The 144179-nt window shown below is 48.9% G+C and overlaps 3 protein-coding genes and 1 pseudogene across 3 annotated transcripts in view; 3 read left to right on the top strand and 1 right to left on the bottom strand.

Annotated features, from left to right (window-relative positions):
• Positions 1 to 16264: 16264 nt before the first annotated feature.
• On the top strand, positions 16265 to 21101 carry LOC147093356 (uncharacterized). Its single transcript, XM_085974291.1, has one exon. The coding sequence runs from the start codon at positions 16370 to 16372 to the stop codon at positions 17153 to 17155; it is 786 nt and encodes a 261-aa protein (XP_085830417.1). The 5' UTR covers positions 16265 to 16369; the 3' UTR covers positions 17156 to 21101.
• A 10343-nt stretch (positions 21102 to 31444) lies between these two features.
• LOC147093355 (uncharacterized) lies at positions 31445 to 35835 on the top strand. The gene is made up of 3 exons (XM_085974193.1): positions 31445 to 31917; positions 32002 to 32469; positions 35583 to 35835. Exons 1-3 carry the CDS (start codon positions 31445 to 31447, stop codon positions 35833 to 35835), a joined length of 1194 nt encoding a protein of 397 aa, XP_085830319.1.
• A 7246-nt stretch (positions 35836 to 43081) lies between these two features.
• LOC147093354 (uncharacterized) lies at positions 43082 to 136012 on the top strand (annotated as a pseudogene).
• A 3393-nt stretch (positions 136013 to 139405) lies between these two features.
• The window catches only part of LOC147093353 (uncharacterized), a 56627-nt gene continuing 51853 nt past the window's right edge, over positions 139406 to 144179 (bottom strand). Inside the window, exon 4 of the mRNA XM_085974286.1 lies at positions 139406 to 139956. The gene's annotated coding sequence lies outside the window, so the exon portion shown is untranslated. The remainder of the gene's footprint in view (positions 139957 to 144179) is intronic.

The raw sequence follows: 144179 nt of genomic DNA, 5'->3' as shown, positions 1-144179 counted from the left end.
TGGTCTCATCTTGCTGAGAATGCCGGTAACCGAGGATCTCCATGCGCTGGCCATCCCTTCACTGTCACCTTGTAGACTCGGGACAGTGTCGGGTCGTTCCTGGTTTCTCTTTCAATACTTGCATTGGTGACTGGTAAACACTCGATGATGGTCGAGTGAAATAGCTCAACAGGGTCAACCTTCGTTGTCTTCTCTTCTTCAGGTAGTGGCAGGCGCGACAGCCCATCAGCATTACCATGCTGCTTTGTACCTCTGAATTCTATCTGATATTGATGCGCCCCTAGGAAAAGGGACCATCTCTGGAGTCTCTGTGCTGTCATCACCAAAACACCCTTCTTAGGGTTGAAAATGGATACCAACGGCTGATGGTCTGTCAGAAGCGTAAACTTTTGGCCCTGTAGGTAGTGATTAAACTTCTTTACTCCCCACACAAGGCTGAGAGCCTCCCTATCTATCTGAGCATAGTTGCGCTCAGCGGAGGTCAATGATCTGGATGCGAACGCGACTGGCCTCTCCATGCCATTTGGCAACTTGTGTGAGAGTACTGCCCCGATACCATATGGAGAAGCATCACAAGCCAAACGAATAGGCAGTGTTGGGTTGAAGTGAGCCAACACTTCCTCTGAGGTGATCAATTCCTTGCTTTTGCGAAAGGCCTTCTTACAGTCCTCGCTCCACTTCCATGGTACTCCCTTCTGCAAAAGAACGTTCAGCGGGTGCAGCACCGTGGATAAATTTGGCAGAAACTTATGGTAATAGTTAATCAATCCTAGGAACGACCTCAGCTGAGATACATTATCCAGAGCGGGAGCCTTCACAACCGCTTCGATCTTGTCAGGAGACTTATGAAGCCCCTCCTGGTCAATGACATGGCCACAGTACGAGATCCGCTTCTGAAAGAACTCACACTTCTGCCGATTAACTCGAAGTCCATATTCTTTCAATCTGATGAGCACCAGTTCCAAATTTGCGAGGTGTTCCTCGTCACAATCACCTGTAATCAGGATATCGTCCAGGTAACATTGTGTGCCTGGAATTCCCTGTAATACCTGCTCCATGGCCCTCTGCCAAATTGCTGGAGCCGATGCCACTCCAAAAACCAGTCTATTATATCGGTACAAGCCTCTATGCGTGTTGATCGTGAGGTACTGGTGTGACTCTTCCTCAACCTCCATCTGTAAGTACGCATGCGCCAGGTCTATCTTGGTAAAGTGTTTCCCGCCAGATAATGAAGCGAAGATATCCTCAATCCGCGGAAGCGGATACTGCACCGTGTGAAGCACCGGATTAACAGTGATCTTGAAATCTCCACAGATGCAAACCTTCCCTTGTTCTCCCAGCTTGTTGCTCGAAGGACGTTTCATCACGGGAACAATGGGCGTAGCCCACTCACTCCAGTCTACCTTAGACAGTACTCCTGAATGTTCTAGCGCTTCCAGCTCTGCTTCCACAACAGGTCGTATCGCATAGGGTACCGGTCTGGCTTTGAAAAATTTTGGGTGTGCATGTTCTTCAATTTTTATGTTTGCTGTAATTCCTCTCAGTGTTCCCAGTCCCTGCTGGAACACCTCTTTAGCATCGTCCAATATTCTGGACAATCGTTTAGATTTGACATCTGTTTCCCTGGAATCTACCGTTAGCGCTTTTAAGGAATGCCAGTCCATATTCATTTTTCTAATCCACTCCCGTCCCAGTAGTGGTGGACCTCCTTCAGGTAGCACATATAAGTCCATTCCTCGGCTTTCTTTGCCCTTGTGGACCACCTTTACCTCTATCTTTCCGATGGGGTATACTCTTTGCCCCGTGTATGTTTTCAATACGATCTCTGTATCCCGTAGGGGAATATGTTGGAATAACCTTTTATAATCTTTTCGATTCATGACCGTCAATGCCGATCCAGTGTCCAATTCCATCTTCACTTGGACTCCTGCTATCTGAAGTGTGACCCAAATTGTCTGGAGGTCTGCTTCCTTGCCAACGTTGTGTACTCTTAAGCTACCCAGTTCATTACTGCTGGCGTCTGAATCTGACTTCTGTTCGTTCGAACTCTGCTCTGTCACCTTGTGTACCTTCCTGTACATTCCTTGTGGTGACTTTTTGTCGCTGGTCTTCTTCCCTGACCGGCATACTTTAGCTATGTGACCTAGCCTGCCACATTTTCTGCATTCCTGATTCTTGAACCAGCACTGGTTCTGATCGTGTGTTGTCTTTCCACAATGATAACATTTTACTGTACCCACGACCATTTGATTTGTGCTGAGTTCCGGTGACCGTAGTTGCATTACCGCCGTGCCTCTCGCTGCGGCTTCGTGCGATGCTGCCATAGTGACAGCTCTATCAAGCGTCAGCTCATTCTCCTCAAGCAGTCGCTTTTGTGTCTCTTCTTTAAACAATCCACACACAAATTTATCTCTTAGCACCTCCGTTAGTCTTGCTCCAAACTTGCAGTACTTTGCTAGCTTACGCAATTCCATTAAAAATTCAGCATTGCTTTCATCTTTCAGCTGCATTCTGCTGTAAAATTTAAATCGTTCCGCTAGCATCAGCGGCGTGGGGTTTAAATGATTTCTCAGGACAGTAACAATCGCCGCGAAAGTCTTATCCGCCGGATTCTCTGGTGATATAAGGTGTTTCAATTGCCCGTATGTCTTCGCACCCATTGAGTTTAATAAGGTTATTGCTTTATCCTCATCTGGTATCTTATTTGCTTTACAATAAACTTCTATGCGTTCTACATACGTAGACCAGCCTTCGATGTCACTATCAAAAGTATTAATGTTCCCATGTTTAGGCATCTTTGCAATTATATATTTAAATTTTTTTTTTTTTTAAATTCCAAAATGGCGGCTTCCAGCGCTTGTCTTCGTCCTCCGCCTACTAAATGGCGGCTTCCCATGCTTGTCTTTCCCGTGCTCGTCTTCTTCCGCTGTCTGCAATGGCGATTGACTTGCTGCTGCAGTACTCGCCTCCCCAGCGGTTAGTAACTCCCCCGACGCCGCTTCAACTCCACCGCGGTTCCCGTGGGCATTCGCGCTTCCCTGCCATCGCGCCTCGCAGCCCTTCTTGCAGCCCGGTTATGTGCACCGGCTGCGTTTGGATTCACCGCGGCTCTCGCGCCTTCTGCTGCCCCAGTCACTGTGCCTTTCGGCCCGAACGCGGCCCGGCCCTTTTCACCGGCCGCAGTCGATTTCACCGCCCCTTTCCTCCGTCTTCCCTCCCCTTCACTACAGTCAACGCGGCCGACTTTCTGCTGTCGTGTCGCTGATCGGCTTACCCACCACCGAGGTAGAAGGAAGATCGATGTCTGCCGCTGATGGATGGCTTCGAGTTCAGAATTTCTCTTCTTCACTCCGGGTTCTCGATGCCTCCCGCGCGACGTGCTGTTCAGCAGGATGATGAGGGTGGATGCCTCTTCTCGACGCCCATTCTGAGGACGAAGCTGCCGTGGATGTAACTGCCGCAGGGTAAGAATTGGACTCGTCGCCACTGTTAAGTCTGTGTGTTCCAGTATACTTAAGATCAATTACTGACACAGACTACAAGAATAACTTTCAAATAGGTCTTTACTATTCAGAGGTCGGGGCTGAACTGCACAACAGATCAGTACACAGCACTTATATACCGGTGTGGTCACCACCGGTGTTACAGTATACAGCAGCCAGAGAAAGTAGTACATCTCTTAAGGTGGAACAGGTTTAAGTGCTCTTAAGGTGGAACAGGTTACATACACCACAAAAATAGTTACTATAAGAACTAGAGGGGAAATGAGGAGAATTGTTTTCATACAGAGGGTTGTTCAGATCTGGAACGCACCATCTGAAAGGATGCTGGAATCAGGTTCCACAGGAACTTTCAAATAGTAATTGGACGAGTCCTTGAAGAGGACTAGTTTGGGGATAAAGCTGGGGTGTGGGACTAAATTGGACAGCTCTTTCAAAGACACGATGGGCCGAATCACCTCCTTCTGTGCTGTTAGATTCGATGATCAGTGTGAAGTCGCTGGTGTCTCTTCAACTCCCCGGAGCTTTTAAAGCTCTTCCCACAGTCAGAACATTTAAAGGGCCTCTCGTCAGTGTGAACTCGCTGATGTGTCAGCAGGTTGGATGACTGAGTGAATCCCTTCCCACACACGGAGCAGGTGAACGGCCTCTCCCCAGTGTGTAGGTGTTGGTGTCTCTTGAGCTCCCGGGAGCTTTTAAAACTCTTCCCACACTCAGAACATTTAAAGGGCCTCTCGTCAGTGTGAACTCGCTGATGTGTCAGCAGGTTGGATGACTGAGTGAATACCTTACCACACACGGAGCAGGTGAACGGCCTCTCCCCAGTGTGTAGGTGTTGGTGTCTCTTGAGCTCCCAGGAGCTTTTAAAACTCTTCCCACAGTCAGAACATTTAAAGGGCCTCTCGTCAGTGTGAACTCGCTGGTGTCCCTTCAGCTCCCCGGAACTTATAAAGCTCTTCCCACAGTCAGAACATTTAAAGGGCCTCTCGTCAGTGTGAACTCGCTGGTGTACCAGCAGGTAGGAGGGCCGAGCGAATCCCTTCCCACACACGGAGCAGGTGAACAGCCTCTCCCCAGTGTGTAGGTATTGGTGTCTCTTCAGATCCCCAGAGCTTTTAAAGCTCTTCCCACAGTCAGAACATTTAAAGGGCCTCTCGTCAGTGTGAACTCGCTGATGTGTCAGCAGGTGGGATAACTGAGTGAATCCCTTCCCACACACGGAGCAGGTGAACGGTCTCTCCCCAGTGTGAACTCGCTGGTGTCTCTTCAGCTCCCTGGAGCTTTTAAAGTTCTTCCCACAGTCAGAACATTTAAAGGGCCTCGCGTCAGTGTGAACTCGCTGATGTACCAGCAGGTGGGATGACCGAGTGAATCCCTTCCCACACACAGAGCAGGTGAACAGTCTCTCCCCAGTGTGAACTTGTTGATGTGCCAGCAGGTTGGATGACACAGTGAATCCCTTCCCACACACGGAGCAGGTGAACGGCCTCTCCCCAGTGTGTAGGTGTTGGTGTTTCTTGAGCGCCCAGGAGCTTTTAAAACTATTCCCACACTCAGAACATTGCATGAGTCTCTCCCCAGTGTGAACTCGCTGGTGTCCCTTCAGCTCCCAGGAGATTTTAAAGCTCTTCCCACAGTCAGAACATTTAAAAGGTCTCTCGTCAGTGTGAACAAGCTGGTGTCCCTTCAGATACTGAGCGCTTTTAAAGCTCTTCCCACAGTCAGAACATTGAAATGGTCTCTCATCAGTGTGGACAAGTTGGTGTTGCTTTAGTTCCTTGGGGCTTTTAAAGCTCTTCCCACAGTCAGAACATTGAAATGGTCTCTCATCAGTGTGAACAAGCTGGTGTCCCTTCAGATACTGAGCGCTTTTAAAGCTCTTCCCACAGTCAGAACATTGAAATGGTCTCTCCCCAGTGTGGACAAGTTGGTGTTGCTTTAGTTCCCCGGGGCTTTTAAAGCTCTTCCCACAGTCAGGACACTGAAATGGTCTCTCCCCGGTGTGAACTCCCTGGTGTGTTTGCAGGTGGGATGAACAAACAAATCCCTTTCCACACACGGAGCAGGTGAACAGACTGTCCCTGGTGTGACTGCGCCGTTGAACTTTCAATGCAGACGGGGAACTGAAGCCCTTCCCGCCGTCCCCGCCTTTACTCGGTTTCTCCCTGGTGTGACGGTGCACGTGTCTCACCAGGTCAGGCGATCGGCTGAATCCGCGTCCACACACCGAACACGTGTGTGGTTTGTCTGCGTTGCGATCCCTGCTCTCTCCTTCCATGTGCAAAGGCCGATGATATTCAGGTCCTGATGAATCCAGCGACTCTGTCAGATCTTGACGTGATGTTTGGTCTGAGCTTCCCGCCTGTAACTGCTCCACTTCTATAACCCTGTAAATTGAGATCAGAAAAGGATCAGAGGCAAACTGTTGTTTAATTTTCCCCTTTCCGAACCTAGGGGCAGTGAAGCTGATTTTCAGGCCCCAGCTGCTGCACAGGTTGGTTGAAAGGATCAGCAGTAATGGCGGCTGTAATACCCACAAGCCCCAGCGCTCCAGAAAGTGCTCTATTGACTCTGAGTACCGCGCATGTGCTCATGGCCCCCGCGCTCTCCCTCCTGCTCTACAATCGCCCGTCCCGATCAGTCCGCAACACGCATGCTCAGCACACAAAACCCCGCGGTTGGAACATCGGGCGTGCATGCGGAGCCACAACATCTGGTACGCGTGAGCGGCTCAGGTGGGGGCGAGACGGTGTTTCGCCTCAGCCGCCAGGGAGGTGCGCATGCGCAGGACGACCCAACATTCTTCCTGTCAGCAATCACTCCCTCGTTTCTTTAATAAAAACAGAAAACGCTGGAAATACTCAGCAGGTCAGGCAGCATCTGTGGAGAGAGAAACAGAGTTAACGTTTCAGGTCGATGACCATTCGTCAGAGCTGCTTGCTCTTTAGTGTCAGCCAGTGGCTCAGTGGGTAGCACTCTCGCCTCTGAGTCAGAAAGTTGTGGGTTAATAGTCCCAGTCCAGAGACTTGAGCACAAAAATCCAGGCTGACACTCCAGTGCAGTGCTGAGGGAGTGCGGCACTGTCGGAGGTGCCGTCTTTCGGATGAGATGTTAAATTGAGGCCCTGTTTGCTCTCTCAGGTGGATGTAAAAGATCCCATGGCATTATTTCAGGAAAGAAAGACTTGCATTTATACAGTGCCACCAGATATCCTAAAGTGCTTTACAGCCAATGAAGTACTACAATGAAGTAGTCACTGTTGTAATGTGGGAAAGAGCAGGGGAATTAACCCCAGTGTCCAAGCCAATGTTTATCCCTCAATCAATATAAAAAATGATAGATTATCTGGTCATTATCACAGTGCTGTTTGTGGGAGCTTGCTGTGCGCTATTTGACTGCTGCATTTCCTACATTACAACAGTGACTACACTGCAAAAGTACTTCATTGGCTGTAAAGTACTTTGGGACGTTCGGTGGTGGTGAATGGCGCTATATAAATGCAAGTCTTTCTTCCTTCACTGGTCTCACCAGCGACCTCTTCTGGCGGTTGGTTGATTGACAGCCGAGAGCCCGCGCATGCGCACAGGGAGCGGCGGTTTTGGCCGAGACCGGCACAGCGACCCCTCCCGGTCACCAAGGGTAATGACCGCGCATGCCCAGAGGAGACCAACCCCCCTCCCCACTCGGAGCTGCGCCTGCGCACTCGGATCCTGCCGGACGGAGTCGGCGCGGGGCCATTCCGGGGAAAGGCCTTGGTGTCGGTTCCAGAGTCGCGATCGGTGACGCGAAGTGAGTTTTCTCCGCTCCCATTGGGTGGAGAATGGCGCGGGGTGGATCGGGAGAGAATCGAGAGAAATAGAAAAACCTCAGAGTCCGCAAGGCCCCGGACCGAGCGGCGGAACTTGGACGGTGCACGTGATCTCCTCGGGGGCACGTCACCCGGGCCCGCCGCCTGATTGACGGCAGCTTCCCACCAATAGGGAGCGAGCGGGGCGGGGCTGTTGGAGCGAGCCGGCGGCGGGTCCTCCAACCAATCGGGGAGCCCGAGGGGCGGGACTAGCGGCAACCAGTGGGCGGGGCTGGAGGAGCGAGCCGGCGGCGGGTCCTCCAACCAATCGGGGAGCCCGAGGGGCGGGACTAGAGGCACCCAGTGGGCGGGGCTGGAGGAGCGAGCCGGCGGCGGGTCCTTCAACCAATCGGGGAGCCCGAAGGGCGGGGCTGGAGGAGCGTACCGGCGGCGGGTCCTCCAACCAATCGGGGAGCTCGAGGGGCGGGACTAGCGCCGGGTGATTGTCTGATCCGCAGGGCAGCGAGTTTTTCCAGCCCCTTGTTCAGGGCCCGGGGCCCGGGGAGGCTGTGGGCCTTTATTCCCCGCATTGGACACAAGGTTTTACTACAGACTTTTTAAATTCATCAATAAAAGCAGATAAACCTCGTGCTTCTGTAGAACAAACTTTCTAATATTTTATAGAATCAGAGAATGGTTACAGCACAGAAGGAGGCCATTCGGCCCGTCGAGCCCGTGCCGGCTCTCTGCAAGACCACTTCAGCGAGTCCCACTCCCCGCCCTTTCCCCGTAACCATGCAAATTTCTTTCCTTCAGGTACTCGAGGGGCCGAATGGCCAACTCCTGCTCCTATCTTCTATGTATCAATTATCCGAGGCGCAGGTAGGCCCCTCAGCGGCGGCGGACCTGTGAGGAGCGGCGGCGGTAATATAAAGCAAGGTGGTGGAGCAGGTAAGCCCCACAGCAGCGGACTTGTGAGGAGCGGCGGTGGTGATATAAAGATCGAGGCGGCGGAGTTTACAGGGTGTCTGTAATTCTTGTGACACTTCCTGTGTCCCTGATAACCATGTGTGCGGGAAGTGTATCTAGCTGCAGCTACTGACAGACCGCATTGCGGCGCTGGAGCTGCGAGTGGATACATACTGGAGCATTCGCGATGCTGAGGACATCGTGGATAGCACGTTTAGGGAGTTGGTCACACCGCAGGTAAAGGCTACACAGGCAGGAAGAGAATGGGTGACCACCAGGCAGAGCAGTAGGCGCAGGCAGGTAGTGCAAGGGTCCCCTGTGACCATCCCCCTCTCAAACAGATATACTGCTTTGGATATTGTTGGGGAGCATGGCTTATCAGGGGAAGGCAGCAGCAGCCAACTTCCTGGCAACGTGGGTGGTTCTGCTGCACAGGACGGGAGGAAAAAGAGTGGGAGAGCTATAGTAATAAGGGATTCTATTGTAAGGGGAATAAATAGGCATTTCTGCGGCCGCAAACGTGACTCCAGGATGGTATGTTTCCTTCCTGGTGCAAGGGTCAAGAATGCCTCAGAGCGGCTGCAGAACATTTTGGAAGGGGAGGGTGAACAACCAATTGTCGTGGTGCATATAGGTACCAACGATGTAGGTAAAAAAATGGGATGAGGTCCTAAAAGCTGAATATAGGGGGTTAGGAGGTAAATTAAAAAATAGGACCTCCAAGGTAGTAATCTCAGGAATGCTACCAGTGCCACGTGCTAGTCAGAGTAGAAATAGAAGGATATTTCAGATGACTACGTGGCTAGAGGAATGGTGCATGGGGGAGGGATTCAAATTCCTGGGACATTGGAACCGGTTCTGGGGGAGGTGGGGCTCGTACAAACTGGACGGTTTGCACCTGGGCAGGACCGGGACCGCTGTCCTAGGGGGAGTGTTTGCTCATGCTGTGGGGGAGGGTTTAAACTAAAATGGCAGGGGGTTGGGAACCTGAGCAGGGAGACAGAGGAAAGGGAAACCAGGATAGAAGCAAAAGACAGGAAGGAGAAAAGCAAAGGTTTCAACATCCAGGGGTATTCAATATTCAGGAAAGATAGGCAAAAAGGAAAAGGAGGTGGGGTAGCATTGCTTTTTAAAGAGGAGATTAACACAATTGAAAGGAAGGATATTAGCTCTGATGATGTGGAATCTGTATGGGTAGAGCTGAGAAATACCAAGGGGCAGAAAACATTAGTGGGAGTGTTATACAGACCTCCAAACAGTAATACGGAGGTTGGGGATGGCATTAAATGGGAAATTAGAGATGCGTGCAATAAGGGCACAGCAGTTATCATGGGTGACTTTAATCTACATATAAATTGGACTAACCAAATTAGTAACCATACTGTGGAGGAGGGATTCCTGGAGTGTATACGGGATGGTTTCCTGGACCAATATGTCGAGGAACCAACTAGAGATCAGGCCATCTTAATCTGGGTATTATGTAATGAGAAAGGATTAATTAGCAATCTTGTTGTGCGAGTCCCCTTGGGTCAGAGTGATCATAATATGATAGAATTCTTCATTAAGATGGAGAGTGAAGCAGTTGACTCAGAGACTAGGGTCCTGAATTTAAATAAAGGAAACTACGATGGTATGAGGCGCGAGTTGGGTAGGATTGATTGGGGAATGTTACTCAAAGGGTTGACAGTGGATAGGCAATGGCAAACATTCAAAGATCACATGGAGGAACTACAGAATTTGTTCATCCTTGTTTGGCATAAAAGTAAAACAAAAAGTGTGACTCAACTGTGGCTAACAAGGGAAATTAGGGATAGCGTAAGATCCAAGGAGAGGACATATAAATTGGCCAGAAAACGTAGTAAACCTGAGGATTGGAAGCAGTTTAGGATTCAGCAAAGGAGGACAAAGGGATTAATTAAATGGGGGAAAATAGAGTATGAGAGTAAGCTTTCAGGGAACATAAAAACTAACTGTAGATATGTGAAGAGAAAAAGATTGGTGAAGTCAAGTATAGGTCCCGTGCAGTCAGAATCAGGGGAATTTATAATGGGGAACAAAGAAATGGCTGGCCAATTAAATACATACTTTGGTTCTGTCTCCACAAAGGAGGACACAAATAGCCTCCCAGAGATGTTGAGGAACATAGGGTCTAATGAGAGGGAGGAACGGAAAGAAATCAGTATTTGTAGGGAAATGGTGTTAGGGAAATTGACGGGATTGAAGGCCGATAAATCCCCAGGGCCTGATAATCGACATCCTAGGGTAGTTAAGGAAGTAGCCCTAGAAATAGTAGATGCATTGCTGGTCATCTTCCAAAATTCGATAGACTCTGGAACAGTTCCCATGGGTTGGAGGGCAGCTAATATTACCCCACTATTCAAAAAAGGTGGTAGAGAGAAAACGGGGAATTATATCGATAGTGAGGAAAATGCTAGAGTCCATTATAAAAGATGTAATAGCAGAGCACTTGGAAAACAGTGACAGGATCGGACAAAGTCAACATGGATTTACAAAAGGTAAATCATGCTTGACTAATCTGGAATTTTTTGAGGATGTATCTGGTAGAATAGATAAGGGAGAACCAGTGAATGTGGTGTATTTGGACTTTCAGAAGGCTTTCGATAAGGTACCGTATAAGAGATTAGCGTGTAAAGTTAAGGCACATGGGATTGGGGGCAAGGTATTGCCTTGGATAGAGAACTGGTTGGCAGACAGGAAGCAAAGAGTTGGAATAAACGGGTCTTTTTCCGAGTGGCAGGCAGTGACTAGTGGGGTACCGATCGGTCCTAGGACCCCAGCTATTCACAATATATATAAATGATCTAGACGAGGGAACTAGATGTGACATCTCCAAGTTTGCAGACGACACAAAGCAGGGTGGGCGTGTGTGAGGAGGATGCCGAAAAACTCCAGTATGATTTGGACAGGTTGGGTGATTGTCAGGGTTGGGGAGCCACGGGGCCATGTAGATACGGGGCCGTGCTCTCCGGGTAATGTAGGTTCTGGACCCAAGTGCAGAAACGAGGCAAGAGGCAAATATACAGTACTTTGTTTGAACTTTACTAGATTCACACATAACTAGATTCACACAAGGAACACAGCAACAATACATAGGGACTCAAGACAAGCAACAAACATAAAGAACTCAAGACAAGCAACCAAACAGATAGTCAAGATAGGAACTCCGGACAGCTTCCATGAGGCAACCCACTTGTCCATACTGAGCTTGAGACAAGCTACCACAAGGGCAACTTGCTTGCCGAGACGAGACTCGAGACAAGCTACCACAGGGGTAATCGGCTTATCAATACAAAGCCCAAGACAAACTCCCAAACGGCTCCCACATAGCAACACGCTTGTCCAAACAGCACCTGACCAAGACAAGCAACTTGACAGAACAACAGGCTTAAATACATCTTAAAAACAAGCAAGAACCATGGCAACCAGCTTGTGAAGGCAAGCTGCCACAGAGCAAAGGCTAGCCACACAGAGCACCTAGTCAAGACAGAGAACCTTGTCCAGACTAACTCCCTAGTGAGGACTGAGCAAAGAGGGAATAAACCACAGAACTTATCACAGAAATCACACAGAAACCCCACAGTGCAGATAGAGGCCATTTCGGCCCATCGAGCCTGCACCGATATCCCACCCAATCCCCGTAACCCCTACACCAACACATATCCCACCCTATCCCCGTAACCCCACATATTTTGTCCCCCTAACACTAAGGGTCAATTTATCATAGCCAATCAACCTAACCCGCACATCTTGGACTGTGGGAGGAAACCGGAGCACCCGGAGGAAACCCACGCAAACACGGGGAGAATGTGCAAACTCCACACAGACAGTCACCCGAGGCCGGATTCGAACCCGGGTCCCTGGCGCTGTGAGGCAACAGTGCTAACCACTATGCCACCGTGCTGCCCTTATATACTACAAATCACAGGTGAAACTCATAAGCAGATAACAAGCAGTTAACTAATAAACCCAATAACAGTCAATTAAGAATTAACACAGACGACTAGAAACAATTAACAAAGGAAACAAAGTGAAGGTGCCATCGAGAGGTTACAGAAGGAACTAACTGGCACCCTCACAGGACCCCCTCCCCTAGGAACGGCTCCCAACGTTCCCTCTGGACGATCAGGATGGAGACAGCGAAAATCCCTAAGGCGTGCAGGATCCGCAATAAACAGGGCTCTAATACATAGGATTCTAATACACAGAATCTAAAACTCAGGATTCTAATACACAGGATTCTAATACACAGGAATCTAATACACAGGATTCTAATACACAGGATTCTAATACACAGGAATCTAATACACAGGATTCTAATACACAGGATTCTAATACACAGGAATCTAATACACAGGATTCTAATACACAGGATTCTAATACACAGGAATCTAATACACAGGATTCTAATACACAGGATCCTAATACACAGGAATCTAATACACAGGATTCTAATACACAGGATTCTAATACACAGGATTCTAATACACAGGATTCTAATACTCATTTAAATGAACATAGAACAAATGCTTAAATTCTCTACACTTCTGAATTATAGTGGTATGGATACCCAAGGGGGGGGGGGGAAAGACTTAAAAGGCTCAAGCTAGATAAATCCAAAGTCACATGAGTACAACAAAAGCCAGCCACGCACCCTCCTGGGCATTTAAAACTAAGTCAAAAAATGAAAAAGTCTGTATTAGCACACATGGCGAATCTTCTTAGCTTTTCAAGCAATGATATTTCCCATTCCAACTGTTCACAAACTGCAGATGTTCAGAAATCTCAAGACAGAATCATCCTCCTAATCCACTAACAGCAAGTACATGTCGTGGCGATCATATGACCAAAATCTTTGTAAGCAACGGAGCCATCGTTCTCCAGAGTTAGCACACTCAATGGATTATATTTGTCCAGGAGAACTCGAAAGCTTAATTTGCCCAGAAGGACTTGAAAGTTTCTCTTTTCTAGGAGAATTTGAAAGCTTAACACGATAAAGGTCCAGTAGACTTGAAAGTTCACTTGAATTTAAGATAGGAGACTTGAAAATTTACTCAAAAAATCTAACACTATGAAGGCCAAACAGGGGGCCTGAGAATTCACTTGGGGGTCTAACACAGTAGAGGCCCAGGAAGCTTGAGAGTTTACTTGGGGGTCTAACACAGTAGAGGCCCAGGAAGCTTGAGAGTTTACTTGGGGGTCTAACACAGTAGAGGCCCAGGAAGCTTGAGAGTTAACTAGAAAGTTAACACAATGAAAGCCCATTCAGAAGTTTAACACTGGAGACTTGAAAATTCACTAAAAAATTTAACACAGAAGATTTGAAAGTTCATTTGAAAATTTAACACAATGGGGGTCTTCTTCCTAGGAGACTCAAAAATTAAAAACCGACACAGTGGGGAGTCTTCGTCCTAGGAGGCCAAAAATTTGCCCAAAAGAGCTCAAAAAATTAACTCGAGTTTCAAACCTTAGCTGGTTGGTTTCTGCTGGGTCCATGTATGGCTCAGTCCTACTGTCAGGGTTGGGGAGCCGCGGGGCCGTGTAGATACGGGGCCGTGCTCTCCGGGTAATGTAGGTTCTGGACCCAAGTGCAGAAATGAGGCGAGAGGCAAATATACAGTACTTTGTTTGAACTTTACTAGATTCACACATAACTAGATTCACACAAGGAACACAGCAACAATACATAGGGACTCAAGACAAGCAACAAACATAAAGAACTCAAGACAAGCAACCAAACAGCTAGTCAAGATAGGAACTCCGGACAGCTTCCATGAGGCAACCCACTTGTCCATACTGAGCTTGAGACAAGCTACCACAAGGGCAACTGGCTTGCCGAGACGAGACTCGAGACAAGCTACCACAGGGGTAATCGGCTTATCAATAAAAAGCCCAAGACAAGCTCCCAAACGGCTCCCACATAGCAACACGCTTGTCCAAACAGCACCTGACCAAGACAAGCAACTTGACAGAACAACAGGCTTAAATACATCTTAAAAACAAGCAAGAACCATGGCAACCAGCTTGTGAAGGCAAGCTGCCACAGAGCACCTAGTCCAGACAGAGAACCTTGTCCAGACGAACTCCCTAGTGAGGACTGAGCAAAGAGGGAATAAACCACAGAACTTATGTACTACAAATCACAGGTGAAACTCATAAGCAGATAACAAGCAGTTAACTAATAAACCCAATAACAGTCAATTAAGAATTAACACAGAAGACTAGAAACAATTAACAAAGGAAACAAAGTGAAGGTGCCATCTAGAGGTTACAGAAGGAATTAACTGGCACCCTCACAGTGATTAGGCAGAAGCATGGCAGATGCAGTATAATGTGGATAAATGCGAGGTTATCCACTTTGGTGGCAAAAACAGGAAGGCAGATTATTATCTGAATGGCAATAGATTGGGAGAAGGGGAAGTGCAACGAGACCTGGGTGTCCTTGTGCACCAGTCACTGAAGGTAAGCATGCAGGTGCAACAGGCGGTTAAGGCAAATGGTATGTTGGCCTTCGTAGCGAGAGGGTTTGAGTACAGGAACAAGGATGTCTTGCTGCAGTTGTACAGGGCCTTGGTGAGACCACATTGTGAGTATTGTGTGCAGTTTTGGTCGCCTTATCTGAGGAAGGATGTTCTTGCCGTGGAAGGAGTTCAACGAAGATTTACCAGGCTGATACCTGGGATGGCAGGAATTACGTATGAGGAGAGATTGGGACGATTGGGCTTGTACTCACTGGAGTTCAGAAGAATGAGAGGGGATCTCATTGAAACGTATAAAATTCTGACAGGACTGGACAGACTAGATGCGGGAAGGATGTTCCCGCTGGTCAGGGAGTCCAGAACCAGTGGTCACAGTCTAAGGATACGGGGTAAGCCATTTAGGACAGTAATGAGGAGGAATTTCTTTGCCCAGAGAGTGGTGAACCTATGGAATTCTCTACCACAGAAGGCAGTAGAGGCCAATACATTAAATATATTCAAGAAGGAGTTGGATATATTTCTTAAAGCTAAAGGGATCAAGGGGTATGGGGAGAAAGCAGGGACCGGGTACTGAATTTGGATGATCAGCCATGATCGCATTGAATGGTGGAGCAGGCTCGAGGGGCCGAATGGCCTACTCCTGCTCCTATCTTCTATGTTTCTATGTTTCAGTTTGAGCTGGAGTGGAGATGGAGGAGAAGCTGCTGGGTTTAACCCCCAGTACTTCTGAGCCCAGGAGGACCCAACAATTCCTAATGTGAGACTGTCAAGGAAGGTGGATTCTAGGGGAGATTACGTTGTTACACAGACACTGTCCGTACAATGTAAAAGAGTATTGTTTTAGGAACAAGTATTTCTGTACAGGCTTTTAATCCAGTTTACATCTACAGATTTGTTTTAATTCATTTTTGGGATGTGGGCGTAGCTCGCAAGAGCAGCAAATATTGCCAATCCCCAGTTTCCCGTTGAGAAGGGGGTGGCGAGTCACCTTCTTGAGCTACTGCAGTCCGTGTGGTGAAGGTATTCCCACAATGTTGTTCGGTAAGGAGTTCCAGGATTATGACCCAGCAACGATGAATATATCTGAGTCAGGATGACGTGTGACTTGGAGGGGAACTTGGAGGTGATGGTGCTCCCATACAACAGCTGCCCTTGTCCTTCTAGGTGGTGGAGGTTGCGGGTTTTGGAGGTTCTATCAAAGTTCTGGTCGAGTTGCAGATGTATAAAGTTCCTTTCCTTCGCCCCCTCCCCCTCCCACACCCACCTCTCTCTCTCTCCTCCCATTGAGGTCAGAGTCTTGTGTAGGCCCAGACCAGGTGGCGGATTCCCTTCCCTGAAGGACATCAGTGAACCAGTTGGGTTTTTATGACAATCCGGCAGCTTTCATGGTCACTTTTCTCTAGTGCCGGCCCCACAATTGACCAGATTCGTTGAGCTCAATTTCATAACCTGCCTTTGTTTTCTTGTGGGTTGTCTCTCACGCTTCCTGTTTTAAATTAATTTTACAGGGCACTGGAAGGGGAGGATTTACAGACGGTAAGCTCAGACCAAACATCACTTCAAGATCTGACAGAGTCACTCGACTCATCGGATCTGAATATCATCGGCCTCTGAACATGGAAGCAAAAAGCACCGTTCACAGCGGGGAGAAACCGTACACGTGTTCTGTGTGTGGACGAGGCTTCAGCCAACCATCTGGCCTATCGAGACACAAGCGAGTTCACACCGGGGAGAGGCCGTTCACCTGCTCTGAGTGTGGGAAGGGATTCACTCAGTCATCTGACCTTCAGACACACCAGCGTGTTCACACTGGGGAGAGGCCGTTCACCTGCTCTGAGTGTGGGAAGGGATTCACTCAGTCATCCCACCTACTGAGACACCAGCGAGTTCACACTGGGGAGAGGCCGTTCACCTGCCCTGTGTGTGGGAAGGGATTCACTGAGTCATCCAACCTGCTGAATCACCAGCGAGTTCACACTGACGAGAGACCTTTTAACTGCTCGGACTGTGGGAAGTGCTTTAAAAGTTCCTGGGAACTGACATGCCATCAACGTGTTCACACTGACGAGAGACCATTCAGGTGCTCTCACTGCGGGACTGGGTTTAGGCAGTCATCTGACCGCACTGTACACCAGCGCACTCACACTGGGGAGAGTCCGTTCACCTGCTCCGTGTGTGGGAAGGGATTCACTCGCTCATCCCACCTGCTGAGACACCAGCGAGCTCACACTGACGAGAGACCTTTCAGGTGCTCTTACTGTGGGACTGGGTTCAGGCGATCATCTGACCTCACTGTACATCAGCGCACTCACACTGGGGAGAGGCCGTTCACCTGCTCCGTGTGTGGGGAGGGATTCACTCAGTCATCCAACCTGCTGAGACACCAGCGAGTTCACAAGTGACTGCAGGGGTTGGATTCTGCTGTTATTGCTGCTGTTAATCACATCCAGGACTGAACCATGTTCATTCTGACAGTTGGGGTTTGTTTCTGCTGATGTTAATAACTCCTGTAACTGGGCTGGAATTTAATATTCTGGATAGATGTCAAATAACCCAGCTTTATTTTAAGCACATTGTTGCAGATTTTCTTCCTTCCCACCTGAGTGTTTAGCATCACCTGGCTGGAGCTCAGAAAGGACAATCTGGGGAAGGATCGTACGGCGGGAACAGAACCGCAGCCTGGACACAGTCCTTCAGGGCCACACTGAGAGGGGCAAACGGCACTTTGGTCTTTTTCATCTCTCTTCGCTGACAGCAAAGTCGCCATGCGGGTAATCTCGAGGCGTGTGAGAAATGTGTCCCATCCGCGCTCTGCCATGGTTCAGAGCTCCTAGGCACGGAACAGAAGGCTCCTTTAGGAATGTACTCAGTGCTTTCTTTTTAATGGCCTTATTAACCTGTGTCGCTACTTTTAGTGATTTGTTTATCTGTATCCCTGGATCCCTCTGCTCCTCCAGCCCATTTAGACGCTTAGGGGGAAAAATTTGGTGGCGCCCCCTTTGGGTTGCTAACGTCGCCGGGGCGAAGTTAGCACCCCTGCGCATTAAATTCAGTGGTGGCACCCCAAGCAGGAGGAGGGGTGCTACTGGAAGCGCTCCCCTCTCTCTTGGGGCGTGACCAGTGAATTCCGCGGCAGTTCGTGCAACAGCGCCACGCCCGTCGGCACATAGCGACATAGCAGACCTCCCTCCCTGATTAAAGGGGAGGGGCCTAGCACTGCGCACACCGGGGCCCTGCTGGACCACTGGGGAGCGGGGTGTTGGATCAAGAGGAGCGCCGGGCTGAGCGATCGCGGCCAACACCCCGAAGAAGAAAGGGGAAGTCGGCAGGTGCTGGCAGTCGGCCAAAATAAAAAGTTGCCGCCCGACACCTGCCCTTTAAGTGGCGTCGCCGCGGCTGCAAGAACGACCCCTGACCCTTTCTGACATATCGTCCGGCGATAGGTCAGGTGTTTCATACCCAAGGTTGCAGCCGGGGTGCTGCGCATGGCGATGACGTCATTGCCGGCAGTGCAGTGCCGCGGGGAGCTACCATCTACTGCCACCGCTAACCTCCCACTGAATATCACAGGAGGCACAAAGCATCCCAATTTCACCCCCTTATCCAAGTAGTGAGTGGCCTCCTTATTCTTCCCACCAAAACACACCACCTCACACTGACCTATAGTGAAATTCATTAACACACCAGCTCACACTGATCTATAGTGAAATTCATTAACACACCATCTCACACTGACCAATAGTGAAATTCATTAACACACCACCTCACACTGATCTATCGTGAAATTCATTAACACACCACATCACACTGATCTATAGTGAAATTCATTAACACACCACCTCACACTGATCTATAGTGAAATTCATTAACACATCACCTCACACTGATCTATAGTGAAATTCTTTTTCCAATTACACACCCATTCTGAAATTTATTAATATCTTCTTGCATTTTGTCTTCCTCAGTATTAACTCTACCTTTTCTGGTGTTATTGACAAACTTTGAAATTGTTCTTCTGATTCCCGAGTCCAAATCGTTTATATAAATTGTGAACAATAGTGATCCCAGCACCGATCCCTGTGGAACACCACTTCCCACCTTTTGCCAGTCTGAGTAGCTACTCCCAACCCCTACTCTCTGTTTTCTGTTTTGTGACCAGCTTGCTATCCATAAACAGTATGTAAGATCGACAAGATGACCCAGGTCAGGCCGTGTGGAGAGAAGGGCCAGGCAGCAGAATGGATGGAAAGCTGGCTACAAAACAGAAATCAGAGGGTGGAAGTTAAGGGGAGTTTCTCGGACTGGCAAAAAGTGAGAACTGGTGTCCCACACAGATCCGTGCTGGGACCACTGGTGTTCACTATCATTTGGACTCAGAAACTAGAGGTATGTTGCTGGAATTAACAGATTACACCAAGTGTCTTCACACTGTGCAAACGATCCATTGTGCTAAGTGCGATAGAATTTGAACAGACCTAGCAGCTCAAAACTGGGTACCCATAAGGCGCTGTGGGCCATCAGCAGCATTCATCCATCCATAGGGGAGGGCCCCATAGGCACGAGCATTAATCTTCCTCTGGGGAGGGCCCATCGGCCCAAGCATTCTATTCAAGAAAGGAGGGAGAGCAAAAACAGGGAACTATAATCCAGTTAGCCTGACATCAGTCATGGGGAAAATGCTGGAATCCATTACTGAGGAAGTGTTAACAGGGCACTTAGGCAGAGTGAACATGGTTTTATGAAAGGTAAATCGTGTTTAACAAATGTATTAGGTTTTTTAAGGATGTAACTGGCAGGGTAGATGAAGGCGAACCAGTGGATGTAGTATATTTGGATTTGCAAAAGGCTTTCGATAAGGTGCCACATAAAAGGTTGCTAAGCAAGATAAGGGCTCGTGGGATTGAGGGTAATGTATTAGTTTGGAGAGAGGATTGGTTGACTGACAGAAAACAGAGAGTAGGAGTAAACAGGTCAATTTCTGATTGACAGGCTGTAACTCGTGGGGTGCCGCAAGAATACTTGGGCCTCAGCTATTTACAATCTATATCAATGATTAGATGAAGGGACCAAGTGCAATGTATTCAGGTTTGCTGACAATACAAAGCTAGGTGGGAAAGTAAGCTGAGAGGAGGACACAAGCAGCCTGCAAAGGGATGTAGACAGGTTAGGTGAGGGGGCAATAAGACGGCAGATGGAGTATAATGTGGAGAATTGTGAGGTTATTCACTTTGATAGGAAAAATAGGAAAGCAGAATATTTTTTAATATTGAGGAACTATTAAATGTTGGTGTTCAGAGAGATTTCGGTGTCCTCGTCCAGGAAACACCGAATGTTAGCATGCAGGTACAGCAGACAATTAGGAAGGCAAATGGCATGTTGGCTTTTACTGCAAGGGGGATGGAGTACAAGAGTAAGGACGTCTTACTACAATTGTACAGGGCCTTGGTGAGACCACACCTGGAGAACTGAGCACAGTTTTGGTCTCCTTATCTGAGGAAGGATATACTTGCCTTAGAGGCGGTGCAACGAAGGTTCACTAGATTGATTCCTGGGATGAGGGGGCTTCTCCTATGATGAGAGATTGTGTAGAATGGGCCGATACTCTCTGGAGTTTAGAAGAATGAGAGGTGATCTCATTGAAACATGTAAGATTCTGAGGGGGATTGACAGGGTAGATGCTGAGAGGTTGTTTCCCCAGACTGGAGAGTCTAGAACTAGGGGACATAGTCTCAGGATAAGGCGTCGGCCATTTAAGGATGAGGAGAAATTTCTTAACTGAGGGTTCTGAATCTTTGGAATTCTCTACCCCAAATGGCTGTGGATGCTGAGTCTTTGAGTATATTCAAGGCTAAAATAGATAGATTTTTGGACTCTAGGGGAATCACGGAATATAGGGATTGGGTGAGAAAGTGGAGTTGAGGTCGAAGATCATCCATGATCTTATTGAATGGCAGAGCAGGCTCGAAGAGCCGTATGGCCTACTCCTGCTCCTAATTCTTATGTATGTTCCTAAAGCACCCCATGGGCAAGGGCCACATAGCTCTGAGCATTAATCCACCCCAGGGCCCCGAGGGCCCGAATATTAATCCACCCCTGCTGTACGTACATAGAATTGACAGCCTAGAAACAGGCCATTTGGCCCAACTGGTCTGTGCCAGTGTTTATACCCTACACGAGTGTGGTAAACCACTGTTTGTATTCCACTGTGTACATGCCTCGGCTGACTCCTCCCACAAATCCTAGTATAAAGGTGACTGCTCCACAGCCCCTTTGTATTCTGGACCGGTCGACCACTCGAGGCACACCTTCATTCTCTTGTTAATAAAAGCCTGTTAATTACTCGCTTAATCTCAGTCTTTTGAGTTATTGATAGCGCATCAATTTTATTAACAAGATTTTTATAATGGAGAAGATCCTCACACCAGCATGCCTGGACTTAAATCATCGGGAGGCGGACTCATCCATCAAGTTTACTCACTGGCTTAAGTGTTTCGAAAAATTCCTGACCGCCTCCGCGGCAATCAAATCAGACGAGGACAAACTGGATGTCCTGACCTCCAAAGTGAACCACCGAGTGTACTCGGTCATCCAAGACGCGACCTCATACGCGGACACTATCAAGCTCCTCAAGGATCAGTACACGCGCCCAGTGAACGAAGTGTACGCCAGGCACCTTCTGGGGAGTCGTAAACAACAACCTGGGGAATCGACCGTGGAATACCTTCAGGCACTGTCTGTGCTTGGCCGGGCCTGTGGTTGTAAGGATGTAAAGGCCGCCGTGTACACAGAGGAACTTATCCGGGAAGCGTTTGTAGCGGGCCACAGGTCCAATTACACCCGACAGCGACTGTTGGAGCAGAGTGACCTTGACCTCAACAAGGCCTCTGAACTCGCATTATCATTGGATGCAGCCTACCGGGGCATGGATGCCTACTCCTCTGCACCGTGGACGCCGCGGGGAACGACAGCCTGGGACACGGTAGGACCGTCTCATAGCGCCGTGCCACCCCAGCCACATCCCAGCAACGGCCCAACTACCGCAGCAGTGTCCCAAGGCCAGACAGCAGTGCCCCAAGGCCAGACAGCAGTGCCCCAAGGCCAGAAATGCTACTTCTGTGGCCAGGCCAAACACCCCAGAGCGCGCTGCCCGGCAAAAAATGCGATCTGCTCGGGCTGCGGGAAGAAGGGACACTATGCCAGCGTCTGCAGGGCCAAAGCCACCCCGAACCCCAGCAGCGCCGCGTGTGGGCCATCATCTTGGGCCTCCCCAGCCATGTGCGAACCACCGGAACAGCAGCCATTTTGGACGCCTCCAGCCACATGGGGATCATGGACGCCGCCATCTTGGACGACAGCCGGGACGCAGCAGGCCCCCAACACCGCCACATCTGATACCCGCAGCGACACACCGACCCCTACGCTGGCCTCTGTTACACTGGACCAAGCGAGACCGCACCAGCTGGCCAGTTCCACAATGGACATTAAGGTAAATGGTCATGAAACAATCTGCCTTTTTGACTCTGGGAGCACGGAGAGCTTCATCCACCCCGACACAGTGCGGCGTTGCTCTCTCCCAGTCCTGCCTGCGCACCAGCGGATTTCTATGGCCTCCGAGTCCCAGTCAGTGGATATTGGCGGCTACTGCGTGGTGACACTCGTAGTAGACGGGACTGTGTACGATAATTTTAAACTTCTGGTCCTGCCCGACCTCTGCGCTGCCGTTCTGCTGGGGTTAGATTTTCAGTGCCACCTTAAAAGTGTTACGATGGCGTACGGTGGACCCCTCCCCCCACTCACAGTCTGCAGCCAGCAGCTTCCAAATTGCCCGCTGCGCACCAGGTGCAACCACTCCACACTCAGAGTCACCCCCCCCCCACTGTTTGCTAACCTCACCCCCGACTGTAAGCCCATCGCCACAAAGAGCAGGCGATACAGTGCTGGGGACAGGGTTTTCATTAAAACCGAAGTGGAGCGGCTCCTGAAGGAAGGGATTATTGAGGGCAGCACCAGCCCCTGGCGAGCCCAGGTTGTGGTCGTTAAGACCGGCGAGAAGCAGCGCCTGGTCATCGACTGCAGCCAGACAATAAATCGCTACACCCTGCTGGACGCCTACCCACTCCCCCGTATAGCTGATATGGTCAACCAGATCGCGCAGTACCGCGTCTTCTCGACCATTGACCTGAAATCAGCGTACCATCAGCTCCCTATCCACCCTGAGGACCGCCAGTATACTGCCTTTGAGGCAAACGGCCGCCTCTATCACTTCCTTAGGGTTCCCTTTGGCGTCACCAATGGGGTCTCCGTCTTCCAAAGGGAGATGGACCGGATGGTAGATCAAAATGCATTACAGGCCACTTTCCCATATCTGGACAATGTGACCATCTGCGGCCATGACTTGCAGGACCATGACGCAAACCTCAAAAAATTCCTCTGCACCGCCAAACTATTCAACCTGACGTATAACAAGGAGAAGTGCATATTCCGCACAAACCGCCTCACCATCCTTGGCTGTGTTGTGGAACACGGAGTCATCAGCCCCGACCCCGACCAGATGCGTCCCCTTATGGAACTCCCACTGCCCCACTGCCCCAAGGCCCTGAAGCGGTGACTAGGGTTTTTCTCTTATTATGCCCAGTGGGTCCCCTACTATGCGGACAAGGCCCGTCCGCTGATCAAGTCCACCTCTTTTCCCGTGACGGCAGAGGCCCGCTTAGCCTTCCACCGTATCAAGGAAGACATTGCCAAAGCCACCATGCATGCAGTGGACGAATCCATCCCCTTCCAGGTGGAAAGCGACACGTCCGACTTTGCCCTGGCCGCTACCCTCAATCAAGCGGGGAGACCCGTGGCCTTCTTTTCACGAACCCTCCAGGGCCCGGAGACCAGACACTCCGCTGTTGAGAAGGAGGCCCAGGCTATTGTGGAGGCTGTGCATCATTGGAGGCACTACCTGGCCGGAAAACGATTTACCCTGCTCACTGACCAGCGTTCAGTTGCTTTCATGTTTAACAACATGCAGAGGGGCAAAATCAAAAACGACAAGATCTTGAGGTGGAGAATCGAACTTTCCACCTACAATTACGAGATCTTGTACCGGCCCGGGAAGCTCAATGAACCCCCGGATGCTCTATCGCGTGGCACCTGCACCAGCGTGCAGATTGATAGACTGCGGGCCCTCCACAATGACCTCTGCCACCCGGGGGTCACCAGGTTCTTCCACTTCATCAAGGCCCGCAACCTGCCTTACTCCATTGAGGAGGTCAGGACCATGACCAGGAACTGCCAAATCTGCGCTGAGTGCAAACCGCACTTTTATAGACCAGACAGGGCTCACCTGATAAAAGCCACTCGCCCCTTCGAGCGCCTGAGCATTGATTTTAAAGGGCCTCTCCCCTCCTCCGACCGCAATGTGTACTTCCTCAATATTATTGATGAGTACTCCCGTTTCCCGTTCGCCATCCCCTGCCAGGACATGACCAGTGCCACGGTCATTAAATGTCTGAACGACCTCTTCACCCTGTTCGGTTTCCCCAGCTATATCCATAGCGACCGGGGCTCATCGTTTATGAGCGACGAACTCCATCAGTACCTGCTAGCTAGGGGTATTGCCACAAGCAGGACCACCAGTTACAACCCCCGGGGGAACGGACAGGTGGAAAGAGAAAATGCGACAGTTTGGAAGGCCGCCCTGCTAGCCTTAAAGCCTAGGGGCCTTCCGACCTCCCGCTGGCAGGATGTGCTCCCCGATGCACTCCACTCTATTCGGTCATTGCTCTGCACTGCCACTAACGCCACCCCTCATGAGAAAATGTTTGTCTTCCCAAGGAAGTCCACATCGGGGACATCGCTACCGCCATGTCTGATGTCCCCAGGGCTGGTCCTACTGAGAAGACACGTGAGGACCCATAAAACGGACCCCCTGGTCGAGAGGGTCGACCTCCTCCACGCCAGCCCCTAGTATGCTTCCATTGCATACCCGGATGGGCAGGAGGACACAGTCTCCATAAGAGACCTCGCAACCTCGGGGGCCGCAGTAACCCACTACCCACTACCCCCCCCCACGATCCGATATCCAGCCCCAGCAGACGGCAGGCCTGGGCCCCGCGACCCGCTCGACATCTACGAGGACGACACACCAGTGCCCCAGCCTACGTGGGTCTCGACGCCAGAAGCTTCACTACCCCTGCCGTCGCCACATCAATCACAGCGGCAGACAAGACCTCCGGAGAGACTCCAATACACTAACTTTTAATACACTTCACCCCGCCGGACTCAATTTTAAACAAGGGGTGAATGTGGTAAACCACTGTTTGTATTCCACTGTGTACATGCCTGTACATGCCTCGGCTGACTCCGCCCACAAATCCTAGTATAAAGGTGACTGCTCCACAGCCCCTTTGTATTTTGGACCGGTCGACCACTCGAGGCACACCTTCATTCTCTTGTTAATAAAAGCCTGTTAATTACTCGCTTAATCTCAGTCTTTTGAGTTATTGATAGCGCATCAACGAGCCTCCACCCACTCGAATGACCGCTTCCTACCCTGCCCTCATGTTCCTTTATTCCCTTCTCTCATAGATGCATCAACCCTGCTCTTAAATGTACCATTGCTATCTGCTTCAGTCACTCAGTGTGGCGGCGAGTTCCACATTCTCACCACACTGTGTGTGAAGAACTTCCTCCGAACTTCTTTATTTCATCTGTTAGTGACTATCTTATATTGCTCCACTCTTGTCCTGACTCACCCATAAGTGGAAACAATTTTGCCACATGTATCCTATCGAACACCTTCATATCAATCAGAAGGGAAATAGAGAGAGTACAACGCCAACATGTTCCTGTAAAGGTCAAGGGTGGGACCAACAAGCAAAGGGAACCTTGGATGACAAGGGATATACAAAAATGCATTAGAAATAAAAGGGGGGCTTTTGGCAGTTATAAAAGACTAAAGACGGAAGAAGCCCTAGAGGAGTATAAAAAGTGCAGGGGCATACTTAAAAAAGAAATTAGGAGGGCGAGGAGGGACCATGAAATAACACTGGCGAGCAAAATAAAGGAAAATCCTAAGATGTTTTATAAGTATATTAAGGGCAAGAGGATAACCAGGGAAAGGGTAGGGCCCATTAGGGACCAAAGTGGCAATCTGTGTGTAGAGCCAGATGATGTAGGCGGGATTTTAAATGAATTTTTTGCATCTGTGTTCACTATGGAGAGAGACGATGCAGACATAGAAATCGGGCAAGGGGACTGTGACATACTTGAACATATTAGCATCGAGAGGGAGGAGGTGCTTGCGGTTTTAGCAGGCCAAAAAGTGGATAAATCCCCAGGCCCGGACGAGATGTATCCCAGGCTGCTGTGGGAGGCAAAGGAGGAGATTGCAGGGGCTCTGACACAAATTTTCAGAAACTCTCTGGCCACAGGGGATGTACCAGAGGACTGGAGAACAGCTAATGTAGTACCATTATACAAGAAGGGCAGCAGGGATAAACCAGGGAATTACAGGCCAGTGAGCCTAACATCTGTGGTAGGGAAATTATTGGAAAAAATTCTGAGGGACAAAATTAGTCTCCACTTGGAGAGGCAAGGGTTAATCGGGGATAGTCAGCATGGCTTTGTCAAGGGTAAATCATGTCTGACAAATCTGATTGAATTTTTCGAGGGGGTGACTAGGGGGGTGGATGAGGGAAATGCTGTGGATGTGGTTTACATGGACTTCAGTAAAGCTTTTGACAAAGTCCCGCATAGGAGACTGGTCAAGAAGGTAAGAGCCCATGGGATCCAGGGTGCCTTGGCGCGTTGGATCCTAAACTGGCTGAGTGGCAGGAGGCAGAGGGTGATGGTTGAAGGATGCTTTTGTGATTGGAAGCCTGTGTCCAGTGGGGTACCTCAGGGATCGGTGCTGGGTCCCTTGTTGTTTGTGATCTGCATAAATGATTTGGATGAGAATGTAAAAGGTATGATCAGTAAGTTCGCAGATGACACGAAAATTGGTGGGGTGGTAAATTGCGAGGAGGAAAGCCTCAGGCTACAGGATGATATAAACGGGTTGGTCAGATGGGCGAAAAAGTGGCAAATGGAATTTAACCCTGAAAAGTGTGAGGTGATGCATTTTGGACGGACAAATAAGGCAAGGGAATACACAATGAGTGGTAGGACCCTAGGAAGTACAGAGGGTCAGAGGGACCTTGGTGTACATGTACATAGATCTCTGAAGGCAGCGGAACAGGTAGATAAGGTGGTTAAAAAGGCATATGGGATACTTGCCTTCATTAGCCGAGGCATAGAATATACAAGCAGGGAGGCTATGATGGAGCTGTACAAAACGCTGGTGAGGCCACAGCTGGAGTACTGTGTGCAGTTCTGGTCGCCTCACTATAGGAAGGATGTGATTGCTTTGGAGAGGGTGCAGAGAAGATTCACCAGGATGCTACCTGGGATGGAGCGCCTCAGCTATGAAGAAAGACTAAACAGGCTGGGGTTGTTTTCCTTGGAGCAAAGAAGGCTGAGGGGGGACCTGATTGAGGTGTACAAAATGATGAGGGGCATAGATAGGGTAGATAAAGAGGAACTTTTCCCCTTAGTAGGGGGTCAATAACAAGGGGGCATAGATTCAGGGTAAGGGGCAGGAGATTTAGGGGGGATTTGAGGAGGAACTTTTTCACCCAGAGGGTGGTTGGAATCTGGAACTCACTGCCTGAAAGGATGGTAGAGGCAGGAACCCTCACAGCATTCAAGAAGCATTTGGATGAGCACTTGAAATGCCATTGCATACAAGGCTATGGACCAAATGCTGGAAAATGGGATTAGACTGGACAGGGATGGATGGGCGGCGCAGACACGATGGGCCGAAGGGCCTCTTTCTGTGCTGTAAAACTCTATGACTCTATGACTCTATGAGGATTCCTCTTAGTCTTCTCTTCCAGAGAAAAGAGCCCAAACCTGCTCAATCGTGCCTGAGAGTCGCATCCTCTCAATTCTGGTAACGTTCTTGTCAATCTTTTCAGCATTTTCTCCAGTGCTTCAATATCCTTTTGTAGAGTGGAGACCAGAACCGCTCACAGTGCTCCAACTGTGGTCTCACCAAGGTTCAATATAAATTCAACATTACCTCCCGGCTTTTGTATTCTATTCTAGGAATGGGCCCCAGTCCTTTCTTTGCACTCTTTATGGCCTGTTCAACTTGTGTTGCTACTTTTATGTGTCTGTAATCACAGATCTCTTTGCACTTTTATTCCATTTAATTCATTCCCTTCTAACAACAACAACAACAACTTGTATTTATATCGCGCCTTTAATGTAGTAAAATGTCCCAAGGTGCTGCACAGGAGTATTTTAAGACAAAAACATTGACACTGAGCCGCATAAGAATAAATTAGGGCAGGTGACCAGAAGCTTGGTCAAAGAGGTAGGTTTTAAGGAGTGTCTTAAAGGAGGAAAGATAGTTAGCGAGGCAGAGAGGTTTAGGCAGGGAATTCCAGAGCTTAGGGCCGAGGCAACAGAAGGCACGGCCACCAAAGGTTGAGCGATTGTAATCAGGGTTGCTCAAGAGGGCAGAGTTAGAGGAGCGCAGATATCTCGGGGGGTTGTGGGGCTGAAGGAGATTACAGAGATTGGAAGGAGCGAGGCCATGGGGGGATTTGAAAACAAGGATGAGAATTTTGAAATCGAGGTGCTGCTTAACCGGGAGCCAATGTAGGTCAGCGAGCACAGGGAATAAGTGGCCTCCTTATTCCTCCTACCAAAATGAACCAGCTCACATTTTGCAATATTGAGTTTCATTCCCCATTTATCGGCCAAGTCTGCAAGCCTGTTTATGTTTTCCTGTATTTTGGTGCAGTCCCCAACATTATTAGTTACACCACCCAATTTGGTGCCATCTGCAAACTCTGATACCATACTCCAAGTTCTGAGTCCAAATCATGGTAAACATTCACTATAAGCCCACTGACTCCCACAGCTACCTGGACTACACTTCCTCCCACCCCGCCTCCTGTAAGGACTCTATTCCATTCTCCCAGTTTCTCCATCTCTGCTGCACCTGCTCTGATGTCAACTTCCATACCAGTGCTTCCGACATGTCTTCCTTTTTCCTCAACTGAGGATTTCCCTCTACTGTGGTTGACACGGCCCTTGACTGTGTCCATTCCATTTCCTGCACTTCTGCTCTCACCCCATCCCCTCCCTCCTAGGGTTCCCCTTGTCTTCACCTTTCACCCCACCAGACTCCACATTCAACAGAATATCTTCTGCCATTTCCACCACCTCCAGCATGATCCCACCACCAAACACATCTTCCCCTCACCTCCCCTTTCAGCATTCTGAAGGGACCACTCCCTCCGCAACGCTCTGGTCCACTCCTCTATCACCCCCAACACCCCTTCGCCTGGCACCTTCACGTTCAAGCACAGGAGTTGCAACACCTACCCTTTTACTTCCTCCCTTCCCACTGTCCAGGGCCCCAAACACTCCTTCCTGGCGAAACAGCGATTTACTTGTACTTCTTGCAATTTAGTATACTGTATTCGCTGCTCGTGATGTGGTCTCCTCAACATTGGGGAGACCAAACGCAGATTGGGTGACCGCTTTGCGGAACACCTCCATTCAGTCCGTAAGCGTGACCCCGAGCTTCCGGTCACCTGGCACTTTAATTCTCCGTTCTACTCCCACTCTGACCTCACTATCCTCGGCCTCTTACATTGTTCCAATGAAGCTCAATGTAAGCTCGAGGAACAGCACCTCTTCTTTCGAGTAGGCACTTTACAGCCTTCCGGATTCAACATCGTGTTCAACAATTCTCTGTCCCTATCTTTTTTTCATTTTTCCCCCTCTCTCACAAGGCCCCTGTTGATCTTCCTGCCATTGCCATTTACACCTCATCTAGAGCCATCTTTCATTGCTTAACCTGTCCCATTACCATCTCCTTCTGCTTTGCACCATCATCCCTTTTGTCTCTTAATATCTCATGCCTTCCACCCTATTGTGATGAAATATGCCACTCATCACTCATCGGCATTCTCTGCCTGTGACTGTGGTTTAGTTTCAGTTTCATTTCCCTTACCTCAGTTCCGTTTCCTCACCATTGTATTGTATTGTAATGTATTGTGTGTAGGGCTCCGCCCATACCTGGCCCCTATGTAAGCAAGCCCAGCCTGCCTCACATCCAGTACAGCAGACCTCTGGATGGAAGATACCTCTCCACAGTGTGTTATCTTCTAAGTTAATAAAAGCCTTGTTTTGTTCCGCTAACATTGAGTCTCGGATTTATTGAGGCACATCACCTATCACAGACCTTCCCTTTTGTTCTTTCCTCCCCTCCTCCCTCTCCATGCCCCTACACTTGTTTAAAAACCTGTTCCATCTCCAGCTTTTCCCAGTTCTGATGAAGGGTCATCGACCTGAAACGCTAACTCTGTTTCTCTCTCCACAGATGCTGCCTGACCTGCTGAGTATTTCCAGCATTTTGTTTTTATTTCAGATTTCCAGCATCCGCAGTATTTTGCTGCTCTGTCATGGGAAACAACACTAGTCCCAGCAGCACAGATCGCTGCGGGACACCACTTCTCACTTTCTGCCACACCGAGAAATGTTCTTAAACTTCAACCTCTGATTTCTGTTTTGTAGCCATCTTTCCATCCATTCTGCTACCCGGCCCTTGACTCCATCTTGCTCATCTTGTAAACCGTATATGCTGCAGACATATGGCACCAGTGGTGGAGGAGTTGGATATTGGGACATGTGGTAGGGGCGCTGACAAAGTGGATTTTTCTGTCCCGTGTGTTTAGAGGCATTGCCAGTGGTATTTTTAAACCCTTTCCATCTTTTATAAACTCTTGTTGCCAGCTTATTTAACCCGTGAACAGTCTCTCAGATAGGGCACACAAAGAATGAAGCCTCTAGAGTTTCCCTTTGAACAACAGGCCTGAATTCGATTTGAAAACAGTTAGAAAACATTTAGTGACTAAACCAGGCTGCGAGAAGTGGGCCAGAGAAAGATGTTGGTGACGGAAAAGTGGCACCCAGTCAGGTTTCTGCATAATTTCTTGATTGACTTAGTTTATTGCCTCTTCACCCACAAGCTCGATGGGATGACAAAAATATTATTTCTGTCACCAATGGGGATTTTCAATGGCGGGGTGTTTACCCAGAATCCACTGCGCAGCAGAATGTGCCCTATCAATGACTACAGGAGCCCAGTGTGCAGGCGCAGGACAGGGCTTGCTCTGAGCATGCCCTTCTGGCAGGTGGTAGGAGATTGTGGGCTCGGGGAGGAATTGGACCCGCTGGTGGGCTGGGAAGCCTCATAAACACCCAGGGTAGGCCTCAGGCCCCGAATAAGAGCCCACAGGCCTTGTGTTTGCCCCGCGGTGACAGGCCCGGCCGCCTGGGTCAAGGGGTCACTGGCCACCATCTTGGACAGGGCGGGATCACAGCGCATGCCCGGCTAACTTGTGCCGGAACAATGAGTGGGCGGAGCTTCAGGGTCCCTGTGACCAGGAGAGACGATGATTGACACACACACCCGAGTGAGAGTGTTCCAGTGCACTGAGTGTGGAAAGAGATTTAACCAGTTACACAGCCTGAACAAACATCACCCCATTCACAGCGGGGAGAAACTGTACACGTGTTCTGTGTGCAGACGAGGCTTCAACTGATAGTCCAACCTGGAGAGGCACAAGGACACCCACACCATGGAGGAACGTGAGGACTGTAAATGTGGGGATTGTGGAAAGGGATTCAATTACCTGTCTGAGCTGGAAACACATCAATGCAGTCACACTGGGGAGAGGCTGTTCACCTGCTCCGTGTGTGGGAAGGGACTCACTCAGTCATCTCACCTGCTGAGACACCAGCGAGTTCACTCTGATGAGACACCTTTTAAATGCCCGGACTGTGGGAAGTGCTTTAAAAGTTCTGGGGCATTGACATGCCATCAACGTGTTCACACTGGGGAGAGGCCGTTCACCTGCGCCATGTGTGGGAAGAAATTCACTCATTCTTCCACCCTGCGGAAACACAAACTTGTTCACTCTGATAAAAGACTGTTTAAATGTTCGAAGTGTGAGCTGAGCTTTAAAAGCGGAAGTGGTCTGCTGAGACACCAACACAATCACACCGGGGAGAGGCTGTTCACCTGCTCCGTGTGTGGGAAGGGATTCACTCAGTCATCTCACCTGCTGAGACACCAGCAAGATCACTCTGATGAGAGACCTTTTAAATGCTCGGACTGTGGGAAGTGCTTTAAAAGTTCTGGGAAATTGACATGCCATCAACGTGTTCACACTGGGGAGAGACCGTTCACCTGCTCTAAGTGTGGAAAGGGATTCACTCAGTCATCCAACTTGCTGACACACCAGCGTGTTCACTCTGATGAGAGACATTTTAAATGCCCAGACTGTGGGAAGTGCTTTAAAAGTTCTGGGGAATTGACATGCCATCAACGTGTTCACACTGACAAGAGACTGTTCAGGTGCTCTCGCTGTGGGACTGGGTTCAAGCAATCATCTGACCTCACTGTACACCAGCGCACCCACACTGGGGAGAGACCGTTCACCTGCTTCGTGTGTGGGAAGGGATTCACTCGCTCATCCCACCTCACTTCACACCAGTATGTTCACACCAATAAGAGATCTTTTCAATGTTCTGTCTGTGAGAAGAGCTTTAAAAGCAGAAATGATCTGCGGAGGCACCAGCAAGTTCACAAGTCACAGCAGGGGTTGGTTTCTGTTGTTTTTGCTGCTGTTAATCACATCCAGGACTGAATCATATTCATTCTGACAGTTGGGGTTTGTTTCTGCTGATGTTAATAACCCCTGTAACTGGGCTGGAGTTTAATATTCTGGATATTTGTCAAATAAATCAGCTTTGGTTTAAACACCTTGGTGTGGATTCCTCATCTCTCTTCACTGACAGCAAAGTCGCCGTGTGGGTTAATCTTGAGGCGAGTAAGAAATGTGTCCCAGCCGCTCCCTTCCATGGTTCAGAGCTCCTAGGCATGGAACAGAAGACTCCTTTACAACTGTGTTTAGAGTCAGGAAGAACAACAGTGAATGCTGGATAACAACAGAAAATGCTGGAAAAACTCAGCAGGTCAGGCAACATCCGTGGACAGAAATTTGAGTTGACGTTTTGGGTCGAACCCTTCATCAAAACTGGAAAGAAAAGATAGATCGGAGGCAGGGCTGTGATCGGACAAAAGAATAAAAGAAACAAAAGAAGTAAAAAAGAGACAATAAAAGGTATTAGAAGCTAGACGAGATGGTGATAGGCTGAGATTAGGTGTAAAGTGTACTGGCAGGGCAAGAGATAGCTGCCAGGTGTGAGAGAGAAACAAAAGGAAAGTGGGGGGGGGGGGAAGGAGTGGAAAAATACAAGAAAAAATGAAATAGGGGCAGAGGTTATGATCTGAAATTGTTGAACTCGATATTGAGTCTGGAAGGTTGCAGAGTGCCTAATCAGAAGATGAGTTGCTGTTCCTCGAGTTTACGTTGAGCTTCCATGGAACAATACAAGAGGCCAAGGACGGTGAGGTCCGAGTGGGAATGGAGCGGTGAATTAAAAAGACAGGTGACCGGAAGCTCGGGGTCACCCTTGCGGACTGAACAGAGGTGTTCCGCAAAGTGGTCACCCAATCTGCATTTGGTCTCCCCAATGTAGAGGAGACCACATCGTGAGCAGCAAATACAGTATACTAGATTGCGAGAAGTACAAGTAAATCGCTGTTTCACCTGGAAGGGGTGTTTGGGGCCCTGGACAGTGGGAAGGGGGGAGGTATAGGGGCAGGTGTTACATCTCCTGCGCTTGCACGGGAAGGTGCCAGGCGAAGGGGAAGGGCTGTTTGGGGTGATAGAGGAGTGGACTAAGGTGTCTTGGAGGGAGCGGTCCCTACAGAATGCTGAAAGGGGAGGGGAGGGGAAGATACGTTTGGTGGTGGGATCACTTTGGAGGTAGCGGAAATGGCGGAGGATGATCCGTTGAATGTGGAGGCTGGTGGGGTGAAAGGTGAGGACAAGGTGAACCCTATCGTGGTTCTGGGAGGGAGGGGCAGGGGTGAGGGCAGAAGTGCGGGAGATAGAACTGACACGGTCGAGGGCAGTGTCAATCACGGTAGAGGGGAATCCTCGGTTGCGGAAAAAGGAAGACATGTCTGAAGCACTGGTGTAGAAGGTGGCATCGTCGGAGCAGATACAGCGGAGACGGAGAAACTGGGAGAATGGAATAGAGTCCTTACAGGAAGCAGGGTGGGGGGAAGTGTAGTCCAGGTAGCTGTGGAAGTCAGTGGGCTTGTAGTGAATATTGGTCGATAACCTATCCCCAGAGATGGAGACGGAGAAGTCGAGGAAGGGAAGGGAAGAGTCAGAGATGGACCATGTGAAGGTGAGGGAAGGGTGGAAATTGGAGGCAAAGTGAATGATATTGTCAAGTTCGGGGTGAGAGCAGGAAACGGCACCGATACAGTCATCAATGTATTGGAAAAAGAGGTGAGGGAGGGGACCCGAGTAGGACTGGAACAAAGATTGTTCCACATAGCCCACGAAAAGGCAGGCATAGCTAGGACCCATGCGGGTACCCATGGCAACACCTTTGATTTGGAGGGAATGAGTGGAGTTAAAGGAGAAGTTGTTCAACGTGAGAACAAGTTCAGCCAGGCGGAGGAGGGTGGTGGTGGATGGGGACTGGTCGGGCCTCTGTCCAAGGAAGAAGCGGAGCACCCTCAGGCCATCCGGGTGGGGGATGGAGATGTAGAGGGATTGTATGTCCATGGTGAAAAGGAAGTGGTTGGGGCCAGGAAGCTGGAAACTGTTAAAGTGGCGGAGGGCATCCGAAGAGTCGCGGATGTAGGTGGGAAGAGACTGGACAAGGGGAGAATAGATAGAGTCAAGATAGGAAGAGATAAGTTCTGTGGGGCAAGAACAGGCTGAAACGATGGGTCTACCAGGGCAGTCCTGTTTGTGGATCTTGGGAAGGAGGTAGAAGCGGGCTGTGCGGGGTTGGGGAACTATGAGGTTGGTGGCGGGGGGAAGATCTCCAGAGGAGATGAGGTCAGTGACAGTCTTGGAAACGGTGGTTTGATGTTCGGTAGTGGGGTCATGGTCCAGGTGGAGGTAGGAGGAGGTGTCGGAGAGTTGGCGTTCAGCTTCTGCATGGTAGAGGTCAGTGCACCAAACAACAACTGGAAACATGCTGTCAAATCAGAGTTTGGTGTAAAACTGCGATCTATTCCTGACTGAAAGTGAAACGGCAGGTTTAAGTTTCCAGTCTAAGAATGACTGTGGTCATTATTCTATGTAGATTTAACATGTTTGTGTGACAGTCCTGAGTCTACCATTTTAAGGCAGGCATTAACTCATTAAAAAAAAAACCATTTAAAATAAAATTGGTTAAAGTCGGCATTAAAATAGCAGAGGGAGGAGTTCACAGGAGCCTGTTAACTGCTGGTACAATTATACAACAGACATTTGATCTCCAGATAAAGAAGGACCAGCAGCATGTTTCCAGGAATTCCCTGTTTTATTGATGTGTGTGTGTTAGACACCAGGATAACTAAAAATACATGACCCGGAACATCCACGGGGGTGCGATCCCGACAGTTACTCTGGGATCACTCGCGCTGTGGAACTCCAGCACTGACCCTGCTGAAGGTTGTAGGTTCAGGGAGTGGGGCCTCCAGGAGTGAAGTGTAAGGAAGCTGGGCTTCAGTATCCTGACAAATATATGCTGAGGAACCAGAGGAATCCTTACTGAGGAACCGTCTGGGGTTTTACCTGTCAGCGTAGGTCTAGGGGAGAATGATGTCTGACTCCCTGAACAGTCTTACATTGAATCCAGTTTGGATCAAGATGAATTCAGTTTACAGGAGAATGGGGACAAATATCACCCAGAATTGAGTGAGGCAAAAGCGGGCATTAGAGAAGCTCAGAGATCTTTGGAAAAGAAGAAGCTGCCCAATTGTGGTAATAATTGCAAAAGCTTTTCCAGCTACGTCAGGAGTCAGAAGACCATTAAAGATGGTTTAAGGCCACTGAAAGACAGTTCAGGACAGAGTGAAAGAGATTCCCAGGCTGTGACAGCTGTTAAATGACTATTTCACGTCAGTCTACACTCCTGTGGATGATGCTGAGATTCCAGCTGTGGGATGTGCTGGTGACAAAATAACATCATCAATATTAAAATAGAAAGGGATTGTCATCTTGGATAAAATCTGAAATCTGAAATTAGATGGCACTCCAGGTCCAGATGATATCCACCCACGGGTGTTTATAGAGATGGGACGGTGCTCTGTGAGCCTCTTGCCCGTATCATCAACAGCTCCATAAAGTCAGGGATTGTTCCCTGAGATTGGAAGGCAGCTCACGTAGTTCCCATTTTCCAAATCAGGGAGAGATCAGAGCCGGGGAACTACAGGCCCATCAGTGTGACCTCGATCACAGGGAAGATGCTTGAAGGGATCCTGAGAGATGCTGTTTATGATCACTGGGGAAAGGGAAGGGGCCGTTAGAGAGACTCAACACGGCTTCAGAAAACAAGGCCACGTCTACAAACTAGCTGGAGTTTTGTGAAGATGTTGCTCGGTTGGTGGATGAGGGGAATCCGGTTGACATTGTCAACCTCAGGGGTGTCAAACTCATTTTCTACGATGGGTCTGATCCGATATCCTGGCACTTGGCATTGGCCACATTCAGCAAAAGTTATTAAAATAGGAATAAATGAAGATAAACTATATTGGTGATGATTTACAGTTAGATTTAATTCACAGCTGCTGCTGCTCCCGATCCCTGGCACCTCTCAGCTTGAACCATTGCATCAACATTTGGAGCAAGTGACTGGGCTGAGGCCTGTCCTGGATAAAAACATGAGGACCACTTGTCACCACAGAACCTTGTTACCCAACCACTGACCCTGGAAGTGAATTCCACAGCCTCACAACTCTCCGTGTGAAGAAGGCTTTCCTGATCACTGTTCTAAATCTCCTACATTTAATCTTGTATCTATGGCTCCCTGTCTTGATCCCTCAATCACTGGAAACTGCCTGCTTCTATCTACCCCATCCCACCTTTCATCATTTTAAACATTTCTATCATATGGCCCTGGAATATGTGTTGAATATGAGAAGGACGAGTCCTAACAGAAAGGACACAAAGTCAGAATGGACCTGAGACTGAGCCACCAGCCATTCTGGTCAGGAATGCACTTGTCTTGTTTGACCTCCTGTCGTCCTGATCTGTTTGGATATTGGTGAGGGAGATGGCTTATCAGGGGAAGGCAGCAGCAGCCAACTTCCTGGCACCGTGGGTGGTTCTGCTGCACAGGACGGGAGGAAAAAGTGTGGGAGAGCTATAGTAATAGGGGATTCTATTGTAAGGGGAATTGATAGGTGTTTCTGTGGCCGCAAACGAGACTCCAGGATGGTGTGTTGCCTCCCTGGTGCAAGGGTCAAGGATGTCTCAGAGCGGCTGCTGAACATTTTGGAAGGGGAGGGTGAACAGCCAGTTGTCGTGGTGCATATAGGTACCAACGTTATAGGTAAAAAGCAGGATGAGGTCCTAAAAGCTGACTATAGGGAGTCAGGAGGTAAATTAAAAAATAGGACCTCAAAGGTAGTAATCTCAGGATTGCTACCAGTGCCACGTGCTAGTCAGAGTAGAAATAGAAGGATATTTCAGATGAACACGTGGCTAGAGGAATGGTGCAAGGGGGAGGGATTCAAATTCCTGGGAATAAAGAAATGGCAGACCAATTAAATATATACTTTGGTTCTGTCTTCACAAAGGAGGACACAAATAACCTCCCAGAGAGGTCGGGGAACATAGGGTCTAAAGAGAGGGAGGAACTGAATGAAATCAGTATTTGTAGGGAAATGGTGTTAGGGAAATTGACGGGATTGAAGGCCGATAAATCCCCAGGGCCTGATAATCTACATCCTGGGGTACTTAAGGAAGTGGCCCTAGAAATAGTAAACATACATAGAAACATAGAAGATAGGAGCAGGAGTAGGCCATTTGGCCCCTCGAGCCTGCTCCACCATTCAATGCGATCATGGCTGATCATCCAAATTCACTACCCTGTCCCTGCTTTCTCCCCATACCCCTTGATCCCTTTAGCCTTAAGAAATATATCCGACCCCTTCTTGAATATATTTAATGAATTGGCCTCTACTGCCTTCTGTGGTAGAGAATTCCACAGGTTCACCACTCTCTGGGTGAAGAAATTCTCCTCATTTCTGTCCTAAATGGTCCACCCCTTATCATTAGACTGTGACCCCTGGTTCTGGACGTATGTATTGCTGGCCATCTTCCAAAATTCTATAGACCCTGGAACAGTTCCCATGGATTGGAGGGTAGCTAATGTTACCCCACCATTAAAAAAGGTGGTAGAAAGAAAATGGGGAATTATAGACCGGTAAGCCTGACATCAGTAGTGGGGAAAATGCTAAAGTCCATTAGAAAAGATGTAATAACAGAGCACTTGGAAAACAGTGACAGGATCGGACAAAGTCAACATGGATTTACAAAAGGTAAATTGTGCTTGACTAATCGACTGGAACTTTGAGGATGTAACTGGCAGAATAGATAATGGAGAACCAGTGGATGTGGTAATCAGAAGGCTTTCGATAAGGTCCCGCATAAGAGATTAGCGTGTAAAGTTAAGGCCCATGGGATTGGGGGCAATGTACTGACTTGGATAGAGAACTGGTTGGCAGACAGGAAGCAAAGAGTTAGAATAAACAGCTCTTTTTCCGAGTGGCAGGCAGTGACTAGTGGGGTACCGTAAGGATTGGTCATAGGACCCCAGCTATTCACAATATATATAAGTGATCTAGACGAGGGAACTAGATGTAATATCTCCAAGCTTGCAGACAACACAAAGCTGGGTGGGCGTGTGTGCTGTGAGGAGGATGCTGAGAAACTCCAGTATGATTTGGACAGGTTGGGTGATTGAGCAGAAGCATGGCAGATGCAATATAACATGGATTAATGCGAGGTTATCCACTTTGGTGGCAAAAACAGGAAGGCAGATTATTATCTGAATGGCAGTAGATTGGGAGAAGGGGAAGTGCAACGAGACCTGGGCGTCCTTGTGCACCAGTCACTGAAGATAAGCATGCAGGTGCAGCAGGCGGTAAAGAAGGCAAATGGTATGTTGGCCTTCATAGCGAGAGGGTTCGAGTTCAGGAACAAGGATGTCTTGCTGCAGTTGTACAGGGCCTTGGTGAGACCACATCTTGAGTATTGTGTGCAGTTTTGATCACCTTATCTGAGGAAGGATGCTCTTGCCATGGAAGGAGTGCAGCGAAGATTCACCAGGCTGATACCTGGGATGGCAGGAATGATGTATGAGGAGAGATTGGGTCGATTGGGCTTGTACTCACTGGAGTTTAGAAGAATGAGAGGGGATCTCATTGAAACTTATAAAATTCTAACAGGACTAGACAGACTAGAAGCTGGAAGGATGTTCCTGATGGTCGGGGAGTCCAGAGTCAGGGGTCACAGTCTAAGGGTAAGGGGTAAGACATTTAGGACAGAGATGAGGAGGAATTTTTTCACCCAGAGAGTGGTGAACCTGTGGAATTCTCTGCCACAGAGGGCAGTAGAGGCCAATTCATTAAATGTATTCAAGAAGGAGTTGGATATATTTCTTAAGGCTAAAGGGATCAAGGGATATGGAGGGAAGGCAGGAACAGGGTACTGAATTTGTATGATCAGCCTTGATCTCATTGAATAGCGGAGCAGGGTCAAGGGGCTGAATGGGGCAGACGGTGGTTGAAGGGGCGGGTGGGTGGGGTGCTTGGGTTGATGTGTGCTCCTTGCGCTGCCTGTGCTTGGCTTCTGCTTGTTCCCAGTGAAGAGACGCGAGGTCTTTGGCACATTCCCGGATGCTTCTCCTCCACTTTGTGCTGTCTTGGGCCAGGGATTCACAGGTGTCAGTGGGGATGTTACACTTTTTCAAGGAGGTTTTGAGGGTGTCCTTGAAGCGTTCCCACTGCCCACCTGGGGCTCTCTTGCTGTGCCAGAGCTCTGAGTAGAGTGCTTGTTTTGGGAGTCTCGTTTCGGGCATGCAGACAATGTGACCCCTCCATCGGAGCTGATCGAGCGTGGTCAAAGCTTTGCTGCTGGGGATGTTGGCCTGAGCAAGAACACTTACGTTGGCGTGCCTATCTTGCCAATGGATTTGCAGGATCTTGCGGAGGCAGCATTGGTGGTACCTCTCCAGTGCTTTGAGGTGCATGCTGTACATGGTCCATGTCTATGAGTCATACAGCAGGGTGGGTATCACTGCTGCTCTGTAGACCATGAGCTTAGTGCCAGGTTTGAGGTCCTGGTCTTCAAACACTCTCTTCCTCAGGCGACCGAAGGCTGCACTGGCACACTGAAGGTGGTGTTGGACTTTGTCGTCGATGACAGACACCCACTCACATACAGACACACTCACACAGACTCTACAATTTGCAGACACACAGACACTCACTCACATACAGACACACTCACACAGACTCTACAATTTGCAGACACACAGACACTCACTCACATACAGACACACTCACACAGACTCTACAATTTGCAGACACACAGACACTCACTCACATACAGACACACTCAGACAGACTCTGCAATTTGCAGGCACTCACACTCACACATCCATTTTGAAAGGGGTGCAGCCTGGGAGCGGTTGAGTCACGTGACCCTGTGGCTGGGCCTCTGACCTCACAATGGGAGATGACGCGATCAGCTCCAGCTGGAAACCCTTAAATTATATTAAAATCAAATCGACGGCCGGAAATGGTCACACAATGGGAGCAGTGACATCATCACTTGTAATGGTCACACAATGGGAGCAGTGACATCATCAATTGTAATGGTCACACAGACACACTCAGTCCGGGTCTTGTTTCCTGCAGCACCCTCAGGTGTCTCTCTCCAGATGAACTGAACTGATTCCTCCACGGCCTGTAACAGGTTAAAGATTAAACAGGAAATAAACAGATTGAACATCAGTGTGAACAACCGCGAGACAGGGGTTAATATTTCAATAATAATTACAGACAAATATTACCCAGAAAACTGACTGAATCCCATTGATATTTTATTTATTATATTAAACATTAACACTGTGGAAACGTGAATAAAATAGACAATGAATTGGCTTACAAAAATGGTTTGGATGTGGAAATGGGAATAAAATGGGCAATGAATTGGCTCACAAAATGGCTTCACACAAGAAAAGTCTAGATTAGATTAAAAAGCAGCCCCAGCTTTGCAAAGTGCAAAAGCTAGCAGAACAGAGAGAATCTGCCTCAGCCTGAGGCCAAGTGTTAACGAAGTGCTAACAACCAGATCAGGGCCACTGAAAAAGCCTAACTGCTGACTAGAGAATGATTGACTAGCCATTGTTCGGTGCCCACAGCAGTGAGACAAGTCAGGACTTGCCTGCCAGACTGAAGACCAGATCATGGTCAAACCGAAAGGGCTTGAGTGATCCCTTATTGGAGAATGCTTGTTGCCAGGGAAGTGATGTAAGGAAACACTTGTTGCCAGGGAAGTGATGTAGTGACCCTTGTCCAACGGTATAATAGGGGCTTCCCCACAGGTATTCTCTCTCTTAGCCAGAAGGCGTGTGGAACATCAAGAGGGTCAGACATCTCCCGGGGACGTAAATGCTGGCACCACGTGTCTAACCCGGTGTGACCCTCGGGACACGAATGTACTGTCGATATGCTGTATGACCACTCTGAACAGTAATGTATAAAATGATGTTGTTTTAACTCTCCGAACCCTCGAGCCTGGAATACTTCGTACTACGGAACTCAAGAAGAGGACCAGAAAAAAACCGGTTCTTACAACTTGGCGTAGTCGGCAGGATCGCAAGACATCAAGAAAGGGGTAAAAGGTAAGCACTGGAATTTATTGTGCCCTTTTTGCACCCTGTCTCTGCGATCTTTATTGAATGAACCAACCAGGTAGCGTACCCTCTGGCTGGCGGTTAACGGAGCACAGGTCCCATTGCTAGCTAGCACGCGGCGGAGTCCAGGACGACTCTAGTCTATTTTAAACTTATTCGTTAAGCCTACGACCTGTGGCAACATGACGGAACCAAGTAGAAAACCAACGACGGAAAAAGAAGGCAGAGCCCCTCCTGAGACCATGTTAGAAGAAATAGTAATCCAACTCAAACAGTATATAGAAAGTACATTCGATGTCCCACAACATGAATATAAGATCGAACAAAAATTTGGTGCCTCAAAAGGACAATGGTCCCTTGATGATATAAAAAGAGCATGGGGCAAGACCACCCGTATGAAAGGAGGGAAAAGAAAAACGGGCTGGGTATTGGCTACCTTGAAACAGTGTAGGCAGAGAGGGGAACTAACTCAGAAGGCGGCAGAGGCCAAAGAGAAAGAACAAAAAACAGCTCTCCATGAACAGATAACAAAATACAGAACCGAGTTAGAGAAACACCAAAAATGCCTTGAAAAAGCAAACGAAAGAGCAGAAAAGTGGAAGGCAAAAACCAAGAAGGAAAGGGAGGCACACAGGGAAAGCCCAGGAGTGGTGACGATTACTCCGACGCCCTTGTACCCTACCTATCCTGCAGCACCCCCTACAACCCCTCTGGCATATGAACAGCCCAAGCTCCAACCCCGATCAAACGAAGCCCATATTGCTATAATAAATACCCCTCTTACGGACTCATCAGATGAAGAAGATATAACCAAGAAACCACCCCCACGCCTTGCCCCCATCAGGTTACAAAAACATGAAGTAGGCGGCCGAAATCTCCGAATTTATACCTACTACCCGGCCAACCCAAAAGATATAGATCAATGGGCAACTGATATGCCGCATACAAAGAAAAGTGGAGTAAAAGCCTGGCAGTTCCTGGAACAAAAAAGGACAATCTATAACCTGCACCCATTTGATGGATGCTAGGTTATAGCAGTAGTAGTTAGCACAAGAGAGTCGGCCGCCCTGACGGCAATAGTAAATATGGCCATCACCAGATGAGCAAATGCCCTACTTAACGCAGCCAGACAAGCACACCAAGTGGCCTTAGCGGCGCACCAAGCAGCCAACCCACCTCCAGCTGTCGGAGCCCAACCCCCTGCCGTACCACCTCCAGCACCACCAGTCCTAATAGTCCCCCCTGACCTAGCTCTGATAGAATCAGAAGCCGATAGGACAGAAGGGTGGACGGCCATTAGAAATTGGCTACAGGAAAGGGGCCCGACCAATCCAGACTGGTCCAAAATAGCCTCCTGTGTCCAAAAAGAAAAAGAAGACCCCAATGACTTCGCCGGTCGTTTCGCCAACCAGTGGTTAGAGTACTCTGGCATGGGACAGAATACCGAAGCAGAGGTGGATGCCTGCACCCATGAACCATTGAAAAACGCCTTTATGAATGGTTTGAGACCTGACCTGGCAAAATTGGTAAAATTAACAATGGCAAACTGGGAAACAAATGCAGTTTCTTTTGCGGACCTGACCCAACAAGCCGTAACCCAGGATAGAGAACACTGTGCCAAGCTCCGAGCCATGAAACTAAACCCCCCGGAGTGAGTAAACTCTGCACCCCCCTGGGAAAACCCAGATAAGAAACCAGGCAATTGCCACAAATGTGGGAAAGAGGGACACTGGGCTAGAACATGCCGAGTTGGCAACAGGGGTAGAGGAAGAGGTGGGGGAGGACAATGGCAAGGACAGGCAGTCCCAGATAATCAACCCGGCACAAATCCGTGGCAGACCCTGGGCGCCGCCGGCCTGTATGACACCCAGGCAATTACCCCCTCCCCACCGACCCTTAGCCCTGGAGAGATGGCGATGGTAGAAATGTACCGGAACTCAAACTCCACCGGAAGGGAAACCTTCGACAGAATGGCCCGACAGCATTCAAAAAACCAATAGACCCCACCAATGAACCCCCGAAGGTAGAGATACCTTGGCAACTGAGAGCTTTAATCACCCAAGCCAGGAATGGCCTCTATATGACTTTGTTGGTGGGAAAAACAGATAACTCACCCCCACTGGAAGTAGACTGCCTATTGGATACAGGAGCAGAATTGACCGTCTTCCCCACACAATATGCCCAAGACTGCCCGTTAGATGGAAAAACTAAGAAAGCCTTAGGGGCCAGCGGAGAAGACATCATCTTACATAGAACCCACAAAATGACCTTGTGTTTCGGCCCCTATGAAACAAGGGAACATATATGGATTGGGCCCGTCATCGCCCCATCATAGGCTTGGACATATTGACAAAGCTAGACTTTAGCCTACACTTCACTGGGAATGGAGACATAGGCTGGACAATCCAAAACAGTCCCCGCAGGATAAGAGCTGTGAAAGAGAATAGTAAGGACGAGTGGGGCCTGAAGGACCATCCTATCTGGGCGCGAGATAAATATGAGTGCGGAACCCTACGAATGGACCCTGTAACGTTCACAGGGAAGCCTCCACCTTCCACAAAACAGTACCCTATAAGCCCCACCACCATCGCTGGCATTTTGCCTATAATCGATACCCCTGAAGCTAGGGGCAATGCTAGGGCATACGAAGCAGCAAAACACGCCGCCCGTACCATTACCCCCCCAACACCTCAGGTGCGACATATCACGACAAACAACGACCAAGGGGACATCCTACTAATGCAAAGAGAGACCCCAAGGGAGGAGCAATGGACATGGTTAGAAAATGGGTTGCAACCCAATAAAGATGGCATATGGCAACATCTCAAAACGGGAGCAGTAGGATGCCCAAAGAAACTGATGCCGTTTTTGGCCCAACAAATACACTCGTGTGGACACATAGCCGCACAGCAAATGACAGCCAGATTCCAGAGAAATTGGTGGGCAAAAGGGTTTCGAACTCAAGCCCAAAGAATAGTGGAGCAATGTGTGACATGCCAGAAAGTAAATCCCGGACAAAAAATTGAAGTGCCAATGTTAAAAGCACCTGCTCCGGCAGGGCCCTTCCAACATTTACAGGTCGACTATATTTCCTTGCCAAAATGTCAGGGATATACAGATGTATTGGTGATAGCCGATCGCTTTTCATGATGGATTGAAGCCACCCCAGTTCGAAGCGCCACCGCTGCTGCAACTGCGAAAGTCTTGTGTAAAGATTACATTCCTAGATGGGGCGTGCCCTTATGTATTGACTCAGACCAAGGCACACATTTTACAGGGGAAATAATTAAAGAACTTTGCAGACTACTACAAATACAATGGTCATTGCATTGCCCATACCACCCCCAATCATCGGGACAAGTGGAAAGAGCAAACAGGACAATTAAACAACGGCTCACTAAGTACCACTCTGAAGGAGTGCCATGGCCTCAGGCCCTACCCCTTGTCCTATGTAGTATTCGAGCCACCCCGAATAGGACCACTGGACTCAGCCCCTATGAGGTCATTACCGGTAGACCAATGTCGCTACCCGGAACAATAGATCTACGTAGGGCTGACATTCATCTTCTAAGTGACACAGTACTAAAATATTGCAAAGATCTAACAGGTGCTGTCAGTTTTGCTTCCCAACAGGTCAGCGCAGCATGGCAAGAACCCCCACTGGGAGGACACAGTTTAGTCCCCGGGCTTCAAGTTTGGGTAAAGAAAATAAAGCCAACCCCCCTGGAAGACAAGTGGGAAGGTCCGTATGTCATCCTGTTGACCACAGGAGCAGCCGTGAAAGTACAAGGAAAAAAAGCTTGGATACACGCGTCACACATGAAAAGAGATACGACAGGAGCCCCAACAGAAGGATAAATTGGACTATTGTGTACCATGATTCCCATACATGGCTGAAAACATTGGGACAGAAATTACTGTATGGTTTGATTGTTATAAGTGCTGTAATTTTGGGAATTATTATTTTTGTAGATATTATCAAATGTTGTATGGGTCGTGCAGGAGCTACTATACTCCCTCGCCGCTCCCGAATTAGGGTAGAAGTAGACGCAGCAAAGGAGGGGAAGCCCCCAGAATAAGCCTGTTCGGTCCTACACAGTTATCTGTAGACTCGAAATTAAAACCCTTTTGGTTGTGTTCATGGCCAGAACACAAACAAAACGGAGCCACAGGGTATGTTCTTGATAAAGTGCACTATCAAGAGGATACCTTGTATATAATGATTCTTGTAGATTGTATAAAGAATCAAAGGGAGGGATGTGGAAACGTGAATAAAATAGACAATGAATTGGCTTACAAAAATGGTTTGGATGTGGAAATGGGAATAAAATGGGCAATGAATTGGCTCACAAAATGGCTTCACACAAGAAAAGTCTAGATTAGATTAAAAAGCAGCCCCAGCTTTGCAAAGTGCAAAAGCTAGCAGAACAGAGAGAATCTGCCTCAGCCTGAGGCCAAGTGTTAACGAAGTGCTAACGACCAGATCAGGGCCATTGAAAAAGCCTAACTGCTGACTAGAGAATGATTGACTAGCCATTGTTCGGTGCCCACAGCAGTGAGGCAAGTCAGGACTTGCCTGCCAGACTGAAGACCAGATCATGGTCAAACCGAAAGGGCTTGAGTGATCCCTTATTGGAGAATGCGTGTTGCCAGGGAAGTGATGTAAGGAAACACTTGTTGCCAGGGAAGTGATGTAGTGATCCTTGTCCAACGGTATAATAGGGGCTTCCCCACAGGTATTCTCTCTCTTAGCCAGAAGGCGTGTGGAACATCAAGAGGGTCAGACATCTCCCGGGGACGTAAATGCTGGCACCACGTGTCTAACCTGGTGTGACTCTCGGGACACGAATGTACTGTCGATATGCTGTATGACCACTCCGAACAGTAATGAATAAAATGATGTTGTTTTAACTCTCTGAACCCTCGAGCCTGGAATTCTTCGTACTACGGAACTCAAGAAGAGGAATAGAAAAAACCCGGTTCTTACAACACAAACACTCACCCGATCCACTCCAGACTCCTGCAGGTCAGTATGAGGCAGTGGAGAGCGGAGACAGATCGGTCTGTGAAGGAGTTTGATCCCAGGGTGAGAATCCTCAGTGAGCGGTTTGTACTGAGAGCGGAGGCGAGATCCTCGGCACAAGAGTCTGTGAGACCGACACTACCCAGCCTGGTGATCAGAGAGAGAAATAACAGGAATCAGAGTAAATCCCCAGAGTTTATTAATAACACTATTACTGACACTAATAATAATGTACAGTGTCAGACATCCAGTTATTATAAACACAATCTCACACAGTCTGGTACTTACTCCAGTCTCTGTATTTTACAGTCCGGGTTCCGCAGAGCCGCAGACAGTGATTTCACTCCTGAATCTCCCAGTTTATTGTCACTCAGTCTAAACACAAACAGAGAGAGAAACAAACTGAATCAAAGTCCGGAGTTGAGATAATTTTCTCTCTCGAATATTACAGCAATCACAAAGTATTTCAGGAAATTAATAACTCGGTTTTCCCCGTCGGTGGCGGGCCGGGTCAGGTTGGGCTGGGGGCGAGGTTGGGTCGGGTGGGGCGGGGTCGGTGGTGGGTGGGGCCGGGGTTGGTGGAGGGCCGGGGTCGGTGGAGGGTCGAGTGGGGCCAAGGTCGGTGGAGGGTCGGGTGGGGCCGGGGTCGGTGGCGAGTGGGGCCGGGGTCGGTGGAGGGTTGGGGTCAGTGGAGGGTCGGGTGGGGCCGGGGTTGGTGGAGGGTCGGGTGGGGCCAGGGTCAGTGGAGGGTCAGGTGGGGCCGGGGTCGGTGGAGGGTCGGGTGGGGCCGGGGTCGGTGGAGGGTCAGGTGGGGATGGGGTCGGTGGAGGGTCGAGTGGGGCCGGGGCCGGTGGAGGGTCGGGTGGGGTCGGTGGAGGGTCGGGTGGGGCCAGGGTCGGTGGAGGGTCGGGTGGGTCGGTGGAGGGTCGGGTGGGGTCGGTGGAGGGTCAAATGGGGTCGGGTGGGCCGAGGGTCGGTGTAGGGTCGGGGTCAGTGGAGGGTCGGGTGGTGCCGGGGTTGGTGGAGCATCAGGTGGGGCTGGGGTCGGTGGAGGGTCAGGGTCGGTGGAGGGTCGGGTGGGGCCGGGGTCGGTGGAGGGTCGGGTGGGGCTGGGGTCGGTGGAGGGTTGCATGGGGTCGGTGTAGGGTCGGGTGGGGCTGGGGTCGGTGGAGGTTCGGGTGGGGCCCGGGATCGGTGGAGGTTCGGGTGGGGACGGGTTGGTGGAGGGTTGGTTGGGGCCGGGGTCGGTGGAGGGTCGGGTGGGGCCCGGGTCGGTGGAGGGTCGGGTGGGGCCAGGGTCAGTGGAGGGTCCGGTGGGGTCGGTGGAGGTTCGGGTGGGGCCGGGGTCGGTGGAGGGACTGGTGGGGTCGGTGGAGGTTCAGGTGGGGTCGGGTGGGGCCAGGGTCGGTGTAGGGTCGGGTGGGGTCAGGGTCGGTGTATGGTCGGGTGGGGTCGGGGTTGGTGGAGCGTCGGGTGGGGCTAGGGTTGTTGGAGGGTCGGGTGGGGCCGGGGTCGGTGGAGCGTCGGGTGGGGCTGGGGTCGGTGGTGGGTCGGGTGGGGCCGGGGGCGGTGGAGGGTCGGGTGGGGCCGGGGTCAGTGGAGTGTTGGGTGGGGTCAGTGGATGGTCAATGGGGTCGGGGTAGGTGGAGGGTCGGGTGGGGCCGGGGTTGGTGGAGGGTCGGGTGGAGTCAGTGGAGGGTCGGGTGGGGTCGGGGTAGGTGGAGGGTCGGGTGGGGTCAGTGGAGGGTCGGGTGGGGTCAGGGTAGGTGGAGGGTAGGGTGGGGCTGGGGTCAGTGGAGTGTCAGGTGGGGTCAGTGGAGCGTCGGGTAGGGTCAGTGGACGGTCGGGGTGGTCGGGGGAAGGCCGGGTGGGGCCGGGGTCGGTGGAGGGTCGGGTAGGGTTGGTGGAGGGTCGGGTGGGGTCAGGGTAGGTGGAGGGTCGGGTGAGGTCAGTGGAGGGTCGGCTGGGGCTGGGGTTGGTGGAGGGTCGGGTGGGGCCGGGGTCGGTGGAGGGTCGGGTGTGGTTGGGGTCGGTGGAGCATTGGGTGGGGTCGGTGGAGGGTCGGGTGAGGTCAGGTGGGGCCGGGGTCGGTGGAGGGTCGGGTGGGGCCAGGGTCGGTGGAGAGTCGGGTGGGGCTCGGGTCAGCAGAGGGTCGGGTGGGGTCGGGGTCGGTGGAGGGTTGTGTGGGGTCGGTGGAGGGTCAGGTGGGGTTGGGTGGGGCCAGGGTCGGTGTTGTGTCGGGTGGGGTCGGGGTCGGTGGAGCATCGGGTGGGGCTGGGGTCGGTGGAGGGTCAGGTGGGGCCGGGGTCGGTGGAGTGTCGGGTGGGGCCGGGGTCTGTGGAGGGTCGGGCCGGGGTCGGTGGAGGGTCAGGTGGGGTCGGTGTCGGGTCGGTTGGGGCCGGGGGTGGTGGAGGGTCAGGTGGGGCCGGGGGCGGTGGAGGTTCGGGTGGGGCCGGGGTCGGTGGAGTGTCGGGTGGGGTCGGTGGAGGGTCGGGTGGGGTCAGCGTAGGTGGAGGGTCGGGTGGGGCCGGGGTCGGTGGAGGGTCGGGTGGAGTCGGTGGAGGGTCGGGCGGGTTCGGGGTAGGTGGAGGGTCGGGTGGGTCAGTGGAGCGTTGGGTGGGGTCGGTGGAGGGTCGGGTGGGGACGGGGTTGGTGGAGGGTCGCGTGGGGTCGGTGGAGGGTCGGGTGTGGTCAGGGTAGATGGAGGGTTGGGTGGGGTCGGTGGAGGGTCGGGTGGGGTCGGTGGAGCGTCGGGTGGGGTCACTGGAGGGTCAGGTGGGGTCGGTGGAGGGTCGCATGGGGCCGGGGTCGGTGGAGGGTCGGGTGTGGTCGGGGTTGGTGGAGGGTCGGGTGGGGTCAGTGGAGGGTCGGGTGTGTTCGGGGTCGGTAGAGGGTCGGTGGAGGGTCAGGTGGGCCCAGGGTCGGTGGAGGGTCGGGTGGGGTCGTGGGAGGGTCGGTTGGGGCCGGGGGCGGTGGAGGGTCGGGTGGGGGCGGGGTCGGTGGAGTGTCGGGTGGGGTCGGTGGAGGGTCGGGTGGGGTCGGGGTAGGTGGAGGGTTGGGTAGTGCCGGGGTTGGTGGAGGGTTGGGTGGGGTCAGGGTAGTTGGAGGGTCGGGTGGGGTCGGTGGAGGGTCGGATGGGGCCTGGGTCGGTGGAGGGTCGGGTGGGGTCGGTGGAGGGTCGGGTGGGGTCAGTGGAGCCGGGGTCGGTGGAGGTTTGGGTGGGGTCAGTGTATGTGGAGGGGCAGGTGGAATCGGTGGAGGGTCGGGTGGGGCTGGGGTCGGTGGAGGGTCGGGTGGGTCCGGGGTAGTTTGTGGGTCGGGTGGGGTTGGGGTCGGTGGAAGGTTGGGTGGTGTCAGTGGAGGGTCTGGTGGGGATGGGGTCAGTGGTGGGTCAGTTGGGGCTGGGGTTGGTGGAGGGTCAGGTGGGGCTGGGGTCGGTGGAGGGTCGGGTGGGGCCGGTGGAGGGTTGGGTGGGGTCGGAGTATGTGGAGGGTCGGGTGGGGTCGGTGGAGGGTTTGGTGGGACTGGGTCAGTGGAGGGTCAGGTGGGGCCGGGGTAGGTGGAGGGTCAGGTGGGACCGGGGTCGGTGGAGGGTCGGGTGGGGTCGGTGGAGGGTCGGGTGGGCTGGGGTCGGTGGAGGGTCGGGTGTGTTCGGTGGAGGGTCAGGTGGGCCGGGGTCGATGGAGGGTTGGGCGGGTTCGATGGATGGTTGGGTGGGGTCAGGTCGGGTGGGTTTGGGCTCTGTGGAGTGCCGGGTTGGTTCGGGGTCGGTGGGGCTATCGGGTGGGGCTGGGGTCAGAGGAAGGTCGGGTGGGACCATGCCTGCTGTTAATTATGTTATTTCTTATAGTTTCACAATTATACATATGAACAGCACAGATTATAATTTAATCTATTCTACTACTCACTCTGCTTTGAGCTGATATTGTGTTTAATAACAGACAAACTCTCTTCTTTCCCCTGATCTGATTACAGATTCCAACCAGTCGATTCAGTGAATGGAATGTCTTATCAGTGTTGCCATAGCGACCTGTCTGCAGTGAAACAGCTGTTTGAGTTTCTAACTCAGACTAAACGTCTCTTTCCCATAATGCATATTACAGACGACATTTGATGTCAATGAATTTTAGCCTTGTTATGTTAATATCTCTAAAACCTACAAGAAAGAAAGACTTGCATTTATATAGCACCTTTCACCACCTCAGGACGTCGCAATGTGCTTCACAGCCAATGAAGTACTTTGGAAGTGTAGTCACTGACAGTGTTGTATTGTAGGAAACAAGCGGCTCAGATACACAAACCTTTAAAAGTGGGAGGACAATTTAAGGCTCGAGGTATTAAAGGGAGTGGGGCAGCATGGATAGGAGGTTTTGTTAAGGACAGAGAGTAGTGGTTAATGGATGTTCAGACTGGAGGGATGTAAACAGTGGTGTCCCCTATGGTCAGTGTTGGGACCATTGCTCTTCTCAATATAGACAAATGATCTGGGCTTGGGTTTATGGAGCACAAGATCAAAATATCTAGCTGAGACTACAATAGGGAGTGTGGGAAACTGTGAAGAGTGATTTCAATGTGATATACATGGGCTAGTAGATTGAACAGGTAGAGGTCAGATGAAATTTAATGTAGAGATATGTGAAGTGATACATTTTTGGAGGAAAAATGAGGGCAAATGTACATTTTAAGCTGAAACATACAAGATTTTGAGGGGTATTGACAGGGTAGATGCTGAAAGGTTGTTTCCCTTGGCTGGAGTGTGTAGAACGAATGGGCATAATCTCAGGATAAGGGGCCGGCCATTTAAGACTGAGATGAGGAGGAATTTCTTTACTCAGAGGGTTGTGAATCTCTGTAATTCTCTGCCCCAGAGGACTGTCAATGCTGAGTCTTTGAGTATATTCAAGGCTGAGATAGATAGATATTTGGACTCTCGGGGAATCAAGGGATATGGGGATCGGGTGGGAAAGTGGAGTTGAGGTCGATGATCAGTCATGATCTTATTGAATGGTGGAGCAGGCTCGAGGGGCCGTGTGACCCACTCCTGCTCCTAATTCTTATGTTCTTATGTAAAACTTTAAAAGGAGTAGAGGAGCAGAGTGATTTGAGAGTTCAGGTACAGTGGTGTTCCACAGGGATCGGTGCTGGGCTCACTGTTGCTCATAAACGATTTGGATTCAGGAATCAGAAGAACAATTTCAAAGTTTGTCGATAACACTAAAAAAGGTAGAGTTAATACTGAGGAAGACAAAATGCAAGAAGCCATTAATAAATTTCAGAATGGGGGTGTAATTGGCAAATGAATTTCACTGTAGATCAGTGTGAGGTGGTGTGTTAATGAATTTCACGAAAGATCAGTGTGAGGTGGTGTGTTAATGAATTTCACTATAGAATAGTGTGAGGTGGTGTGTTAATGAATTTCACTGTAGATCAGTGTGAGGTGGTGTGTTAATGAATTTCACTGTAGAGCAGTGTGAGGTGGTGTGTTAAAGAATTTCACTAGATCAGTGTGAGGTGGTGTGTTAATGAATTTCACTATAGATCAGTGTGAGGTGGTGTGTTAATGAATTTCACTGAAGATCAGAGTGAGGTGGTGTGTTAATGAATTTCACTGTAGATCAGTGTGATGTGGTGTGTTAATGAATTTCACTATAGATCAGTTTGAGTCAGTGTGTTAATGAATTTCACTATAGATCAGCGTGAGGTGGTGTGTTAAAGAATTTCACTGTAGATCAGTGTGAGGTGGTGTGTTAATGAATGTCACTATAGATCAGTGTGAGGTGGTGTGTTAATGAATTTCACTATAGATCAGTGTGAGGTGGTGTGTTAATGAATTGCACTGTAGATAAATATGAGGTGGTGTGTTAATGAATGTCACTATAGATCAGTGTGAGGTGGTGTTAATGAATGTCACTGTAGATCAGTGTGAGGTGGTGTGTTAATGAGTTTCACTATAGATCAGTGTGAGGTGGTGTGTTAATGAATGTCACTACAGATCAGTGTGAGGTGGTGTTTTAATGAATTTCACTATAGATCAGTGTGAGTGGTGTGTTAATGAATTTCACTATAGGTCAGTGTGAGGCGGTGTGTTTTGGTGGGAAGAATAAGGAAGCCACTCAGTACTTGGACAAGGGGGTGAAATTGGGTTGCTTTGTGCCTCCCGCGATATTCAGCAGGAGGTTAGCGACGGAGTTCATCATTAGCTCCCCGCGGCACTGCACCGCCGGCAGTGACGTCATCGCCACGCGCAGCACCCCGGCTGCAACCTTGGGTTGTGACCCCTGACCTATTGCCAGACGATACGTCCGACAGGGTCAGGGGTCGTTTCTGCAGCCGCGGCAACGCCACTTAAAGGGCAGGTGTCGGGCGGCAACTTTTTATTTTGGCTGACGACCAGCTCCTGCCCCCTTCCCCTTTCTTCTTCGGTGTGTTGGCCGCGATCGCACAGCAAGGCGCTCCTCTTGATCCGACACCCCACTCCCCAGTGGTCCAGCAGGGCCCCGGTGTGCGCAGTGCTGGGACCCTCCCCTTTAATCAGGGAGGGAGGTCTGCTATGACACGGTGCTATGTGCCGACGGGCGTGGCGCTGTTACATGAACCGCCGTGAAATTCACTGGTAGCGCCTCAAGAGGGAGGGGAGCGCTTCCAGTAGCACCCTGCTTGGGGCGCTACCACTGAATTTAATGCGCAGGGGTGCTAACTTTGTCGGGGTGCTAAAGTTAGCCCCGGTGATGTTAGCGACCCAAAGGGGGCACCACTGAATTTCCCCCTAAAAGTCTAAATGGGCTGGAGGAGCAGAGGGATCCCAGGATACAGATACACAAATCACTAAAAGTAGCGACACACGTTAATAAGGCCATTAAAAAAAAAGCACTGGGGTACATTCCTAAAGGAGCCTTCTGTTCCGTGCCTAGGAGCTCTGAACCATGGCAGAGAGCGGCTGGGGCACATTTCTCACACGCCTCGAGATTAACCCGCACAGCAACTTTGCTGTCAGTGAAGAGAGACGAGAAGGACCAAAGTGCCGTTTGCCCCTCTCAGTGTGGCCCTGAAGGACTGTGTCCAGGCTGGAGTTCTGTTCCCACCGTATGATCCTCCCCCAGATTGTCCTTTCTGAGCTCCAGCCAGGTGATGCTAAACACTCAGGTGGGAAAGACAAAAATCTACAACAATGTGTTTAAAACAAAGTTGATTTATTTGACATATATCCAGAATATTAAACTCCAGCCCAGTTCCCGGTGTTATTAACATCAGCAGAAACAATCCCCACCTGTCAGAATGAACATGGTTCAGTCCTGGATGTGATTAACAGCAGCAACAACAACAGAATCCATCCCCTGCAGTCACTTGTGAACTCGCTGGTGTGTCAGCAGGGTGGATGGCTGAGTGAATCCCTTCCCACACACGGAGCAGGTGAATGGCCTCACCTCAGTGTGAGTGCATTCGTGTTGTATCAGCTTCCTTTTGCTTTTAAAACTGTTCTCAGTCAGAACATTTAAAAGGTCTCTCATCAGTGTGAACAAGTTGATGATCAGTGAGGTGGGATGAGTGAGTGAATCCTTTACCACACACGGAGCAGGTGAACTGTCTCTCCCCAGTGTGAGTGCGCTGGTGTACAGTGAGCTCAGATGATCGCCTGAACCCAGTCCCGCAGTGAGAGCACCTGAACGGTCTCTCGTCAGTGTGAACATGTTGATGGTGTATCAGTGCCCTGGAACCTTTATAGCACTTCCCACAGTCCGAGCAGTTAAAAGGTCTCTCGTCAGTATGAACTCGCTGGTGATTCAGCAGGTTGGATGACTCAATGAATCGCTTCCCACACTCAGAGCAGGTGAACGGCCTCTCCCCAGTGTGAACTTGCTGGTGTCTCAGTAGGGTGGATGACTGGCTGAATCCCTTCCCACACTCAGAGCAGGTGAACGGCCTCTCCCTGGTGTGAACACGCTGGTGTATCAGCAGTTTGGATGACTCAGTAAATTCCATCCCACACTCAGAGCAGGTGAACGGCCTCTCCCCGGTGTGAACACGCTGGTGTATCAGCAGGCTGGATGACTGAGTGAATCCCTTCCCACACTCAGAGCAGGTGAATGGCCTCTCCCCGGTGTGAATGCGCTTGTGTTGTGATAGGCCAGATGGTTGGCTGAAGCCTCGTCCACACACAGAACACATGTACGATTTCTCCCCGCTGTGAACGGTGCTTTTTGCTTCCATGTTCAGAGGCCGATGATATTCAGATCCGATGAGTCACGTGATCTGTCAGATCTTGACGTGATGTTTGGTTTGAGTTTCCTGTCTGCAAATCCTCCCCTTCCAGTGCCCTGTAAAATTAATTTAAAACAGGGAGCGTGAGAAACAACCCACAAGAAAACAAAGGCAGGTTGTGAAATTGAGCTCAATGAATCTGGTCAATTGTGGGGCCGGCACTAGAAAAAAGTGACCATGAAAGCTGCCGGATTGTCATAAATACCCAACTGGTTCACTGATGTCCTTCAGGGAAGGGAATCCGCCACCTGGTCTGGGCCTACACAAGACTCTGACCTCTATGGGAGGAGAGAGAGAGAGAGAGGTGGGTGTGGGAGGGGGAGGGGGCAAAGGAAAGGAACTTTATACATCTGCAACTCGACCAGAACTTTGATAGAACCTCCAAAACACGCAACCTCCACCACCTAGAAGGACAAGGGCAGCTGTTGTATGGGAGCACCATCACATCCAAGTTCCCCTCCAAGTCACACACCATCCTGACTCAGAGATATTCATCATTGCTGGGTCATAATCCTGGAACTCCTTACCGAACAACATTGTGGGAATACCTTCACCACACGGACTGCAGTAGTTCAAGAAGGTGACTCACCACCCCCTTCTCAACGGGAAACTGGGGATTGGCAATACAGGAAACTTTCATTTAAACGGAGGTTAAATATCCGGAATGCTCTATCCACCGGCAAAATTCAGGAGTCGGTTCAGATAACTTTTTTTACCTTTAGCTGCTTTTTTTCTCCATTTGTGGCTCTGCAAGCATCTAGCTGAAGCTGTTGCTTAGCTACAGAGATGCTTGCAAGCTGCGCCGACTTTTTTGAAGCTGTTGCTAAGCAACGGGGTTTGTTGCTTCAGACGGAGCTCAGAAGCTCCGTATCTTTTAACTATAGCGCTCGTTTCTCCGGCAGTGTTGATCGACCGGCACCAGCTCGGTCCTGTCAGTGCCGGATACCAGAAAGTTTCCTGTATTTGCTGCTCTTGCTAGCTACGCCCACATCCCAAAAATGAATTAAAATAAATCTGTAGATGTAAACTAGATTAAAAGCCTGTACAGAAATACTTGTTCCTAACACAATACTCTTTTACATTGTACGGACAGTGTCTGTGTAACAACCTAAACTCCCCTAGAATCCACCTCCCTTGACAGTCTCACATTGGAAATTGTTGGGTCCTCCTGGGTTCAGAAGTACTGGGGGTTAAACCCAGCAGCTTCTCCTCCATCTCCACTCCAGCTCAAACTGAAACATAGAAACATACAAACATAGAAGCACAGAAGATAGGAGCAGGAGTAGGTTATTCAGCCCCTCAAGCCTGCTCCGCCATTCAATGCGAGCATGGCTGATTATCCAAATTCAGTACCTGGTCCCTGCTTTCTCCCCATACCCCTTGATCCCTTTAGCTTTAAGAAATATATCCAACTCCTTCTTGAATATATTTAATGTATTGGCCTCTACTGCCTTCTGTGGTAGAGAATTCCATAGGTTCACCACTCTCTGGGTGAAGAAATTCCTCCTCATTACTGTCCTAAATGGCTTACCCCGTATCCTTAGACTGTGACCACTGGTTCTGGACTCCCTGACCATCGGGAACATCCTTCCTGCATCTAGTCTGTCTAGTCCTGTCAGAATTTTATAAGTTTCAATGAGATCCCCTCTCATTCTTCTAAACTCCAGTGAGTACAAGTCCAATCGTCCCAATCTCTCCTCACACGTAATTCCTGCCATCCCAGGTATCAGCCTGCTAAATCTTCGTTGAACTCCTTCCACGGCAAGAACATCCTTCCTCAGATAAGGCGACCAAAACTGCACACAATACTCACAATGTGGTCTCACCAAGGCCCTGTACAACTGCAGCAAGACATCCTTGTTCCTGCACTCAAACCCTCTTGCTACGAAGGCCAACATACCATTTGCCTTCTGAACCGCCTGCTGCACCTGCATGCTTGCCTTCAGCGACTGGTGCACAAGGACACCCAGGTCTCGTTGCACTTCCCCTTCTCCCAATCTATTGCCATTCAGATAATAATCTGCCTTCCTGTTTTTGCCACCAAAGTGGATAACCTCGCATTTATCCACATTATACTGCATCTGCCATGCTTCTGCCTAATCACCCAACCTGTCCAAATCATACTGGAGTTTTTCGGCATCCTCCTCACACACGCCCACCCTGCTTTGTGTCGTCTGCAAACTTGGAGATATTACATCTAGTTCCCTCATCTAGATCATTTATATATATTGTGAATAGCTGGGGTCTTAGGACCGATCCTTGTGGTACCCCACTAGTCACTGCCTGCCACTCGGAAAAAGACCCGTTTCTTCCAACTCTTTGCTTCCTGTCTGCCAACCAGTTCTCTATCCAAGTCAGTACCTTGCCCCCAATCCCATGTGCCTTAACTTTACACGCTAATCTCTTATACGGTACCTTATCGAAAGCCTTCTGAAAGTCCAAATACACCACATTCACTGGTTCTCCCTTATCTATTCTACCAGATACATCCTCAAAAAATTCCAGATTAGTCAAGCATGATTTACCTTTTGTAAATCCATGTTGACTTTGTCCGATCCTGTCACTGTTTTCCAAGTGCTCTGCTATTACATCTTTTATAATGGACTCCAGCATTTTCCCCACTACCGATATAATTCCCCGTTTTCTCTCTACCACCTTTTTTGAATAGTGGGGTAATATTAGCTGCCCTCCAACCCATGGGAACTGTTCCAGAGTCTATCGAATTTTGGAAGATGACCAGCAATGCATCTACTATTTCTAGGGCTACTTCCTTAACTACCCTAGGATGTCGATTATCAGGCCCTGGGGATTTATCGGCCTTCAATCCCGTCAATTTCCCTAACACCATTTCCCTACAAATACTGATTTCTTTCAGTTCCTCCCTCTCATTAGACCCTATGTTCCTCAACATCTCTCGGAGGTTATTTGTGTCCTCCTTTGTGGAGACAGAACCAAAGTATGTATTTAATTGGCCAGCCATTTCTTTGTTCCCCATTATAAATTCCCCTGATTCTGACTGCAAGGGACCTATACTTGACTTCACCAATCTTTTTCTCTTCACATATCTACAGTTAGTTTTTATGTTCCCTGAAAGCTTACTCTCATACTCTATTTTCCCCCATTTAATTAATCCCTTTGTCCTCCTTTGCTGAATCCTAAACTGCTTCCAATCCTCAGGTTTACTACGTTTTCTGGCCAATTTATATGTCCTCTCCTTGGATCTTACGCTATCCCTAATTTCCCTTGTTAGCCACAGTTGAGTCACACTTTTTGTTTTACTTTTATGCCAAACAAGGATGAACAAATTCTGTAGTTCATCCATGTGATCTTTGAATGTTTGCCATTGCCTATCCACTGTCAACCCTTTGAGTAACATTCCCCAATCAATCCTACCCAACTCGCGCCTCATACCATCATAGTTTCCTTTATTTAAATTCAGGACCCTAGTCTCTGAGTCAACTGCTTCACTCTCCATCTTAATGAAGAATTCTATCATATTATGATCACTCTGACCCAAGGGGCCTCGCACAAAAAGATTGCGAATTAATCCTTTCTCATTACATAATACCCAGATTAAGATGGCCTGATCTCTAGTTGGTTCCTCGACATATTGGTCCAGGAAACCATCCCGTATACACTCCAGGAATCCCTCCTCCACAGTATGGTTACTAATTTGGTTAGTCCAATTTATATGTAGATTAAAGTCACCCATGATAACTGCTGTGCCCTTATTGCACGCATCTCTAATTTCCCGTTTAATGCCATCCCCAACCTCCGCATTACTGTTTGGAGGTCTGTATAACACTCCCACTAACGTTTTCTGCCCCTTGCTATTTCTCAGCTCTACCCATACAGATTCCACATCCTCAGAGCTAATATCCTTCCTTTCAATAGTGTTAATCTCCTCTTTAAAAAGCAATGCTACCCCACCTCCTTTTCCTTTTTGCCGATCTTTCCTGAATATTGAAAACCCCTGGATGTTGCGCTCCCAGCCTTGGTCTCCCTGGAGCCATGTTTCCGGAATCCCAATCATATCATATCCGTTTACCTCTATTTGCGCAGATAATTCATCCACCTTATTACGAATGCTCCTCGCATTAAGACACAAGGCCTTCAGGCTTGTTTTTTTTAACACTCTTACACCTTTTAGAATAATTATTTACTGTGGCCATGTTTGATTTAAACCCTTGATTTCTCTGACCACCACCTTTGCTTTTCTCCTTCCTGTCTTTTGCTTCTATCCTGGTTTCCCTTTCCCCTGTCTCCCTGCTCAGGTTCCCAACCCCCTGCCATTTTAGTTTAAACCCTCCCCCACAGCACTAGCAAACACTCCCCCTAGGACAGCGGTCCCGGTCCTGCCCAGGTGCAAACTGTCCAGTTTGTACTAGCCCCACCTCCCCCAGAATCGGTTCCAATGTCCCAGGAATTTGAATCCCTCCCCCATGCACCATTCCTCTAGCCATGTAGTCATCTGAAATACCCTTCTATTTCTACTCTGACTAGCACGTGGCACTGGTAGCAATCCTGAGATTACTACCTTGGAGGTCCTATTTTTTAATTTACCTCCTAACCCCCTTTTAGGACCTCATCCCTTTTTTTTACCTATATCGTTGGTACCTATATGCACCACAACAACTTGTTGTTCACAATCCCCTTCCAAAATGTTCTGCAGCCGCTCTGAGGCATTCTTGAACCTTGCACCAGGAAGGCAACATACCATCCTGGAGTCACGTTTGCGGCTGCAGAAATGCTTATTTATTCCCCTTACAATAGAATCCCTTATTACTATAGCTCTCCCACTCTTTTTCCTCCTGCCCTGTGCAGCGGAACCATCCACGTTGCCAGGGAGTTGGCTGCTGCTGCCTTCCCCTGATAAGCCATCCTCCCCAACAATATCCAAAGCAGTATATCTGTTTGAGAGAGGGATGGTCACAGGGGAACCCTGCACTACCTGCCTGCATCTACTGCTCTGCCTGGTGGTCACCCATTCTCTTCCTGCCTGTGTAGCCTTTACCTGCGGTGTGACCAGCTCCCTAAACGTGCTATCCACGATGTCCTCAGCATCGTGAATGCTCCAGTATGTATCCACTCGCAGCTCCAGTGCCGCAATGCGGTCTGTCAGTAGCTGCAGCTGGATACACTTCCCGCACACATGGTTATCAGGGACACAGGAAGTGTCACAAGAATTACAGACACCCTATAAACTCCGCCGCCTCGCTCTTAATATCACCGCCGCCGCTCCTCACACGTCCGCTGCTGTGGGGCTTACCTGCTCCACCACCTCGCTTTAAAGCACCACTGCCGCTCCTCATAGGTCCGCCGCCGCCGTGGGGCCTACCTGTGCCTGGGATAATAGATACATAGAAGATAGGAGCAGGAGTTGGCCATTCGGCCCCTCGAGTACCTGATGGAAAGAAATTTGCAGGGTTACGGGGAAAGGGCGGGGAGTGGGACTCGCTGAAGTGGTCTTGCAGATAGCTGGCACGGGCTCGACGGGCTGAATGACCTCCTTCTGTGCTGTAACCATTCTATGATTCTATAAAATATTAGAAAGTTTGTTCCACAGAAGCACGAGGATTATCTGCTTTTATTGATTAATTTAAAAAGTCTCTATTAAAACCTGAGCCAGTGTGTTGTGAGCCAAAGAGCCTTGTGTCTAATGCGGGGAATAAAGGCCCACAGCCTCCCCGGGTCCCGGGCACTGAAAAAGGGACTGGAGAAACTCACTGCCCTGCGGATCAGACAATCAGCCGGCGCTAGTCCCGCACCTCGGGCTCCCCGATTGGTTGGAGGACCCGCCGCCGGCTCGCTCCTCCAGCCCCGCCCACTGGGTGCCGCTAGCCCCGCCCCTTGGGCTCCCCGATTGGTTGGAGGACCCGCCGCCGGCTCGCTCCTCCAGCCCCGCCCCGCTCGCTCCCTATTGGTGGGAAGCTGCCATTAATCAGGCCGCGGGCCCGGGTGACGTGTCCCCGAGGAGATCACGTGCACCGTCCAAGTGCCGCCGCTCGGTCCGGGGCCTCGCGGACTCTGAGGTTTTTCTATTTCTCTCGATTCTCTCCCGATCCACCCCGTGCCATTCTCCACCCAATCGGAGCGGAGAAAACTCACTTCGCATCACCGATCGCGACTCTGGAACCGACACCAAGGCCTTTCCCCGGAATGGCCCCGCGCCGACTCCGTCCGGCAGGATCCGAGTGCGCAGGCGCAGCTCCGAGTGGGGGAGGGGGGTTGGTCTCCTCTGGGCATGCGCAGTTGTTGCCCTTGGTGAATGTGAGGGGTCGCTGTGCCGGAGTCAGCCCAAACTGCTGCTCCGAGTGCGCATGCGTGGAATCTCGGCTGTCAATCAACCAACCGCCAGAAGAGGTCGCTGGTGAGACAAGTGAAGAAAGAAAGACTTGCATTTATATAGCGCCTTTCACCACCACCAGATGTCCTAAAGTACTTTACAGGCAATGAAGTACTTTTGCAGTGTAGTCACTGTTGTAATGTAGGAAATGCAGCAGTCAGTTAGCGCACAGCAAGCTCCCACAGACAGCACTGTGATAATGACCAGATAGTCTATCATTTTTTATGTTGATTGAGGGATAAACATTGGCTCGGACACTGTGGATAATTCCCCTGCTCTTTCCCACATTACAACAGTGACTACTTCATTGTAGTACTTCATTGGCTGTAATGCCTTTAGGATATCTGGTGGCACTATATAAATGCAAGTCTTTCTTTCCTGAAATAATTCCATGGGATCTTTTACATCCACCTGAGAGAGCAAACAGGGCCTCAATTTAACATCTCATCTGAAAGACGGCACCTCCGACAGCGCCGCACTCCCTCAGCACAGCACTGGAGTGTCAGCCTGGATTGTTGTGCTCAAGTCTCTGGAGTGGGACTATGAACCCACAACTTTCTGACTCAGAGGCGCGAGTGCTGCCCACTGAGCCACTGGCTGACACTAAAGAGCAAGCAGTTCTGACGAATGGTCATCGACCTGAAACGTTAACTCTGTTTCTCTCTCCACAGATGCTGCCTGACCTGCTGAGTATTTCCAGCATTTTCTGTTTTTATTAAAGAAACGAGGGACTGATTGCTGATGGGAAGAATGTTGGGTCGTCCTGCGCATGCGCACCTCCCTGGCGGCTGAGGTGAAACACTGACTCGCCCCCACCTGAGCCGCTCACATGTACCTGATGTTGCGGCTCTGCATGCATGCCCGATGTTCCAACCGCGGGGTTTTGTGTGCTGAGCATGCGTGTTGCGGACTGATTGGGACGGGCGATTGTAGAGCAGGAGGGAGAGCGCAGGGGCCATGAGCACATGCGCGGGACTCAGAGTCAACAGAGCACTTTCTGCAGAGCCGGGGCCTTGTGGGTATTACAGCCGCCATTACTGCTGATCCTTTCAACCAACCTGTGCAGCAGCTGGGGCCTGAAAATCAGCTTCACTGCCTCTAGGTTCGGAAAGGGGAAAATTAAACAACAGTTTGCCTCTGATCCTTTTCTGATCTCAATTTACAGGGTTATAGAAGTGGAGCAGTTACAGGCGGGAAGCTCAGACCAAACATCACGTCAGATCTGACAGAGTTGCTGGATTCATCAGGACCTGAATATCATCGGCCTTTGCACATGGAAGGAGAGAGCAGGGATCACAACGCAGACAAACCGCACACGTGTTCAGTGTGTGGACGTGGATTCAGCCGATCGCCTGACCTGGTGAGACACGTGCACTGTCACACCGGGGAGAAACCAGGTAAAGGTGGGGATGGGGGGAATGGATTCAGTTCCCCGTCTGCATTGGAAGTTCAATGGCGCAGTCACACCAGGGACAGTCTGTTCACCTGCTCCGTGTGTGGAAAGGGAGTTGTTTGTTCATCCCACCTGCAAGCACACCAGGGAGTTCACACTGAGGAGAGACCATTTCAGTGTCCTGACTGTGGGAAGAGCTTTAAAAGCGCTCAGTATCTGAAGGGACACCAACTTGTCCACACTGATGAGAGACCATTTCAATGTTCTGACTGTGGGAAGAGCTTTAAAGGCCCCAGGGAACTAAAGCAACACCAACTTGTCCACACTGATGAGAGACCATTTCAATGTTCTGACTGTGGGAAGAGCTTTAAAAGCGCTAAGTATCTGAAGGGACCCCAGCTTGTTCACACTGATGAGAGACCATTTCAATGTTCTGACTGTGGGAAGAGCTTTAAAAGCCCCGGGGAACTAAAGCAACATCAACTTCTCCACACTGACAAGAGACTTGTTAAATGTTCTGACTGGGAAGAGCTTTAAAAGCGCTCAGTATCTGAAGAGACACCAGCTTGTTCACACTGATGAGAGACCATTTCAATGTTCTGACTGTGGGAAGAGCTTTCAAAGCCCCCGGGAGCTGACGGGACACTGGCTCCTACACACTGGGGAGAGGCTGTTCACCTGCTCTGTGTGTGGGAAGGGATTCACTCAATTATCCAACCTGCTGACACATCAGCGAGTTCACACTGGGGAGAGACCCTTTAAATGTTCTGACTGTGGGAAGAGCTTTAAAAGCTCTGGGGAGCTGAAGGGACACCAGTGAGTTCACACTGGGGAGAGACTCTTGCAATGTTCTGAGTGTGGGAATAGTTTTAAAAGCTCTGGGGCGCTCAAGAAACATCAACACCTACACACTGGGGAGAGGCCGTTCACCTGCTCTGTGTGTGGGAAGGGATTCACTCAGTTATGCCACCTGCTGACACATCAGCGAGTTCACACTGACGCGAGGCCCTTTAAATGTTCTGACTGTGGGAAGAGCTTTAAAAGCTCCAGGGAGCTGAAGAGCCACCAGCGAGTTCACACTGGGGAGAGGCCGTTCACCTGCTCTGTGTGTGGGAAGGGATTCACTGAGTCATCCCAGCTGCTGAGACATCAGCGAGTTCACACTGACGAGAGGCCCTTTAAATGTTCTGACTGTGGGAAGAGCTTTATAAGCTCCGGGGATCTGAAGAAACACCAATACCTACACACTGGGGAGAGGCTGTTCACCTGCTCCGTGTGTGGGAAGGGATTCGCTCGGCCCTCCTACCTGCTGGTACACCAGCGAGTTCACGCTAACGAGAGGCCCTTTAAATGTTCTGACTGTGGGAAGAGTTTTTAAAGCTCCTGGGAGCTCAAGAGACACCAACACCTACACACTGGGGAGAGACCGTTCACCTGCTCCGTGTGTGGGAAGGGATTCACTCAGTCATCCAACCTGCAGACACACCAGCGGCTTCACACTGATCATAGAATCTAACAGCACAGAAGGAGGTGATTCGGCCCATCGTGTCTGTGCCAATCGTGTCTTTGAAAGAGCTGTCCAATTTAGTCCCAAACCCCAGCTTTATCCCCAGAACTCTGAAAACTAGTCCTCTTCAAGGACTCATCCAATTATTGTTTGAAAGTTCCTGTGGAACCTGATTCCAGCATCCTTTCAGATGGTGCGTTCCAGATCTGAACAACCCTCTGTATGAAAACAATTCTCCTCATTTCACCTATAGTTCTTTAATAACTATTTTAAATCTGTGACCTTTGGTTACCGACCCACTTGCCAGAGTGAACAGTTTCTCTCTACTTGCTCGATCAAAACCCCTCATCATTTTGAACACCTCTATTAGGTCTCCTCGTAACCTTCTCTGCTCTAAGGGGAACAATCCCAGCTTCTCCAGTCTCTCCACATAACTGAAGTCCCTCATCCCTGGTACCATTCTGGTCAACCTCCTCTGCACCCTCTCCAAGGCCTTGACATCCTTCCTAAAGTGTGGTGCCCAGAACTGTACACAAGACTCCAGCTGAGGCCAAAACCCTGCAGCTGTACAAAACCCTGGTTAGACCACACCTGGAGCACTGTGAGCAGTTCTGGGCACCACACCTTAGGAAGGATATATTGGCCTTGGAGGGAGTGCGGCGTAGGTTTACCAGAATGATACCTGGACTTCAAGGGTTAAGTTACGAGGAGTGGTTACACAAATTAGGGTTGCATTCCCTGAAATTTAGAAAGTTAAGGGGTGATCTGATCGAAGTTTTCAGGATATTAAGGGGAACAGATAGGGTAGATAGAGAGAAACTATTTTCGCTGGTTGGGGATTCTAGGACTGGGGGCATAGTCTAAAAATTAGAGCCAGACCTTTCAGGAGTGAAATTAGGAACCACTTCTACACACAAAGGGTGGTAGAAGTTTGGAACTCTCTTCCGCAAACAGCAATTGATGCTCGATCAATTGTTAATTTTAAATCTGAGATTGATAGGTTTTTGTTAACCAAAGGTATTAAGGGATATGGGCCAAAGGTGGGTGTATGGAGTTAGGTCACAGATCAGCCATGATCTCATTGAATTGCGGAACAGGCTCGAGGGGCTGAATGGCCTCCTCCTGTCCTATGTTCCTAACTAGTGATTTGTAAAGGTTTAGTGTAACTTCCTTGTTTTTGTATTCAGTGGCCCTATTGACAAAGCCAAGTATCCCATACGCTTTCTGAACCACCTCACCAGCTTGCCGTGGCACTTTCAAAGACTTGTGAATATGGACCCCCAGGTCCCTCTGCTCTTGCACCCCCTCAAAATAGTCCCATTTAGATTATACGGCCTCTCCCTGTTGTTTCTCCCAAAGTGCATCACTTCACACTTATCCTCATTTAATGTCATATGCCTTGTGTCTGCTCATTTCACAGTCTGTCTCTGTCCTTCTGAAGTCTGCTACTACTACACTCACAAAACTTGGCAACATAGTAAATAGTATCAGCCGTAAACTTTGAAATTGTTCACCTATACCCAAGTCCAGGTCAGTTATATATAACAAGAAAAGCAATGGTCCTAATCCCGACCCCTGGGGGAGCCCACTGCATACTTCCCTCCAGTCAGAAAAACATCCCTCAGCACTGCTCACTGCCTCCTCTCCCTTAGCCAATTATATACCCAAATTACCATCAGCCCTTTAATTCCCTCTGCTTCTATTTTCAGAGTAAGTCTCTTATGTGGTATTTTATCAAATGCCTTTTGAAAGTCCATATATACAACATCTGCTGCACTACCTTCATCAACCCTCTGTTACTTCATCCGAGAACTCAATCAGGTTAATCAGACACGATTTACCTTTAACAAATCCATACTGGCTGCCCCTTATTAATCCATGCTTCTCCAAGTGAGAATTAATTTTGTCCTTGACAATGGTCTCTAGTCGTTCACCTACCACTGTAGGGGTCGCAAAATCCCCTCAGCCCCCGAAGATCGGGAAATATTAATCCACATCATGGATGAAGACTTGTGTGATTTAAATTGTCTCTGGGTTGGACAATGTTTTAAAACATACCCAGAACCGGAAAAGGCTGCGTTAAAAAGCTCGTAAGCTAGGCAGCACTTGGACACTGGAATCAAAGAACTTTGTGAAAATCGCACACTTGAAGATTGTACATTTTATTAAAAGATGTACTCTTGAGTTTTGGACTGTTTAAATTGCCCAGGGCATAAAAATGGCTGAACAGACCTCATGGAAACAGAATTTTAAAAGGCAGCGGAAAAGGACAGACAGGCTGTTAGCATATGAAAAGCTCAGCGCTGCCCTGTAGTAAGTTTAAATGGAGCCCGAGCTGTCAGTCACTCTGTGGTATTGGGTGGGTCCGGTAACCTATAAGCTGCTTGTTTACACTGGGGAGTAGCCCGTTTGAATCAACCAATCATCGGACGGCAAGCACAATGGGTTGTTAACACACATCCATTCACTGAAGTTGACTCTACTACGTGATGTCTCCATGTATGAATGGAGGAAGTTAAAAGCCCTTCTCTTGTGTATTCGGACTTTTCGGTGCAAAATTACGCACGGACCTTTTCGGTGCGAAAACAGCAGGGACTCTCAGGGTATAAAGATTAAGCCCAGGAAGTTCTCTGCCCCTTTTTTGTCTCTTTTACTCTTTGGACTGCAGGTGATCAAGGCTTTGACCCACTAGCAAGACAATCTAGTGAGAAGTAAAGGGGTGGTAATTTAAGGGAAATGTTGCTAAGATTGTAAGATTAACATTGTAGCCATTTATCCCTCGTTTTTGCCGTCTGCCTTCCCCTGTTAAGCAATTTTACCGTGATTACTTTGATGGTGTGGTGTAGTTTCTTTAGTTTTAATAAAATTTGACTTTCTTGCATCCAGACCATTTGTCCGTTTTTAATATATCATTAATTATAAGTTCCTCCAGTCAGAACTGGGGGGGGGGGGGTTTAACGATTCGAAACCGCTGATTGGAATTGGTCACAGTGCAGTGGCAAAGGTAAATTGCCGTGAACCAGGTAAAGGATGCCCACCTACACCACTGACATTAGACTGATTGGCCTGTAGTTACCAGGTTTATCCCTCTTCCCTTTTTTTAAACAGGGTGTAACATTTGCAATCCTCCAGTCATCTGGCACCACTCCCATATATCTGAGGGAGATTGAAAGATTGTGGTCGGAGCTTCTGCTATCTCCACCCTAGCTTCCCTCTGCAATCTAGGCTGCATCCACCTGGACTGGGTGACTTGTTAACTTTGAGTGATGACAACCTATTTAGCACCTCCTTTCTATCCATTTTTATCCAATTTCTCTACTCCCCCCTCTACTGTGACATTAACTTCATCCTCTTCTTTTGTGAAGACAGATGCTAAGTACTCATTCAGTACCTCAGCCACGCCCTCTGCCTCCGTATGATGAGCTCCTATTTGGTCCCTAATCGGCCCCACCATTCCTTTAACTATCCTTTTACTTTTCAGATGTTTATAAAAGATTTTTGGGTTCCCTTTTACATTACCCACTAATCTTTTCTTGTATTCTCTCCCTTGTGCCAGCTGGGGCTCAGTGGGTAGCACTCTCTAGGTGCGAGGGGCTAGGAGTGAGCCAGGTGTGACTGGTGCCTAATTGCAGCTGGGTGTTGGAGGAAGTTTTGTAAAAAGCTGGTGGAGGGTTTTGGGTTGTTTTCAGGTTTTAGGGCCTTTTTGGCCCACAAAAAACAGCCAGATGGCTGCTGAGGGGTCCGGAGTGCCGGGCCCCTCAGCGGACAATATTCCCAAGAGGAATTTTATTCGGGAAGAAACTGTGGTGGGAAGGGGGAAAAAAAGACCCAAAGATTTGGGCCGGGACCTCAGGAGGTTTGGTAAAGAAAATACGGTGGTGGTGCAATGTGAAGATAAGAAGATTCGAGCCTGGGATATAATCCAGGCGGTTCATGAGGACTGTGGTGAGGGAAGCTGTTTTGCCTGCCGACCAAAACCAAATGTGGGATTTGAGGTGACGGTCAGTGGCCGTGAGGAGGTGGAAAAACTGCTGCTCAGTCTGAAAGTTGGGGAGAAATTTTTGGAGGTGACTCTGCTATATTCAGAGGAGGTGGTGGTTTCATTTTTGAACTTGCCTGTGTACATCGAGGACGAAGTGCTGAGCAAAAAGTTGGAGTCGTGGGACATTAAAATCTGTTCCGAAATAAAGAGGAGGTACTATCCGGGAACACGGGTAGCAGACGGAACCCGGTATGTAAAGGTGCAGTTCCCAGAGGGGGTGAGGTCTTTGCCTTACAGTATGAAGTTCGAGACACTGAAAGGAGTGCAGTACTATCGTGTGCTGCACGATAACCAAGTAAAGGTGTGTCACTATTGTCTGGGACATGACCATCTCGTAAGAAACTGTCCAGATTTGTATTGTTACAATTGCGGTGAGTCGGGACATATCGCGCAGAGCTGCAAGGCGGAGAGCTGTGGGGTGTGTTGTAAAGGCCCCACCTGCTGTGAGTGTGTGGCAGAAGGGAGCAAAATGTGTGATGAGGAGATGGGAGAAGGAGCAGGAGAGGAGTGTGGAACGGCCGGAGGTGCGGTGCAGTCGGAGGACACAGCCGGTAAAATGAAGGAAAAAGGAGCACAGGATGAGGCATAGGTTGGCGGAGATCGAGATGGAGTTGGCAGAAACCACGGCGAGTGCTATGGAGGGGAACAAAGACAGGATCGGGCAGCAAGGGTCGAGTGCAGACTCGAGCCTTAGTGCAGTTCGGCTCCCCCTGGGGAGTCTGGTGTCTGCGGGGGGAGAGGAGGCAGGAGCGGGGTGTGTGGTGGAAGTGAGTGCTCCGGGGAGAGGCAGGGAGTCGGATATTTTGGTGAGCGGGAGGGGGCAGGGCGGGGAGAGGGTGCAAGAGGCAGGAGCCTTAAAGGGACAGCAGAATGGGATTGGCGAGATAGAGACATCAGAAGGGAACAATTTAGGTGTGCCATTGTCCCATGGAGTGAGGGAACAAGGTGCAAGGGTCAGAGGTAGAGATGTGGTCGAAGGGGGCGGCACAGTGGGAGAAACTGCGATAGCAGGAAGACTCTATGGGAGATGAAGTATCTGACGGGGAGCAGGATTATGTATCTGATGGGGAGCAGGCACAGGGGGACAGAGACATGGAAGTCGGGGATGGGGTGGCATCATGTGGAAAGGGAAAGGTTAGTGAGGGGCAGAAGGAGGGAGAAAGGGCAGCTCCTGGGTCCAAACTTAAGGCAAGGAAGAGCCTGAAACAGCAGGGAGGGGTCAAACAGGAGGGGAAAAAGAGCCGGAGGCTACAGGAAAAAGCAACAGCTGCCCGAAAAGTTGAGAAGGAGCATGAGAGGAGGGAAGAGCCAGAGATTAAATGATGGGGAGATTATTGGGCATACTTCCCTTCTTTGGAGCCATGGTTACATTGGTCTCGATCAATGTGAACGGACTGAGGGGTGAGAAGAATTTACAGCAGTTGTTGCAGGGTTTTAAAGGCATGGACTTGTTGTGTCTGCAAGAAACCTTTTGGGATGAGGATATTCTCGAAAGAGTTCAGAAGGTTTGGAAGGGAGAGGTGTTTGCAAGTTGTGCAAACAATAACCGTAGAGGGGTGGCTGTTTTGGTGAGTCCGTCCATTGAAGAGAACGTTGCCTTGGTGGACAAGGACACTGAGGGGAGGTTTTTATGGCTAAGGGTAAAATTGGAGGGATTTAATTGTGATCTTTTTAATATCTATGCACCGAACGACCATTGCAAGCATCGCGAGTTTTTTCGGGGGTTATTCACTGAAGTGGCAGAGGTGGAAAATCCTTGTATAGTGGGGGATTTTAATGTATTTTTATCTTGGATGGACATTTCAGCCCAGATGACCTTTAAAGAGGATAACTCCAGAGGGATGATTATAAAAATGATGGCAAATTTAAATTTGAGAGACTTATGGAGGGACCGGAACCCCATAAAAAGGGAGTTCTCCAGAGCAGGTTGGGTGGGTGATGTTTTAAAACAGAGCCAAATAGATTTTGTGTTAATGCGGGAAGGGTTAAGTTCAGAGGTGATGGAGATTTATTATAAAAAAGTATTTTTTAGCGATCACTCGGCTTTGGTTCTTAGAATTAGGAACAGCAGAGTTAAGATCGGTTCAGGGGTGTGGATTTTAAACAATCAATACCTGAATGAAAGTGCTTATAAAGAAGGGATTATAAATATAATAAGGAATGCTTGGAAGGAACTTCTGTTCTTGAAAGAAAGAAGAGTTTGGTGGGATAATTTCAAATATGAGGTAAAGGTTTTTTCGGTACGTTATGGGAAAAAGAGGGCGGCAGCTAACCGGCATCGAGAAGAGAATATAAACAAAAGGTTTACGGATGTCTGTAAAGCAGTTGACAGAGGGGATAAGGGAGCAGAGACTAAGTTCCAGGTGCTAAAGGAAGAGTGGGAATTATTGCAAGCTGAAAAATGCAAGGGGGCCATTCTCCATGCAAAGGCGAGAGATGCATTGGTGGGCGAAAGATGCACTAGATATTTTCTAGAGCAAGAGAAGCTGCGACAGAGATTATCGTTAATTGAGGAGTTGAAGGTTGGGGAGAAGATCATTCATGAAAGTGAGGAGATTTTGGAGGCGGCTAGCAGCTTTTATCAAGAGCTATATACAAAAGAAGACATTTCCAATTTGGAGATGGAGAAGGTTACAGCTTTTATTGAAAAGGGTTTAAAGGAGGATGAGAGAAGCATGTGTGATAAAGAAGTAGGATTAGCGGAAATAAAAATAGCAATAAGTGGAATGAAGGGGGGGAAAAGCCCAGGGTCCGATGGACTAAGTGCAGAATTTTATAAGGAATTTTTTGAGATTTTAAGTCCATTGCTCTTAGAAGTTTTTAAGGAAATTAAAATTGAGGGAAGCCTGGCCCCATCTATGAGGAGAGGTATCATAAGCTTAGCTTATAAAAATAAAGGGGATAGACAGGATCTGAAGAATTGGAGGCCCATCACACTATTAAATGCGGATTATAAGATCTTGGCGAGGGTTATGGCAAATCGTTTGAAGGAGGTGTTACCGGAGATAGTTTGGCCCTCTCAGTCCTATGGAGTCATAGGCCGGGACATCGCAGACGCTGTGGTCTCAATCCGAGATGCGATAAAGCTCATGGAAGAGAGTGGGAGGGAGGCTTATGTATTAAAGATAGATCAAGAGAAGGCCTTTGATAGGGTCTGTCATGAGTTTTTATTGAAGGTTTTGGAAGCATTTGGTTTCAAGGAAAATTTCATTCAGCGGATAAGGATTTTTTATTCAAACATATTTAGCTGTGTTAAATGTAATGGTTTTTTATCTAAGTATTTTCCAATACAGAGATCAGTGAGACAGGGTTGTCCCCTATTCCCACTGCTGTACACATTGGTAGCAGAACCATTAGGTTACATGATGCGAAAGAAACAAGGTGTCGTTGGGATTGTGGTACCCAGTTCCGGGCTGGTGCCGGTGATACACCAATATGCAGATGACACAACCTTAACATTGAGAAATGGGGAGTCAGTGAGGAAAGCTATGGAGGTAGTGGAGGAATATTGTAGAGCTCAGGAGCCAGAGTGAATTATAGTAAGTCCCAATGCCTGGTTGCAGGGAGGGGTAGGGGGGAATGGTTGGGGGAATGTCCCTTTAAGGTGGTGGAGGTTTTGGAAGTTCTGGGGGTGCATATGGGTGCAAGAAAGACAGGGAAGAAGTGGATCGATTATATTGGGAACCGAAGGTTATGAAAATTAAAAAGATTTTGGGAAGATGGGAAAGAAGGTGGTTGAAAGTGCAAGGAAGAGCAACAGTGGTGTCTGCTCTCCTGCTATCTAAGCTATGGTACTTATTGACGGTGGAGGATATTCCTGAGTGGGCAGAAAAGTCCATCTGAGAGGCTTGTGTGAGGTTTTTATGGGAAGGGAAACCAGCCTTGGTGGCTTACAATACCATAATTGGACGGATAAATCAGGGAGGACTCAACTTCCCAGATATTGATTTGAAGAAAAAATCCTTTAGAATCAAATGGGTGAAGAGATTTCTTCAGAAGTCAAATTCAAGTTTTTGGAAGAGTTGTTTTGAGCATTTTTTAAAACAAAGTGGGATAGGAGGGCAGGGGATATTGTATGTGGAATACAATAATATGTTTTTGAAATCGATTAAGCTTCTCCCTAGGTTCTATAAGGGGGTTGTAGAGACTTGGGCTCAATTTTTAAAAAGTGTGCAGTTTATGCCCAAGGGGGCTGAGGAATTTTTAGAACAGCCCTTATTTTTGAACAGGTGGGTCAACATCGAAGGAGAGGTTTTATTTAATCAAGCTTTTATAAAAGCTGGGATTATATCGGTGAAAGATGTATTATACGAGGTGATTCCAGGTTGGTTGCCGGAAGCGATAGTGAGGGACATGGTGTGGGAGGAGGATCAGGAGGTAGAAGGAAAAGCAATAGGAATCATGTATGAGAAGATTGTGAGGGCAATGCCACAGGATTGGATGGAAGAAATAAATGCGGAAATCTCCAAAGGAAGTAAAATGCGTCCTGCTTTTCCAAGCTTTGTACTGGAGAAAGGGGGAGAGTTAGTTCAATTTGACATCTGTAATACTCGAGATTTCTATGAGGTATTCAGAGAATGGAGATTCAAGACACCTGCTGGTCAGGAGTTTTGGCAGAGTATATACCCACAGCTGGACTTCAACAGGATTTGGAAGGGAGTGTGGGCGAATTTTAAATGCCCAGAATGGGTTGAACTGGATTTCAAATTGGCTCATAACTGGATTTTTACCATGACGGTCTTGTGCAAGATTGGACGAGTGGAGGCGGCAACTTGCCCAATGTGTAGGACACAGGATGAGACTCTGTCCCATTTACTGGTGTTATGTCCACAGTTAAATGACTTTAAGTACTATGTTCGACAGTTGTGTGAAGCTTTTTTGCTGGGTGGGGACCGAACAGCGAGAATGGGAATCCCGTGGGACTCAATTTTGAGATGGGGATTGCAGGAGAGTCTGCCAGAGTCTAGCGGAGTGGCAATTAATTTAATGTTCAATTTGGCTAGATTCGTGATTGTGCAAAGAAGGAATGCTCTGTTTTTTAAGGGGAGGAGAACCAATCTAAAAGAGTATTTTAATTTAAATATAAGCTAAAAGACCATTATAAGGCTCTGTGGATGTTTTATTCAGAAAGGAATTTAAGGACAGTATTTTACAACCAATTTTTAAAGTACAATCGATTAATATATGTTACAGGTGACAAATTAAACTTCAGGTTTTGATGTTAAAATGTGATGGCGGAATGGCTGTGCAGGGCGGTGGAATTGATTTGTATCATACAATGAAATGATCACGATGTTGTAAATGTTCTTAATGTTCAATAAAGTATCATAAAAAAAAAGTGGGTAGCACACTTGCTCTCTGAGTCAGAAGGTTGTGGGTTCAAGTCCCACTCCAGGGACTTGAGCACATAAAGCTAGGCTGACACTCCAGTGCAGTGCTGAGGGAGTGCTGCACTGTTTCTGATGAGACTTTAAACTGAGGCCCCGTCTGCTCTCAGGTGGATGTAAAAGATCCCATGGCACTCTTTTGAAGAAGAGTAGGGGAGTTATCCCCGGTGTCCTGGACAATATTTATCCCTCAACCAACATAACAAAAACACATTACCTGGTTATTATCACAATGCTGTTTGTGGGAGCTTGCTGAGCACAAATTGGCTGCCGTGTTTCCCACATTACAACAATGACTCCACTTCAGAAGTACTTCATTGGCTGTAAAGAGCTTTGAGATGTCTGGTGGTCGTGAAAGGCGCTATATAAATGCAAGTCTTTCTTTCATATATCCTTTTTCAATTTCCCCCCCACTCTCTGTATTCTCCTGGTTTTTGACTGTATTCTGTACCTGACATTTGTCGTAAACATCCTTTTTCTGTTTTATTCTAACGTCTACATCCTTTGTCATCCAGGGAGCTTGAGCTTTGGACGCCCCACCTTTCCTCCTTATGGGAATGTGCTTGGTTTGTACCTGGTGTCAAATTTTGTTTTGTAACGCTCCCGTGAAGCACGTTGGGACATTTTACTACCTTAAATACGTTCTATAAATACAAGTAGTTGTTATTGTCTGAAATTAACAAATTCCACAGAGGAAAAATAACAGTATTTTTACTCCCAAATATTAAATATTTTGTTCCACGAGATTTATCTGCTTTTATTGATGAATTTAAAAAGTCTCTATTTAAACCTGAGCCAGTGTGTTGTGAGACAAAGAGTCTTGTGTCCAATGCGGGAAATAAAGGCCCACAGCCTCCCCGGGCCCCGGGCCCTGAACAAGGGACTGGAGAAACTCGCTGCCCTGCGGATCAGACAATCAGCCGGCGCTAGTCCTGCCTCTCAGGCTCCCCGATTGGTTGGAGGACCCGCCGCCGGCTCGCTCCTCCAGCCCCGCCCCGCTCGCTCCCTATTGGTCGGAAGCTCCCGTCAATCACCCGGGCAGTGTGAGCTGAGCATGCGCAGACCTTGGCAGCTGCCGCTGACACATCAGGTGAGAGAGCTCAGGGAGCGGGTTAATGAACCCCAGGGGAGGCTGCGAGATTCTCAGCAGCTCAGCCCTGCTCGGTGCTGTGTGAACGGGCTGCTCCACACCCCGGCTGCTCACGGGGAATGTCAGTGCGGAGGACCCAGTGCAGAAGGCCCAGGGTGGAAGACCCAGAGGAGAGTGTCCCAGGCAGGAGGCCCAGCACGGAGGACCCCAGGCGGGGGGCCCAGCATGGAGGACCCCAGGTGGGTGGCCCAGCACGGAGGACCCAAGGCGGGAGGGCCAGCACGGAGGGTCCCAGGCGGTGGGCCCAGGGCGGAGGACCCCAGGCGGGAGGCCCAGCATGGAGGACCCCAGGCGGTGGGCCCAGGGCGGAGCGGCTGGTCGACAGAAGCGGAGTCGGGAGATGCTGTGGGTGAGCATGCTGCACGGTTTCTAAAGTTGAAGAACGGTCTCCGGCCCGAATGAGTTCCAGCGGCCCCGCCTGTGCTTCGTCTGGTGGCAGCTGTGAGGCTTTGTTTCGGTGATGGGATCGGGTTTGTGCACTGCCATTTTGGTGGAGGAAAGACAGACTGTTCCTATCTATAGTCTGGTGCTTGAACAGCCATAAGATGGGAAAAGAGAACGGGATACAAGTGAAAAAGGAAAAAAGGAAAATAAAAGACAAAACAAGGTATATCGGCAAGGAATAACCAATGTCTTGATGGCTGGGTCCTGTGAGTGATTACAGCAAGAAGAAGGAAATTTGAGTACTCGTTTTCCTCTTTTACGGGATTTGAGAAAGTGGTCGGCTTCTTTTCTGTGGAAAGGTTGAAGACTGTGGATAAGGATTATGACATTATATGGTTGGATAACATCAAGTGAAGACCAGGAGTTATTAGAGTGGCAATAGGGCTGGCGTTGAACTGGTATTACTTGTTTTTTGAAGAAGTTTCAGGTTCTGGTTAAAAGTAGTTTACTTGAAGTCTTAAGTGATTTTTTGATATGGTTGTAGGACTTTGTATATTGTGGTGTTATTTAGTGTTAAAGCCTTCCTTAATCGAATGAACGAATGCTCTAGTGAACAGGTAGACAAATGATACGCACGCATACACAATGGAACTTACGTTCGATCGAATGAAGGGCCCTCGTTCCCCAGGATGAAGGCCCGCTTGGTGAGCGTGAAGACTGCCGGACGGATGAACGAACGCACGCATGCACACAGACAGAAATGGCACACATGTACACGGTCATGCACAATGGAACTTTCGCTTGAGCGAACGAACGGACGAATGGAGGAATGAATGATTGAACGATGCCAGTTGGACTGGTGTGTACGGATTCTTGGTTTATTAAATAGTTGCAGTTTGTACTGTAAATATTATTGATTTACCTGTAAAATTTATTGTTGTATTTATATTGTTGACCATAATTGGTCAATGAATGTAATGGATTTACTATGTAACTGATGAGTTGTATAAGTACTGTTGTACTTGAATGTTAACATTTTAAAAAGGACAACAGGTTATAACAAGCAAAAATAACGAGTTACTAGATTGCCAGTAGGACTGGTATGTATTGTTTTTTACTACTGGTACCTGTATTGTTGACATTGGTTTTGTCTGGAAAAATGTATTATTGTATTTGTACTGTTAATCTTAAAGCTGTTTTTTAAGGCTTAGCCTTATTGTGGTTAATGAATGTAATGGATTTATCATGTAATTGATGAGTTGTAACAAGTACTACCAGATTTAAATAAAAGAGAAAAAATGAACCTCGGGATCCCTGATAGCCAGCCAGGAATCTTGTGCTGCTGCTGTGCCAGAAGAGAAGAGAGGAGAGGAGAGGACAGGACAGGTGAGGTCTCTCTCTCTGTGTCCAGGAGGAGAGACCACATCTGTTGCTGCTGCAGCTACTATTGGGGTGCCAGACGAGAGGAGAGACCAGGAGACCAGACCAGAGCTAACAACAAAGGGAAGCCATTCCATCACTGTTTCCCCAAATGGTCTCCATTACAGGAGAGGGAGAGAGGTGAGAAAAACGAACATCCTACATCTGTTCAGAAGGTGGGAGAGCCGTTGGAAAACTTCTACAGGTGGGTGTTTCATGGTGCACTCTGATAAAGACTTTGTATTTAAGTGGGGGCGAGGAAAGAAGAAGGAGAAGAGAACATCTAGGGGTGTGTGTGAGTGTGTGTGGCTCTTGTAAAAACTAGGCCTCTCTCTTTGTCTCTCTAAAGAGGCATCTCATATCCATCAATTGCCCGTTGAGCACAAGATTCCTGGCTGGCTATCAGGGATCCCGCTGGGACGCAGGAGACGTACGCCCGGGAAATGTAAAGGCGGTCAATTCTGGACCTTCCTCCTCCAGACCTCACGTAAGTGAAGGCGCTGGAGTCAGGATGGAGATTTCGCCAGATGTCCACCAAGTCGAAGGACCCGACCAGGTCCCTCAACTTCTCCACCAACACCAGGCTGTGCGGGGGACCCGAACGGTCCCTCGCCTCGAGGGTGCAATTAAAATCTCCCCCGAGGATGACGCACTCGCCGACGTTGATGGAGCCCAGAAGAGCGGACACCTCTTCAAAGAAGCACACTTGCTGCGCACCGGCTGCAGTGACCTGACGCAAGCGGCCCGGCACGTGCTCCTTGACCAACAAGATAACCAGCCTAAAATGCAGGGCCAGCAAGATAGCCACCCCGCTGGAATAGTTGGAGAGGTGACTCATGCTGACCCCTCCTTGCCACTCCAGGAGCCACATGGCCTCGTCCTCCGGAACGGTGTGGGTTTCTTGCAGGAAGCACACCGCATACCTCCCGTCCCGGAGGACCGAGAAGTTATTAAATCTACGGCGCGCATCTCTGCTGCCGTTGATGTTGAGGCTGGCTATGGATATCTTCATGACAAGAGCATAGTGCAACCTCAACCTAACGGGAGGAGGGAGAGCGGCCGCTATTCGACTGCCACTCCCTCAGCAGCCCAGCGAGGAACTTGTTGATCCGACGCTGCTCCCGTGGCCCCGCGCCCTCATCCCGCCCATGGATTTGACAGTGGCATGTACGGAGCCGACGAGCAGCACCAGATCCGACCATCTGTCTAGGGCCTTGGAGGCAGGGCAGTACTTTCATACGTGCCCCACCTCCTTACAGGCATGGCACTGCACACTGTCCGACGTCGAAAAGACGCGGTGGGCAGCCTCCTCGTGGCACATGATAAAAGCGCCCTCGGTGTCCTCCTCCCGGGCCAGCTGAACAAAAAGCTGGTGCTGGAAGGAGAAGACATGCCGGAGGCTGGCCTCCCTGCATCCGAGCGGGATGGGTGTGATCCCCGACCTCAACTCCCCCAGTTGACGTAGGTGGGGGGAGGAGGAGCTCAGCCAAAACAAAGGGCGGGACGTTTGACAAGAGGATCCTTTGCGCGGTGGCCTCGAGAGGATCCACCAGCAGGAAGGTGCCGCCCATGGTGAGCCCATTGATTACAGCCAGGGACACCGCCCACTCCAATGCCAGGAAGAACACCGCCTTGCCATACATTTTCGAGGCGGCGGCGATGGCTGAAGGGCCGACAACCCCAGCCATGGCCTTCACGCATGCCTCGATAGTCATGTTGGGGTGAGTGTAGCTCTTCACCCTGTGTTTTTTAGTGATGAGGCGGAATGGTGACGGGGCAGCAGAAGCAGCGGGAGCAGCCGTGGCCATGGCTGCCACACTTGTGTATGATCTTGCTGGCCCCATCACCAGCGATGATGTGGTCGCCATCGTGGGGTGCTTATTATAAAGGGCTACACCCACCCAAGTCACAGGCCTGGTGATGTTAATGGCCTCAGTGGTTGTTTTCCCTGAGCAGCGGGAGCTTTAAAAGTGAAGGCACACCTCTCCCCTTGTTGATTAAATTGGGAGAGGGGCCTTCTCTCCTCTGCTCAACGGGCAATTAATGGATATGAGGTGCCTCTTTAGAGAGAGACAAAGAGAGAGGCAAAGAGAGAGAGAAAGGGGGGTGGGAAGGAGGGAGGCCGCAGGGGCTGGGTCTCCACTCAAGATGGCGGGTGGGTGCTCGCAGGGGTGCACTCTCTGAAAAATAAGTCTCTATTGATGGTCTTGTGGGGGAGAAGATGTCTTCACCTGGGAAAATAAAGCTGGAGATGCCCAGGCTCAGTCCACCACCAGGTCTTAACAATGTGATAATTAAATGATGACTTTGCCTGGGCAGCTCCAGCTGTCCCAGGCCAAGCAATAGGGAGGGGTGTGATATGCCTATCAATTAGTCCAATAAAAGGCGACGAGTTAAGAACGTAACTGAAGGTTTTTATTGGCTAAATAACAGAGCCCACCCTCGTGGGTGATCCGATCCAACAGGGAGGAATACTAGCCAGTCAGCTACCTTTATACCTGGGCAGGTAATGGGCGGAGTCGGAGGTGGTCAGCCCAGGTATAACAGTGCGACAAGAGGCGACCTCGTGTAGTGATGTGACAGTGAGAACAGTGAGAACAATATACAGTGATAACTATAACAGTGGTTTACCACATTCACCCCTTGTTTAGATTAGAGTCCGGCGGGGTGAAGTTTATTACCAGCTCTGGTATGTCAGTCTGTCCGGAGGCTTCGTTAGCCTCTCCGATCGTCGCAGCGGCGGTGTTACATTATCCGGTGTTAAAGCTGGTGTCTGCGTAGTCGGCAAAGGCTCGTGGGGTTCCGGCATGCCGTCTACCTCGGCTGGACTCGGGGGGTTGGGAGGGGGGGGTGAGGGTGCGAGGTCTCGTAAGGAGACAGTGTCCTCCCGTCCGTCTGGGTAAGCCACATAGGCGTACTGGGGGTTGGCGTGCAGGAGGTTCACCTTCTCGACCAGGGGGTCCGTTTTATGGGCCCTCACGTGCTTTCGCAGCAAGACGGGTCCCGGAGAGGTCAGCCAGGTTGGTAGGGTGGTTCCCGTAGTCGACTTCCTGGGGAAGACAAACATTCGAGCATGGGGGGTGGTGTTAATGGCAGTGCAAAGTAGTGACCGGATGGAGTGCAGCGCAATCGGGAGGACCTCTTGCCAGCGGGAGGTTGGGAGGCCCTTAGACTTTAAGGCTAAGAGGGTGGCCTTCCATACCGTCGCGTTCTCTCTTTCCACCTGGCCGTTCCCTCGGGGGTTGTAGCTGGTGGTCCTGCTTGCTGCAATACCCCTCTCCAATAGGAACTGACGGAGTTCCTCGCTCATGAAGGAGGCGCCCTGGTCACTATGTATATAGTTTGGGAACCCGAACAAGGCGAAGAGTTTGTTCAGGCATTTAATGACCGTGTTACTGGTCATGTCTGGGCAGGGGAAGGCAAAGGGGAAACGGGAGTACTCATCAACGATGTTGAGGAAGTACACATTACGGTCGGATGACGGTAGGGGCCCCTTGAAGTCGATGCTCAGACGCTCGAAGGGGCGGGTGGCCTTGATCAGGCTTGCTCTGTCCGGCTTATAGAAGTGCGGTTTGCACTCAGCACAGATCTGGCAGTTCCTGGTCATGGTCCTGACCTCCTCGATGGAGTATGGCAGGTTGCGGGCCTTAATGAAATGGTAGAGTCTGGTGACTCCGGGGTGGCAGAGGTCATTGTGGAGGGTCTGAAGTCTATCACTTTGCGCGCTGGCGCATGTAATGCGTGAAAGAGCATCAGGGGGGTCGTTCAGTTTACCGGGCCGGTACAAGATCTCATAATCATAGGTGGAAAGCTCGATTCTCCACCTCAAGATTTTGTCGTTCTTGATCTTGCCCCTCAGCTTGTTATTAAACATGAAGGCAACCGAGCGTTGGTCGGTGAGGAGGGTAAATCGTTTGCCTGCCAAGTAGTGCCTCCAGCGCCGTACTGCCTCCACAATTGCCTGGGCTTCCTTCTCGACCGACGAGTGTCGGGTCTCGGGGCCCTGTAGGGTCCTTGAGAAGAAGGCTACCGGCCTACCCTCCTGGTTAAGGGTAGCGGCTAGGGCGAAGTCGGATGCATCGCTCTCCACTTGGAAGGGGATTGACTCATCCACTGCGTGCATTGTGGCCTTGGCTATGTCTCCCTTAATGAGGGAGAAGGCCGCGCACGCCTCTTCCGTGAGGGGGAAGGATGTGGTTTTCAGGAGGGGTCTGGCTTTGTCCGCATAATTGGGTACCCATTGGGCATAGTAGGCGAAAAGCCCCAGGGTTCTCCTAAGTGCTTTTGGACAGTGGGGGAGGGGTAGCTCCATGAGGGGGCGCATTCTTTCGGGGTCGGGGCCGATGACTCCGTTCTCTACTACACAGCCAAGGATGGCAAGGCGCGCTGTGTTAAACACGCATTTCTCCTTATTGTAGGTGAGGTTCAGCCGTTGGGCCGTACGGAGGAATTTCTCCAGATTCACGTCATGGTCCTGCCGGTTGCGGCCGCAGATGGTGACGTTATCGAGATAGGGGAAAGTGGCCTGTAGTCCGTTCTGGTCAACCATCCGGTCCATCTCCCGTTGGAAAACCGAGACCCCGTTGGTGACACCAAAGGGGACCCTAAGGAATTGGTAGAGGCGGCCATTCGCCTCGAAGGCGGTGTACTGGCTGTCCTCCGGGCTGATGGGGAGTTGGTGGTAGGCCGACTTGAGGTCGATGGTCGAGAATACGCGGTATTGTGCAATCTCATTGACCATGTCCGATATGCGGGGGAGGGGGTATGCGTCCAGCTGGGTGTATCTGTTTATGGTCTGGCTGTAGTCGATAACCAGGCGATTTTTGTCGCCGGTCTTGACTACCACCACCTGGGCACGCCAGGGGCTGCTGCTCCCCTCAATAATGCCCTCTTTCAGGAGTCGCTGCACCTCAGAGCTAATGAAGGCTCTGTCCCCAGCGCTGTACCGCCTGCTCTTAGTAGCGACAGGTTTGCAGTCGGGGGTGAGGTTAGCGAACAGGGAAGGTGGCGGTACCTTGAGGGTGGATAGGCTGCAGGTGTTACGCGGTGGGCGGTTTAACTTTCACTGGTTGTCGACTGTGAGTGGGGGGGAGGGGTCCACCGTATGCTAGGGTTACACTTTGGAGGTGGGATTGGAAGTCCAGCCCTAGTATGACGGCAGCGCACAGCTGGGGGAGTACGAGGAGTTTAAAATTTTTATACTCTGTCCCTTTAACCGACAATGTCACGACACAGTAGCCGCTGATGTCTGTGGCGTGCGACCTCGATGCCATCGAGATGCGGCTGCGCGTTGGCAGGACGGGGAGGGAGTAGTGGCTCACCGTGTCTGGGTGGATGAAGCTCTCCGTGCTTCCGCTGTCGAACAGGCAGGTCGTGGCGTGGCCGTTGACTTTGATGTCCATCATTGAGCTGGCCAGGTGGTGCGGGCGGGCTTGATCCAGGGTCACGGAAGCTAGGGTGTAGATGAGCGCGTCGTTGTCATGACAAGATGGCGGCGAAGATGGCGGCCCCCGTAGTTCACATGAGGCTCTGTTTAAATCGTTTGCCCCGCACAAAGATGGCCGCCCCTGCTGTTCCCATGAGGCTCTGCAGGCTTCGGCTGCCCCGCACAAAGATGGCCGCCCCTGGTTTTCCCATGAGGCTCTGCAGGCTTCGGCTGCCCCGCACAAAGATGGCCGCCCCTGGTTTTCCCATGAGGCTCTGCAGGCTTCGGCTGCCCCGCACAAAGATGGCCGCCCCCAGGGTTCGCATGAGGCACTGCTGGCTTCTGAGGATTTGCTTCTGCAGGCCTTGGAGAAGTGGCCTTTCTTGAGGCAGGTTTTGCAGGTCGAGTTTTTGGCTGGGCAGCGCGACCTCGGATGCTTCTCCTGGCCGCAAAAGAAGCAGCCAGCGGCCCGATCGGGGTTGCCTGATGTCGGGGCCGGTACCGGGGCTAGCGGGCCCGGTCGGATCCGTGATGCAGACGCTGAGTTAGGTCCCGGGGGCAGCGCTGTGAAGGGTGGTGGGGTGGGGGTCGGGCCCGAGTCCCAGGGTCGCGAATAGTACCTGGCAAACGCTTCCTGGTCTTGCTGGGTGGCCTCTAGGGTGAGGGCGAGGGCTTCGGCCTTGTCCAGGTCTATGTCCTTAGCTTCAAGCAGTCTTTGCCGTGTGTAGTCGGAACGTAGGCCTCTCACCAAGGCGTCGCGGACATTGTCTTCCATGTTCGCAGTAGCCGTCACCGCTTTAAAGTCACAGTTCCTGCCGAGTTGTCTCAGCGCTCGTGAAAATTCAGCTATCGATTCTCCTGGCTGTTGCTGGCGAGATCTTAAGAGATGCCTAGTGTACATGTAGTTTACCGGGCTCCGGTACTGCTGTTTCAGTAGGTTGATGGCGTCGTCGTACGTAGTCATGTCCTGGATGAGTGTATATACTCTCGGGCTCGCTTGGGCTTTCAGGACTCTTAGTTTGGATCTCTGAGGGACGACGGCTTCCTCCAGGTATGATTCGAAGCAGTCCAGCCAGTGTTTGAAGTCGTTGGCTGAGTTTGGTGCCTGTGGGTTTAGATCCAGGTATGGTGGTTTCAAGGCTTGCAGCCAAGCCGGCTGGTGTGGCCCGTTGTCTGGAGGCTGCTGTTGCTGTGCTGCTGGGTGAGCTCCTTGCTGTTGCTGTTCATTATCAGACATCTTTAAAATTTAGCCAATAAAATTGATATGCCTATCAATTAGTCCAATAAAAGGCGACGAGTTAAGAACGTAACTGAAGGTTTTTATTGGCTAAATAACAGAGCCCACCCTCGTGGGTGATCCGATCCAACAGGGAGGAATACTAGCCAGTCAGCTACCTTTATACCTGGGCAGGTAATGGGCGGAGTCGGAGGTGGTCAGCCCAGGTATAACAGTGCGACAAGAGGCGACCTCGTGTAGTGATGTGACAGTGAGAACAGTGAGAACAATATACAGTGATAACTATAACAGTGGTTTACCACAGGGTGTTTGCTAGTGGTGTGTGTGGCCTAGTTTTTACAAGAGACTCACACACACCCCTAGATGTTTTCTTCTCCTTCTTCTTTCCTCCCCCCCACTTAAATACAAAGTCTTTATGAGAGTGCACCATGAAACACCCACCTGTAGAAGTTTTCCAATGGCTCTCCCTCCTTCTGAACAGATGTAGGATGTTCGTTTTTCTCACCTCTCTCCCTCTCCTGTAATGGAGACCAGTTGGGGAAACAGTGATGGAATGGCTTCCCTTTGTTGTTAGCTCTGGTCTGGTCTCCTGGTCTCTCCTCTCCTCTCCTCTGGCACCCCAATAGTAGCTGCAGCAGCAACAGATGTGGTCTCTCCTCCTGGACACAGAGAGAGAGAGAGACCTCACCTGTCCTGTCCTCTCCTCTCTCTTCTCTTCTGGCACAGCAGCAGCACAAGATTCCTGGCTGGCTATCAGGGATCCCGGGGTTCATTTTTTCTCTTTTATTTAAATCTGGTAGTACTTGTTACAGCTCATCAATTACATGATAAATCCATTACATTCATTAACCACAATAAGGCTAAGCCTTAAAAAAAAACAGCTTTTAGATTAACAGTACAAATACAATAATAAATTTTTCCAGGCAAAACCAATGTCAACAATACAGGTACCCGTAGTAAAAAACAATACATCCCAGTCCTACTGGCAATCTAGTAACTCTTCATTTTTGCTTGGTATAACCTGTTGTCCTTTTTAAAATTTTAACATTCAAGTACAACAGTACTTACACAACTCATCAGTTACATAGTCAATCCATTGCATTCATTGACCAATTATGGTCAACAATATAAATACAACAATAAATTTTACAGGTAAATCAATAATATTTACAGTACAAACTGCAACTATTTAATAAACCAAGAATCCGTACACACCAGTCCAACTGGCATCGTTCAATCATTCATTCCTCCATTCGTACGTTCGTTCGCTCAAGCGTAAGTTCCATTGTGCATGACCGTGTACATGTGTGCCATTTCTATCTGTGTGCATGCGTGTGTTCGTTCATCCGTCCGGCAGGCTTCGTGCTCACCAAGCAGGCCTTCATCCTGGGGAGCAAGGGCCCTTCATTCAGTCGAACGTAAGTTCCATTGTGTATGCGTGCATATCATTTGTCTACCTGTGTGCATGCGTGCGTTCGTTCATCCGTCCGGCAGGCCTCACACTCACCGAGCGACCCCCGTCCTGGAGAGCGGGCCCTTCATTCGGCTGAACGTAAGTTCCACTGTGTATGTGTGCGTATCATTTGTCTACCTGTGTGCATGCGTGCGTTTGTTCATCCGTCCAGCAGGCCTCACACTCACCGAGTGACCCCCGTCCTGGGGAGCGAGGGCCCTTCATTCGGTCGAACGTAAGTTCCATTGTGTATGCGTGTGTGCGTGCATATATTTGTATCTGCATGCGTGCGTTCACTAGAGCGTTCGTTCATTCGATTAAGGAAGGCTTTAACACTAAATAACACCACAATATACAAAGTCCTACAACCACATCAAAAAATCACTTAAGACTTCAAGTAAACTATTTTTAACCAGAACCCGAAACTTCTTCAAAAAACAAGTAATACCAGTTCAACGCCAGTCCTATTGGCACTCTAATAACTCCTGGTCTTCACTTGATGTTATCCAACCATATAATGTCATAATCCTTATCCACAGCCTTCAACCTTTCCACAGAAAAGAAGCCGACCACTTTCTCAAATCCCGTAAAAGAGGAAAACGAGTACTCAAATTTCCTTCTTCTTGCTGTTATCACTCACAGGACCCAGCCATCAAGACATTGGTTATTCCTTGCCGATATACCTTGTTTTGTCTTTTATTTTCCTTTTTTCCTTTTTCACTTGTATCCCGTTCTCTTTTCCCATCTTATGGCTGTTCAAGCACCAGACTATAGATAGGAACAGTCTGTCTTTCCTCCACCAAAATGGCAGCACACAAACCCGATCCCATCACCGAAACAAAGCCTCACAGCTGCCACCAGACGAAGCACAGGCGGGGCCGCTGGAACTCATTCGGGCCGGAGACCGTTCTTCAACTTTAGAAACCGTGCAGCATGCTCACCCACAGCATCTCCCGACTCCGCTTCTGTCGACCAGCCGCTCCGCCCTGGGCCCACCGCCTGGGGTCCTCCGCCCTGGGCCCCCCGCCTGGGGTCCTCCGTGCTGGGCCCCCCGCCTGGGGTCCTCCACTCTGGGCCCCCCCGCCTGGGGTCCTCCGCCCTGGGCCCCCGCCTGGGGTCCTCTGCACTGGGCCCCCCGCCTGGGGTCCTCCGCGCTGGGCCCCCTGCCTGGGGTCCTCCGCGCTGGGCCCCCCACCTGGGGTCCTCCGCCCTGGGCCCCCCACCTGGGGTCCTCCGCGCTGGGCCCCACGCCTGGGGTCCTCCGCGCTGGGCCCCCCACCTGGGGTCCTCCATGCTGGGCCCCCCACCTGGGGTCCTCCATGCTGGGCCCCCTGCCTGGGATCCTCCGTGCTGGGCCACCCGCCTAGGACACTCTCCACTGGGTCCTCCGTGTTGGGCCTCCCACCTGGGGTCCTCCGTGCTGGGCCTCCCGCCGAGGACACTCTCTGGGACTTCCACCCTGGGCCTTCTGCACTGGGTGCTCCGCACTGACATTCCCTTTGAGCAGCCGGGGTGTGGAGCAGCCCGTTCACACAGCACCGAGCAGAGCTGAGCTGCTAAGAATCTCGCAGCCTCCCCTGGGGTTCATTAACCCGCTCCCTGAGCTCTCTCATCTGATGTGTCAGCAGCAGCTGCCAAGGTCCGCGCACGCTCAGCTCACACTGCCCGGGTGATTGCCGGGAGCTTCCGACCAATAGGGAGCGAGCGGGGCAGGGCTGGAGGAGCGAGCCGGTGGCGGGTCCTCCAACCAATTGGGGAGCCCGAGGGGTGGGACTAGCGCCGGCTGATTGTCTGATCCGCAGGGCAGCGAGTTTCTCCAGTCCCTTGTTCGGGGCCCTGGGAGGCTGTGGGCTTTTATTCCCCACATTGGACACAAGGCTCTTTGTCTCACAACACACTTTCTCAGGTTTTAATAGAGACTTTTTAAATTCATCACTAAAAGCAGATAAATCTCGTTGAACAAAATATTTAATATTTGGGAGTGAAAATACTGTTATTTTTCCTCTGTGGAATTTGTTAGTTTCAGACAATAACAACGATTTGTTTTTATAGAACGTATTTAATGTAGTAAAATGTCCCAACGTGCTTCACGGGAGCGTTACAAAACAAAATTTGACACCAGGTACAAACCAAGCATATTCCCATAAGGAGGAAAGATGGGGCGTCCAAAGCTCGAGCTCCCTGGATGACAAAGGATATCGAGGTAAGAATAAAACAGAAAAAGGAAGTTTATGACAAATGTCAGGTACAGAATAAAGTCAAAAACCAGGAGAATACAGAGAGTGGGGGGAAATTGAAAAAGGATATATGAAAGAAAGACTTGCATTGATATAGCGCCTTTCACGACCACCAAACATCTCAAAGCTCTTTACAGCCAATGAAGTACTTTTGAAGTGGAGTCAATGTTGTAATGTGGGAAACACGGCAGCCAATTTGTGCTCAGCAAGCTCCCACAAACAGCATTGTGATAATAACCAGGTAATCTGTTTTTGTTCTGTTGGTTGAGGGATAAATATTGGCCTGGACACCGGGGATAACTCCCCTACTCTTCTTCAAAAGAGTGCCGTGGGATCTTTTACATCCACCTGAGAGAGCAGACAGGGCCTCAGTTTAAAGTCTCATCAGAAAGAGTGCAGCACTCCCTCAGCACTGCACTGGAGTGTCAGCCTAGCTTTATGTGCTCAAGTCCCTGGAGTGGGACTAGAACAACCTTCTGACTCAGAGAGCCACAGCTGACACAAGGGAGAGAATACAAGAAAAGATTAGTGGGTAATGTAAAAGAGAACCCAAAAATATTTTATAAACATATGAAAAGTAAAAGGATAGTTAAAGGAATGGTGGGGCCGATTAGGGACCAAATAGGAGCTCATCATACAGAGGCAGTGGGCGTGGTGGAGGTACTGAATGAGTACTTAGCATCTGTCTTCACAAAAGAAGAGGATGAAGTTAATGTCGCAGTAGAGGAGGGGGAGTAGAGAAATTGGATAAAAATGGATAGAAAGGAGGTGCTAAATAGGTTGTCATCACTCAAAGTTAACAAGTCACCCAGTCCAGGTGGATGCATCCTAGATTGCAGAGGGAAGCTAGGGTGGAGATAGCAGAAGCTCCGACCACAATCTTTCAATCTCCCTCAGATATATGGGAGTGGTGCCAGATGACTGGAGGATTGCAAATGTTACACCCTGTTTAAAAAAAGGGAAGAGGGATAAACCTGGTAACTACAGGCCAATCAGTCTAATGTCAGTGGTGCAGCTGAGCATCCTTTACCTGGTTTACGGTAATTTACCTGGTCAGGCAGCCTTTGCCACTGCACTGTGACCAATTCCAATCAGCGGTTTTGAATCGATAACCCCCCCCTCCAGTTCTGACTTGAGGACCTTATAATTAATGATATATTAAAAACGGACAAATGGTCTGGATGCAAGAAAGTCACATTTTATTATAACTAAAGAAACTACACCACACGATCAAAGTAATCACGGTAAAATTGCTTAACAGGGGAATGCAGACGGCAAAAACGAGGGATAAATGGCTACAATGTTAACCGTACAATCTTGGCAACATTTCCCTTAAATTACCACCCCTTCTCACTAGGTTGTCTTGCTAGTGGGTCAAAACCTTGCTTACCTGCAGTCCAAAGAGTAAGAGACAAAAAAGGGGGCAGAGGAATTCCTGGGCTTAATCTTTATACCCTGGGAGTCCCTGCTGTTTTTGCACAGAAAAGGTCCGTGCGCAATTTCGCGCCGAAAAGTCCGAATACACAAGAGAAGGGCTTTTAACTTCCTCCATTCATACATGGAGACATCACGTAGTAGAGTCAATTTCTGTGAATGGATGTGTGTAAACAACCCATTGTGCTTGCTGTCCGATGATTGGCTGATTCAAACGGGCTACTCCCCAGTGTAAACAAGCAGCTTGTAGGTTACCGGACCCGCCCAATACCACAGGGTGACTGACAGCTCGGGCTCCATTCAAACTTACTACAGGGCAGTGCTGAGCTTTTCATATGCTAACAGCCTGTCTGTCCTTTTCTGCTGCCTTTTAAAATTCGGTTTCCATGAGGTCTGTTCAGCCATTTTTATGCCCTGGGCAATTTAAACAGTCCAAAACTCAAGAGTACATCTTTTAATAAAATGTACAATCTTAAAGTGTGCGATTTTCACAAAGTTCTTTGATTCCAGTGTCCAAGTGCTGCCTAGCTTACGAGCTTTTTAACACAGCCTTTTGCAGTTCTGGGTATGTTTTAAAACATTGTCCAACCCAGAGACAATTTAAATCACACAAGTCGTCGTCCACGATGTGGGTTAATATTTCCCAATCTTCGGGGGCTGGGGGGATTTTGCGACCCCTACATTTCCCCACTTGGATACTTCCAACTTGCTTGTAGTATCCTCTTGAAGAAGTGAGCAAAATTTTCTGACCCCCCCCACAAACAATCATCCCCTGTATTTACCTATAGCTACCTATCACTGATTCCCCGACCCGTCTATTACCCTCAAATCCGAGAAAAACCATGGTACGGTAGGCATCTACAGATACATCAATTACAAAATGTTACAATAAGGGGTCTCATACCCCTGCACCACTTGTTACATTATAACATATTACAAAATGTTGCAATCTTGGTTATACAATGTAATCAAAATGATCCCAAGCACGGAGAGGGTCCAACGCCTCTGCAGTGCTTGGAACTGTAAAACAAAATAGAAAATCTTCATTAAACATTTGAAACAAAATGCTGAAATAAACCCCAACCATCACGTGCCAATGATGGGTCGCGAAATTCGAGTGGGTATTGCTCCTCCCACCCTGGCAGTAAATGTTCCATCCATCCCCCCTTTAATGGTCTTAAACTTTTAAAATATACAGAATGGATTTTACAGAACAGTCTGATCTGCCAGCCCCGAGCCGTTCCCTTGTCCCTTTGTGGAGGCGGGGTACCCCTCATGTTTCACAGACCGAGACAGGGGAGTATGGGACTGTGACTCCCAGTCCCTCCCCCTCCCGTCTTCCCTCGACTGGCTGCAGAAAATGATGGGTGCCTGTGTGGCGGCTCTCACTGGCCCCACACTCAAACTTGGATCCCAGATCCGGCCACCCACTCACCCTTCCCAGCCACACTTACACTCTAACTTTACCCGTGGGCCCCGGGTGAGTTCCTCCCTTCCCCGAACACACCCACACGACTCCTGGGTCTACCTCTCCCCTTTACAATCTTTCCCGGGCCACCACCACCCACTCCCGGGGAACGCGTCCCTATCTGACAAGGCGCCCGCACTTCCCCACCATGACTCCTCAATAGCGAGGTCTCCCGCAAGTGAAATTCGGTCAGGATAGTGCTGGGTTGGGGCCGTGCCCCACCCAGCTGGGGCCATCTCTTCCACGTAGGATGAATAGGCAGGTTCCTCCGGACCCTGTCCGGTTTCTCCCGAAGGTCGCTGCGGGGTCTCCTCCTGGATTCATCCAGTGGCGAGGTGATCACCAACATTCTGTATAACTATACCTTCATTCGATGCCCAGCTCGGGCTGAGCGAACAGGGCTGCTCCTTTGTCCACTCTCCTGCAAAAGAACTTAAAATGCAGCCAGGTCTCTCACTGACCTGCTGTCTTAGGTGGAGACATGGTCGGGTCCCTCGACCTCGGACCAAAATACAAGCATTTGGCTCACTTATAAACTTAAACCTTGAACTTAAACCTTGAACTTAAACTCAAAACTACTAGTTACATTCTAAACTTAAAATTTAAACACCTTAAAAGCAAGCTATAAACATTGGTAACTTAACACAAAGCTATAATACAAATGCCGCCCATCTCCGGACGGCCAGGTTAATCTCTGGTGTCACTGTCGCAGATTACCGCTGCCTGCAGCAAAGCTGGACTGCCTCCTGCTTCTTGTCCCTGGCAGCTTATGGCTGCTAGTTGGGGACCTCTGTGATCAGTTTCCTCCCGGGCTCGGGAGATTGCTCCTTGTGGCGGGTACTCTGGTGACCATCTTATCTTGGGCTTGTGGACCCACTGAGACCTTCTGAGGGGCGTCTCTGTGGGGGAAACTTTGGCTGACGGACCCTGAGCTTGGGTCACAGCCCTAGCTGGCTGGGAGCCTTCTCCCCCTGATGCAAACAGCCCGCACTGTTTAATATACCTGGCAGCCTGCCAGTAATCCGGGTTTGTCTCTTTTTCCCTACCCACTCCTGTACTGGGGGCAGGTATTCCCTCACCACCCGCTGCTGGTGGCTGAAAATTTTCCTCTCCAGGTCCAAAACCTGGTACCAGCTCCTTCCATATGTCCCCTGCAAGAGGAATTGCTATCCCTTCCTCCCAGAGTCCCACACCATAGGGGGAACCACTCTAGAAGCGGGCTGGGAAGCTTGTCCCTTTAACCAGGCGACTGCGCCTGCGCGAGAAAACTGAAGAGGAGCCGCTGTGGTCACGGGCTGGGGAACTGCACCTGCGCGAACAGGCCGTTCAAAAGACTGGGGAATTCCTGTCTCCAGACCGGCGACTACGCATGAGCAGGCAGTCTCTTCAAAAGGCGGCTCCTCCCTGGAGCCCCCCAAGCGATTTTCTGTGAATGAACTCGCAGCAGCCTGCAGATTTCTACTCTCAGGCTGCGGTTTCTCTGTTTCTGAACTAAATAACTACTTCAAATTTAAACTTTGGCCAAAACTTAGGTCCCACTGGGGCGGGGAAGTGTCCCAATTGGTAGGCCGGACAACTTTTCCCTTGAAACAAGCCACAGCGCCTGTCTTTACAGCCTGTGAACTTGAACTTGTATGGTCAGATTTATACAATTTACATTGGTTGGCTTGGAACCACTTTGTGCACCGGGGTAGTTTTACTGCATAGACCATGGGGCTGGCCCTATCAACTATACTATAGGGTCCCATGTAGAGTGGCTCTAAACTTCCCACCTGGGAATAGTTTCTTACCATCACTAGGTCTCCTATCTCCCACTGGTGGCTCTTGCTAGGCTCGAGCAGCGGCCGGTTATTCCGAAGCTGCTTCCCCATGCTGTCTGCTGCCTGCCCATAAATTACCCCCGCCTGCTCCTGACCGGTGAATCCCGATAGTATGTATGGAACCCCGTTAGACAGAGGTGAGGTGGTGGGATTATCCATATGGATCACGGTGCATGATGCCCCCGTATCCAATAGATAAGCCCCTGTAACCTTCTCTGTCTCCATCTGTACAAGCGGTCTCTTCCATTCGTCGTACCGGAGATTACACAGACGGACAGGCTGCGCGGGCTCCAGTCATTGTGGGGAGGCAGAGGTGGGCGAAGGGGCTGCAGCACCACTGATTGCTGCTACCTTTCCCTGATTGGCCCTGAGGAAAGATTTTATCGACTCCATGATGGACTCGACTGTATCGGGAGAAGTTTCTGTCTCTGCCTTCTGAGTTGGGCTGCGGGGGTCCTGGCTTTATCATCTCTCCCAGGCTTTTCACAATCCCTGTGCCAGTGGCCATCCTCCCCACACCTGTAACAAGTGACCTTGTTCTGGGAGGGACGGCTCCCCTCCTGGCGCCACTCTTTCTTGTTTTGAGCCCCAGGTTTAACCTCGTGGACCTTACCCTTTTGCTGGGGGGTCCCACTATTCCGACCGTTCCTATATGCTACCATGAGCTGCCGGATTACAGTCTCTTCGGTTGCTAGGGGGTCTCGGTGGTCAAACCAAGTATCAGCCTTTGCTTTTATCTGGGGCAGGCAATTGGACACCAGGCAACGAAGCCATTGGGTCCGCTGCCGCTGGTTCAGGTGTGCCCTATCTTGTCCCCCTGTACACGCACTGTTGTAGACTGGCCACAGCCTGTCTGCAAATGCCTGTGGGGTCTCCCCTTCCTTCTGCAGAGTTTTCCCTATGCGATCGAATGGACTGCCGTCGTTCGCACCCATGGCTTCCAGTGTTTCCTCCTTTAGGTCCTCAAAACCCTTCTGCCCTCTCTTAGCCTCATCTGAAAGGGTCTGATAGAGCTTACTATCTACAGAGAAAAGCAACATTTTGGCTTTCTCTTCGTCATCACAGCCGTTAACACAGGCTGCCTGTTCTATCTCTTGGAAGTGCATTCAGGGTTTCCCTTTTCGGAGAGCAGGGGAATATGTTTCACCAGGCCTCTGAGCTGTTGGGTATCATAGGGTACCAGATAGGTATGCTGAACAGCCCCTGGGTCATTATCGTTCACGGGCAGACCATACCTCCGTTGTCGGAGGGGGTACACTGGTCCTGGTCCCCGCCTGCCTAGTGGGACTTGCTGGCATTCTCCTACCACCCCATTGTCCACCCCTTCTTGCTGCCAGAGCTCCTCAAAACTCGGAGCTGTGGGCTGCGGTCTTGGGCTCTCTAATTCCCTAGCCAGCTCTGTTCTGGGTGCTGCCTGTGGGGCAGTTTGATTTGGGCTGCTGGTACTGTCCGACGGACTTCCCTTCAGACTTATGAGACATATCATCCCTTTAGTCCTTAATAACTCCATACCCAAACTCTCTATCTGTCTGTTACATGGGGTATGATCTGCTCCACTAAATCTTTGGTCGCAGGCCAGCTTATAAGCTGCCTTTACCTCCCTAACCTTTTCCTCCTGCTGTTACTTCTGAGGTGAGGTGGGCATTCTCTTCCCGCAGTCTCATCTCGTTACTCTTTGCTTCTGTAATTTGGCACTTTAGGAACTCTATCTTGTGCCTCGTGTGGCTTTTGCCCTCAGTAGCTTCTTGGGTGAGATGTGCGTTTTCCTCCTGTAGCCTCATCTCACTGTCCCTAGCCTCTGTGACTTCCTGCACAAGGCGCTCTATCTCTGCCTGGCATTTTGTGACCTCTAGTGTGAGGCGTGCATTTTCTTCCCACACCCTCATCCCACTATCTCTGGCCTCATTCACCTCTCTTATGAGGCGTTCTACGTCCGCCTGGCATTTTTCAAACACTGACTCCCGATTCTTGGCCTCTGTAACCTCCTCCCGCACCCTCATCTCACCCTTCTTAACCCAGCCACCTATAATAGGTCAGCTTACATGCTGCCGCTAACTTCTGCAGGGCTACCCACAGACTGAAAGCAAGAAAAGCAAGAGCTGATGCTTTCTCTAGATCCAGACCACTTATCCTTTCAAAAACTTCCTCCAGTCCTGCCGTGGTCGCCAATTTGTAGGTGGGCATCCTTTACCTGGTTTACAGTAATTTACCTGGTCAGGCTGCCTTTGCCACTGCCCTGTGACCAATTTCAATCAGCGGTTTCAAATTGCTAAAATAAACTCCAGTTCTGACTGGAGGAACTTATAATTAATGATATATTAAAAACGGACAAATAGTCTGGATGCAAGAAGGTCAAATTTTATTAAAACTAAAGAAACTACACCACACAATCAAAGTAATCACGGTAAAATTGCTTAACAGGGGAAGGCAGACGGCAAAAATGAGGGATAAATGGCTACAATGTTAACCGTACAATCTTAGCAACATTTCCCTTAAGTTACCACCGCTTTACTTCTCCCTAGATTGTCTTGCTAGTGGGTCAGAAGCCTTGCTCACCTGCAGTCCAAAGAGTAAAAGAGACAAAAAAGGGGGCAGAGGACTTCCTGGGCTTAATCTTTATACCCTGGGAGTCCCTGCTGTTTTCGCGCCGAAAAGGTCCGTGCGCAATTTCGTGCCGAAAAGTCCGAATACACAAGAGAATGGCTTTTAACTTCCTCCATTCATACATGGAGACATCACGTAGTAGTCAATTTCAGTGAATGGATGTGTGTTAGCAACCCATTGTGCTTGCCGTCCGATGATTGGCTGATTCAAATGGGCCACTCCCCAGTGTAAACAAGCAGCTTGTAGGTTACCAGACCCACCCAATACCACAGGGTGACCGACAGCTCGGGCTCCATTCAAACTTACTACAGGGCAGTGCTGAGCTTTTCATATGCTAACAGCCTGTCTGTCCTTTTCTGCTGCCTTTTAAAATTCTGTTTCCATGAGGTCTGTTCAGCCATTTTTATGCCCTGGGCAATTTAAACAGTCCAAAACTCAAGATTACAGCTTTTAATAAAATGTACAATCTTAAAGTGTGCAATTTTCACAACGTTCTTTGATTCCAGTGTCCAAGTGCTGCCTAGCTTACGAGCTTTTTAACGCAGCCTTTTGCGGTTCTGGGTATGTTTTAAAACATTGTCCAACCCAGAGACAATTTAAATCACACAAGTCTTCGTCCACGATGTGGATTAATATTTCCCGATCTTCGGGGGCTGAGGGGATTTTGCGACCCCTACAGTGGTGGGTGAACGACTGGAGACCATTGTCAAGGACAAAATTAATTCTCACTTGGAGAAGCATGGATTAATAAGGGGCAGCCAGTATGGATTTATTAAAGGTAAATCGTGTCTGATTAACCTGATTGAGTTCTCTGATGAAGTGACAGAGGGTTGATGAAGGTAGTGCAGTAGATGTTGTATATATGGACTTTCAAAAGGCATTTGATAAAATACCACATAAGAGACTTACTCTGAAAATAGAAGCAGAGGGAATTAAAGGGCTGATGGTAATTTGGGTATATAATTGGCTAAGGGAGAGGAGGCAGTGAGCAGTGCTGAGGGATGTTTTTCTGACTGGAGGGAAGTATGCAGTGGGCTCCCCCAGGGGTCGGGATTAGGACCATTGCTTTTCTTGTTAGATATAAATGACCTGGAATTGGGAATAGGTGAACAATTTCAAAGTTTACGGATGATACTATTTATGATGATGCCAAGTTTTGTGAGTGTAGTAGTAGCAGACTTCAGAAGGACAGAGACAGACTGTGAAATGAGCAGACACAAGGCAGAGGACATTAAATGAGGATAAGTGTGAAGTGATGCACTTTGGGAGAAACAACAGGGAGAGGCCGTATAATCTAAATGGGACTATTTTGAGGGGGTGCAAGAGCAGAGGGACCTGGGGGTCCATATTCACAAGTCTTTGAAAGTGCCACGGCAACTTGGTGAGGTGGTTCAGAAAGCGTATGGGATACTTGGCTTTGTAAATAGGGCCATTGAATACAAAAACAAGGAAGTTACACTAAACTTTTACAAATCACTAGTTGGGAACATAGGACAGGAGGAGGCCATTCAGCCCCTCGAGCCTGTTCCGCCATTCAATGAGATCATGGCTGATCTGCGACCTAACTCCATACACCCGCCTTTGGCCCATATCCCTTAATACCTTTGGTTAACAAAAACCTATCAATCTCAGATTTAAAATTAACAATTGATCGAGCATCAATTGCTGTTTGCGGAAGAGTGTTCCAAACTTCTACCACCCTTTGTGTGTAGAAATGTTTCCTAATTTCACTCCTGAAAGGTCTGGCTCTAATTTTTAGACTCTGCCCCCAGTCCTAGAATCCCCAACCAGCGGAAATAGTTTCTCTATCTATCCTATCTGTTCCCCTTAATATCCTGAAAACTTCGATCAGATGACCCCTTAACTTTCTAAATTCCAGGGAATACAACCCTAATTTGTGTAATCGCTCCTCGTAACTTAACCCTTGAAGTCCAGGTATCATTCTGGTAAACCTACGCTGCACTCCCTCCAAGGCCAATATATCCTTCCTAAGGTGTGGTGCCCAGAACTGCTCACAGTGCTCCAGGTGTGGTCTAACCAGGGTTTTGTACAGCTGCAGGGTTTTGGCCTCAGCTGGAGTCTTGTGTACAGTTCTGGGCACCACACTTTAGGAAGGATGTCAAGGCCTTGGAGAGGGTGCAGAGGAGGTTGACCAGGATGGTACCAGGGATGAGGGACTTCAGTTATGTGGAGAGATTGGAGAAGCTGGGATTGTTCCCCTTAGAGCAGAGAAGGTTAAGAGGGGACCTAATAGAGGTGTTCAAAATGATGAGGGGATTTGATCGAGCAAGTAGGGAGAAACTGTTCACTCTGGCAAGTGGGTCGGTAACCAAAGGTCACAGATTTAAAATAGTTACTAAAAGAACTAGAGGGGAAATGAGGAGAATTGTTTTCATACAGAGGGTTGTTAAGATCTGGAACGCACCATCTGAAAGGATGCTGGAATCAGGTTCCACAGGAACTTTCAAACAGTAATTGGACGAGTCCTTGAAGAGGACTAGTTTGCAGAGTTCTGGGGATAAAGCTGGGGTGTGGGACTAAATTGGACAGATCATTCAAACACACGATGGGCCGAATCACCTCCTTCTGTGCTGTTAGATTCTATGATCAGTGTGAAGTCGCTGGTGTCTCTTCAACTCCCCGGAGCTTTTAAAGCTCTTCCCACAGTCAGAACATTTAAAGGGCCTCTCGTCAGTGTGAACTCGCTGATGTGTCAGCAGGTTGGATGACTGAGTGAATCCCTTCCCACACACGGAGCAAGTGAACGGTCTCTCCCCAGTGTGAACTCGCCGATGTGCCAGCAGGTTGGATGAATCAGTGAATCCCTTCCCACACACAGAGCAGCTGAACGGCCTCTCCCCAGTGTGTAGGTGTTGGTGTAGCTTGAGGTCCCCGGACCTTTTAAAACTCTTCCCACACTCAGAACATTTAAAGGGTCTCTCGTTAGTGTGAACTCGCTGGTGCCCCTTCAGCTCCCCGGAGCTTTTAAAGCTCTTCCCACAGTCAGAACATTTAAAGGGCCTCTCATCAGTGTGAACTCGCTGATGTGTCAGCAGGTTGGATAACTGGGTGAATCCCTTCCCACACACAGAGCAGGTGAACTGTCTCTCCCCAGTGTGAACTCGCTGATGTATCAGCAGATTGGATGACTGAGTGAATCCCTTCCCACACACAGAGCAGGTGAACTGTCTCTCCCCAGTGTGAACTCGCTGATGTATCAGCAGATTGGATGACTGAGTGAATCCCTTCCCACACATGGAGCAGGTGAACGGCCTCTCCCCAGTGTGTAGGTGTTGGTGTTTCTTGAGCTCCCCGGAGCTTTTAAAACTCTTCCCACACTCAGAACATTGAAAGAGTCTCTCCCCAGTGTGAACGCGCTGGTGTCCCTTCAGCTCCCCAGAGCTTTTAAAGCTCTTCCCACAGTCAGAACATTGAAAGGGTCTCTCGTCAGTGTGAACTCGCTGGTGTACCAGCAGGCTGGAGGGCCGAGCGAATCCCTTCCCACACACGGAGCAGGTGAACGGTCTGTCCCCAGTGTGAACTCGCTGATGTACCATCAGCTGGAATGACTGAATGAATCCCTTCCCACACACAGAGCAGGTGAATGGCCTCTCCCCAGTGTGTAGGTGTTGGTGTCTCTTCAAACCCCCGGAGCTTTTAAAGCTCAGCCCACAGTCAGAACATTTAAAGGGTCTCTCGTCACTGTGAACTCGCTGATGTACCAGCAGTTGGGATGAATCAGTGAATCCCTTCCCACACACGGAGCAGGTGAACGGCGTCTCCCCAGTGTGAACTCGCTGATGTACCAGCAGGTGGGATGAATTAGTGAATCCCTTACCACACACGGAGCAGGTGAACGGCCTCTCCCCAGTGTGTAGGAGCCAGTGTCCCTTCAGCTGCTGGGGGCTTTTAAAGCTCTTCCCACAGACAGAACATTTAAAGGGTCTCTCGTCAGTGTGAATAAGTTGGTGTTGCTTTAGTTCCCCGGGGCTTTTAAAGCTCTTCCCACAGTTAGGACACTGAAATGGTCTCCCATCAGTGTGAACTCCCTGGTGTCCCTTCAGTTCCCTGAGGCTTTTAAAGCTCTTCCCACAGTCAGAACATTGAAATGGTCTCTCATGAGTGTGAACAAGCTGGTGTCCCTTCAGATACCGAGCGCTTTTAAAGCTCTTCCCACAGTCAGAACATTGAAATGGTCTCTCATCAGTGTGGACAAGTTGGTGTAGCTTTAGTTCCTTGGGGCTTTTAAAGCTCTTCCCACAGTCAGAACATTGAAATGGTCTCTCATCAGTGTGGATAAGTTGGTGTAGCTTTACTTCCCCGGGGCTTTTAAAGCTCTTCCCACAGTCAGAACATTGAAATGGTCTCTCATCAGTGTGAACTCGTTGGTGTGTTTGCAGGTGGGATGAACAAACAAATCCCTTTCCACACACGGAGCAGGTGAACAGACTGTCCCTGGTGTGACTGCGCCATTGAACCTCCAATGCAGACGGGGAACTGAAGCCCTTCCCGCCGTCCCCACCTTTACCCGGTTTCTCCCCGGTGTGACGGTGCACGTGTCTCACCAGGTCAGGCGATCGGCTGAATCCGCGTCCACACACTGAACACGTGTGCGGTTTGTCATCGCTGCGATCCCTGCTCTCTCCTTCCATGTGCAAAGGCCGATGATATTCAGGTCCTGATGAATCCAGCGACTCTGTCAGATCTTGACGTGATGTTTGGTCTGAGCTTCCCGCCTGTAACTGCTCCACTTCTATAACCCTGTAAATTGAGATCAGAAAAGGATCAGAGGCAAACTGTTGTTTAATTTTCCCCTTTCCGAACCTAGGGGCAGTGAAGCTGATTTTCAGGCCCCAGCTGCTGCACAGGTTGGTTGAAAGGATCAGCAGTAATGGCGGCTGTAATACCCACAAGGCCCCGGCTCTGCAGAAAGTGCTCTGTTGACTCTGAGTCCCGCGCATGTGCTCATGGCCCCCGCGCTCTCCCTCCTGCTCTAAAATCGCCCGTCCCGATCGGTCTGCAACACGTATGCTCAGCACACAAAACCCTGCGGTTGGACCATCGGGCGTGCATACGGAGCCGCAACATCTGGTACGCGTGAGCGGCTCAGGTGCGGGCGAGTCGGTGTTTCGCCTCAGCCGCCAGGGAGGTGCGCATGCGCAGGATGACCCAACATTCTTCCTGTCAGCAATCACTCCCTCGTTTCTTTAATAAAAACAGAAAATGCTGGAAATACTCAGCAGGTCAGGCAGCATCTGTGAAGAGAGAAACAGAGTTAACGTTTCAGGTCGATGACCATTCGTCAGAACTGCTTGCTCTTTAGTGTCAGCCAGTGGCTCAGTGGGCAGCACTCTCGCCTCTGAGTCAGAAAGTTGTGGGTTCATAGTCCCACTCCAGAGACTTGAGCACAAAAATCCAGGCTGACACTCCAGTGCAGTGCTGAGGGAGTGCTGCACTGTCGGAGGTGCCGTCTTTCGGATGAGATGTTAAACTGAGGCCCTGTTTGCTCTCTCAGGTGGATGTAAAAGATCCCATGGCATTATTTCAGGAAAGACTTGCATTTATATAGTGCCACCAGATATCCTAAAGTGCTTTACAGCCAATGAAGTACTACAATGAAGTAGTCACTGTTGTAATGTGGGAAAGAGCAGGGGAATTATCCCCAGTGTCCGAGCCAATGTTTATCCCTCAATCAACATAAAAAATGATAGACAGCAATGTGATAATGACCAGATAATCTGTGGGAGCTTGCTGTGCGCTAACTGACTGCCGCATTTCCTACATTACAACAGTGACTACACTTCAAAAGTACTTCATTGGCTGTAAAGTACTTTGGGACGTCCGGTGGTGGTGAAAGGCGCTATATAAATGCAAGTCTTTCTTTCTTCACTGGTCTCACCAGCGACCTCTTCTGGCGGTTGGTGGATTGACAGCCGAAAGCCCGCGCATGCGCACAGGGAGCGGCGGTTTGGGCCGTGTCCGGCACAGCGACCCCTCCCGGTCACCAAGGGTAATGACCGCGCATGCCCAGAGGAGACCAAAACCCCCTCCCCCACTCGGAGCTGCGCCTGCGCACTCGGATCCTGCCGGACGGAGTCGGCGCGGGGCCATTCCGGGAAAAGGCCTTGGTGTCGGTTCCAGAGTCGCGATCGGTGACGCGAAGTGAGTTTTCTCCGCTCCGATTGGGTGGAGAATGGCGCGGGGTGGATCGGGAGAGAATCGAGAGAAATAGAAAAACCTCAGAGTCCGCGAGGCCCCGGACCGAGCGGCGGCACTTGGACGGTGCACGTGATCTCCTCGGGGACACGTCACCCGGGCCCGCGGCCTGATTGACGGCAGCTTCCCACCAATAGGGAGCGAGCGGGGCGGGGCTGGTGGAGCGAGCCGGCGGCGGGTCCTCCAACCAATCGGGGAGCCCGAGGGGCGGGACTAGCGGCACCCAGTGGGCGGGGCTGGAGGAGCGAGCCGGCGGCGGGTCCTCCAATCAATCGGGGAGCCCGAGGGGCGGGACTAGCGCCGGCTGATTGTCTGAACCGCAGGGCAGCGAGTTTCTCCAGTCCCTTGTTCGGGGCCAGGGGAGGCTGTGGGCCTTTATTCCCCACATTGGACACAAGGCTCTTTGTCTCAGGCATAGGGTGACGTCGCACTGAAACTTTCCGCTGTCCTTTACAAAGATGGCTGCCGTTAACCTGGGCCTGTATGGGGAAGAAATCCCCGCAACTGCAAACACGGGATCTTCAGGTTATTATTCGGGACTTGCCTCCTGCACGAGTTGTTTATGAAGCCTCCCCACCCACCTACCGGTCCATTACTCCCCTCCGTTGCCCTCCCGGCTTCAGCTCCTCTCCAACTCCGGTAACGCACTGCGCATGCTCACTATACCGGCCCCTGCTGCGCCTGCGCGCTGGGCTCTTGTAGTCTGGGTGCGGCATGTGGTCCACCGCGGGGAGTGCTGGGTAAAAGACATAGAAACATAGAAGATAGGAGCAGGAGTAGGCCATTCGGCCCTTCAAGCCTGCTCCACCATTCAATGACATCATGGCTGATCATCCAAATTCAGTACCCTGTCCCTGCCTTCTCCCCATATCCCTTGATCCCTTTAGCCTTAAGAAATATATCCAACTCTTTTTTGAATATATTTAATGAACTGGCCTCCACCGCACTCTGTGGCAGAGAATTCCACAGCTTCACCACTCTCTGGGTGAAGAAGCTCCTCCTCATTTCAGTCCTAAATGGCTTACCCCTTATCCTTAGACTGTGACCCCTGGTTCTGGACTCCCTGGCCATCATAAACATCCTATCTGCATGTAGTCTGTCCAGACCTGACAGAATTTTATAGGTTTCGATGAGATCCCCTCTCAATCTTCTAAACTCCAGTGAGTATAAGCCCAATTGACACAATCTCTCCTCATACATCATTCCTGCCATCCCAGGTATCAGCCTGATGAATCTTCGCTGCACTCCCTCCATGGCAAGAACATCCTTCCTCAGGTAAGGTGACCAAAACTGCACACAATACTCAAGGTGCGGTCTCACCAAGGCCCTGTACAACTGTAGCAATACATCCTTGTTCCTGTACTCGAACCCTCTTGCTACGAAGGCCAGCATACCATTTGCCGCCTTAACTGCCTGCTGCACCTGCATGCTTACCTTCAGCGACTGGTGCACAATAACACCCAGGTCTCTTTGCACTTCCCCTTCTCCCAATCTATTGCCATTCAAATAATAATCTGCCTTCCTGTTTTTGCCACCAAAGTGGATAACCTCACATTTATCCACATTATAGTGCATTTGCCATGTTTCTGCCCAATCACCCAACCTGTCCAAATCGTACTGGAGTTTCACGACATCCTCCTCACAGCTTACCCTCCCACCTAGCTTTGTGTCATCTGCAAATTTGGAGATATTACATCCAATTCCCTCATCCAGATCATTAATATATATTGTGAACAGCTGGGGTCCTAGGACCGATCCTTGCGGTACCCCACTAGTCACTGCCTGCCACTCGGAAAACGACCCGTTTATTCCAACTCTTTGCTTTCTGTCCGCCAACCAGTTCTCTATCCAAGTCAATACCTTACCCCCAATCCCATGTGCCTTAATTTTGCACGCTAATCTCTTATGTGGGACCTTATCGAAAGCCTTCTGAAAGTCCAAATACACCACATCCACTGGTTCTCCCTTATCTATTTTACCAGTTACATCCTCAAAAAATTCCAGTAGATTAGTCGAGCATGATTTACCTTTTGTAAATCCATGTTGACTTTGTCCGATCCTGTCACTGCTTTCCAAGTGCTCTGCTATTACATCTTTTATAATAGACTCCAGCATTTTCCCCACTACCGATGTCAGGCTTACCGGTCTATAATTCCCCGCTTTTTCTCTACCACCTTTTTGAATAGTGGGGTAACATTAACTACCCTCCAATCCATGGGTACCGTTCCAGAGTCGATCGAGTTCTGGAAGATGACCAGCAATGCATCTACTATCTCTCGGGCCACTTCCTTAAGTACCCTGGGATGTAGACCATCAGGCCCGAGGGATTTATCAGCCTTCAGTCCCATCAATTTTCCTAACACCATTTCCCTACAAATACTGATTTCTTTCAGTTCCTCCTCACCAGATTAGTGAATGGAACATGATTTACTGTGATCAGGACCCCAGCTGTTCAGATTGAGGACTGAACCATGTTCATTCTAGTAGTCATGGTTTGTTTCTGCTGATCTTAATAACTCCTGTATCTGCGCTGGAGATTAATATTCTGTTTAAATAGTGAATAAATAAAGCTCGAGGAACAGCACCTCATCTTTCGATTCGGCACTTTACAGCCTTCTGGACTCAACATTGAGTTCAACAATTTCAGACTTTAACACTTACTCCCATTTTTCATGCTGTATGATTTTGCCATCCCCATTTGCAACATTTTCCAAGACTCGGTTTCACAGCCACATCTCTTTCCTCAGCAACTGTCTCCAGTTCCAACTTATTCCCCGTGGATTTCAACTGAACTTCCACCCTTCGTGTTTCAGATCCACCCAGGATAACTTTCCTGCCTCTTACCTTAGTAATATCTGTTACATCTCCAGCTTTTTCCAGTTCTGATGAAGGGTCCCAGACCTGAAACGTTAACTCTGTTTCTCTCTCCACGGATCCTGCCTGGCCTGCTGAGTATTTCCAGCATTTTCTGTTGTTATTTCAGTGAATAAATAAGCTTTGTTTCAAACACAGTGTGTCAAATATTTGATTTCTCCATGATAAGAGAAGACGAATTGATGTTCTGTTCCAGACTGTTTAATTTTCGGGCCTTTTCTTACTCTAGATTATTTCCGTTCTCATCTCGTTCGCCTTCTACCACATCAAACCCCAAACTTGCTCCGTTTGAGTACACAACTTGTGGGTGTCATAGACTGAACTGTAGTGTCTCACTTACACTCAACTGCCATCAACTGGTACAGGCAGCGGGCGGTCGAGGGGGTCGTTTGGCCCGACTGCCTGCCTCTCTTCCGGTGGCCCTGGAGATGGAGCACGTGGTGTCCGCCGGCAGGCTCGAGGCCTTCCGCGACCGGTGGGCGCTGCGGGGACTGGAGTGCATCATCACCCCGGCCAACGAAATTTTAATTTAATTTGTTAAGTTTCATTTAATGGTTTATTAAGCTACAGTTTATTTGGTTATGGTCCCTACAAAAGAGTAAACTCATCTGCACACCGCAGGGACTGGAGTGCTTATCACCACAGGTAATGAAATGTTAATTGAATTGTTAAGTTTCCTTTAATGTTTTAAATTAAGCTACAGTTTATTTGTTAACACAAAAGAGCACACTCAGCTGCAATTCCTTTGAACCATAGCTTTATAGAACTATCTTGCATAAGTTTTGAAATCTGTTATTACCTGTATCATTTAGTAAAACTCCTCCACACGGACTGCACGTGAGAACCTTTGAAAGGTTCTGATCTTTGCAGTGGTAATTTCTGAGCTTGATGGTCCAGTTGATTTAATCTCTTGTTACTAACATACCTTGCACTATTTCTTTCATTGAGATAATTATTTCAAATACTTCCATTATCAGGACTTTAGCTCCTCCATTGATCCCTGTCAATGGTCCTTTGTTAGGGGCTGGGGTTAGGGTGTAGGCTTAGGGGTTAGTGGTTAGGATTGGGGCTATTGGTTAGGATTGGGGTTAGTGGTTATTGGTTAGGATTGGGGTTAGTGGTTATTGGTTAGGATTGGGGTTAGTTGTTGGGGCTAGTGGTTATTGGTTAGGATTGGGGTTAGTGGTTGGGGTTAGTGGTTATTGGTTAGGATTGGGGTTAGTGGTTGGGGTTAGTGGTTATTGGTTAGGATTGGGGTTAGTGGTTGGGGCCAGTGGTTATTGGTTAGGATTGGGGTTAATGGTTGGGGCTAGTGATGATTGGTTAGGATTGGGGTTAGTGGTTGTGGCCAGTGGTTATTGGTTAGGATTGGGGTTAGTTGTTGGGGCTAGTGGTTATTGGTTAGGATTGGGGTTAGTGGTTGGGGTTAGTGGTTATTGGTTAGGATTGGGGTTAGTGGTTGTGGCCAGTGGTTATTGGTTAGGATTGGGGTTAGTGGTTGGAGCCAGTGGTTATTGATTAGGATTGGGGGTTAGTGGTTGGGGTTAGTGGTTATTGGTTAGGATTGGGGGTTAGTGGTTGGGGTTAGTGGTTATTGATTAGGATTGGGGGTTAGTGGTTATTGATTAGGATTGGGGTTAGTGGTTATTGATTAGGATTGGGGGTTAGTGGTTGGGGTTAGTGGTTATTGGTTAGGATTGGGGTTAGTGGTTGTGGCCAGTGGTTATTGGTTAGGATTGGGGTTAGTGGTTGGGGTTAGTGGTTATTGGTTAGGATTGGGGTTAGTGGTTGGAGCCAGTGGTTATTGATTAGGATTGGGGGTTAGTGGTTGGGGTTAGTGGTTATTGGTTAGGATTGGGGTTAGTGGTTGGGGTTAGTGGTTATTGATTAGGATTGGGGGTTAGTGGTTGGGGTTAGTGGTTATTGATTAGGATTGGGGGTTAGTGGTTGGGGTTAGTGGTTATTGATTAGGATTGGGGGTTAGTGGTTGGGGTTAGTGGTTATTGATTAGGATTGGGGTTAGTGGTTATTGGTTAGGATTGGGGTTAGTGGTTGGGGTTAGTGGTTATTGGTTAGGATTGGGGTTAGTGGTTGGGGTTAGTGGTTATTGATTAGGATTGGGGTTAGTGGTTGGGGTTAGTGGTTATTGGTTAGGATTGGGGTTAGTGGTTGGGGTTAGTGGTTATTGATTAGGATTGGGGTTAGTGGTTGGGGTTAGTGGTTATTGGTTAGGATTGGGGTTAGTGGTTGTGGCCAGTGGTTATTGATTAGGATTGGGGTTAGTGGTTGGGGTTAGTGGTTATTGGTTAGGATTGGGGTTAGTGGTTGGGGTTAGTGGTTATTGATTAGGATTGGGGTTAGTGGTTGGGGTTAGTGGTTATTGATTAGGATTGGGGTTAGTGGTTGGGGTTAGTGGTTATTGGTTAGGATTGGGGTTAGTGGTTGGGGTTAGTGGTTATTGGTTAGGATTGGGGTTAGTGGTTGGGGTTAGTGGTTATTGATTAGGATTGGGGTTAGTGGTTGGGGTTAGTGGTTATTGATTAGGATTGGGGTTAGTGGTTGGGGTTAGTGGTTATTGGTTAGGATTGGGGTTAGTGGTTGGGGTTAGTGGTTATTGGTTAGGATTGGGGTTAGTGGTTGGGGTTAGTGGTTATTGGTTAGGATTGGGGTTAGTGGTTGGGGTTAGTGGTTATTGATTAGGATTGGGGTTAGTGGTTGGGGTTAGTGGTTATTGGTTAGGATTGGGGTTAGTGGTTGGGGTTAGTGGTTATTGATTAGGATTGGGGTTAGTGGTTGGGGTTAGTGGTTATTGGTTAGGATTGGGGTTAGTGGTTGGGGCTAGTGGTTATTGGTTAGGATTGGGGGTTAGTGGTTATTGGTTAGGATTGGGGTTAGTTGTTGGGGCTAGTGGTTATTGGTTAGGATTGGGGTTCGGGTCTAATTGGAGCCTGAGCAGGCCAAGTGATATACGAGGTCGACACGTTACCCAACTTAGACTTATGTGAATAAACTCACACAACCAAATAGTTTGAGAGAAGTAAAAATGCACAGTTTAATGTAGAGAGCGCTCTGGGAGAAGAAGAGCAGTAGACCCTGCGGTCTCAGCTGCCAGCTTCTCGGTTTTACAATAGTAGCTTCTTTTATACAGTTTAAAAACAGGAAAGGTAGCATATCAGCAGTTATTACATTAATTCCTTGGCCAATCTGGTACTTTAGCATCCTTCAACTTTGGCCAATCCGATACCTTAGCAACCCTTAATCACATTCTGTCAAAAACAAGTTAATTATATTATTATACCGTTAGCTATCTTCTTTCACAAACAACTTAATTATATTAATGTTAGCTAGCTTCTTTCATGTGACATGTTGGTATTTCGCAACCCTATTCTCAGTGATACCTATGACCTGCCAGTTGCGTAACCCCGCCCTTAAACACCCTTTACCTCCCTTCTTCTTCCTAAACATAATTTTTCGCTCTTACAGTTTTACCCCAACAGTTGACTAGCCGTTCCTGTCTTACGTCTGTACAAGTGATATCACAAGTTGGTGCAAGCAGATCAAGTCAGCTGTCTGTTATGCCAGTGTCTGCAAAATGTCAATAAATGTCAAGTATTTCAGCAGGCACTACGGTGCCATTTTAAATTGTCCTCCAACAGCCCCTCCTTTTGGTCCTGGAGCACGATCCTCTTGCTCCCAGATGACCATCGTTCTTCGTTTCTTCACAGGGTTGGTTTACAACCACTGACTCATCTCGTGAGAACCGGCTGTTCCGGCCACGTCATCATACGTTTCTTCTTCTTCACCCGTATTTCTGGGCAGGAGGTCGGTGTATTCTTCGACAGAAGCTACTGGCAGCACAGCTTTCACAGCAGTTTGACAGCACATTTTAATGATACTCAATGCACAGCACAGCAGTATACATATCACAACCATGATCAATATCATTTGCATTAGCCAAGCACCCCAGCCTGATCCTCCCAGTAACCAATCAAACCATCCACCTCCAATATTGGATTGATGGAGCAAAGCTACTTGTTTTTGAATATGGTCCGCTAGGTTGGTAATATTTTCAGAACTGTCTGGGATGTATGTACAGCATTCTGCTCCGATCATGGCACGTGTACCTCCCTGTGCAGCTAGTAGGTAATCTAGTGCCATTCTATTTTGTAGGGCAACAGTTCTTAGGGCTACCATTTCGGCACTCATCTCTCTCAGGGATTCAGCCATGTCATTGGCTACTCCCTCAATTATGGTTGCCAATAACTATATTTCTTGAGAAGTAAACACTATTCCAGCCGTGGGGAACATAGCTCCTAGTACCACCTGCCAGGTGGGAAGTTCTCTTTTAGTACGACTATGCTTGTGGTGGTCTTTCAATTCCTTTACGTGGTGTATATATGGTACTACATACCCCAAATAGCATGATCCTGCCCAATTCTCTGGTAGCCAGGGGTATGCTCTATGACCGCATATGAAGTATGTCCCATTATAGGCTGTCATTATCTGTCCCGGTTGTTCGGGGTTTATGTTGGCGCGGAAGACGGTAAAACCCATCTGGTTGTCAGTATCTGTTCGCCTGGTCCCATTCCATGGTTTATTATTGGTCAAATTCATCAAATTGGTAGTATTGAACCACCAGCTTTCCATGGAATTTCCTGCATTATATGTGGTAAAATTTTGTATACAATGACTTTTCCCCACATCAATTCTGATCCCTTCAGTCTGTTCTGTACCACGCTCCCAACATATCTCTGGGATCGGCTGGCCCTTTCCTGACGTATTGGTAAGGACTAAAAAGGGGGGTTCTTTCGTATAATCATATGTTGGCTTATACCATTCTTTAAAATTTTCTAATGAATATCCTCCCCCCCGGAACTCATTCCTTAGGCTGGTCCATTTCTGTTCCCAGGTTTTTCCGAAGGTGGATAAGGTGGTATTTTTCTGTTTCGTATGATTTTTATTAATTATCCATTCTGCCATATCTGTGAGGTTCAAGGGTATTGGTCGCAAGGGTATCCCTCCTTTCGCATGAGTGGGAGTATGGCTACATACCGAACAGGCATCTATCCCACTCAGTTTGGATTACTTATATGACATATATAAAAACGTATTTACATGCAGCTCTCTTTTCTTGCGGGAGTTAAGTATACCTTCCGTGACAATACCAATTAACGCAACTATACATAAAACACTTAACAGCCTCATGTTGTTTTGGGGCTGTCACCTTTTGCTTGCAGTATTCAATCTGTAGTTTTAAATTACATGGTTTTTTTCTCTCGGGAACAATTTATGGGTTATAGACTTTTAATTGGGTCCAATGTTTCCACTTTCCTACACCCCTTATGTCCAGACAGGCACAGGTGTCTCCACTGATTATAACCTCATAGGGTCCAGACCATTTTGGGGCAAATCCCGGTTTTCCAGGTAAGTTTTTTAACATTACCTTAGATCCAGCGTGTGGAACCTCGGGGAGCATTTGTAATTTCAGCTCCTCGTCCCTTTCCTGTTGACGGTTCCTCACCCCCGCCCTCATTTCTTTTAGTTGGTTACTTAGTTCCAACACATATCGTTTTAGCCTGTCTTTTAAGGGCCCTACATCTGCTCCACCTGTTATAATGCCTTCTGGTAATTGCATTGCTCGTCCTGTCATTAGTTCATAAGGGGTTAGTCCAGTGGTACGATTGGAAGTTGCTCTCAACTTCATTAATATTATGGGTAACACCTCCACCCATGTTTTTCCAGTTTCAGCTATAGCTTTGGCCAGAGCTAATTTCAAAGTTCTGTTCATTCTCTCTACCATCCCGGAGCTTTCGGGGTGGTAGGGTATGTGGAATTTCTGTTTGATTCCCATCAATTTGCAAATGGTTTTTTACCACTGTTCCAGTAAAGTGCCTTCCTTGATCAGAATCTATTTGCAATGGTACTCTCCACCTTGGGATAACTTCTTCTGCCAAAAGACGCGCAACTGTTAATGCGGTACAATTTCGGGTAGGAAAAGCCTCGACCCACCTTGTAAACTGATCAATTATTACTAAACAATATATTTTTCCGTGTGATGATGGCAGGGGGCCAGTAAAGTCAATTTGGAAGTGTTCCCAAGGTCCCCTAGGTCAAGGCTGATGTGCCATTCTAATTTTTACAGGCCTGCCTGGATTATATTGTGCACACATCACACACCGGTGACAGTGTTTTGCTATATCTCTTCCCATTCCAGGCCACCACCAATCTCTTGAGCGAGCTTCCTGCATGGCATCTCGTCCTGAATGCGTCAGGCCATGATGCAGATCCAGTAACGTTAACCTTACACACTCTGGTGCTAATACTTTAGTATCCTTCCTCCAGATTCCATCGGATCCTTGTACTGCCCCTTTCTGTTTCCATTCATCCTTTTCTACTGGCGGGGTATCTTTCTGCAATTTCTGTATTTCAATTTCTTCCATTTGTATGCTCCCTACGGGATAACTGTCTTCCTCTTCCTCTAATTCTAGAGCTGCCTTGGCCCCCAAATCGGCCGCCTGATTACCCTGTTGCTTTAGCCAGTCAGGGTTACCCTGTTCTGGGGCCTTCTGGTGTGCCTTTATTTTTATAACGGCTACCTTACTTGGTTTTGCTGCCGCATCTAATAAGGCTCTTATTCGTTGTTGATGTTTAATAGGTTCCCCAGTAGTGGTTACAAATCCACGTCTTCCCCAGGCTGTCATATAGTCGTGTACTACCCCAAAGGCCTACCGGCTATCTGTATAAATACTGACAGTTTTTCCTTCTACTAATTCAAGGGCTTTGGTTAGGGCGACTATCTCCGCAACCTGTGCGGATAGTCCTCCTTCTAATCGCCCGGATTTTACTGTTTTAAGAGTATTGTCCACTATTGCCCAGCCTGTTCTAGGTAAGCCGTTAATATGTTTGCGGGATCCATCTACATAGAAGACCTCTTCTGTCTGTTCCAAAGCTTCTTCCTTAATCCAACTTTCCTCAGCTTCCTCATCTATATCCCCACACTTATGTGGTTCTCCTTCGTTTAACATTCCTGCGGCTGGGTTAACTCCGGTGTCCCGAATTATTCGTACTGATTTATCCGCTGGTACTAATACGGCTTCCCATCTTGCCCTCCTCATATTTGAAACTGACCTTAATCTTCCGGTATTTAACATTTCTACCAAGGTGTGTTTGGCATGGAGGATAATTTCTCCTGTCATTACGATGGGCTCACTAACCTTTACCGCCCATGCTGCACAATCCAGGGCAGCTACACACCGAGAAAGTCCGGCTGCTGCCGGACATCGTGGTGTGGAATAATAGGCTACCGGTCTATTATCACCCCCGTGGTCTTGAGTGACTACCGCAGCGTAGAAGCCTCCTTCATTTTCACAATAGATGTGAAATGGCTTACCTATATTGGGTAATCCTAATCCTGGAGCTAATGTTAAGGCAGTTTTTAGTTCGGTATATGCATTTTCTTGTTCCGATCCCCATTCTATCTGATCGAGGGCCGCTTTCCCTCCTTTTACTAATCTTTGTATTGGCTCCGCTATTTTAGCAAAGTTGGGGATGAAGTTCCTACTATAGTTAAAGAGTCCTAATACTTTCCTAACTCCTCTAACTGTACTGGGTCTGGGCATAGCCCGTATAGCCGCTTTTCTATCTTCTGGCATTGTTTTAGTTCCTTGCGAAATTTTATGGCCCAAATAGGTTACTTCTGATTTCCCAACTTGCGCTTTTTTGGGGTTCACTTTAAACCCTTTACTATTTAGTGCTCGTAACACCAAATAGAGTGCACAATTGTGGTCTTCCTCCTTCTCTGAAGCAATGAGGAGGTCATCCACATATTGTGGAATAGTACTTCCCTTCGGGAGGTCAACTGTCTCCAGTAGAGACTGCATGACTCTATGGAATATAGCTGGACTGTTATGGAACCCTTGTAGCAAGCGGGTCCATGTGTATTGCATATCTCCTACAGTGAACGCAAATTTCTCCTGGGATTCTGGGTCCAAAGGTAATGACCAGAATCCATTTGCAATATCTAATACTGTGAAAACTTTATGTTCTGCGCTTAACCCATTTAATATTGTCGCTGGACTTGCTACAATAGGATGTAACTTTGGTGTTACTTTATTTAAAGCGGTATAGTCAATAGTTAATCTCCAAGTTCCATCGGGTTTTCCTACCGGCCAGGTAGGGGAATTGGTTGTGCTTTCCATTTTACGCACTACTCCCTGTTCTTCCAATGTTTTAATTATTTCCGTAATTGCTTTCTTAGCTTCGGGTTTTATTGGGCATTGTCTATGCGGTTTATGCTCTGGTCCAGGGATTTTAATTGGTTCCATTCTTACTTTTCCGGTATCTAATTTATCCTCTGCCCATACGCCTTTTACGGCATTACATATTGTTCCAAAATTACCAGTTTCTAATTTCCAATCCCGGAAAAGAGGTTTAGCAGTTGCTATTTTAGTGCAATTTGCAGCATATTGGTTTACTTTAGTTTTACTTCCATCCTGTCTAGGCCAGATCAATTTTCCTTTATGACAGTCAATCAGGATTTTATATTCCCTCATAAGGTCATTTCCCATTATAGTTCCTTCATTATTTTTACACACATAAAATCTCATTGGGATCAAATGGCCATCTGATTCGACCACTTGTACTGTACTTAAAAAGGCGGGGGTCTTTGTTCCCCCTAATCCGGTCAAATAAATGTTAGTAGGAGGTAGATAAACAATGGCAAACATTTAAAGATAGAATGACAAAATTGCAAAAATTGTTTATACCAATCTGGCATAAAAGGAAATCTAAAAAGGTGACTCAACCGTGGATAACAGGGGAAATTAGAGACAGCATAAAATCCAAAGATAGGGCGTATAAAATAGCCAAAAAAAGCGCCAGAGCGGAAGATTGGGAACAGTTTAAGATAGAGCAAAGGAGGGCAAAGGGCATGATCAAGAGGGGCAAAATAGCTTACGAAAACAAGCTGGCGGAAAATATAAAAACTAACTCCAAAAGCTTTTATAAATATATCAAAAGGAAAAGACTGGTGAAAACCAAAGTTGGTCCATTGCAGTCAGATACGGGGGAATATATAATGGGAAATAAGGAAATGGCAGATCAACTAAATGCATACTTTGGGTCAGTCTTTACGAAGGAAGACACAAAAAACCTCCCTGGGATATCGGGAAAAATAGGGACATTGGCAAAGGAGGAACTGACGCAAATCAATATCTCTAAGGATATGGTGTTAAGGAAGCTAAAGGGATTGAAGGTGGACAAATCCCCAGGGCCTGATAACATGCATCCTAGGGTACTGAAGGAGGTGGCCCTAGAGATAGCGGATGCACTAAGGATGATTTTTCAGAATTCATTAGACTCGGGAACAGTGCCGATGGATTGGAGGGTAGCTAACGTTACCCCACTATTCAAAAAGGGGGGTAGGGAAAAAGCAGGTAATTACAGACCTGTAAGCCTTACATCAGTTGTGGGCAAAATGCTGGAGTCCATCATTAAGGATGAAATAGCGGAGCACTTAGCAAATGGGGACAGGATAGGACAGAGTCAACATGGATTTACAAAGGGTAAATCGTGCTTGACTAATCTATTGGAATTTTTTGAGGGAGTAACTGGTAGAATAGATGGGGGAGAGCCAGTAGATGTGGTGTACCTGGACTTCCAAAAGGCCTTCGATAAGGTCCCACATAAAAGATTAGCATGGAAAATTGAGGCTCATGGGATAAAGGGAAAAGTTTTGGCGTGGATAGGGAACTGGCTGTCAGATAGAAAACAGAGAGTTGGAATAAACGGCTCATTTTCTGAATGGCAGGCAGTAACAAGTGGGGTACCACAGGGATCTGTCCTGGGCCCCCAGCTGTTCACAATTTACATTAATGACCTGGATCAGGGAGTCGGATGCAGCATTTCCAAATTTGCAGACGACACTAAACTAGGAGGGGGGGTGGGCTCAGAGGAAGAGACCAGGAAGCTCCAGAGCGATTTGGACAGACTGGGCGATTGGGCGGATAAATGGCAGATGCACTATAATGTGGACAAGTGCGAAGTTATCCACCTTGGGTGCAGGAACGGGAGGGCAAATTATTATTTAAATGGCAATAGATTGGGAGAGGGGGAAGTACAGAGAGACCTGGGTGTTCTTGTACACCAGTCACTGAAGGCGAGCATGCAGGTGCAACAGGCGGTCAAGAAGGCAAACGGTATGCTGGCCTTCATAGCAAAAGGGTTAGAATACAGGAACAGGGATACCTTGCTGCAGCTGTACAGGGCACTGGTGAGACCACACCTCGAGTACTGTGTACAGTTTTGGTCGCCTCATCTGAGGAAGGATGTTCTTGCCATGGAGGGGGTGCAGCGGCGATTCACCAGGCTGATACCAGGAATGGCGGGAATGACCTATGAGGAGAGACTATGTAGTTTAGGGATGTACACACTGGAGTTTAGAAGATTGAGAGGGGACCTCATAGAAGTGTATAAAATTCTGACAGGTCTAGACAGACTGGATGCAGAAGGAATGTTTCCCTTGGCGGGTGAGAACAGAACTAGAGGACATAATTTAAGGATAAGGGCTAAACCATTTAGGACAGAGATGAGGGGGAATTTCTTCACTCAGAGAGTGGTGAACCTGTGGAACTCATTGCCACAGAGGGCAGTGTACGCCAGCTCATTAAATATATTTAAGAGGGAATTAGATATATTTCTACGGGCAAAAGGGGTTAAGGGTTACGGAGAGAAGGCGGGGACGGGATACTGAATTAAAGGATCAGCCATGATCTCATCGAATGGCGGAGCAGGCACGAAGGGCCGAATGGCCTACTCCTGCTCCTATCTTCTATGTATCTATGTATCTATGTAAAGGTAAATCGGTTATAGACATCGATGCGCCAGTGTCCACTAGCATGTTACACTGTCGGCCCCCTACTAGTGCGGACACATAAATTCTACTATCTCCCTTATCTTTAATTACGGGGGCCGCTGCATGTCAGTGCCCTCCGTCCCGAGCATCCCTAAAGGCTTGGAGTTCTCGGTATTCATCACTGGTCATTTTTCCCGGTTCTGGATTTAATCTACGATAACATTTTTCCCATGTGTGACCTCTCTTTTTACAAAATGAGCATTCCTGTCGCGGGGCTCTACATTCTTTAGCAAAGTGTCCTTGTTTCCCACAATTGTGACAATTTCCCTTCGTTTTGGGTCGTGCTTCCTGGCCGTTTCCTTGTATGGCTGCTACCTTTTCTTGCTTGATACGGACTGCGTGGGATTGTTGGGCCTCCAGGGCATCTACAGAGCATGCCCATTGGACAACTGCATCCTAGGTATTAGCAGCCACAACTCCCATTTTTAGGATCCTTTGGTGTTCAGTTGTTAACCCATCTTTAAATAATTGTACAAAGGCAGGGTCTTCCATTTGGGGGTTAATTTGGCCCGAACTCTCTTCGTATATCGTAAACAATCGTTCACCAAATTCAGAAGACCCTTCTCCTTTTTGTTGTCTACAAGCTGTGATTTTATTCCAGTTTGTCTGTGCTGCCCCCAACACCCTTTGTACTTCTGCCTTAAATGGTATAAAAATTGCCTGCAATGCATTTACTTCAGTAGTGTGAGGCAATTGGAGTGCCCAATGGCCATCCCTAAATTGGGTAGGTGGTGCGGCTCCCTGCCCCATAAGTCTCCATCTGTCCACGGGACAGGCTGCTCTCACTAATTGATGTACATCTCTAGTATGTAATTGGTGACTTTGCCATGTTCGTTCTAAGTTTTTCCAGAACTCTGTATTATTGCTACGGGGTTTTAATGATCCCCAAAATTGCATTATCTGTTGTCTATCACCGGGTGTGAATGGTGTCCATTTTGCAGAGGGGGCGGCTATCGTGCCTCCCCGTGCCACAGGGGCCATGGCAAATGTTTCAATTCCTGCCTCTTCCCCCGTACTTGGGGCCGTGGCGGCTGTTTTTTCTTCATAGGGTGGGACGGGTTCTCCCATATCTCCCAATACTGGCATCATTCCATACGTATTTTTACTTGATTCTAAATACTCGAGTTTCTTCTCTAGTTCCCTAATTTTGACGTCTTTGGCTTCTAACTTACTATCTCTTTCTTTTATTCCAATCTTACATTTTTCAACGGCTTCTTGTAAGCCAACCAATTGGTGGACCAAGAGTATTCCTGCCTTTTTAGTCTTGTCCTGTTTCTCCTTTTCCCACCATTCCCTTTGTGCTCCCAATGTCTGACTCGTATCCCATCCATCTCTCCGCATTTTTTAAATCAGGGTTCTCCTATCAGCCATATACTGATTACTAAGGGAGCCCGAAGGTCCCCATGTTTGACCCTTACCTGTCATCTTGTAAATCCTCTCCTTACCCTGTGTTGTCAGAGGTACGTCCTCCTCATGAAGAGAAGCGAGCGTACGTGCAACCTATGTATCGGTGGTTCCCCGGGACCTTCTGCCAGTCCAACCCCGAAGGTAGTAAGCGACGTCTACGAGTTTTACCTTATGATCCTTATAAATGCCCTACGAGATACAAACAAACAAAGAATACCACAAACCTTTGGTTAACTGTGAATTCTCACCTCTCGTCAAACCCCTTTTTGTTCTTTTGATCAGTCGGTGCTCCGGTGTCACCCGTCTAGCGTCGCTAATTGATGGACGGTCAAAAATTTGACTACTCGCCCGAGATCACCTCTGGGTGCTCCGGCGCCCTCCGAGCTGATCCTGCCGACTACGCCAATTTGTTAGGGTCTAATTGGAGCCTGAGCGGGCCAAGTGATATACGAGGTCGACGCATTACCCAACTTAGACTTATGTGAATAAACTCACACAACCAAATAGTTTGAGAGAAGTAAAAATGCACAGTTTCATGTACAGAGCGCTCTGGGAGAAGAAGAACAGTGGACCCCGCGGTCTCAGCTGCCAGCTTCTTGGTTTTACAATAGTAGCCGAGCTTCTTTTATACAGTTTAAAAACAGGAAAGGTACCAGATCAGCAGTTATTACATTAATTCCTTGGCCAATCTGGTACTTTAGCATCCTTCAACTTTGGCCAATCCGATACCTTAGCAACCCTTAATCACATTCTGTCAAAAACAAGTTAATTATATTATTATACCATTAGCTAGCTTCTTTCACAAACAATTTAATTATATTACTGTTAGCTGGCTTCTTTCATGTGACATGTTGGTATTTCGCAACCCTATTCTCACATCCTATCCCTACGGTTCTACATGTCCTGTTTATAAACGTGAATGGCTGAACAGTACACAACCCTTTCACAGATAAAGTGATACAGTGATACCTATGTCCTGCCAGTTGCGTAACCCCGCCCTTAAACACCCTTTACCTCCCTTGTTCTTCCAAAACATCATTTTTCGCTCTTACAGTTTTACCCCAACAGTTGACTAGCCGTTCCTGTCTTACGTCTGTACAAGTGATATCACAAGTTGGTGCAAGCAGATCAAGTCAGCTGTCTGTTATGCCATTGTCTGCAAAATGTCAATAAATGTCAAGTATTTCAGCAGGCACTACGGTGCCATTTTAAATTTTCCTCCAACAAACACGATGGGCCGAATCACCTCCTTCTGTGCTGTTAGATTCTATGATCAGTGTGAAGTCGCTGGTGTGTCAGCAGGTGGGATGACCGAGTGAATCCCTTCCCACACACGGAGCAGCTGAACGGTCTCTCCCCAGTGTGAACTCGCTGGTGTACCCTCAGCTCCCTGGAGCTTTTAAAGCTCTTCCCACAGTCAGAACATTTAAAGGGCCTCTCGTCAGTGTGAACTCACTGATGTGTCAGCAGGTTGGATAAATGAGTGAATCCCTTCCCACACACAGAGCAGGTGAACGGCGTCTCCCCAGTGTGACCTCGCTGATGTACCAGCAGGTAGGATGAATCAGCGAATCCCTTCCCACACACAGCGCAGCTGAACGGCCTCTCCCAATGTGTCGGTGTTTGTGTTTCTTGAGCACCTGGGAGCTTTTAAAACTCTTCCCACAGTCAGAACATTTAAAGGGCCTCTCGTCAGTGTGAACTCGCTGGTGTCCCTTCAGCTCCCCGGAGCTTTTAAAACTCTTCCTACAGTCAGAACATTTAAAGGGCCTCTCGTCAGTGTGAACTCGCTCATGTACCAGCAGGTTGGATGACTGAGTGAATCCCTTCCCACACACGGAGCAGGTGAATGGTCTCTCCCTAGTGTGAACTCGCTGATGTACCAGCAGGTGGGATGACCGAGTGAATCCCTTCCCACACACGGAGCAGCTGAACGGCCTCTCCCCAGTGTGCAGGTGTTGGTGTCCCTTCAGCTCCCCGGAGCTTTTAAAGCTCTTCCCACAGTCAGAACATTTAAAGGGCCTCTCGTCAGTGTGAACTCACTCATGTACCAGCAGGTTGGATGACTGAGTGAATCCCTTCCCACACACAGAGCAGGTGAACGGCCTCTCCCCAGTGTGAACTCGCTGATGTTCCAGCAGGTTGGATGACCAAGCGAATCCCTTCCCACACATGGAGCAGGTGCACGGCCTCTCCCCAGTGTGTAGGAAACAGTGTTTCTTCAGCTCCTGGGGGCTTTTAAAGCTCTTCCCACAGTCAGAACATTGAAATGGTCTCTTATCAGTGTGAACAAGCTGGTGTCCCTTCAGATACTGAGCGCTTTTAAAGCTCTTCCCACAGTCAGGACACTGAAATGGTCTCTCCCCAGTGTGAACTCCCTGGTGTGTTTGCAGGTGCGATGAACAAACAAATCCCTTTCCACACACGGAGCAGGTGAACAGACTGTCCCTGGTGTGACTGCGCCGTTGAACTTTCAATGCAGACGGGGAACTGAAGCCCTTCCCGCCATCCCCACCTTTACCCGGTTTCTCCCCAGTGTGACGGTGCATGTGTCTCACCAGGTCAGGCCATCGGCTGAATCCGCGTCCACACACTGAACACGTGTGCGGTTTGTCTGCGTTGCGATCCCTGCTCTCTCCTTCCATGTGCAAAGGCCGATGATATTCAGGTCCTGATGAATCCAGCGACTCTGTCAGATCTTGACGTGATGTTTGGTTATGAGCTTCCCGCCTGTAACTGCTCCACTTCTATAACCCTGTAAATTGAGATCAGAAAAGGATCAGAGGCAAACTGTTGTTTAATTTTCCCCTTTCCGAACCTAGGGGCAGTGAAGCTGATTTTCAGGCCCCAGCTGCTGCACAGGTTGGTTGAAAGGATCAGCAGTAATGGCGGCTGTAATACCCACAAGCCCCCGCGTTCCAGAAAGCGCTCTGTTGACTGAGTCCCACGCATGTGCTCATGGCCCTGCGCTCTCCCTCCTGCTCCACAATCGCCCGTCCCGATCGGTCCGCAACACGCATGCTCAGCACACAAAACCCCGCGGTTGGAACATCGGGCGTGCATGCGGAGCCGCAACATCTGGTACGCGTGAGCGGCTCAGGTGGGGGCGAGTCGGTGTTTCCCCTCAGCCGCCAGGGAGGTGCGCATATGCAGGACGACCCAACATTCTTCCCGTCAGCAATCACTCCCTCGTTTCTTTAATAAAAACAGAAAATGCTGGAAATACTCAGCAGGTCAGGCAGCATCTGTGGAGAGAGAAACAGAGTTAACGTTTCAGGTCGATGACCATTCGTCAGAACTGCTTGCTCTTTAGTGTCAGCCAGTGGCTCAGTGGGCAGCACTCTCGCCTCGGAGTCAGAAAGTTGTGGGTTCATAGTCCCACTCCAGAGACTTGAGCACAAAAATCCAGGCTGACACTCCAGTGCAGTGCTGAGGGAGTGCGGCACTGTCGGAGGTGCCGTCTTTCGGATGAGATGTTAAATTGAGGCCCTGTTTGCTCTCTCAGGTGGATGTAAAAGATCCCATGGCATTATTTCAGGAAAGAAAGACTTGCATTTATATAGTGCCACCAGATATCCTAAAGTGCTTTACAGCCAATGAAGTACTACAATGAAGTAGTCACTGTTGTAATGTGGGAAAGAGCAGGGGAATTATCCCCAGTGTCCGAGTCAATGTTTATCCCTCAATCGACATAAAAAATGACAGATTATCTGGTCATTATCACATTGCTGTTTGTGGGATCTTGCTGTGCGCTAACTGACTGCCGCATTTCCTACATTACAACAGTGACTACACTGCAAAAGTACTTCATTAGCTGCAAAGCACTTTGGGACGTCCGGTGGTGGTGAAAGGCGCTATATAAATGCAAGTCTTTCTTCCTTCACTGGTCTCACCAGCGACCTCTTCTGGCGGTTGGTGGATTGACAGCCGAGAGCCCGCGCATGCGCACACGGAGCGGCGGTTTGGGCCGAGTCCGGCACAGCGACCCCGCCCGGTCACCAAGGGTAATTGTAAGAAGTCACACAACACCAGGTTATAGTCCAACAGCTTTATTTGAAATCACAAGCTTTCGGAGCGCTGCTCCTTCTTCAGGTGAAGTGGAGAAATGCATAAAGACACAGCTTATATAGTCAGAGAATCATGTCAGATGTTTACAGGTAACCTTTCCAACTGCCATTTATCACACCTCGGCAGAGAGATAATCACAGCAGTCAAAGGTGTGAATGGTGTCCAAACAGGTCAGTCAGGGAAACATTACATCAAAGAACAATGAGGTGGGGTCACAAGGGGTCAAATATTGCAGATGCTGGGGTCTGTATGAAAAACAAAAAAAGACAAGAAACATTTTTTTTGGCTGGAAATCACAGCAGGTCCGGCCGCAGACTGAGGGGCGGGGCTTGCGGCACCCAGTGGGCGGGAATGGAGTAGCGAGCCGGCGGCGGGTCCTGCAACCAATCGGGGAGCCCGAGGGGCGGGACTAGCGCCGGCTGATTGTCTGATCCGCAGGGCAGCGAGTTTCTCCAGTCCCTTGTTCAGGGCCCGGGGCGGCTGTGGGCCTTTATTCCCCGCATTGGACACAAGGCTCTTTGTCTCAGGCATATGGTGACGTCGCACTGAAACTTTCCTCCCTCCTTTACAAAGATGGCTGCCGTTAACCTGGGCCTGTATATGTTCCGATGTAGTCCTCCCACCACTGGGAGCGACAGTGATGCGTTCGTGCGACATAGCTCTACCGCGCAGGCGCAGTACCGCTCCCTTTCCTCTCTCCCCCTCCCTCCCGCGCAGGCGCAGTGCAACTCCCCTGCCCTCCGGCGCAGGCGCAGTACCGCTCCCTTACTCCCCCCGCGCAGGCGCAGTGCCGCTCCCTTGCTCTCTCCCGCGCAGGTGCAGTGCCGCTGCCCTGCCCGCAGGCGCAGTGCCGCTCCCTTGCTCCCCCTCGCGCGCAGGCGCAGTGCCGCTCCCCTGCCCTCCGGCGCAGGCGCAGTGCCGCTCCCCTGCCCTCCGGCGAAGGCGCAGTGCCGCTCCCCTGCCCTCCGGCACAGGCGCAGTGCCGCTCCCCTGCCCTCCGGCGCAGGCGTAGTGCCGCTCCACTGCACTCCGGCGCAGGCGCAGTCCCGCTCCCCTGCCCTCCGGCGCTGGCGCAGTGCCGCTCCCCTGCACGCAGGCGCAGTGCCGCTCCCCTGCACTCCGGCGCAGGCGCAATGCCGCTCCCCTGCACTCCGGGCAGGCACAGTGCCGCTCCCCTGCTGTGTGCTGGGCCGGGCGGCGCGGTTTGATCGGTGTGTGAGGGTCAGACACAGGCTGGTTGCCCGGGTTACAGAGCCCGTTCTGTGACTGAGGGAACTCGGCCCGACAGCGGCTACTCAGCCCCGAGTTTAGATCACAGCGCGGGAGGGTCACCGCTCCGGGCAGTAACTCCGCACAGAAAATGGCGCATTTCCGCCCAGAGCAGTGAGAATGGGGGAGTCTCAGGAGGCCGGAAATTTACTGTGAGCAAAATCTCCAAACTAAACACACAGCCCCGCAACTGGGGATCTGAGCAAAATCTCCAAACTAAACACACAGCCCCGCAACTGGGGATCTGAGCAAAGGCACAAATTCAAACAAATACTCCGCCTTCACATTGGATTATTAGTAAGCAGATTAAAAGTCTACATTACATTATTTCACGCTTTCAATATTGTTCTTATTTTCTGCTTTGCCACAATTAGATTTCCCGGTGAATTATGGTGTGATTGACGAAGGTGCTCACCTCGAAGTAAACAGGGATTGTCGACTGAGGAACAACAGCCGGTTAACCAGCACAGGATTGTGAGCACCAACCGGAGAGAACCCTTCCGATTCAAAGAGCTTCCAGAGATCGACTGGGGAGCAAGGTAAGAGAAAGTCCCATTGACTCAGATACACACTGGTCCTGGAGATGGACTGGGGAGAAAGGTCAGAGAGAGTCTCATTGACTCAGATACACACTGGTCCTGGAGATGGACTGGGGAGAAAGGTCAGAGAGACCCATTGACTCAGGTACACACTGGTCCTGGAGATGGACTGGGGAGAAAGGTCAGAGAAAGTCCCATTGACTCAGGTACACACTGGTCCTGGAGATGGACTGGGGAGAAAGGTCAGAGAAAGTCCAATTGACTCAGATACACACTGGTCCTGGTGATGGACTGGGGAGAAAGGTCAGAGAGAGTCCCATTGACTCAGATACACACTGGTCCTGGTGATGGACTGGGGAGAAAGGTCAGAGAGAGTCCCATTGACTCAGATACACACTGGTCCTGGAGATGGACTGGCGAGAAAGGTCAGAGAGAGTCCTATTAAGAACATAAGAAGCAGGAGTAGGCCATACAGCCCCTCGGGCCTGCTTCGCCATTCAATAGGATCATGGCTGATCTGAACTTAGACTCACGTCCACTTCCCTGCCCTCTCCCCGTAACCTCTAATTCCCTTATCTGCTAGGAAAATGTCTATCTCCGTTTTAAATTTATTTAATGTTGCAGCTTCCACAGCTGTCTGAGGTAGCAAATTCCATAGATTTACTACCCTCTGAGTGAAGAAGTTTCTCCTCATCTAAGTTTTGAAAGGGCAGCCCCTTATTCTAAGATTATGCCCCCTAGTTCTAGTCTCACCCATCAGTGGAAACATCCTCACTGCATCCACCCGATCAAGCCCCCTCACAATCTTATATGTTTCGATAAGTTCGCCTCTCATTCTTCTGAACTCCAATGAGTAGAGTCCCAATCTACTCAACCTTTCCTCATAAGTCAACCCCCTCATCTCCGGAATCAACCGAGTGAACCTTCTCTGAACCGCCTCAAGAGCAAGTATATCTTTTCTTAAATATGGAAACCAAAACTGCACGCAGTATTCCAGGTGTGGCCTCACCAATACCCTGTATAACTGCAGCAAGACTTCCCTGTTTTTATACTCCATCCCCCTTGCAATAAAAGCCAAGATTCTATTGGCCTTCCTGATCACCTGCTGCACCTGCATACTAACTTTTTGTGTTTCATGCACCAGGACCGCCAGATCCCTTTGTACTGTAGTACTTTGCAGTTTCTCTCCATTTAGATAATAACTTGCTCTTTGATTTTTTCTGCCAAAGTGCATAACCTCACACTTTCCAACATTATATTGCATCTGCCCACTCACTTAACCTGTCTATGTCCTTTTGCAGGTTTTTTATGTCCGCCTCACTCACTGCTTTCCCTCCCATCTTTGTATTGTCGGCAAACTTGGATATGTTGCACTCGGTCCCTTCCTCCAAATCGTTAATATAGATTGTAAAGAGTTGGGGTCCCAGCACTGACCCCTGCAGAACACCACTAGTTACTGATTGCCAGCCCGAGAACGAACCATTTATCCCAACTCTTTGTTTTCTGTTAGATAGCCAATCTTCCACCCATGCCAGTATATTACCCCCAATCCCGTGATTTCTTATCTTGATCATTAATCTTTTGTGTGGAACCTTGTCAAATGCCTTTTGGAAGTCCAAATACACTACATCCACTGGTTCCCCTTTATCCACCCTGTATGTTACATCCTCAAAGAATTCGAGCAAATTTGTCAAACATGACTTCCCCTTCGTAAAACCATGCTGACTCTGTCCTATTAAATTATGTTTATCCAAATGCTCTGTTACTGTTTCCTTAATAATGGACTCCAACATTTTGCCAACCACAGATGTTAGGCTAACTGGTCTATAGTTTCCAGCTTTTTGTCTACTTCCCTTCTTGAATAAGGGTGTTACATTAGCAGTTTTCCAATCTGCCGGGACCTTTCCTGAGTCCAGGGAGTTCTGGAAAATGATCACCAATGCATCCACAATCCCTACCGCCACTTCTCTCAAGACCCTAGGATGTAGGCCATCAGGTCCGGGGGATTTATCCGCCTTAACTCCCATTATTTTACTGAGTACCATCTCCTTAGTGATTTTAATCGTGTTTAGCTCCTCCCCCCCCATTGCCCCCTGTTTGTCCAGCGTTGGGATATTTTTAGTGTCCTCTACTGTAAAGACTGATATAAAATATTTGTTTAGCGTCTTTGCCATCTCCATGTTCCCCACCACTAGTTTCCCGGTCCCATCCTCTAAGGGACCAACGTTCACTTTAGCCACCCTTTTTCTTTTTATATAGCTGTAGAAACTCTTGCTATCTGTTTTTATATTTTTTGCTAGTTTACTTTCATAATCTATCTTCCCTTTCTTAATTAATCTTTTAGATATTGTTTGCTGGCTTTTAAATGCTTCCCAATCTTCTATCCTCCCACTAGATTTGGCTACTTTATATGCCCTTGTTTTCAGTCGGATACTATCCTTTATTACTTTACTAAGCCACGGATGGCTGTCTTTTCTTTTACTCCCCTTTTTCCTCAGTGGAATATATTTATCTTGAAAGATGTGAAATGTCTCCTTGAATGTAGACCACTGCTCTTGTACCGTCTTACACTTTAATCTGTTTTCCCAGTCCACTTTAGTCAATTCTACTCTCATACCTTCATAGTCTCCTTTATTTAAGCTTAGCACGCTGGTTTGAGTTCCAACTCTCTCACCCTCAAACTGAATTTGGAAATCAACCATATTATGGTCACTCAGTCCAAGGGGATCCTTTACTAGGACATTTTTTATTAATCCTGTCTCATTACATAGGACCCGATCTAAGATTGCCTGCCCCCTGGTTGGTTCAGTTACATACTGCTCAAGGAACCCGTCCCTAATACACTCTATGAACTCTTCCTCAATGCTGCCATGCCCAATTTGATTAGTCCAGTCAATATGAAAGTTAAAATCCCCCATGATTATAGCTGTTCCCTTATTACAAGCCCCAACTATTTCCTGATTTATACTCCGACCAACAGAGTTGCAACTGTTAGGAGGCCTATAGACTACGCCCACTAGTGACTTTTTCCTCTTATTCCTTATCTCCACCCAAACTGTTTCACTATCCTGATCCTTTGACCCAATATCATTTCTGACTATTGCAGCGATTCCATCCTTGATTAACATAGCAACCCCACCTCCCTTTCCTTCCTGTCTGTCCTTCCTAATTGTCAAATACCCTTGTATGTTTAGTTCCCAGTCATGATTATCTTGCAGCCATGTTTCCGTAATGGCCACCAGATCATACCCATGTGTAGTTATTTGCACCGTCAACTCATCAATTTTGTTACGAATGCTGCATGCATTCAGATAAAGAACTTTCAAATATGTTTTCTGACAATTTATTCCTGCTTTTACCCCTTTTACTACTTTACCTTTTCATTATACATTCTGTCCCTTCCTGACACGCTCTGGTTTTTAATTCCCCCACTGCTACCTTGCTCTATTGCCTTCTCCGCTGTCATTTTTATTTTTCGCTCTCTTTAAACCTCCCCCCCCACTAATTAGTTTAAAGCCCTCTCTACAGCCCTAGTTATTCGATTCACCAGGATTCTAGTCCCAGCACTGGCCAAGTGAAGTCCGTCCCAACGGAACAGCTCTCTCCTGTCCCAGTACTGATGCCAGTGTCCCAGGAAGCAAAACCCATTTCTCCCACACCAGTCTTTGAGCCACGCATTTAACTCTCTTGATTTTATTTACCCTAGCCAAATTTGCACGTGGCTCAGGCAGTAATCCAGAGATTATTACCCTTGTGGTTCTGCTTTTTAATTTGGCCCCTAGCTGCTCAAACTCCCTCAGCAGAACCTCCTTCCTTGTCCTATCTATGTCGTTGGTACCAACATGGACCACGACAACTGGATCCTCCCCCTCCCACTCCAAGTTTCTCTCTAGCCCAGAGGAGATGTCCTTAACCCTGGCACCGGGCAGGCAACACAGCCTTCGGGACTCTCGCTCTCGGCTGCAAAGAACTCTATCTATCCCCCTAACAATACTATCCCCTACCACTACATCATTTCTTTTAACTCCCCCCACTTGAATGGCCCCCCGCTCCGCGGTGCTGTGGCCAGGTTGCTCATCCTCCCCGCAGTCCCTGTTCCCATCCTCACAGGGAGTAAGAGCCTCGAACCTGTTGGACAAGAGCAAGGGCTGCGGCTCCTCCAACACTACCTCCTGGATCCCCGTACCTGCCTCACTTCTAGTCACACCATCCTGACCCTGGCCACGGACTGCATCTGAATTAATTAATCTAATTGGTGTGAATACCTCGTGATACACAGAGTCCAGGTAACTCTCCCCCTCCCTGATGTGTCTCAGTGTTTGAAGCTCGGACTCCAGCTCTTCAACACGGAGCTGGAATTCCTCGAGCAGCCAACACTTACTGCAAATGTGATCACTGTGAGCATCAATGGTGTCCACCAGCTCCCACATATTGCAGCAGCAACACATCACCTGATCTCCCATTCTATGTAATTAATTACATTTATTAATATTATTCTTAAATACACTCTGCCCCGATTGTAGATGGTGAATATCACACCTTAGATACTATAAACCAAAGAGATTTAAGCTTAAAAAGGGAGAAATACTTACCAACCAATCACTTACCTGCTTTCTGGTGATGTCACACTTGGATTACTTTTTACCTCTCTCCTTCCCTCCGAGTTCCGAGTTCGGAGACTGGTAAACCTTACCTGGTCTCTGGGGCCTTTTATAGCCCCGCTCTGCCGCTCGAGATTCCCGCCGACACACTGAGGCCTTACCTGGTCTCTGGGACTTTTATAGCCCCGCTCTGCCGCTCGAGATTCCCACCGACGGTGTGAGGCCTTACCTGGTCTCTGGGGCCTTTTATAGCCCCGCTCTGCCGCTCGAGATTCCCGCCGACGCTGTGAGGCCTTACCTGGTCTCTGGGACTTTTATAGCCCCGCTCTGCCGCTCGAGATTCCCGCCGACGCTGTGAGGCCTTACCTGGTCTCTGGGACTTTTATAGCCCCGCTCTGCCGCTCGAGATTCCCACCGACGCTGTGAGGCCTTACCTGGTCTCTGGGGCCTTTTATAGCCCCGCTCTGCCGCTCGAGATTCCCGCCGACACTGTGAGACCTTACCTGGGACTCTGGGGCCTTTTATAGCCCCGCTCTGCCGCTCGAGATTCCCGCCGACGCTGTGATGCCTTACCTGGTCTCTGGGGACTTTTATAGCCCCGCTCTGCCGCTCGAGATTCCCGCCGACACTGTGAGGCCTTACCTGGTCTCTGGGGCCTTTTATAGCCCCGCTCTGCCGCTCGAGATTCCCGCCGACGCTGTGAGGCCTTACCTGGTCTCTGGGGCCTTTTATAGCCCCGCTCTGCCGCTCGAGATTCCCGCCGACACTGTGAGGCCTTACCTGGTCTCTGGGGCCTTTTATAGTCCCGCTCTGCCGCTCGAGATTCCCGCCGACGCTGTGAGGCCTTACCTGGTCTCTGGGGCCTTTTATAGCCCCGCTCTGCCGCTCGAGATTCCTGCCGACACTGAGGCCTTACCTGGTCTCTGGGGCCTTTTATAGCCCCGCTCTGCCGCTCGAGTTTCCCGCCGATGCTGTGAGGCCTTACCTGGTCTCTGGGGCCTTTTATACCCCGCTCTGCCGCTCGAGTTTCCCGCCAACGCTCTGAGACCTTACCTGGTCTCTGGGGCCTTTTATAGCCCCGCTCTGCCGCTCGAGATTCCTGCCGACACTGAGGCCTTACCTGGTCTCTGGGGCCTTTTATAGCCCCGCTCTGCCGCTCGAGATTCCCGCCGACACTGAGGCCTTACCTGGTATCTGGAACCTTTTATAGCTCCGCTGCTGCTCGAGATTCCCGCCAACACTGAGAGGCCTTACCTGGTCTCTGGGGCCTTTTATAGCCCCGCTCTGCCGCTCGAGATTCCCTCCGATGCTGTGAGGCCTCACTTGGTCTCTGGGGCCTTTTATAGCCCCGCTCTGCCGCTCGAGATTCCCGCCGACGCTGTGAGGCCTTACCTGGTCTCTGGGGCCTTTTATAGCCCCGCTCTGCCGCTCGAGATTCCCGCTGACGCTGTGATTTACACTGGTCCTGGAGATGGACTGGGGAGAAAGGTCAGAGAGAGTCCCATTGACTCAGACACACACTGGTCCTGGAGATGGACTGGGGAGAAAGGTCAGAGAGAGTCCCATTGACTCAGATACACACTGGTCCAGGAGATGGACGGGTGAGAAAGGTTAGAGAGAGTCCCATTGACTCAGATACACACTGGTCCTGGAGATGGACTGGGGAGAAAGGTCAGAGAGTCCCATTGACTCAGATACACACTGGTCCTGGAGATGGACTGGGGAGAAAGGTCAGAGAGAGTCCCATTGACTCAGATACACACTGGTCCTGGAGATGGACTGGGGAGAAAGGTCAGAGAGAGTCCCATTGACTCAGATACACACTGGGCCTGGAGATGGACTGGGGAGAAAGGTCAGAGAGAGTCCAATTGACTCAGATACACACTGGTCCTGGAGATGGACGCTCCCGCACTCGCCCCCTGACCCTCCCGCACTCGCCCCCTGACCCTCCCGCACTCGCCCCCTGACCCTCCCGCACTCGCCCCCTGACCCTCCCGCACTCACCCCCTGACTCTCCCGCACTCGCCCTGATGGGGCTCTTCTCAAGTACACCAAGTGGTGCAATAAAACACCCCCAGAATCAAGGCCCTGCTCCTGGGGAAGGTGATCAGGCCCCAGGAACCAGTGCAAGTGAACAAAGTCAGGGTCAAGGCCCTGCTCCTGGGGAAGGTGATCACGCCCCAGGAACCAGTGCAAGTGAAGCGACTCCTTCTCCCGGAGATTTATTAAATGTGAATGCTCCAAGAGTTGACCAATAATCAGGTTAGTAATATTAATCAAGGAGTCAATTTCTGCTGTAAGGAGGGATGATACCTTAGCAGGTTCCTCTAATGAGGCCATATGGGTAGAACTTAAAAACAAAAAGGGGGCAAGCACTTTGCTGGGAGTGTACTATCGGCCCCCAAACAGTAAGGGGGAGATAGAGGAACAGATATGTAGGCAAATCTCAGAAGTGTAGAAATAATAGGGTAATAATTGTTGGGGATTTCAACCTCCCCAATATTAACTGGTATAGTCAGAGTGTGAAAGGCTTAGAGGGTGCAGAATTCTTAAAGTGCATCCAGGAGAGCTTTTTCAGCCAACATGTAGAAAGTCCTACAAGAGAGGGGGCGGTACTGGACCTAATTCGAGGGAATGTAGCAGGGGAAGTGGTAGAAGGGTTAGTAGGAGAGCATTTTGGTGACAGTGACCATAATTTGGTGAGATTTAAAGTAGTTATGGCAAAGGACAAAGATGGACCGGAAATAAAGGGTCTAAATTGGGGGAAGGCCGATTTTAATATGATAAGGCAGGATCTGGCCAAAGTGGACTGGGATCAGCTACTTGTAGGAAAATCCACATCAGAGCAGTGGGAGTCTTTCAGAAAGGAAATAGAGAGAGTACAACGCCAACATGTTCCCGTAAAGGTCAAGGGTGGGACCAACAAGCCCAGGCAACCCTGGATGTCATCAAGGGACATACAAGAATGGTTTAGGAAAAAAAGGGAGGCTTTTGGCAGATACAAAGGACTAAAAACAGTGGAAGCCCTAGAGGAGTACAGAAGGTGCAGGGGGGTACTTAAAAAAGAAATTAGAACGAAGAGGGGTCATGAAAAAACACTGGTAGGCAAAATAAAGGAAAATCCCAAGGTGTTTTATTAGTATATTAAGGGCAAGAGGATAACCAGGGAAAGAGTAGAGCCCATTAGGGACCAAGGTGGCAATCTGTGTGTAGAGCCAGAAGATGTAGGTGAGGTTTTAAATTAATATTTTGCATCTGTGTTCACTATGGAGAAGGACGATGCAGGCATAGAAATCAGGCAGGGGGATTGTGATATACTCGAACAAATTAGTATTGAGAGGGAGGAGGTACTAGTGGTTTTAGCGGGCTTAAAAGTGGATAAACCCCCAGGCCCAGACGAGATGTATCCCAGGCTGCTGTGTGAGGCAAGGGAGGAGATTGCAGGGGCTCTGACACAAATTTTCAGAACCTCTCTGACCACAGGGGAGGTGCCAGAGGACTGGAGAACAGCTAACGTAGTACCATTATTCAAGAAGGGTAGTAGTAGGGATAAACCAGGGAATTACAGGCCAGTGAGCCGAACATCAGTGGTAGGGAAATTATTGGAAAAAATTCTGAGGGACAGAATTAGTCTCCACTTGGAGAGGCAAGGATTAATCAAGGATAGTCAGCATGGCTTTGTCAGGGGGAGATCATGTCCAACCAATTTGATTGAATTTTTCAATGGGGGTGACGAGGTGTGTGGATGAGGGCAGTCCAGTTGATGTAGTCTACATGGACTTCAGTAAGGCTTTTGACAAAGTCCCACATGGGAGACTGGTCAAGAAGGTAAGAGCCCATGGGATCCAGGGCAATTTGGCACATTGGATCCAAAATTGGCTTAGTGGCAGGAGGCAGAGGGTGATGGTCAAAGGTTGTTTTGTGACTGGAAGCCTGTGTCCAGTGGGTTACCGCAGGGATCGGTGCTGGGTCCTTTGCTGTTTGTAGTGTACATTAATGATTTAGATATGAATGTAGGAGGTATGATCAGTAAGTTCGCAGATGACACGAAAATTGGTGGAGTGGTAAATAGCGAGGAGGGAAGCCTCAGGCTACAGGAAAATATAGACGGGTTGGTTAGATGGGCAGCACAGTGGCAAATGGAATTTAACCCTGAAAAGTGTGAGGTGATGCATTTTGGGAGGACTAACAAGGGAATACACAATGAATGGTAGAACCCTAGGAAGGACAGAGGATCAGAGGGACCTTGGTGTGCATGTACATAGATCCCTTAGGGCAGCAGGACAGCTAGATAGGGTGGTTAAGAAGGCATATGGGATACTTATATTCTATGCCTCGGCTAATGAAGGCAAGAGCAGGGAGGTTATGATGGAGCTGTACAAAACGCTAGTTAGGCCACAGCTGGAATACTGTGTGCAGTTCTGGTTGCCACACTATAGGAAGAATGTGATTGCATTGGAGAGGGTGCAGAGGAGATTCACCAGGGTGTTACCTGGGCTGGAGCGCTTCAGCTATGAAGAGAGACTGGGCAGGCTGGGGTTGTTTTCCTTAGAGCAGAGAAGGCTGAGGGGGGACCTGATTGAGGTGTACAAAATTATGAGGGGCATAGGGTAGATAGAAAGGAACTTTTCCCCTTAGTAGAGGGGTCAATAACAAGGGGGCATAGTTTCAAGGTAAGGGGCAGGAGGTTTAGAGGGGATTTGAGGAAAAACTTTTTCACCCAGAGGGTGGTTGGAATCTGGAACTCACTGCCTGAAAGGGTGGTAGAGGCAGGAACCCTCACAACATTCAAGAAGCATTTAGATGAGCACTTGAAGCACCATAGCATACAAGGCTACGGACCAAGTGATGGAAAATGGGATTAGAATAGACAGGGCTTGATGGCCGGCGCGGACACGATGGGCCGAAGGGCCTCTTTCTGTGCTGTATAAATCTATGACTCTATGGTAGCACTCTTGCCTCTGAGGCATAAGGTTGTGGGTTCAAGTCCCACTCCAGAGACTCGAGCACAAAAATCCAGGCTGACACTCCAGTGCAGTACTGAGGCACTGTCAGAGGTGGCGTCTTTCGGATGAGACATTAAACTGAGGCCCTGTCTGCTCTCTCAGGTGGATGTAAAAGATCCCATGACACTATTTTGAGAAAGAAAGACTTGCATTTATATAGTGCTTTCATGACCAGCAGACGTCTTGAAGTGCTTTACAGCCAATGAAGTACTTTTGAGGTGTAGTCACTGTTGTAATGTGGGAAAGAGCAGGAGAAATATCCCCGGTGTCCTAGCCAATGTTTATCCCTCAATCAATGTAACAAAAGGATAATAGCAAAATACTGTGGATGCTGGAAATCTGAAATAACAACAGGAAATGCTGGAAACACTCAGCAGGCCAGGCAACATCCGTAGAGAGAGAAACAGAGTTAACAAAAAGATAGATTATCTGGTCATTATCACATTGCTGTTTGTGGGAGCTTGCTGTGCACTATTTGACTGCCGCATTTCCTACATTACACCAGTGACTACACTTCAAAAGTACTTCATTGGCTGTAAAGCACTTTGGGACGTCCGGTGGTGGTGAAAGGCGCTATAGAAATGCAAGTGTTTCTTTCTTCACTGGTCTCACCAGCGACCTCTTCTGGCTGATGGTTGATTGACAGACGATAGTCCGTGCATGCACACAGGGAGCGGCGGTTCGGACCGAGTCCGGCACAGTGACCCCTCCCGGTCACCAAGGGCAACAACCGCGCATGCCCAGAGGGGGCCAACCCCCCTCCCCCACTCGGGGCTGCGCCTGCGCACTCGGATCCTGCTGGACGGAGTTGGCGCAGGCCATTCCGGGGAAAGGCCTTGGTGTCGGGTCCAGAGTCTCGATCGGTGACGCAAAGTGAGTTTTCTCCGCTCCAATTGGGTGGAAAATCGCGCGGGGTGGGGGGGAGGGGTGGATCGGGAGAGAATAAAGAGAAATAGAAAAACCCGAGAGTCCGCGAGGCCCCGGACCGAGCGGCGTCAGTTGGACAGAGCACGTGATCTCCTGGGAAATGTGACCTGGCCCCAGGGCCTGATTGACGGGAGCTTCTGACCAATAGGGAGCGAGCGGGGCGGGGCTGGAGGAGCGAGCCGGCGGCGGGTCCTCCAACCAATCGGGGAGCCCGAGGGGCGGGACTAGCGCCGGCTGATTGTCTGATCCGCAGGGCAGCGAGTTTCTCCAGTCCCTTGTTCAGGACCCGGGGCCAGGGGAGGCTGTGGGCCTTTATTCCCCGCATTGGACACAAGGCTCTTTGGCTCACAACACACTGGCTCAGGTTTTAATTGAGACTTTTTAAATTCATCAATAAAAGCAGATAAACCTCGTGCTTCTGTGGAACAAACTTTCTAATATTTTATAGAATCATAAAATGGTTACAGCACAGAAGGAGGCCATTCAGCCCGTCGAGCCCGTGCCGGCTCTCTGCAAGACCACTTCAGCTAGTCCCACTCCCCGCCCTTTCCCCGTAACCCTGCAATTCTTTTTCATTCAGGTACTTATCCAATTCCCTTTTGAAAGCGGTGATTGAATCTGCCTCCACCACCCTTTCAGGCAGTGCATTCCAGATCCTAACCACTCGCTGCATAAAAAAGTTTTTCCTCATGTCGCCTTTGCTTCCTCTGCCAATCACCTTAAATCTGTGTCCTCTGGTTCTCGAGCCTTCCGCCAATGGGAACAGTTTCTCTCTATCTACTCTGTCCAGAACACCTCATGATTTTGAACACCTCTATCAAATCTCCTCTCTACCTTCTCTGCTCTAAGGAGAACCACCCCAGCTTCTCCAGTCTATCCACCAAACTGAAGTCCCTCATCCCTTATCCCTGGAACCATTCTTGTAAATCTTTTCTGCACCCTCTCAAAAGCCTTCACATTCTTCATAAAGTGCAGTTGAGGCCGATCCAGTGTTTTATAAAGGTTCATCATAACCTCCTTGCTTTTGGACTCTATGCCTCTATTTATACAGGATCCTGTATGCATTTTTATCCACTTTCTCAATCTGCCCTGCCACCTTTTAGGATTGTAACCTTTAGTTTATATTGCCTCTCCTCGTTCTTCCTACCAAAATGTATCACTTCGCACGTTTCTGCGCTAAATTTCATCTGCCACGTGCCTGCCCATTCCACCAGCCTGTCTATGTCCTCTGTCCTGTACACCCAAGTCAAAGTCATTAATATATATCAAGAAAAGCAGTGGTCCCTGGGGAACACCACTGTGTACCTTCCTCCAGTCCGAAACACAACCGTTCACCACTACTCTCTGTTTTCTGTCACTTTGCCAATTCCCTGTCCATGCTGCCACTGTCCCTTTTATTCCATGGCCTTCAACTTTGCTGGCAAGCCTATTATGTGGCACTTTGTTGAACGCCTTTTTGGAAATCCATGTACACCACGTTAACCGCATTGCCCTCATCAACCCTCTCTGTTACCTCATCAAAAAACTCAATCAGCATCAGAGCGGCCGGGCCCGGTGGACGTGCGGCCAGGGCCCTGGCACCAGGAAACCCAGGGTGCAGCGCCTCCCCCAGACAGCAGAAACCACAACTGGATCGACACCAGAGCCGCCAATCCAGAGCCGGTTTGTATCAGGGCGGGCGCTGGATGCGGAAGTCGGTCCCTGGCCGCCTGTGCAGGTGTTTCCTGGTGCATCAGTTTGAGCTGGAGTGGAGATGGAGGAGAAGCTGCTGGGTTTATCCCCCAGTACTTCTGAGCCCAGGAGGACCCAACGATTTCCAATGTGAGACTGTCAAGGGAGGTGGATTTTGAGGGAGATTAGGTTGTTACACAGACACTGTCCGCACAATGTAAAAGAATATTGTTTTAGAAACAAGTATTTCTGTACAGGCTTTTAATCCAGTTTACAGCTACAGATTTCTTTTAATTCATTCTTGGGATGTGGGCGTAGCTCGCAAGAGCAGCAAATATTGCCAATCCCCAGTTTCCCGTTGAGAAGGGGCTGGTGAGTCACCTTCTTGAACTACTGCAGTCCGTGTAGTGAAGGTATTCCCACAATGTTGTTCGGTGAGGAGTTCCAGGATTATAACCCAGCAACGATGAATATATCTGAGTCAGGATGGTGTGTGACTTGGAGGGGGACTTGGAGGTGATGGTGCTCCCATACAACAGCTGCCCTTGTCCTTCTAGGTGGTGGAGGTTGTGGGTTTTGGAGGTTCTATCAAAGTTCTGGTCGGGTTGCAGATGTATAAAGTTCCTTTCCTTCGCCCCCTCCCACTCCCACCTCTCTCTCCTCCCATAGAGGCCAGAGTCTTGTGTAGGCCCAGACCAGGTGGCGGATTCCCTTCCCTGAAGGACATCAGTGAACCAGTTGGGTTTTTATGTCAATCCGGCAGCTTTCATGCTCACTTTTTTCTAGTGCCGGCCCCACAATTGACCAGATTCATTGAGCTCAATTTCACAACCTGCCTTTGTTTTCTTGTGGGTTGTCTCTCACGCTCCCTGTTTTATATTAATTTTACAGGGCACTGGAAGGGGAGGATTTACAGATGGTAAGCTCAAACCCAACATCGCTTCAAGATCTGACAGAGTCACTCGACTCATCGGATCTGAATATCATCGGCCTCTGAACATGGAAGCAAAAAGCACCGTTCACAGCGGGGAGAAACCATACATGTGTTCTGTGTGTGGACGAGGCTTCAACCAATCCTCTGGCCTATCGAGACACAAGCGCATTCACATTGGGGAGAGGCCATTCACATGCTCTGAGTGTGGGAAGGGATTCACTAATTCATCCAACCTGGTGAATCACCAGCGTGCTCACACTGGGGAGAGGCCGTTCACCTGCTCAGAGTGTGGGAAGGGATTCACTCAGTCAACCCACCTACTGACACACCAGCGAGTTCACACCGGGGAGAGGCCGTTCACCTGCTCGGAGTGTGGGAAGGGATTCACTCAGTTATCCCACCTACTGAGACACCAGCGAGTTCACACTGGAGAGAGACCGTTCACCTGCTCCGAGTGTGGGAAGGGATTCACTCAGTCATCCAACCTGCTGAAGCACGAGCGAGTTCACACTGGGGAGAGGCCGTTCACCTGCTCTGAGTGTGGGAAGGGATTCACTCAGTCATCTGAAATTCAGACACACCAGCGTGTTCACACCGGGGAGAGGCCGTTCACCTGCTCCGAGTGTGGGAAGGGATTCACTCAGTCAATCCACCTACTGACACACCAGCGAGTTCACACCGGTGAGAGGCCGTTCACCTGCTCTGAGTGTGGGAAGGGATTCACTCAGTCATCCCACCTACTGACACACCAGCGAGTTCACACTGGAGAGAGATCGTTCACCTGCTCTGAGTGTGGGAAGGGATTCACTAATTCATCCCACCTACTGAGACACCAGAGAGTTCACACTGGGGAGAGGCCGTTCACCTGCTCTGAGTGTGGGAAGGGATTCACTCAGTCATCTGACCTTCAGAAACACCAGCGAGTTCACACTGACAGACCTTTTAACTGCTTGGACTGTGGGAAGTGCTTTAAAAGTTCCTGGGAACTGACATGCCATCAACGTGTTCACACTGGGGAGAGACCGTTCAGGTGCTCTCACTGTGGGACTGGGTTCAGGCAATCATCTGACCTCATTGTACACCAGCGAGTTCACACTGGGGAGAGGCCGTTCACCTGCTCCGTGTGTGGGAAGGGATTCACTCGTTCATCCAACCTCCTGACACACCAGCGAGTTCACAAGTGACTGCAGGGGGTGGATTCTGTTGCTGCTGTTAATCACATCCAGGACTGAACCATGTTCATTCTGACAGTTGGGTTTGTTTCTGCTGATGTTAATAACTCCGGGATCTGGGCTGGAGTTTAATATTTTGGATGTATGTCCAATAAATCAATTTTGTTTTAAACACATTATTGTAGATTTTCTTCTTTCCCACCTGAGTGTTTAGCATCACCTGGCTGGAGCTCAAAGGACAATCTGGGGGAGGATCGTACGGCGGGAACAGAACTCCAGCCTGGACACAGTCCTTCAGGGCCACACTGAGAGGGGCAAACGGCACTTTGGTCTTTCTTGTCTCTCTTCACTGACAGCAAAGTTGCCATGCGGGTTAATCTCGAGGGTGTGAGAAACGTGTCCCAACCGCGCTCTGCCATGGTTCAGATCTCCTAGGCACAGAACAGAAGGCTCCTTTAGGAATGTACCCCAGTGCTTTTTTTTTAATGGCCTTATTAATGTGTGTCGCTACTCTTAGTGATTGTGTAACTGTATCCCTGGATCCCTCTGCTCCTCCAGTCCATTTAGACACTTGGGGGAAATTCGGTGGCGCCCGCTTTGGGTCGCTAACATCACCGGGGCTAATTTTAGCCCTCTGAAAAATTTAGCGCCCCTGCGCATTAATTTCAGTGGTAGCGCCCCAGGCAGGAGGCGGGGTGCTACTGGAAGTGCGCTCCTCCCTCTTGAGGTGCTACCAGTGAATTTCACGGCGCTTTGTGTAATAGCGTCACGCCCGTTGGCACATATCACCGCGTCATGGCTGACCTCCCTCCCTGATTAAAGGGGAGGAGCCCAGCACTGCGTACACCGGGGCCCTTCTGGACCACCGGGGAGTGGGGTGCGAGCGGGAAGCTTAAAAAGGCTTCAGAGACCCAGGTAAGGCCTCAGACCGTGGGTGTCGGCGGGAGGCGCGAGCGGGAAGCTTAAAAAGGCTTCAGAGACCCAGGTAAGGCCTACCAATCTCCAGTCTCCGAAGTCAGAGGGAAGGAGAGAGGTAAAAAGTAATCCAAGTGTGACGTCACCAGAAAGCGGGTAAGTGATTGGTTGGTAAGTATTTCTCTCTTTTTAAGCTTAAACTCTGTGGTTTATAGTTTCTAAGGTGCGATATTCATCATCTAGAATCGGGGCAGAGGGTATTTAAAAATAATATTAATAAGTTTAATTAATTACATAGAATGGGAGATCAGGTGATGTGTTGCTGCTGCAATATGTGGGAGCTGGTGGACACCATTGATGCTCACGGTGATCACATTTGCAGTAAGTGTTGGCTGCTCGAGGAATTCCGGCTCCGTGTTGAAGAGCTGGAGTCCGAGCTTCAAACACTGAGACACATCAGGGAGGGGGAGAGTTACCTGGACTCTGTGTATCAGGAGGTAGTCACGCCAATTAGATTAATTAATTCAGATGTAGTCCATGGCCAGGGTCAGGATGGTGTGACTAGAAGTGAGGCAGGTACGGGGATCCAGGAGGTAGTGTTGGAGGAGCCGCAGCCCTTGCTCTTGTCCAACAGGTTTGAGGCTCTTACTCCCTGTGAGGATGGGAACAGGGACTGCGGGGAGGATGAGCAACCTGGCCACAGCACCGTGGAGCGGGGGGCCATTCAAGTGGGGGAGTTAAAAGAAATGTTGTAGTGGTAGGGGATAGTATCGTTAGGGGGATAGATAGAGTTCTTTGCAGCCGAGAGCGAGAGTCCCGAAGGCTGTGTTGCCTGCCCGGTGCCAGGGTTAAGGACATCTCCTCTGGGCTAGAGAGAAACTTGGAGTGGGAGGGGGAGGATCCAGTTGTAGTGGTCCATGTTGGTACCAACGACATAGATAGGACAAGGAAGGAGGTTCTGCTGAGGGAGTTTGAGCAGCTAGGGGCCAAATTAAAAAGCAGAACCACAAGGGTAATAATCTCTGGATTACTACCTGACCCACGTGCAAATTTGGCTAGGGTAAATAAAATCAGAGAGTTAAATGCGTGGCTCAAAGACTGGTGTGGGAGAAATGGGTTTTGCTTCCTGGGACACTGGCATCAGTACTGGGACAGGAGAGAGCTGTTCCATTGGGACGGACTTCACTTGTCCAGTGCTGGGACTAGAATCCTGGTGAATTGAATAACTAGGGCTGTAGAGAGGGCTTTAAACTAATTAGTGGGGGGGGAGGTTTTAAGAGAGCGAAAAATAAAAATGACAGCAGAGAAGGCAATAGAGCAAGGTAGCAGTGGGGGAATTAAAAACCAGAGCGTGTCAGGAAGGGACAGAATGTATAATGATAAAGGTAAAGTAGTAAAAGGGGTAAAAGCAGGAATAAATTGTCAGAAAACATACTTGAAAGTTCTTTATCTGAATGCATGCAGCATTCGTAACAAAATTGATGCGTTGACGGTGCAAATAACTACACATGGGTATGATCTGGTAGCCATTACGGAAACATGGCTGCAAGATAACATGAATGGGAACTAAACATACAAGGGTATTTGAGAATTAGGAAAGACAGACAGGAAGGAAAGGGAGGTGGGGTTGCTATGTTAATCAAGGATGGAATCACTGCATTAGTCAGAAATTATATTGGGTTAAAGGATCAGGACAGTGAAACAGTTTGGGTGGAGATAAGGAATAATAGGGAAAAAGTCACTAGTGGGCGTAGTCTATAGGCCTCCTAACAGTTGCAACTCTGTTGGTCAGAGTATAAATCTGGAAATAGTTGGGGCTTGTAATAAGGGAACAGCTATAATCATGGGGGATTTTAACTTTCATATTGACTGGACTAATCAAATTGGGCATGGCAGCATTGAGGAAGAGTTCATAGAGTGTATTAGGGACGGGTTCCCTGAGCAGTATGTAACTGAACCAACCAGGGGCAGGCAATCTTAGATGTGGTCCTGTGTAATGAGACAGGATTAATAAAAAATGTCCTCGTAAAGGATCCCCTTGGAATGAGTGACCATAATATGGTTGAATTCCAAATTCATTTTGAGGGTGAGAGAGTTGGATCTCAAACCAGCATACTAAGCTTAAATAAAGGAGACTATGAAGGTATGAGAGTAGAATTGACTAAAGTGGACTGGGAAAACAGATTAAAGTGTAAGACGGTACAAGAGCTGTGGTCTACATTCAAGGAGATATTTCACATCTTTCAAGATAAATATATTCCACTGAGGAAAAAGGGGAGTAACAGAAAAGACAGCCATCCGTGGCTTTGTAAAGTAATAAAGGATAGTATTCGACTGAAAACATGGGCATATAAAGTAGCCAAATCTAGTGGGAGGATAGAAGATTGGGAAGCATTTAAAAGCCAGCAAAGAATAACTAAAAGATTAATTAAGAAAGGGAAGATAGATTATGAAAGTAAACTAGCAAAAAATATAAAAACAGATAGCAAGAGTTTCTACAGTTATATAAAAAGAAAAAGGGTGGCTAAAGTGAACGTTGGTCCCTTAGAGGATGGGACTGGGAAACTAATGGTGGGGAACATGGAGATGGCAAAGACGCTGAACAAATATTTTGTATCAGTCTTTACAGTAGAGGACACTGAAATAAAGAATAGATTTGCCTTTCTAATCTAGGCTTTATTAACTTTAAAAATCCAGCAGCACATCTTTCAACACCAGTCTCCCACCATGACTGGAGAGAACTGAATTTAAGATGGCCACCACAAATCACCTGACATCCACTACCAATGAGTTTACAGCATATATCTCAAGGTAGAAACAAACAACCAATTACAATACTTCTTACTAACACAGAGAACAACCACCCCATTCACCAATCACAATACTTCTTATTAAACATAGTAAATAATCACCACATTCACCCCTCCTTTTAAAACATGCTCCAACCTAAATAACCTTTACAATTTATAATTAATTTATTTACAACTAAAATACAAATATAATATTTCAACAATTTTAAAACATTATTATCAATTTAAAAGTCCATTTTCAATCGGTCGACCGGATATCTTGTTCGTGTCGACCTTCTTAACCTTGGTGAAATTCCTTCTTCCACACCCGGAGACACCGAAGTATCTTCTGCAGGAAGGCTATCCATATCCCGATTATCAACGGTTTCCGGATTGGAAATCCCATCAGGAAGTAAACTAGGACGGTCATGAACATCCATCAAAGGCTGACTAATAGAAGTATAATTATCTACAATAGGATTGGAAACATTCGTAGTATCTATAACAACATCCGCATTATCTGAATCATGACTATTATTAGTATCCTTGGAAGAGGGCTGGCCACCACAAGGAGCCAAGTCTTTAATTGAAACAGTACTTTCTTTCCCATCTTGGAATCGAATATGAGCATATTGGGAATTTGCCTCCAACAGCTCCACCTCCTCCACTAAAGGATCATACTTTGACAATCTAACATGGCGTCGAAGCAGCACAGGTCCCTGCATAGTAAGCCATGAAGGTACCGAATATCCCGTAGTAGATCTCCGCGGGTAATTAAAGAACCTTTCATGGGTGGTCACATTAGTAGCCGTTGAAAGCAATGATCTAATGGAATGCAGGGCATCAGGCAGTACCATTTCCCACTGTGTATTCTTAAGGTTCTGGGATGTCAAAGCCAACATAACTGCCTTCCAGATCACCCCATTGTATCGTTCGCACTGTCCATTACCCTGGGGGTTATACGGGGTAGTTCTACTAGTAGAAATTCCCCGACTCTGAAGGTATTCCTTCAACTGGGAAGACATAAAAGAACTTCCCTGATCCGAATGGATATACACAGGCATCCCAAAGATGACAAAAAGTTGAGTCAGACATTTGATAACTGTAGCAGCTGATACATCTGCGCAAGGAAAAGCAAAATGAAACCTTGAAAACTCATCCACAACAGTAAATATGTATCGATTTTGAGTTGTTGAAGGAAGAGGCCCCTTAAAATCAACGCTCAGACGTTCAAAAGGAGAAGTAGCCTTTATAAGATGAGCTCGTTGAGGCTTAAAGAAATTCGGTTTACACTGAGCTCAGATAGAACATGATGAAGTCATCCGTTTGACGTCTTCAACTGAAAAGGGCAAATTCTTACTGCGTACGAAGTGTATCATCCTCGTAACCCCAGGATGACATAAGGCATTATGAAGATTAATAAGCGTATCTCCGTGAATCACAGAACAGTAAGCCTTCGACAGTGCATCAGCAGCAACATTATCCTTCCCTGGACGATAAACTATCAAAATGGTAACATGCCAACTCAATCCTCCACCTCATTATTTTATCATTTTTGATCTTTCCAAAATGTTTAACATCAAACATAAAGGACACAGATTTTTGATCAGTTACCAACGTGAAATGTCGCCCCGATAAATAATGTCTCCATTTACGCAGTGCTTCTACTATTGCATATGCCTCTTTTTCTATTGAAGAATGTCTTTTTTCACTATTGTTCAAAGTACGTGAGAAAAAGGCCACAGGTCTTCCATTTTGGTTCAGAGTAGCCCCAATTGCAAAATCAGAAGCATCCGTCTCAATCACAAAGGGAACCTGCTCATCAATAGAATGCACAACTGCTCCTAGGATATCCTTTTTAAATTTATCAAAACATGTCCTGGCCTCCCATGATAGAGGATATGTCGTAACCCGTATAAGGGGCCGGATCTTCTGCGAAAAGTTTGCAATCCAATTAGAATAGTAAGAAAACAGTCCAACAACTCGTTGCAAAGCCTTAGAATTAGTAGGATAAGGTAAATCAACCAATGGTCGCAGACGTTCTGGATCTGGTTTAATCTTATTTCCCGAGATAATATACCCCAGTAGATTTACCTCAGTAGTCGAAAAGATACACTTCTCTTTATTAAAAGTTAAACCAACTTTTTCCGCAGCTTGAAGGAATCTTTCTAAATTAGAATCATGCTCTACCCTTGATTTACCACACACCGTGATATCATCTAAATATGAAAAGGTGTCAGAGAGAGAGTTATCACTTATAAAAGCATCCATTGCCCGTTGAAAACAAGCAACACCATTAGTAAAACCAAATGGTATTCGGCAAAACTGATACAGCTTTCCACCAGCCTCAAAGGCTGTATATGGTTGATCCCTCTTAACAATAGGAATCTGATGATAAGCACTCTTTAAATCAATAGTGCTAAAAAACTTATACTGAGATACTTTGTTGATAAGCTCATCAATCTTAGGCAAAGGGTACGCATCTAATTGAGTATACCTATTAATAGTTTGAGAGTAGTCTATCACCATTCGTTTCTTATGCCTCTCGTTAGTGGTGACAACTACCTGAGCCCGCCAAGGTGAACAACTAGGTTCAATGATTCCTTCCAATAAAAGACGTTGGACTTCAGAATTAATAAATTCTCTACCCTGACTGCTATACCTTCTTGACTTGGTAGCAATTGGCTTACAATCCGGCATCAAATTGGAAAAAAGTGATAATGGAGAAATGGATAAAGAAGTTAATCCACAAATGGATAAGGGTGGCTTAGTCCCTCCAAACGAAAGACTGAGAGACTCGTGTAATTTAAGCACATCATGACCAATCAAAATATCCGCACAAAGATTAGGCAAAACAGATAGGCATATATCAGTATACGTATTACCTAGAAGAATCAATTTCACAAGGCAACAACCAGCTACTTGTGAAGTAAGGGTCGTCTGAGCCATACACACCTGATAAGTAACAGGCAAGATTTTCAAACACTTTTCCTTCGCAAACTGAAGACTTATAAAACTCTCGGTACTGCCCGTATCTATGAGAGCCTTCACTTCTAACCCATTAACTTGAGCCATAACTATAGCTTTGTTTAGGCCATGAGCAAATGCAGCAGAAATTGATGCAATAAACGCCCTCTCTACAGGTTGAATAGGTAATTGAACCTAATGATTTACAAACACGTGCATAATGGCCTCTCTTGCCGCATTTACTACACACAGCCTCCCGGGCAGGACACTTCAAATGAGGATGCCGGACGTTCCCACAAAAATAACACTTCTGAATCCTAGAGGCAACAGCCGCCGAAGTAGAAACTGTTTCAGAATCTAGTTAACCACTCCCATTAAGTCCACCTAATTCCTTTTCATCCAGAACTGCCAAAACCACAGTCGCAGACCGATTAGAAAGAGCATAAGAATCCGAACTTCTCTGAGCCATATCCAATGTAGAAGCATGCTCGAAAGCACTCTTGAGATCCAAAGTCTTATTTTCTAACAACCGCTGACGAATTGATCTAGACAGTAGTCCATTAATAAAAGCATCCCGTACCGATTCTTCCTTATATTCTTCGGCCGTCACGGCTTTATAATTACAGTTAGCACTAAGGTGCCGAAGTGTTTGTAAATAAGTATCCAAAGATTCTCCCACCTGCTGCCTACGGGCAGATAGAAGGTAACGTGCAAATACCTCATTCTTTGGTTTAACAAAAATCTTCTCCAATATAGAAATAGCCAATTCGTAAGTTTTACAGTCCAAAATATACTTATACACATCCGGAGCAATGTAGTTGATCAGCATATTCAGCTTATTCAGAGACTCTTGTTCCAACACACCCAAAACGTTTGTAAATGTACAATACCAATGTTTCCATTTATCATCCACTCCTGCAGAATTAGGGTCAGCATTGAATCGTTCCGGTTGAAGATATCGCTCCATTCTGATAAAAAGTTAATAAATTGAAATAAAGAATAGATTTGCCTTTCTAATCTAGGCTTTATTAACTTTAAAAATCCAGTAGCACATCTTTCAACACCAGTCTCTCACCATGACTGGAGAGAACTGAATTTAAGATGGCCACCACAAATCACCTGACATCCACTACCAATGAGTTTACAGCATATATCTCAAGGTAGAAACAAACAACCAATTACAATACTTCTTACTAACACAGAGAACAACCACTCCATTCACCAATCACAATACTTCTTATTAAACATAGGAAATAATCACCACAGACACTAAAAATATCCCAACACTGGACAAACAGGGGGCAATGGGCGGGGGGGGGGGAGCTAAACACGATTAAAATCACTAAGGAGATGGCACTCAGTAAAATAATGGGACTTAAGGTGGATAAATCCCCCGGACCTGATGGCCTACATCCTAGGGTCTTGAGAGAAGTGGCGGTAGGGATTGTGGATGCATTGGTGATCATTTTCCAGAACTCCCTGGACTCAGGAAAGGTCCCGGCAGATTGGAAAACTGCTAATGTAACACCCTTATTTAAGAAGGGAAGTAGACAAAAAGCTGGAAACTATAGACCAGTTAGCCTAACATCTGTGGTTGGCAAAACGTTGGAGTCCATTATTAAGGATACAGTAACAGAGCATTTGGATAAACATAATTTAATAGGACAGAGTCA

The sequence above is a fragment of the Somniosus microcephalus genome, unplaced genomic scaffold (assembly GCF_052327205.1).
Source record: "Somniosus microcephalus isolate GS21.2 unplaced genomic scaffold, FLI_Smic_1.0 unresolved_chr1, whole genome shotgun sequence".
NCBI classification, from domain to species: domain Eukaryota; kingdom Metazoa; phylum Chordata; class Chondrichthyes; order Squaliformes; family Somniosidae; genus Somniosus; species Somniosus microcephalus.
This window is presented reverse-complemented; position numbering and strand designations above follow the sequence as displayed.

Excerpts from the sequence above, each read along its gene's own strand:
- LOC147093355 (XM_085974193.1), top strand. The coding sequence starts at position 31,445 with ATGGAGGAACGTGAGGACTGTAAATGTGGGGATTGTGGAAAGGGATTC. Across the intron at positions 31,918-32,001 it reads TGTGGGAAGGGATTCACTCA|TTCTGGGAAATTGACATGCC; the intron begins GTCATCTCACCT and ends GTGCTTTAAAAG. Across the intron at positions 32,470-35,582 it reads GTTCACAAGTCACAGCAGGG|TTTGGATCAAGATGAATTCA; the intron begins GTTGGTTTCTGT and ends CATTGAATCCAG.
- LOC147093356 (XM_085974291.1), top strand. The coding sequence starts at position 16,370 with ATGGAAGCAAAAAGCACCGTTCACAGCGGGGAGAAACCGTACACGTGT.